The 144,179-nt window shown below is 38.1% G+C and overlaps 3 protein-coding genes and 1 pseudogene across 3 annotated transcripts; 2 read left to right on the top strand and 2 right to left on the bottom strand.

Moving 5' to 3' along the window:
- Nucleotides 1-73,681: 73,681 nt before the first annotated feature.
- Nucleotides 73,682-76,128, top strand: LOC145134784 (G-type lectin S-receptor-like serine/threonine-protein kinase LECRK1; annotated as a pseudogene).
- Nucleotides 76,129-93,514: 17,386 nt separating this feature from the next.
- Nucleotides 93,515-96,084, top strand: LOC145134766 (G-type lectin S-receptor-like serine/threonine-protein kinase LECRK1). The gene has a single exon (XM_079069598.1). The coding sequence runs from the start codon at nucleotides 93,515-93,517 to the stop codon at nucleotides 95,888-95,890; it is 2,376 nt and encodes a 791-aa protein (XP_078925724.1). The 3' UTR covers nucleotides 95,891-96,084.
- Nucleotides 96,085-123,501: 27,417 nt separating this feature from the next.
- Nucleotides 123,502-130,271, bottom strand: LOC145130358 (uncharacterized). The gene is made up of 2 exons (XM_079065172.1): nucleotides 129,653-130,271; nucleotides 123,502-123,586 (listed from the first exon to the last, which is right to left on the bottom strand). Exons 1-2 carry the CDS (start codon nucleotides 130,269-130,271, stop codon nucleotides 123,576-123,578), a joined length of 630 nt encoding a protein of 209 aa, XP_078921298.1. The 3' UTR covers nucleotides 123,502-123,575.
- A 1,560-nt stretch (nucleotides 130,272-131,831) lies between these two features.
- On the bottom strand, nucleotides 131,832-138,600 carry LOC145130357 (uncharacterized). The gene is made up of 2 exons (XM_079065171.1): nucleotides 137,982-138,600; nucleotides 131,832-131,916 (listed from the first exon to the last, which is right to left on the bottom strand). Exons 1-2 carry the CDS (start codon nucleotides 138,598-138,600, stop codon nucleotides 131,906-131,908), a joined length of 630 nt encoding a protein of 209 aa, XP_078921297.1. The 3' UTR covers nucleotides 131,832-131,905.
- Between the last annotated feature and the right edge of the window lie 5,579 nt (nucleotides 138,601-144,179).

Below are 144,179 nucleotides of genomic sequence, written 5' to 3'. Positions count from 1 at the left end.
TCCTAGGCTTTCCTAGGGCACCCTCCGACCTACTCTCTGCCATCAGCTTCACTTAGGGTTCCCTACCATCTTTCCCTAACTAGCTTGTGAATATTGTTACATATTCGCTTACTAGTTAGTTAAAGTTAGCCAGAACCCCTATAGCACAAAGCAAGCAGCATTCGTGCATTGAGTAACCGAATCAAGCATAACCTAATTAGGCTATCTCACTGCTAACTATAGCTTTAACATACAGATCGATGAGCTCCTATAACAGGCATACAAGGCATCCTTCCTAGATCCTTAGCCCTATTCTAGCATGCAGTTCTCATAAACACTTAACAGACATACAAGGCATCCTCCTAGATCCTTAGCCCTAATTTAGCATGCAGTTCTCATAATCATATCATATAACATAACAAGTATGGGTATCTTGGAGAAAACTTACTTGAGCTCGGCCGGTCGCACGCATCACACACCTCGTTCTTTCTCAGAACTCCTTAATTTAGATTTTAGAAAAACTATTTCATTGTAAAAAAAATCTTTCAAGCCCTCGGTTTGAGTTCAGACACCTCCGAGGGTGTGTCTAAATCCCTCAAACCAAGGCTCTGATACCAACTTGTAACATCCCAATTTTCGAGGCCAAAAATTTCATTTTTAAATAAATACTTCACAACATAGTTTACCAAAACATTACCAAGGTCATGTCATTTCATAAAACAACAACAGCGTGTTCGAAAACCATCTCAACATAAGTAATATAAATTAGAGTACAATCCCAGAAACTCAATGTAGAAACCATATGTGTGTGTGTGTGATCCGCTGCTACACCGCCGACTCCTACCCCTTAGACGAAGAGGTACCTGAAACCAAAACTGAAACTGTAAGCAAAAAGCTTAGTGAGTTCCCCCATCATACCACATACCAATCAACATACATATTGTCGGGTGATTCTGGGGTGCCCGACCTACCCATGTCAAGCCATTTTGGGGTGCTGACCTACCCATGTCAAGTCGTTCTGGGATGCTGACCTACCCATGTCAGGCTATTCTGGGGTGCCGACCTACCCTCCGGTCTATCTCAACCGAACACGGGGACTATTTCACCCCCTACCGCTAGCATATCATATCATATCATAATCATGCTGTCAGACATATTTGGGGTGTCCGACCTGCCCGTTGGTCCTAGCGACCGAATCGGGGACTACTCCCCTCCTACTGATACTATCTCACATAACATAGAATACAAGCATACACACGTATCAAGCAATAGTAAACCAGACAATTATCACAAAGAAACCATTTCCAGGTCCAAGGAAAACCCCTAGCAGGCTGAGCGTTCCTTCCACTCAACCAAAACCATTTCCAGAAGGCGTTTTTGGGGAAAAAGCGTCTCGACTCGCCGAGTCACCCAAGTGACTCGCCGAGTCCCTCCTTGTCTAAAACTATACAGTCGATTTCAGTGGGACTTAATGTATCCAAATCATAGATCTGACCTCCTAGGGTCCCTTTTACACGTAAAGTCACGAACTTGATGTCTATGCATGGGGTCTTTGGCTAAAAAAGCCATAACAGATGGTCTGCAAGATGCATGGGGTGTTTATGGCAACAAGGTGGGCACCTTTATGCCATAAAGACCCCTAATAACCCCAGATCTGAAGCACAAACTCACTTCCAATACTCAATCCCGCATACAACCTCTCCAGGGCTTAGAAAGATGTAGAAAAAGGCCCAAAACCAAGATCTAGACAATGAATAGACAAGGTTTCAGCTTTATACCTCTAATAAGCTGGTAATATGCTCAAAACTCTGGATCTTCTTGTTCCCCCTTGATCTCACAAGCCTCCTACTCTTCTTCAAGCTTCAATCACACAAAGTAACACCACAAGGCTCAAGAACACACTAAAAACGGCTAGGGTTTCGAGTTAGGGTTTGCTCTGGACGATGGGGGCTGATTTGAGGGGTTATAATGTGTTTAAATAGGGTGAAAACCCTCAATTTAGGGTTTCATTCGAACAGCGTCTACTCGCCGAGTCGGTCTCCCGACTCGGCGAGTAGACTACTTAAACTTCCCGCGGATCACGCCTCTACTCGACGAGTTGGTCCTCCACCTTGCCGAGTCCCAGAGAAAGACATAATAAATACTTGAATTAAAGACATACCAGGAATCAGGTGTTACATAAGGTGACGTGGACGGCTCCGGTCCAAGCTTCTAAGTACGTTGGACGTACTCCTCCGGTCCGGCCTCGTAAATTGTGCCACAAACTTCAAAAATTCGTATCTTTCACATACAAGCTCTATTTTTGATGTTCTTTATATCCACGCGTACATGAGATTATAGTCTACAACTTTCGTTTAGACTCCGTCGGTTAATTTTGAATTTATTTTTAAAGTTATATTTTTAACAGGCCGGGACAGGAAAATTCCGTTAAAAATTCATAACTTCTTCATCCGACATCCGTTTTCGTCTGTATTTTTATTGTTGAACTACTATTGATGAGATCTTCGATTCTCGTTTAGGTTGTGTCCCCTAAAAATCGCTCGATCTTTAATTCGATTTTTGGGCTGCACACTGCCGTGTCAAATCTTAGAAAATTATAACTTCCTCATACGAAGTCAGATTTGGACGTTCTTTTTATGTAAACTCTCGGTTTAACGTTTTCTACGAATTTCATTTAGATTGTTAATTCTAAAAATAGATTTATTGTAAACTCACTTTTTATGACACATTGTCGTGCCGGTTCTGTCGCGAAACTTCGATGGGTCAAAACTTCTTTGTTATAACTCGGATTTCCGTGTTCTTTATATTTCTGGAATCCTTGTCATGACCACTACTACTTTCTTCATACCGATCAAGATTATTGAACAATTTATTTTTAATGCTTAATTTGACTATTATTTGCTTGCTTTGACTTTTATAGACTTGAAATAACGGGTTGTTACATTATCCCCCCGTTAGAGAGAATTTTGTCCCGAAATTTGAACTTTTTGTGGAATTTCAAAGGTTGAGGAAAAGATGTGGGTACTTCTTGTTTCACTTGATCTTCTCGTTTAGTTACTCACTTGGCCTTCCAGTGGACATTCACTATTTCGTTTGTTGTTTTGATCGGTAGGAGTGTGTGAGTTTGGCTTACTTGTCTACGTTCACTTGATTCTCCCTATCTATGTTCTCTTGTTGGTTCTTTTATAAAGTGTAAATTCTTATTTACTTCGACATTATCGAGTGAAATTTCTAAAGTTTCGTTGGTTGCATATTATTTCAGATTGGGTGTGAAAGATGGGATGTATATTACCGAGTTCATGTGGTCGTTGGGGTTTATAGATCAACGGCCGATCCCGCCTTGTCCTTAGTTGCTCATGGATCCAAAAGGTCTTCAATATTTCTTCTTTTACGATCTTTGGGTTGGTGAGGGTGTTTTTGGTCACTTGACCCCTTTGCCTAATGGGAGTTCCTAGCTTTAATACAACCTAATTGTGATCTGCTCTTGTGTCTGTGTAATGCTCCATTCAGGATGCCATTGGTGTCGGGGGTAGGTACTATTTGTAAGAGGACTCAACTAGTGATATGTGAGCGTCCTATGCCTTGCCAAAGTCTATCAGAAGGACATGAAGCGTACCTTCTAATGTTTGAATGTTTCCCTTATTCCGACTGTTTGTTTAGGGATGGTAAGCTATATATGCTTCTCTCGCGCATATACTTGGTAATGATCGATCAACTGTATTTGTCTTAGTCTTTATATTCGAACTTGTATTTCCATATTAGTGGCATTCCCGAATAGTCTGCTAGGGATACTTCGAAAAGGTTATGGAAGGTATGACATACTTCACATAAGTACTTCTGAGTTTTGAAATGTGAAATGATTCAGAAGTTTGTGTCGGTTTTGTCGTGATAGCTTGAGAGGGTTTCGGTAGTTGTGAACGGTCTTTTTGTAACACATAATATTTGTATGGTGATGACCAAGTCAATCCATGTCGAATGACGACATCGGAATTTCTTAGTGAAACATGTGTTAAGTCGATTAGAGAGAAACATTTGTTATAGCGATAGTGCATTCTGTGTATACTCTCTAGTGCTTTCTGTGTGTACTTTCTAGTGTTTTCAGTTTTATCATTGATATTACTACTGCAAATGATTCGTACCGCATTATGCGAGTACTAGCAGTAAGAGTGTTCCGATAACTTGTGATGGTATTTCATGTATGATCCCTATCAGGTCCCTCTACAATCGCTCGGTGTATACAAGTCATGCATAATTAAGATTGATAAGATTGTCGACTGAGTGACTCTGCCCTAAATCCACAACCAGACAAGGAACAGGAAATGAGGCGGAATCACTCACTCATTGCCTATAAAATCTTATTTACAAATGAACCTGATGTACACATTAAATCATTATAGCTCACCTACAAGGATCCTTAGTTTTATTATGAATGTCATGATTTTGCTCGAATGAAAGAGTAACTTAAAATTAATTGGTAATACTTTATTGAAAATCAAATGCAAAGTTATTGTTATTTGGAACGTACCGAAAATCTTAGTAGGGTTCCTTGTTGCTTCTTCATCTCTTGTTGTTAAACTTTTCCTGCTCCTTCATCTTTCCTCTTTGTTGGACAATTTGTCTTGAATGTCCCGTTTCACCACATGCATAGCAATTTCGCCTTATTCCGGCATTAGTGGTTGAAGTGATGTATTGGGCCAGAGTCATATAATAACTGACGGTATGCCCTTTCTTGTTGCACCTATTGCACTACATCTCTCGGCTGACTCTAATATGATGGTAGTTGCACATGATACAGTTTGGGAGGTTCCCAACATATGGTGTTTTCAATGTTGAGGTAGTAGGGTCAGTGGGGGTATGGACTGTTATTGTCGATTGCTTTTTGGTGGTTCTTTGAGTCGAGCTGCCCCTTCTCTTGTTCCAGGGTTTTCGTTTCATGTTCTTAGGTTTGCGTTTTTGGTCGTTCTTGCAGATAGTCACTTGCGGGTGCCTTTGATTGTTACTACATTTAGGATTGGCGATACCATTTCCTTCTCTGTTTGTATCGTTAGTGTTGTTGTGTGCCATGACGGCTGCCACAACGGCTATGACCGTATCTTGAAAAGTGGCGGTGTCCATTCATAGGAATGGTATTGTGTTGGTAGGATGATTACTTCCATGTGAAGGCATGATTCTGTTACAAGGTGTGAAATAAGTTCGTAAGTAATGATGGTTGTTTCTAGTTGTATTCTATCTATTTATATACACCTATAAATTTGGTGTTCTTTTGTACGGTTCTTACTATTTTGGCCTACATCCCTATGATGTTTTTGTGGTATAAAGTAGAAATAGGTATGTAAAAGTGTTTAAGTTGTCAAAACAGAATATTGGTGTGAAAACCTTAAGTTGGCTCGGTTTCTATAAGTTTTGAAATGGCGTATCTCACTTGATTTACTATTACTAGTCGTGACGAAAGATATGATAAACCTAACACATAGTATGAGTAGTGTAATCACTAAATCACTAGGTTATATTAGTTTAATAGCTACTAGAGTGACGTATAAAGTGTTTTGTTATTCCGCATGACTTGCAGATGGTTTTCTTTTTCTAAAGGGTGTAGGTGATTGTTTTCTGATATACTGGTAGGTATGGTATCCATATGGTGTTCTTATTTTCCCATAGGTACGTTGAATCCTCGCTCCATCATGCTTCAGGTGTTGAAATTGATTTCCTTTACCTTGTGATGGAGGGTCTGAACTTGAATGTCTTTGCGAGACTCCCTTGTCTGTTCCTAATAGGGTAAGGTTCGGTAATGATCACTCCGGTTCCTTTCTCTTCAGCTGATCTTTTCTCGGAATCTTATTCATGAACCTCTCCTTGTTCCACCTTGGCTCCTTTGCTGTCTACCGTAGTGAAGTGGCTATATCTATCTATGTTGTTTATGCGAGAATGGGAGTGTCTAAAGAATTTATGAGGTTAAATAAAATAAATTTTTAATTTTTACATAAGTTATTTATTATGCCTAAAATACTCCTATAGTATTTTAACTTTATGTTTCGTTCTAGAGATCCTTTTTATATAGGGTTTGGTAAGTTTTAAGCCTGTTGCAACACCACCATCACTCCTAAACACATGTTGGTCGCATCTCAAATAAATATAGTTGATCAGGCTATATTTATCCCAGATACGATTACATAACTGTCCACGTTTGACCTCAGTGTCCAACATCTAAATACTTTTGTTCTATTCTTCTTGTGATACTTGTTATAGGATGTATATATGCATGTATGTATACTTTTATAAGAATATTATTATTATATTAAAAAGTATAACTCTTGACCAGAGTGTTTTAGCCCCATTGTATTTATAGTTGTATATCTTAAATGAGTTGATATACTTAGTTCACTATAAACAATGCCCTGATACCAATCTGTCACACCCCCAAACCTCAACGGCGGAAACATTCGAGGGCGGAGGACGTCATGTATAGTATCACAACAAATGTATAATAGTAAAACAAGCAACAAAATTCATTGCATTAATATTAAAGTGTTTACATTGTACTCAAATCACATATGATTGACTCCAAAAGTAAATAGCAAAAACAAAGACTTAAAGCTTATATGCTCCGTTTTCACAAAATCTATGTGTGTACCTGTCTACTGTTTTTCCTGAGAATACAAGCGATTTTGAAAGTGTATCAACATTTAAGTTGGTGAGTTCATAAGCATTTTTGTGTTCGAAAAGTACGTTCTTTGTTCTTTGAAAAGTTACGATGTTTCTCCAGAAAATCCTATTATTTCGTATTAGATGAATGGAATGTAGCCTTAGTATTTTAAGACAAGAATCATCTGAGTTTCTTTTACTAAAAGAATGACGCTTTCTAGTAAATAATCGTATTTGTTTTCAGAAAGTTAAATTGTAAATCGTTTACTTGTAAAATGATGATGTTTACCCCGGAAAACCCTATATTTTCCTTATAGCTGGAATGTAGTCCTAAAGTTCCAAGACCGTAACGTGTAAGTAAATATGCCATACTTAAGTTAATGATATGTAGTTTTATTCATTTAAAAAACTATTCAAAGAGATATGGTTTTATGTAAAAATCCACGTATAGTCGTTTATTCCCATGTGAGTTTTCATAACCTTGCTAACAAATGATTTCCCTGCCTCGACGTTCTTCAGGCGTCGCATGTTTGATATTTGTCACCACAGGGACTATAGCTAACTGTCAGGGCGCGGGGTCATCAATCCCATATAGATCTATACACAAATATTTAGCTCTCTGGAAGGAGATTCGGGTTATAATACATGACTTGCTTGTATACCTTGGTAGGTACGACGAAAACATTGACTCACAACCTTATCCAATGATGTTTACATGTTTTTGACTTGTAAGTGTTTGTGTGTGTAATTGTTACCCTTTTTGTTATCTTTATAAAATATAAAAATAATTGTATTTTTATATAAACGTTATTTTGTCCCGAAAGGGTAAGATAATATGAATGTTTCGCAAACTATACCTATTATAGTTTAAAATGTATATTACACTAAAATGATAATCATTTCTTTTTAACATGTTTTGTTTATAAATATTTGCACATTTGGTAATAACGTTCTTTCGCGTATTTGATATTTCGAAATGAATACACAAAGTATAGGAAAACATAATCAACAGTTTGTATTTTAACACAAGTTTTCTTGTGTTATACTTGTATTCTCCCCCTTCTAGCATAGAAAAAGACATGTAAAAGTAGGGGTATGAACTCACATGATAAAGTGGCGATTTGGATAGCACTTCGTTTCAAGGAATGATTTTCGTTCTTAAAACCGGGAGTTTTTGTAGGAAATCGGTCTTTGTGCGGGCAGAGTTTCAACTCGAAAAACTCTTTTCTTGGGAACTTTGGGATGCTCCGGGCTTTCTTCGGGTGTTAGATATGTTACCGGGACTTCGGGGGTTTTAGAGGGGTTTAAAAGAGGTTTAGAGAGTGAAAAAGTGTAGAAAATAGTAACCAAAGCCGGACATCCTCTCATCCCTTTTATACTTGGCCGAACCCTCACATTACGCGGGACGTAATTTTGGTACGCTGGGCGTACTCGGTACGCAAGGCGTACTCTCGTACGCTGCGCGTACAAGCTACGTGTCTTGAGTTCGTAATCCGAGCTTCATACCTGTCCAGTACATGTCAACATGCGAGGTAAGGTGACGTGGACGGCTCCGGTCCAAGCTTCTAAGTACGTTGGCCGTACCTATGAAGTACGTTGGGCGTACTCCTCCGGTCTAGTCTCGTAAATTGTGCCACAAACTTCAAAAAATTGTATCTTTCACATACGAGCTCCGTTTTTGTCATTCTTTATATCCACGCGTAGGTGAGATTATAGTCTACAACTTTCGTTTAGACTCCGTCGGCTAAATTTGACTTTATTTTTAAAGTTATATTTTTAACAGGCTGGGATAGAAAAAGTCCGTTAAAAATTCATAACTTTTTCATCCGACATTCGTTTTCGCCTGTCTTTTTACTGTTGAACTACTATTGGCGAGTTCTTCAATTCTTGTTTAGGTAGTGTCGCCTAAAAATCGCTCGATCTTTAATTCGATTTTTGGGTTGCACATTATTGTGTCGAATCTTAGAAAAATTATAACTTCCTCATACGAAGTCAGATTTGGACGTTCTTTTTATGTAAACTCTCGGTTTAACGTATTCTACGAATTTCATTTACATTATTAAGGCTAAAAAGCGTGTTCTTGTAAACTCACTTTTTATGACACATAGTGTCGTGCCGGTTCTATCGCAAAACTTCGATAGGTCAAAACTTCTTTGTTATAACTCGGATTTCAGTGTTCTTTATATTTCTGGAATCCTTGTTATGACCACTACTACTTTATTCATCCCGATCAAGATTATTGAACAATTTATTTTTAACGCTTAATTTGACTATTATTTTCTTGCTTTGACTTTTATAGACTTGAAATAACAGGTTGTTACACACTAGACTGATGACCTACCTAGATGACCATTTCTAAAACTATAGTAGATTTAATCTTTTAGTGAAAACATGTGCCCCGTTGGAAAAACGACAATTAACCACATTGCAAGAAACAAACTCTTTAACCATAATTTGAAGACTCCAAGGTCATGCCTAACAATCTGGAAAACAGTTCCATCCTATAATTAACCATGCTGACCAAAAATTCACAGCTAAAATAAAGGATCCACGACTGACCACCGTCTCCGATAACCTCGCATACAAACTTACTAGCGAAATCTTGAACGAAAACCAATCGAACATACACTAAACTAGACTATATACCCACTCGACTCTACATCCCTGATCTGCTAACCACTAATAACTCTCAGGCCTACCCCAGATTCGCCACCCACTAAAGACTCTCGGGCCTACCCTCGGTCAGCCACCACTAACGACTTTACAGATTATCCCTAACCCGCCAAATACTAACGACTCTCGGGCTTACCCCAATCCGCCAACCACAAACGACTCTCAGTCTTACCCCCAATCCGTTAACCATTAACGACACTCGGGCTTTCCCCCAATCTGCCAACCACTAACGAATCTCAAGCTTACCCTGATCTGCCAACCACTAATGACTCTCGGGTTTACCCCCGATCCATCAACCACTAACGAAGCTACTTAGCGTAACTTAGGCACACAACGAACCTATGAAACTTAACTATCCCAATCAGGCCATTGGGTCATGCTTCGGACCCCCAAATCCTAATAATACAAGAATGGATAAGGAGGTACTCATCGTAACCCTCAACCTGAGCTCCTAACACCCTGAGACCCTTAAGCACGATGAAGCCCTACCGAATACCAACACAAATTGCTTTCAAGAGGATTTGATAGGAATTTCGCCAACTGGAAACGAACCCCAATGCAGAACCCTGAATATTATGCAATTGCACAAAAGTCTTCACCTTGAGCAATCTGGATGAAGGCTGCACCCTGGTATGAAATTCTTACACTACTAAAACTCCACTCTCCTCCACTTGGATTATAAAAATTATTCGATCGTAAACAATACGAAACTAAATCTCCAAGTTGAAATAACTACCATACTACCCCTTCCCACCCTTAAGAAACAACTAGAAGTGGAGTGAGATAGTCCTTCGAACCATTCAACTCAACCCCAATACCTTCATTAAACAAGAAAAGGTAAAGAGGTCAATTTGAATGTTTTGAGCCTATGTCACCCTAGCACTGCAGCCTACCGAGAATCTCGTATTACTTCCAACATAAATGTATACACAAGTCAACATTCATCCCGAAGGAAATTTCTAAAAGCCTGAACTCGATACATAAATGAAAAATAAAATATTTTTATATAAATAATTTACCCCTAAATGTTGTTAACTGTATCTTTTATCGCAGGGGAAACTTTTTTCCAAGTCCATTTATCAAAAGGGACCGTTCGCCACATTATTTTCCTAAATTTGCATGAAAACATTGTTGGAATATCTTTCTAAGCCCATAACTATAATTGGTATGTACTTGACACGATAGTAGCATGGTCCATTTTGGGATGCATTCACCGGAGCAATTTGATAGGAATGATATTTGAGAAAGAGGTTATTTGTTATTTATTAACACTAGTACAAAAATGACCTACGGTCACACTTTCTAAAAAAAGGCATGTCACACTTGTTATTAAAAGTGTGGCCAACGGTCACTAAGAAAATTTAGAGACTGTTTTTGGATACATTTAAGTTAGTTTGTGTGGTCGTTGTATAGATAATCAAAACTTTAACCACACTTAATTCTACTAATTGTGACAAATATTAGTCACACTCGAACAGTGAGGCCATAGGTCACAATCAACCACATGTATTGATTAACATTGTCATACCTTTTTTATAAGAGACAATAGATAAACATATTGTGACATGAGGCAATTGTATGTGTGTCTATAGCCTGGTTCCTTTTTAGACACATAACAGACAAAGTAGCTAAAAGGTGATACATATGGTCATACTAAATATTTGTGTGTCTATAGGGCGGTCCTGTACTAGTAATACTTAGTAAACGCAGGAAAACAAGTTAGTATTGGTTTTTTATGGTCATGTACCTTTTATTATGTGTTTCAAAATATGATGAATTGGCTTTGAGAAGAAACAAATATTGTGAGCGTATGTAACATTTAGTTATGATTACAATTATCACGTGTCTATATGTAAATATAGTTATAAAAGAACATTAATGTCTTATCGGTATAATTATGGGTCGTTCATTGAATATGTTACTATAATTATGTAATTTTCATTCTGGTTGTACAATTGTATTCGTAAGTTTAAAGAATAGTCTTCATAAAATGAAAATTTGTTACTGTAAAACTGAAATTGTTTCCTGGTTAAGTTATTATATAAAAAATGACAATTTTAGTCGTTTTGGACAACTGGTAAATTTGACCATTTTTTTTTGTTTTTGATATCATTTGGCAGAATTAAAAATGAACAAAAAGGTCAATCATGCAATTTTACAAAAATACATTGCTTTATTTGCATTTTAAGGGATGTATAAATAAATGAAAGAAATTAATTGAATGGTAGTTTTGTAAAGTTACCTTAACATAAACAATTTCTGAAAAAACCAAAAAAAAACAAATAAAAAGAAAAACAAATAACAATATAGTTGTATTGAATAGTGGAGTTTCGGTAACAGCCATAAGAAAGGACCAAATTGCCCTTTTTGTCATGTATTCTTTTAATTGCACCAGATCATACACCATTAAAAAATAAAAAGAATACAACTTTCTTTAACAGAAAAGTATGATAAATAAATGAAAAGAATACAACTTTGTCTAACATTGCATAACGAAATTACATTGATGTAATATGCAGTTTATGTTATAACATGTCATCCACCATTATAGTAAAAAAATGAAAAAATTAACATTGTGTTATAATAGTATTACAACAGAAAAGTTTGATGGTATAATATGGTAAAAAGAGATTAAGGAAAGTACATTGTCATTTTTTTTCATTCTCCACGTAACTAAATATCCTTTTTTAACAATCGAGAGCCAGGATACTCCTTAAAATAAGATACTCCTTAGAATCCCTATACGACATAACGTCAGGATCAAGGTTTGGCATTTCCCTTCTACAAACAAAAAAAAAGATCATAATATCTTAAAAGAAGGAAAAATATTATCGCTACAAATGTAAATCATGACATTAAGAAACACATACCGTACGTATAAGAATACCATGACAATAGTACGGAAATAATCATTTTCCTTCTTCAAGTCAAGTGTGTCTACACGTGGCAATATATTACCATTATGAGGAACTATAATACTAAATTCTTCATCTACATCCTCATATGTATCTCTGTAATTTTTGGGAGGGGTGTGGAAGACAATAGACATTTTTTGATCTAGTGGGTCTGTCACGTAAAATACTTGTTGTGCTTGTAATGCCAATATGAAGGGATCACCTTTATGGCCTAACCTTTTTAGTTCAACTAGTGTGTACCCCAATCTATCCTTTTTTACCCCATTTCTATTGTCAACCCAGTCACACATGAAAATTGGAATTCATTTAAAATGATAATCTAGTACCCATATCTCTTGTAAAACACCATAATAAGTGTTATTGTCATATGTTACAACTTCTTTACTAATGTGTGTATCAGTTGCAACGACACTAACCCCACTGTTTTGGTAAACTTTACCTTCACGAGCTTTTGTAAGAAAAGTATATCTATTCATAGTGTTGGATAAGGTGTCTAAGTCCATAACTATTTCTGGTATGTACTTGAACCGGTTAAGCATGGTCCATTTGGGTTGCATGGCATCATGCATTTGTATACACTAAAATGAGAGAAATAACACTTATGGTTTATTAATATATTATAAGTTCTAATATATTAATAATATTATTTAATTAGTGTTGATCAAGAATTAATTTGGAATTAATGAAGTGATCGAAAGAAGACTAATTAAATATATGGGTTGATTGTGTAAATCACTCATACTTGTATAGTAGGCTAATGCTCCATGGATTATCAAGTTGGGCTAAAACCCATAGGATGCTCCATGGATGCTCCGTGGTGGTTATAGAACCCATGGGTCATGGAAATGAAAGGTCATGACAATTAGGTTTTACATGGTGTAACCCTAATTGTAACACACTATATAAGGATCAACATGTTCACCAAAATCGACCACTTAAGCAAGAGTGAGAGGGCATAGCCGATTCTAAGTGTGTGACATTTCTCTCAAGTCATTCCAAAAGCATTTGGTGTTGTGTGAGACATATGAGGCATCACACTTGGGGTGCTAGGCTCACAAGGTTTCAAGGAATCCAAACTACTACAAGGTATGTTTTTTCTAGCTAACTTTTATGTTCAAAAGTTCCCCATGTATGCTAGATAGGATTATGAACCTTGGAAAAATCATTTTGCATGTATCTTAGTCAAACATAGATCCAAGGTTTCTAGGGTTGCATGTACACCTTAGGAGTGTTAGAATGCTCAAAAACCTACAGATAGCATATACATCGTATTTAATAATGTTTTTGTTGGGTCCATGTGAAATCCATCTCATTGTCTCTGTTATACTTTCTTTACAAAACCCTAACTCTCTCTACCTGAATAGTAATTAGATCATGAATTTAAGATATAAAGCAATACATAACAAAGACCACAACATATATGAAAACAATATACCTCCTTTCGTAACCAATGACCAAATGTATTACTGTGCTCTTGCTCTAGTTATGCCTTTCGTTTAGTAGGGTGTTGATGTTGCAAAAATTCCTTGTGTCGTCTGTAAATACGTTAATGTTAATATTAGAACAAAAAAGAACATACATGTAAAAAAACTTACTTGATATACGGGAGTACTTCAGATGTATTTTGCAATACAAATAAATGTGCTTTGTTGAAGAGTTCTGCAGAAACTTCTACCGATTTAGAAGCTGATAGAGGAGTATCGTTCGTAATAGAACGACTATCTACACCTTTCTGAATTCCACATGTGTTATGATTGTCAGGTGGAATACCAACAATATCCATCTTTTTGAGGAATTCACTAAAAAACTCAATCGTCTCTTCTGCAACATTCTGTTCTGCAATGCATCCTTCTGGTCTACTGTTGTTTCGCACGAGCCCCTTAATAACCTTCATAAACCTTTCGAACGGGTACATCCATCTAAAGAATATCGGACCGCATAATTTTACTTCCCTAGTTAGATGAACGGTTAAATGAATCATCGCATCAAAAAATGATAGTGGAAAGTGTTTCTCAAGAAAGCATAAGGTTACACATAATTCCTCTTGCAACTTATCGAGCTCATCCACTTTGATTTCTTTGCTACATATTGTTTTGAAAAAGAAACAAAACCTTGTAATAGCAACTCTAGTGGGTGGATGCATAATAGATCGAATTGTTATGGGCAAAAATTGTTGCATGAGCATGTGATAGTCATGTGATTTGAGTCCGATCAAATTCCTATCCTTCAGACTCACCAAACTAGAAAAATTAGAACAATACACTTGAGGAACCCTTAAGCTGTATAAAGTCTCACAGAATTTGTCTTTTTCCTCTTTTGTCAATGTGTAATCTGCTGCGGGAAGTGTTGTATTGTTCCCGTTTATCTTAGTATGCAGCTCTGGTTTTAAACCATAATGAACCAAATCCAATCGAGCTTTATAACCATATTTCGTCTTCCCGGGAATGTTCAACATAGTTCCGGTTAAACTCTCGCCCACGTTCTTTTCGATATGCATAAAATCTATACAACGTGGAATCAAATTGTGGCGCCAATACCTTAGCTGTCTATACCATACATTAAATTTATTCCAGTATGTAGTATTTTGATGGTCCACATATGAAGTACCTAGTTGGTTTGATTTTCTCTTTTTTTTATTAATCTTCCCACCTCTTCCAGTTGAAGTTTGTTGGTTTTATGCCTCCTTGCCCTTAGACACCTTTCCCCATTTATTAATTATAAATTTGATCCTGTTATATATTTCCTCCCCATTCATAGGTTTTGGAGAAGGTGAGAACTCTTGTTGTCCATTGAATGCCTTCTTTTGTCTTCTGAACGGGTGATCATACGATAGAAATCGTCTATAACTAGCATAACTTTGCTTATTCGATTTAGGGATTCTAATGCAGTGTGCTTGTTCGCCACACACAACACAACCTTGAAATCCGCTATAAGGACAACCACTTAATGTACCTAGAGCAGGATAATCATTAATAGTCCATAACACAACTACACGTAGATTAAACTGCTCTTGTGCATATGCATCATATGTTTCAGCTCCAATATCAAATAATATTTATAGATCATCAACCAAAGGTGCTAGGAACACATCAATATCGTTTCCTGGTGTTCCCGATATCAATAACAAAAGCATGATGAACTTTCTTTTCATACATAACCATGGTGGAAGGTTATGTATTCATGTTCGTGGAATCAACAACGTATGACGTGTCCATGTCAAAATTCTCTTCATATATATAATTTCTGGGTGGTTCCTCTATTTCTCCATGCTTATTCCAATTCGTGTATGTTTGATCAGTTCCATTCCTGAATAGGTGAGCATCTACCACATCCATCGAATGAGATATGTGGTTTACACACTTGATACATGGACATGGCATTTTTATCTTTTTTTTAGTATCTAGAGGATCCATATTCTTACAAATCTTGTAATTGCATACTGCATATTTCAAAAATTCTACAACACCGTTTACATATGTTTCTGATGTTCTGTAGGCTCCCATCCAAGACTTATCCATCTTCAAGTTACAACAGCATCAACAAATAATATATGTTCCCTGTTCATTTTTTAACAAACAGTTGGTGTGCATAAACGAAAAGACCACATTACAAATAAATCCAATACATGGAAACCAAATACTTGTTAATTCTAGAATAAATAATGATTCACTCCATGACCAAACGAAATAGAAAATATTCATATTATGAGGATACTTGTTTTTAATGTCCCTGTAAAAATTAATGGTGTATGCGTACCTGTATGAATTTTTGGTTGAAGTATCAATTACTGGTTGAAGTATAAACGTATTTGCAATACATTTGTAGTAAGCAGAGAATGATTCGATGGAAATTCATATTGTCTCAAAATTCATATTTACGCAATGGGTGTGGATGATCAAGGAGATATCGAGAAAACAAAAAGAGATATTGCTTAATGATTTTTTTAACATTTGACAGATTTAAAAAGTTATGTACATTAAAAAAGATAAAAAAGTGTTATTAGTGGGGTTCGAACCCATGATCATTTGGAATATGCCTTATCTACATGTACACTGACCAACTACGCTGACTGCTACTTTATAACTTAATTTTGTTATGAAAAAAGAAAACATGATATAAAAACAAGTTACCAAAATACCCTTGGTTAATTATGTTATTGGATTTGAAAAGAGAAACATTTGAAGAAAATACCCCTGCTTCCTAATTTACTAATCTAACACAACCACAGTTAGATTCATTTTTACTTTCCTCCTTTGATAAAAAAATGTAATTGTGGGCGCACATTCTCTTTAATTAGTCTTTAGAATTGGAAATAAAAACAAATGAAAAAAGTACCCCTGATTCCTCTCACACTCATTTTTTCAAATTTAAGTTATGAACAACATATATGTTTCCAAGATTAACTTTTTTTTATCATTACTATGTGTTTGTTGATGCATACACTTAGGTGTTGTTTCCTTTTTCTTTTCCTTTTCTATACTGAATGACCCATTTACCCTTACATTAAAACATTTCCATTAACCTAAGTATAGATACTTCATTGACTTTTTGGGTATGAAGCATATTAATATGGTATGGAATACATCCATTCTCAGGAAAATCGATCAAAAGCCCAAAGAGTGAGATTATCTCTCAAAAGTTGCATGATCAAGGTGTTGTCTTTGTATGATTCCTCACTCAAAGTGTCCAACTCAGAAATCGCCAAATCAAAAGCTTTTCTACTCAAATGGCATGCCCTGTAATTTCATCATATAAAACACTTCAATTTCATACACCATATGAAAATTTTAAATAAAGAAAAGAAAATATATGATTCTACTTTACAGGAGAACACTGAGAAATTGAGAGTCAGGCCAAGACATATTAGGTGGGTTGAAGGGAGCTGTTTATTTGCACACTCAAAAGCAGCCTAAAATGGAAAATTATAACATTTTCTTTGTTTTCTGAGAATAATGAACAACTGACAGATATATCCCTGCTTTATCATAATCTCCATATGTTTAAAACATACATGGGAGAAACTTACCGATCTAACACAATCACAAACATAAATTAATCTGACCTGGAACTTAGCCTTAAAACCCAATTTATACATAATATTCAATATACATTGCTTTTTTATACCTTTAATCAAAAAAGAGTTTCAAAGTATCTACAATGAAAATGGCATGTATGATAATAATTTTCTGATAATTATGAAATACACTCAAGATTACAATGGAAAATTCAAAATTTTTCATTAATTCCTATTTTACCCCTTTGACAGTTCGAATCAACACAACCATTAACATAAAGCATATAAACACATCATATATAACATGAAACAAAATAAGAGCTTCAAAGTGCTTACAAAATAGGATGTTCTATTCCATCCAATATACACAGCATATATAATATGTCTTAACAATGAAATAGCTTACTTTATAAAAAAAAGAGATAACGGTTGCCTGCACTAACTTTTGCCATGCAATCACATTCTCCTTGGCCATGTCCATTGCATCTTCCATCTTTCCTCTAGGAATGGTCATGTTAAGCATATGCTTGATGTATGATATTCCATCATCATCTGTTGACATTGGGTGTTCTATTACAAACAGATGAATCAGCTTCTCAACTCTTTTGGATGGTGAGTTCATCAAGAAGTGGGGGAAATTGGTTGGAAAATATATTGGCTTGTGTTCTACATATAGATGTCCAATCTCACGAAATTGGTGTACCCTAACCATCATTTTGAAACTTTCCAAAGCATCATCGTCCAAAATTGGAGTGATGGACAAACCACAATGTTCTTCAGTAGGCATATGATACCAGTATCCCATAGTTGTATAACCCAAACTTTTAGAAAAACGACCAAGCAGTTCCATGTTAAGCAAATCGATGTTGACAAAAGTAATAAGTGAACTTTTGTTTTTTCATAAGATTTACCTGGATAATCGGTAAAATACCCTCCATGAACAACTCTAATAGTGAATCTCTTATCATTTACTTTCCCATACTCTACGATTGGTGGGTTTTTTGGTTGTTCACTGCTTATACTCTATAGCTGTAACCTCGGCTTTGCCCATGGATCGATATTCATGTTTGTTGCCATTTTCATTTTCACAGAGGAGGAGCAATTCGAACTTATCGTCGGTTGGTGATGAAAATGTGAGAATGACCATTTTCATATACGAGGAGGGTTTAAACAGATGATCAATCGACGATGAAGAGACATCGACGCAAGCCATAATCACATCAGTTTCAATTACCTACAAGCTACAGGGGACGTGCAACTTGAACGACGGCAGGTATAATGATTAATGATATTAGTGTTATACACTAATACAATATTTACATTAACATAATATAAATTAAATATAATATTCAACACTTGGTTTGTTTTTATTATTACCATATTAAATATAAATTAATATATAAATTAAATAGAAATATATAAAGTCATATTTTTAATTAATAATTTTTTTTATTAAAAAATTACATGGGTGTTGGTACAGGTGTAGGACCAAAATATAAATTAATATATAAATTAAATAGAAATATATAAATTCATATTTTTAATTAATAATTTTTTTATTAAAAAATTACAAGGGTGTTGGTACGAGTTTAGGTGAATGGGTTACAGGTGGTCGGTTGGTGGTATGGGTTGATCATCACTATGTCAGGTAGGGGTGTTCGTAGGGGTTTAGGACCAAAATGGGTGTATAATAGGTGAATGGGTTACAGGTGGTCGGTTGGTGGTATGAGTTGATCATTACTATGTCAGGTAGGGGTGTTGGTAGGGGTTTAGGACCAAACTGGGTGTATAAGAGGTGAATGGGTTACAGGTGGTCGGTTGGTGGTATCGGTTGATCATTACTACGTCAGGTAGGGGTGTTGGTAGGGGTTTAGGACCAAACTGGGTGTATAAGAGGTGAATGGGTTACAGGTGGTCGGTTGGTGGTATCGGTTGATCATTACTACGTCAGGTAGGGGTGTTGGTTGGGGTTTAGGACCAAAATGGGTGTATAATAGGTGAATGGGTTACAGGTGGTCGGTTGGTGGTACGGGTTGATCATTACTATGTCAGGTAGGGGTGTTGGTAGGGGTTTAGGACCAAAATGGGTGTATAATAGGTGAATGGGTTACAGGTGGTCGGTTGGTGGTACATGTTGATCATTACTATGTCATGTAGGGATTTAGGACCAAAATGGGTGTATAATAGGTGAATAGGTTACAGGTGGTCGGTTGGATGTACGGGTTGATCATTACTATGTTAGGTAGGGGTTTAGGACCAAAATGGGTTACAAGTGGTCGGTTGGTGGTACGGGTTGATCGTTACTATGTCAAGTAGGGGTGTTGGTACGGGTTTAGCACCAAAATGGGTGTATAATAGTTGAATGGGTTACAGGTGGTCGGTTGGTGGTACGGCTTGATCATTACTATGTGAGGTAGGGGTGTTGGTACGGGTTTAGGACCAAAATGGGTGGTGAATGGGTTACAGGTGGTTGGTTGGTGGTACGGGTTGATCATTACTATGTCAGGTAGGGGTGTTGGTAGGCGTTTAGGACAAAAATGGGTGTATAATAGGTGAATGGGTTATAGGTGGTCGATTGGTGGTACGGGTTGATCATTACTATGTCAGGTAAGGGTGTTGGTACGAGTTTAGGACCAAAATGGCTGTATTTGTTTTTTTTCTTACTTAATATAAAATTAAATAAAAATCTTTACAAAGTGTTTACACGGAAGAATAAATGTTAGTGAGGTACGTGTGTAATATAATTGGGTAAATCAATTGTTTATATATTTAGGGCATATAAATGATTATGAAAAATTAGTAAGCTAACTGGACCTTATTCTTATTTTCGTTTTATTATACTATTTTCCCATTGTATACATATATTTAAATGTTAAATATTTTTTATTTCCAATACTCATATAGTTTTATCCTAACGTAAAATTGTTAATTTACAAGGACCAAATATGTACTATTTCTACTAATATCAAATAACCCGTAATAACGTTTCAAAAGCCAGAACATGTTTCCAAACCACGATTTCTGCTTCTCGTCGTGTGGGATCACTATCAGATCAAATTTTGGAAAACATTTGAATTCGTCAAACCAAATTACGCAAATACAATGGGAGGCAAACATTTTTTCCATATTGTGTTTGGGCTCCAAATCAAGGCGGGAAATCGTCATCTTTCTCACCGCCAAAACTATGAAGATCAATCCATCAGATCAAGGAAATTACGGTAAATTTGGTAACAACCCTCAATTTAGGACGTACTAACAGTGTAATATTTAAAGGACCTTGATTTTTTCCACCATTGTATCGTTTTTCTCTAGGTTATATCCCAATTGGATTATAATTCAGTTCATCAATTGACAACATTCCTCACGCATTCTACTATAAGTATATTGTTTGTTTATAGTGTCAATGTTACTGATTGTATTGATTAGGGGATTATACATAAAACACAAAATTTTGATTCTTTATATTACTGTGCTTGTTGCACACCAAGTGTTCGACGAAATGCATTTGTGAAACTTTGTCTATAATATAAGTTACTCATACCTTTTCATTAAACATATAAATAATCAAACTTATTTCCAATGTTTCATGTCAATAGAAGACTCATGGAGGTGAACAACGAACAACATGAGGATATGCCTAACTATGATATGGAATATGAGCTAGATGATGGAAACTAAGTTTATGATTCGGACACAGAGAATTGTGAAAAAAAGGACATTGACTACAACAACCATTCAAATTCGGAAGAAGAATCCAAAGTTCCGACAAGGTTAAATAGGAAGAGGAGCATGACTCGATTGCCAAAGCTGAAGACTAAGTATGTCAATTCTGGTGGTAGAAAAAAACGTGTCAAGTTTGATGAGTTCGGTAAGTTTATAGGGAAGAATAATGCATCGTTTGTTAGTTTTTTGGGAGATCTTGTCCGCGAGAAGGTGGGATTAAGTGCTCTTTGTTGGAAGAAAGTAAAACCGGAAGTGAAGGAGAAACTCTGGGAAGAGATTACAGTAAATATTTTTTCACTTTTTCTTTAACTACATCTCATATTGTATTTACAAATCATATATTACATACTACCATATTCATTATTGTTTCATTTTAGCGCTTTTTTGAAGTTGATGAAACTGGAAAACAATTTGTGATGAATAGGCTTGGTATCCTTCTACGGAACATCAGAAGGAAATTGTATGCAGATTACATCAAGCCACGTCTAGGCAATCCCAAAAAGCTTGCAAAAATCCCCGTTCGTTATCGTGCATTAATTACTAAAAAAGATGATTGGAACACATTCGTGACATATATGCAATCTAAAGAGTTTAATGTTACAATTTTTTTTTCCAAAACTTCTTCATTTATTTATCATAAACTTACCAAAAAGTGATTAGCAAATCTTTTATTTTTTTTGACAGGTTGTGTCACAAAGGACTATCAAAGCGCGAAAGATGTCAAGGTATGCTCATCAGATGGGACGAAGGGGGTATGTACTTGATTTGATTATGATCATGTACCTTTTGGGTTTCCTTCAATCATGCAACTTGATAGGATGACAAGTGGAGAGAGAGTGTAGGATTTATTATATGAATAATAAATTGGTACTCAGAATGATTTTATTAATATATACTATGATTAATATATTATTTGGAATTCATATTATTAATTAGTAATTAATTAGAAATTAATTTAGTATTAATTTTGGGATTAAAGGAACTGATTAATAATGGAGGGTCTGATTATGTAAATCAGTAATAGTTGTAGTTTGGGCTAATAGATCTTATTGATAAGGGGTGGACGAAAATCTATGGGAAGCCCATAGATTTTCGTCCAATGGCCTGTCATATGGGGGTCCATGGATTGCTTAAGGCCTAAGCAAGGAAATTAGGGTTTCCACCTGAAAACCCTAATGACCTCAACTATATAAACCCCCATAGCATGAGATTTTCAGTGAATGCTTTAGTTTATGAAACCCTAGCCAAAAATCCTCACTCTCCATCTTCATCCTTTGCATTGGGTGTTTGTGACTCTATTAGAGGTGCAACAATTGGGGCACTAAGCTTTCAAAGGTCAAGGAGCTTTGTTATTGCTACATAACAAGTAAGGTAATATTTCTAACCCTTGTTTATGTCAATTTTCGAAATTATGTATGCTAGAATTAGGGTTTATGCTTTGGATATGAATTTGCATGTATAACTTGAGAAAAACCTAGATCCAAAGAATTAGGGTTGCATGTACACCATAGGAATGTTATACTGCTCAAAACCCATTAATGTTTTAGCTGCAGAGAAAACCAATACTTGAGTTCGAAGAAAATGCTTTATTTCGACCAGTTCAACTGATCATCTTGCCGCTTTGGCTCCCCACCTCCATGCTCAAGATGTTTACTCGGTTTACGAGTTAGTGGACGACCTAGTTGCTCTTGTATGTCATCATTACTAAAGTGTCTCAGAGCGGGTTTTGTCTCTTCTATCCCATTAAAGTACAACCTCTTTCTTAACGGATCATTATCATTTAGGAAACGATGATGACAAATATATATGACTTTATTTGTTGCATAGTATGAATGAGTGTCTTCATTGCAAGTAGCACATGTTATATACCCTTGCCCACTCCAACCTTATAGACTACTACGATCTAGCCAGTAGTTTACTATCCACAACAACATAACTCTTATTATGAAGAATGAGTTTGTCGCTGCATCTTTAATACATACGCCCAAGTTCCACAAACGTTTAAGCTCTTCCACCAACAGCCTAAGGAAAGCATCCATATCCTAACTAGGTGCTTTTGGGCCTGGAATCAACAAAGTCAACATGAATGATAACTCTTTCATACAAATCCAAGGTGGCAAATTGTATGTGGTGAGTATGACTGGTCATGTGCTATGTGGATTACACATGTTTCCAAATGGATTAAAACCGTCAGCTGAAGGACTTAGGCGTATGTTATAGGGTTCACTCGAGAAGTCGGGGTATTGTTTATCAAAATCTTGCCAATGTTCCCCATCAACAGGATGACGCATCACACCATCTTATGATCGTCCGGTACTATGCCAAAAAAAATTTTTGGCAGTGTGCCTCGAACATTATAAACGTCGTAGTCTAGGGGTCACATGAAAGTACCGTAACTCTCTTCGGAAACAGGAGAAACTTGCAATGACTTGTGTTCTTTCCAAAAGAGAAAACAATTGTTTTTGCACACATGTATTGACTCATACCCCAGACCAATAGACTTTAGTTTCTTTTTGGCTAGATAATGTGAAAGGGGAACCTTGTTTCCTTTGGGAAATGCTGATTGCAATAACTCAAGGAGTTGATCAAATGAACTATCAGTCCATTTGTTGTTCACCTTGATATTCATTAACTTTGCTAGAAACTCAATGGAAAAAAGTGCAACCAAGAAACAATTTAGTTTCCACTTCTTCTAACAATTGTGCAAAATCATCATCCACACCGCTACCCTTTGTATTTGAGGTTCCTTCATTGAGGTTGGTTTCATTTTCTCTTGACTCCCACATCACATTGTCGGTTAAATCAGCCATTTTGTTACTTGGCAAGACGACTGGAGGAGTTAAAGAATCACCATGATAGATCCAAGTGGTGTACGACATACTAAAACCATTTATAAATATATGACGTTCCACCGAGGTCGGGTACTTGAAGTAACAGTTATCATATTTTTGACATGCACATCTGATTTTACCATTACTATCAAGGTGTGACTTGGACTTCTCGATAAAAGCTTTGAATCCTACTTGGAACTCGGGATGGTTTCGATGTGGATTACCAGTCCAGCTTTTATCAAAAGACATGATGTTGCTGAAACATAAGTTCGGTTTTAGAGTTTACTCTACAGAAAGCAAAAATCAGATAGAGTATTCATAAACCAGATGATTGAAAAGTATTCCCTAAAACGGGGACAACAATTCGGAAACAAATAGAGTTTTGATACGGATAGGCTTCTAAACCCACTTTTTGAATAAGTTATCTCATATGTGAACATGCATTACATGATTGTATATTTAAGAAAATTTCGGTAGCATTTCCCTTTAGCTCCCAAGTATATATATATATATATATATATATATATATATATATATATATATATATATATATATATATATATACCCAAAGAGTAAAGAGAGAATGACAACCAAATCTGTCTTAAACAAACAATCATGTAAATCATGTTCACATCCTAGATGAGATAAAGTACTCAAAAAGCAGTCTCATAACGGGGACAACCTGAAATTATTTTTAAAATCAATTTTAGGCGGGTATTTCTAGGCTCAAGATGATTAGAAAGACGACACAAACGAATAAAATTTGGAAAATTTTTTTGATATTTATAGCATCTTACTTTTGTATATTTTTGTTATTTATGATATTTGGTTTTGTTTTAAGTTTTCTATTAACAAAAAAGCAGGATGCTATAATTCACAATGTCCATTAAAGTACAATGTTATAATTAAAAAAAACTAGGATGCTACATATAGCATCGTTTTTTTAATTAAAACATTGTATTTTAAATGACATTGTAAATTATATCATCCTACTTTTTTTCTTGTACTTTTTTATGTTATAACATTGATTATTAAATGACATTATAAATTATAATTCATAATGTTATGTAAAGTACAATGTTACAATTGAAAAAAAGTAGAATGCTATAATTAAAAATGTCATTTAAAGTACAATGTTATAATTAAAAAAAGTAGGAAGCTATATATAGCGTCCCCTTTTTTTTATTATAGCATTGTACTTTAAATAACATTGTGAATTATATAATCCTATTTTTTTTCTTTTTCAACTATAACATTATAATTTACATGGTATTATGAATTATAACATCCTACTTTTTTTAAATAAAATTATTAGTTATAGAATCCTACTTTTTTATTTTTAATTATAGCATTGTAATTTTGAGAGGCTTGCCCAATTAAATCATAACATTATATACACATACATTCTTGTTTGCATATAAACACACACACACATATACACACACACACACACACACATATATATATATATATATATATATATATATATATATATATATATATATATATATATATATATATATATATATATATATATCCATCATACATATACACTTGTACACAAATATACATATGCATACATTATAACACATGCGTTGTAGATTGTATACCAAAAACTAGACATACAATGAACACATAAACATATAAAATAAAGTCATAAACATTCAAAAACCCAATTAGACATATAAACATGCATATACAAATTAAATACAATCACTAACTTGAAATTAGAACACATATTTTTATGTGCATCATAGAGACATTTTTACTATAATCAAATACACATACTTTCACATACATATACCACATATACATAATTTCACATATATACATAATAACATTCTACTTAGAAAAAATACACATGCTTTCATATACATATTATACGCACATAGATACACCAAATACACATATTTTCACATACATACACCATATACACCAAAAGAACACTTGATGATGAAAAAAATACACTATTTATACACTCATATGACAAATCCCACATAATATATGTAACATCTCGAAAAGAAGGTATGCATCGATACCCTAACTTTTATTGCATTTGTCAAGACTAGTCCTCATTTGTGAAGTGGTGGCAGTAGAGTACGCGGGGCGTACGCATGTGTACGCTCAGCGTACTTATGAGTTTGCTTATACGTGGAGGCCACCTAGTACGCTAGGCGTACCAGAGGGTACACTGGGCGTACTAGGATTAGATTGAAAACCCTAATGTCTAATGTGACCCTATTTAAGGAACATGATGGCCTCATTTCCAGCCACCATTTCCATCTTCCAACCTCCCTCAAACCCTAAACCCCGTTTCCATAGCTTGTATGAGTGCTTGTGGCTTATAGAGTGTTCTTGTGGAGTTATTTTGGTGATGGAGGAGTCTTGAAGGAAGGATAGCTAGTGTTCAAGCTCTTGAATTTGAGTTCTTCTGTTGTTGGTGCATCATCCAGAGGTATCAAACTCTAAACTTGCTTATTCTTTTGAGTAGTTCATGTTTTGGGTCCATTTCTAGGGTTTTATGTCCCAAGTTTGAAGCTTTGTGAGTTTGATGAACTCCAGAGCATAAATCATGTCCTTTTAGGTGGATTTGGACGTTTAGGTTCATAAAAATGGGATCTTGGTCATCAAAAACCTCTCCATGCATGAGATATGTGGACCTTTATGTTTAGAAGGTTAGAGTTTGGGATTTTGAGACTTCCCCAGCCATGCTAAGGCCTAAGGCCATCAACTTTGTGAAGTAATTGACTCTAGTTAGCCCAGATCCGAGATTGTAGCAGTTGTCTTAACAAGTTAAGACCAAAATGGAACGAAAGAGGAAGTCTGGGACATACGTCGTGCGTACTCCCAGCAACACACAATGTAGCATCGTGTGTGGCAACCGACAAACTTCTGGTCAAGTCAAAGTCGAGTCAAGGTCGACAAGTCAACTTAGTCAACTCAATTAGTGATATGTGTTAGGGATTTCTTTATGTTTACTAATGTACAACTATAAATCTTAATGCAAAGTAACACTTAAAAGTCCCAAATGCTCAAGATTTAACACCCTAATTTGATTTGGGGAGGTAACAGTTCTAGAAAGTGCTATTAAGTACCCTTCAGGGGTGTAAAGCACTCAAAATGAGATATAAGTAAGTCTAAAGTACTTACTCTACGAAGAAAAACATTAATAAGGGCTCCCGGCAAAGTCTCTCAATCTCCCCCACCATATCTCTCTCTCTCCCAAATCTGTCCAAGTGTGTGAAATCTCTCCCAAATCTCTCCAAGTATGTGAAATCTCTCCTAAATCTCTCCAAGTATGTGAAATCTCTCCTAAATCTCTCCATGTATCTAAAATCTCTCTCAAATCTCTCTAAGTACCTTCCTCAGTCGAAATCAGCCCAAACCCGGAGTAGAAAACCCAAAATGACTCTCTTAGTCCGGAACCCTCTTGCTTTGGAACCCTTCTAAGGAGACAACAGGAATTGCTTCTCGGAGACACCCTTGCTTCGGACCTCCTTGCTTCACTCCGGAATAGAACCGCTTCAGAATCTTCAGTCCGGATCTTCTAGTCTCGCACCTCGGACCGGACCTCCGGACTTCGTACCTGACTCCGGATCAGAAAGAAATGCTTCGGATTTCGCCTAGTGACTCCAGACCTTAGCAAATGGCTCCGGAACTTCTCCTAAACCCTTCGGAACCTCGCAGGAACCAACCCTACTCCGGATTTTGGTTATCTTCGGACTTTTTCATCATTTTTGGACATTTTGACGTCGGGAATTTCTCCAAACTCGTATTTTTCATGTCCTAAACCCCTTAAACACACATTATCCTTAGAAAATAAGCTTTACCCACCAGTTTTCCATGCAAATGTCAAGTCACTCCTTATCCTTCCCCTTTAGAATACGTAAATCTCTTTTCCCCATATTTCACTTCTCACTTCCTCATCCAGTAAACTCCTAAGAATTCTCTCCAACTCCTTCAAGACTCAAGCGTCATTCCTTCAATGAAAATTTCCAGAATTTTTGTAAGTGTTCATCCTCTGTTACTAGTGATTCTTCATATTATTTCTATGATTTCATTATATTTACACACAAATAAAAAATTATTCTTAGAATACTCTAGAGATTTAAGAATCTCCAAAGTTTTGGAGTTGGAAACTTCCTCATCACTCTTCAAATCCACCCAGCAAACAAACCAAGGTGAGCTTCATACCCCACCTTTTTCTAAGTTTTTTTATTGTTTTTGGGGGAGAATACAAGTCAAATCTTGTATAAATCCTTGAATAATTGCATGTATTTGTATGATTAGTGTGTGTGTTAAAATGTTATATTTTTATAACATCTTGTCATGAACGTGACTTCACATATTATAGGAGAATCTTAAAAATGTTTACAAAACCACCACATAGAGAATACTTTATGTACAAGAAGAGCCTTCCAAGGTTTTGAATGTGTCCATTCATACCCCCTGACTTCATATCTCTATATCTAAAGATAAAAAGAAAGGAGTTGAAATAGACTTATAAGATGACACAACTGCTAGGATCTTCAAAGTTTGGACTTTATGCCCCATAAATGGTTGTTTTTGCAAACTATTACGGGGTATTTTATAAATATTTGATATTAATATTTGCGGCAAGAAAAATACACAAATAGAGTCCTTATGACAGAAAAATTTGTACGTCATGAACCTGCTGTCATAATTTCACACAAGTCATAGTTTTTACACAAGGCATAACTTGACACTTTCCGACAAATTGAGTCACACATAATGTTTTATAAAGGAAAGGGCTGTTTTGCTGGCTTTGATAATATTGTGTCATTTTGATAAATGTTTCAAAGCGGATTGATTCCAGCAAACAAATCGAACGAAACGAAATATCTAATTACGACTGCAACTATTATTAATTATTAGTAAATAATGGTTTTCACGATTTGCTCAAAGGTCGGTTAATATTCTAGTCAGACTAATCTTCATAGTACATTTATTTATATATAATAGTGTACGCCTAAAGTCCTGTAAGAGTTATAACCAGAGTCTCTTAGAGGGGGAACGAGAATTTGTGTATAGATCTATACGGGGTTGACACCCCGCACCTTCGTTGTTCTCTACAGCTAGACCGGCCAGTCTAGGGTGACAAATGTCTTGAACAAAACCGACGCCTGAAGAACGTCATAATAGGCACTCCGTCACATTAGTATGGTTATAACGACTCACTATAATACATCAGAAACATATTTATACAGATTTCACCTTCGTTTACAATCAATCATGTTTTGATTATCTCAAAGAGATCTTTTCCACACAAGTGTTATGTTTTACTAAAGCCACTATTTTTGTATATCGGAAAATATAAGATTTTCTGGAAGGAACAAATTTTATACGATTTCAAAAACGATGAATTAAGACACACATGCAACTATACACGATTTGAAACAAGAATTACAACTTTTGATAAGAAAATATTTAATTTTCTAGATTTCTAAACTATCGTCAAAGTTTTTATACGCAAATGCTTATGAACTCACCAACATATTTTATGTTGACACTTTTCAAATGACTTGTATTCTCAGGAAATCAATAAGCAGGTTATGGATCGCGGACTCAAGATTATTTTGCTGTATTTTGGAAATTTGCTTACTAATGTCTCTTTTGTGTAAAATTTGAGAACATAAACTTGATGTAAAACCATGTAAGCTTGTTATATTTATGTATGTTGTTTGGATTTACTATGTTTCATTTATATGCAATTGTTATGATACTACACAATGAAGTCACCCGCCTCCGGACGTTTCTGTCGTTCTGGTCTGGGGGTGTGACAGATTGGTATCAGAGCATTGTTTATAGTGAACTAGTATATCTAGCCATACAAGATATACAACTATAAATACAATGGGACTAAAACACTCTGATTAAAGGAACACATACTTGCTAGGACTGTATCATAACAAGAAATAAAACAAAATAACTCAGAGGTTGAACGCTACAGTCAAACTTGGGTAGTTATGTAATCATATATGGGATAAATATAGCCTGATCAAGTATATTTATTTGAGATATGACCAACATGTGTTCGGGAGTGGTAGTGGTGTTGCAACAAGCCTAAAGCCTCCCAACTCGTTATCCAAAAGTTTCAAGAACCAAACCTAAAATAATTAAAATAATATAGGAGTATTTTGGCATTCTATCTATTTTCTCGTACTCACTCATTCTTGCTCAGACGTCATGGCAGGCTTTCACCTCCCCGGAGACCCTTACTTTCCCAATCAGGGGAACGGGGGTTAGATTGAGGAAGACCCAGAAGAAGACCCCGAGGAACCCATGGAGGACCCCGAAGAACCAGTGGAGTTTGAAGAAGAAGACATCGATGAAGAAGTCGAGGAGGATGACGAGGAAGGGGTGGAAGAGGACGAAGAATCGGACGCAGAGTCCGAGGTTATCAACCCTCCCTACATGGCAAGAGTACCACCGCCTAGGATGGGCTACAATGCTCCTACACCTCCTTGGGCTGACGATATCGAGAGATAGGGTCGACGCCAGGGTCAACGGCCACCATTTGGGATGAACCGAGGTTACTACGACCTTCGGCATGGAGGACCAGCGGATCGCGCACTCCCCATTGTGGTCAGACGTATCAGGGACATCGGTGACCAGGCTCAAGTGACCACCGACTGAGTAATGCAAATGCTGGCAGCTATGCAGGTTACAGATGCTCGCACGCGATACCTAGAGCGAGACTTCTACCCAATGGAACGGCTCATAGAAGATATGGCCACTGCACGGGCGGAGGTCAGAGAGTACCAGGTGCGCCACACCGCTTTGGAAGAGCATGTACGGATCACCGAACGCAAGTTAGCGGAGCTTCAGGGTGCATCTACCTCATCTTCAGCACCACAGGGCCCTACTCGTTGCGACTAGTATCTGGATATTGCTACCGCATCGGTTTTCCTTTGTGCATTTCCCTATGTATTATCGATGACATGATTAAGTGATTACACTACTCATGGAGTCATTACTCTATTAGATTTTATTGCACTTCATGTATTTGTATGCCTTATAAAGGCAAAATTTTCATGTACTCAAGAAATTAACATCAATGAAAAACGGATATATATGTTTCTTACGATATGTTATCTGTGATTTGCTCGATTACTATTATTGCATGTTAATTCTATGTCCGCACTTGCTTATATGCAACCAAATCACTGATACTATTCTATAAGGTCGTGAAATAAAATATATTGGAAACTCACTGTCCTTCTGATCAATGACAGAAAGATGACGAGAAGACTGATCCGAAAGAACAACAACACAACACCACCACCGCCGCCCCTGCCGGAAATGAACTCTACGGCCTTCCAAGCGGCAGTTTCAGCCGCAGTGACAGCAGCTTTAGCCCACATCCAAGCCGGTAATAATGGTGGTGGACAAGGCCAAGGGATAGGAAGCTCCCACCACGGGATGAATCAAGGGCCCGTAAAGGCCTGTACCTACAAGGATTTTTCCAATGCGAGACCTCGCACTTTCAACCGAACTGGAGGATTCATAGCTTTAAAACGATGGATCAAGAAGGTAGAGTCGGTGTTCGAGATATGTGAATGCCCGGAAGGAAGTAAAGTCAAATTCGCGGCCTGAATTTTCATCGACCAGGCACTGTCATGGTGGAACGGTCATATCGAGGCCATGACACATCCCGTTGCAAACACTCTCTCCTGGGAAGAACTCAAAGAAATGTTAATCGCTGAATACTATCCCCGAGGGGAGGTGCAAAAACTCGAGCAAGAATTGTGGAACCTTACGGTGCAGAATTCGGACATTGACGCGTACATCTCAAGGTTTAATGAACTTTCCCTTCTGTGTCCTGGTATGATTACATCTGAAGGAAAGAAGGTCGAGAGATTCATCTGGGGGTTGATGCCTCCCATTCAAGGTAACGTGATTGCCTCAAAACCCGATACCTACGACAGTGCAAAGCGCCTGGCCAAAAAGCTCTATGATCACGGTGACAAGAAGGGTACCAAAACAACCAAGGGAGGGAGCAAACAAGAAGGAGAGAACAAGAAGAACCGAGACAACAAGCGTAAAGGACGAAAGAATTATGGGTCATCCAAGAAACCACAGACAGTAGCGGTCCATTCTTCTACCGCTCCAGCAACACCAGCCCCAAACGCCCCAGCCTCAACCACAACCGCGCCAACAAAGCCATACGCGGGATCCAATCCCAAGTGTGACAAGTGTAACTATCACCAATATGGGGCATGCAAAGACTTCCAATGCACCAACTGCAATCGAAAAGGACACACTGTCTGGTATTGCAAGATGCCCCTGCAACAAAACAAACAATCCAACGACAACAAGGCCGGAGCCAGCCGCGCATGTTATGGGTGCGGGGAAACTGGCCATTTTAAATGCAACTGCCCCAAGAACAACAATCAGAATGCAGGAAGGGTCTTAACCATGGGGCAAGGAGAAGAGGTCCAAGATCCAACAGTGGTGACTGGTACGTTTCCCCTCAACAACTCTTATGCGTGCGTTTTATTTGATAGTGGTGCCGAACAAAGCTTCGTAAGCCATAAATTCAAGCACTTATTAAATCAAAACCCTCACAAATTGAACGAAACTTATACGGTCGAGATGGCCAATGGTAAAACTGAATCAACCAACGACGTCTATGTAGGGTGCACATTAATGTTAAATAATCACTCCTTCCCAATCAGTTTGATTCCTGTCAATATTAGGAGCTTTGATGTGATTGTTGGCATGGATTGGTTAAGCCCCCACCATGCTGAAATTATGTGTCACGAGAAGGCCGTTCGTCTTCACCTATCCAACAATGAAACCTTAATAGTTTATGGCGATAAACCTGGCTCAAACCTCCGACTCATTTCTTGCATCCAAGCACAACAGTGCCTGCATAAAAAGAACCATGCCCTTCTTGCCCATGTCATTGATAAAACAAAAGAGGAGAAGAACCTTGACAATATTCCTGAAGTACGTGACTTTCCTTACGTATTTCCCGAGGATTTTCCAGGAATACCTCCCGAGCGCCAGGTCGAGTTCCGAATCGATCTTCTACCTGGAGCCACTCCAATCGCCAAATCACCCTACAGATTAGCTCATGCCGAAATGCAAGAGTTATCTAGTCAACTAAGCAAACTTCTTGATAAGGGATTCATCAGGCTGAGCTTCTCACCTTGGGGAGCTCCGGTTCTGTTTGTCAAGAAGAAAGATGGGTCTTTCAGAATGTGCATAGATTACCGAGAATTGAACAAACTCACCGTCAAGAATCGATACCCACTTCCCCGAATCGATGATCTATTCGATCAACTCCAAGGAGCCAGTTACTTTTCCAAGATAGATCTGAGATCCGGATACCACCAACTAAGAGTCCGAGAGGAGGATATCCCAAAGACTGCTTTCCGAACCCGTTATTGACACTTCGAGTTCGTAGTCATGCCTTTCGATCTCACCAATGCGCCAACAACCTTTATGGATTTGATGAATAGAGTCTGGAGATAACTTCGCGATTGTTTTCATCGATGATATACTCGTCTACTCAAAGAGCAGGGAAGAGCACAGTCAACATTTACGACAGATTTTGGGGACGTTGAGAACGGAAAAGCTTTACGCAAAATTCTCCAAATGCGAATTTTGGATTCGTAGAGTGGAATTCTTGGGTCACATAGTCAGCGAAGAGGGAATACATGTGGACCCTACCAAGATCAAATCAATTGAGGGCTGGACAGCCCCAAGAACCCCAACAGAAATCCGACAATTTTTGGGCCTTGCTGGTTATCACCGAAGGTTCATCCAGAATTTCTCCAAAATCGCCAAGCCTCTCACCGCGCTTGTCACACCCCAAAACCAGAACGGCGGAAACGTTCGGGGCTGGAGGATGTCATGTACAGTATCACAACAAAGCATAGTAGTAAACAAGCAACAACATCATCCATTGCATTAATAATATAATTTAATACAAGTGGGTTCTGTGAAGTTTATAAGACACCAAAAATGTAAATAAAAAATAAGAGATGAGTCTTGAACGAGCTCCATCTTCTCAAAACCTGGCATCGGTACCTGTCTACTGATGACCTGAGAATACAAGTTATTTTGAAAGAGTTTATCATCTTTAAAGCTGGTGAGTTCATAAGCATTTTAGTGTCATTGTTTGTATGAAAATGTTTGTAAGTACTTGATGTATAAGTTTGTAAATGTTTGAAAATGTTTGTAAATGTTCGTAAATGTTTGTAAATGTTTGTATATGTTTGTATCCCCTAGAAAATCCTATATTTTCTACTAAACGTAGCCTTCTACCAAGGCATCAAATGAAATGTATGTTTGTTTCTTGTAAGAGTGTATATTTTCCCAAGTGTGACTATCATTAACCAAAAATATAGTTTTACATTACCTTTTATGTGAAAAGATCACAATATGAATGCAATGGGAAAATAATAAAGTACTGTAGTGTTGTATTATAGTAACTACAGTTGTACTTTCTACCTTAATCCGACCGTTAATTAAGGTTAAATGTGAAATGGTTGCACCATACTATAGACTAATAACACGACGATGAAAGACGTCGGAAGAAATGACATTTGGCACCCGTAGACTTGCAAGTCCCACTGTAGCGAACAACAAGGTGTAGGATAGTCAATCCAGTATAGATCTATACACAAATTCACGCTCTCCCTCTAGGAGATTCTGGCTACAAATCGAGCCATGACAGGTGATGCCATGCCGCGAACGATGGTTCACATTTATGTTATTGTATACTTGTGTATGTAATGTATGTACTAGCTGTATTGTATGTTCTCTCTGTCTAGTATGTATGTATGTTGTCTTAGTTTCTCATAATAGTATGTTCTCTTGTATAATGTATAGTATGTACTAGTTGTATTGTATGTTCTCTCTGTCTAGTATGTATGTATGTTCTCTTTGTTTCTCCCCATAGTATGTATTGACTCATGTATGAACTGACTCTTTGTATGTTTAACTGTTCTAGTAATAGTATTAGTAACTTCCTAAACTATACCCATTATAGTTTACTAGTAATGTTGTTTGTATGAATGAACATGATTGAATACCCTTGCTACCCAAAGGTATTGAACTGAATGAAGGAACTTTTATATCTATATACATATACATAATATATAACTAAGATTCAAACGACCTTCGGACAAACAACCGATACCCTAAGTCCACAATCAAACAAGGAACATGAAGTAAGGTGAGCTATCCGTCCTAAGTCCTTTCAATCCTATTTATATAACTATATCTATATAGATACACTTTTGACCAAAATATAAGTTTAAAAGAGTTTAATCAAAGTATTTAACATGTAAAAGAGTTTGTAAAACGATTTGAAGTAGTTTGTTTGATAACACAGTTTGAAAAGTAAGAAATCCACTTGTTTTGTAGTTATTAATCACATGTGATTGATATAATAACTATAATAGTTCAACTTGTATCCCCCCCCCATAAAAGCATTTAAAATCATTTAAAAGGTTGATTAAAGGGTATGAACTCACCTGTAGTGAGTGGTTTGGATGACGGATGGTATAAGATGCTAAGTGTCAAGTGAGGACTTGAGCACACACACAGATCCTATTTATCATATAATGACACATATATGTTTAGAATTAGTGTTTAAACAACTAATTATGTAAGTAAAGACACCCTAGGAAATGGATAACACTTTGATTCAAGTGCTAGAAGTACCAAAGGGTTGCATCTAAGGGAAATATGGCCTCATTAGAGTTTATGGCCAACATGGAGGCATCACATGAGTTTACGGCCCAGGGGTAAACCCCCATGAGTTTACGGCCATAAACTCATGGCAATTTGTACCAAGTTGTGTTATAAGGTCTTACAAGTCATAATGAAGTGTTCTATGCTCAAGTCTAAGCCTTAGGAAGGAATAGTGGCACAAATGCACCACTTTTTACGGTTTACGGCCCAAGGTGATTGCCTTGGCCGTAAACACCATGTGTTCTTGATTCTTTTGTTGTTTAAGGTCCTATACTCTTCTTAGAAGTATTCTAGACTTGGTTCCAAGGCTTTGGAAGGGATTAGGGCTCATTTGCACCCTTAATTAGGGTTTACGGCCCAAGGAGATTGCCTTGGCGGTAAACACCTTTTGATCTTGTTTTCTTGATGTTTTCTAGGTGTAAACTAAGTGATTCAAGCATATAACAAGCTAAGGCAAGAGTACTTACAATATAGAAGCTTGTAAGGGTGTTTAAGGTCCAAGAACACTAGTGTGTGTTCTTGGTGTTCTTGGTGAAATGAAGAACACTTGAAGATCTATCAAAATGAAGGGATTTCATGGATGAAATCATGTACAATCACTAAATATTGAAGGATATCAACTAATCAAGGAAAGAATCACTTACAAGGTTGAAGATCTTAGTGAAAAATCGGATGATACTTGAGAGAGAATGACTTCTAGGCTTGAAAATGGTAAAAATGACTAAAAATGACTAAGTGTCATATTTATACCTTAGAGTTTACGGCCGTAAACTCCATTTTATGGCCGTAAACTCCAAACTCATGGAGTTTTGAGACTTAAATGTTGCACATTGACTCTAGAGTATACTTCCTATATTTACCTCTTGAAGGTACTAGGCTTTAGAACACTCAAACAGACTCTAAACAGTGCTAAAAGTTAGCAGAAACAAGTCTGACTTAGATTGAAGCGAATGGTTGTACAAGATAGAAATTTCGAGTTGTCACATCATCCCCCGTTAGAGGGAATTTCGTCCCGAAATTAGAGTTTAAGCAAATAAGTAGTTACAAATAACTAAGTAAAAAGATGAGGATATTTCAGTTTCATTTGATCCTCGCGCTCCCAAGTGAATTCAGGTACTCGCTTGGCGTTCCAGTGGACCTTCACTATCGGAATACGGCTTTGCTTCGTTTGCTTGACCTCTCGGTCCATGATCTCTACAGGTTCTTCCACGAAGTTGAGGCTCTCGTTGATCTCGATCTCGTCGAGTGGGATTACAAGAGTCTCGTCAGACAGACACTTTTTCAAGTTTGAGACGTGGAAAGTAGAATGTACGTTACTGAGTTCGCGAGGTAAGTTGAGTTTGTAAGCTACAGGGCAGATTCTAGCGAGAATCTCGAAAGGCCCTATGTATCTTGGATTTAGCTTTCCACGCTTTCCGAAGAGTATCAAGCCTTTCCAGGGTGAGACCTTCAATAGAACACGGTCGCCCACCTGGAATTCCAACGGTTTCCTTCGTTTATCTGCGTAGCTTTTCTAGTCGGTCTCTAGAGGCTTTCAATCGTTCACGAATCTGAATGATCTTCTCTGTCGTTTCCCGAATGATCTCCGGACCGGTGAGAATGCTGTCAGGAACTCGTCCTTTAGCTAACTGGGTGTCACCCACCTCAGCCCAGCACAGAGGGGATCTGCACTTTCAGCCATAGAGGTCTTCTAATGGAGCAGCCTTTATGCTCGTGTGATAACTATTGTTGTAGGAAAACTCGACAAGGGGTAAATGAGTATCCCATGCCTTCCCAAATTCGATCACACAGGCTCGCAACATATCTTCCAAGGTTTGGATAGTCCTCTCACTTTGTCCGTCGGTCTGTGGATGGTAGGCTGTACTCATGTCCAGCCTAGTTCCAATGGAACTTTGTAGCGACTGCCAGAACCTCAAAGTGAATCTACTATCTCTATCGTAGATAATAGATATAATAACACCATGCAGTTGTACAATCTCCCTAATATAGGTTCTTGTTAGCTTCTCCATTTTGTCCGTCTCTTTGATAGGCAGGAAGTGTGCGGACTTGGTCAACCTGTCTACGATCACCCAGATGGTATCGAGACCATCCGTTGTCTTGGGCAACTTGGTTATGAAGTCCATCGTGATTCGCTCCCACTTCCATTCCGGTATCTCCGGCTGTTGTAGCAAACCTGAGGGTTTCTGGTATTCGACCTTAACCTTGGTGCAAGTAAGGAATTTACTTACGAAGGTAGCAATCTCTGCTTTCATGTTAGGCCACCAGTATAACTTTTTAAGATCCAGATACATCTTATCTGAACCTGGGTGGACGAAATATCGAGTGTTGTGAGCTTCGTACATGATCAAGTCTCTGAAACCACCGTGTTTCGGTGTCCAGATCCGATCCATGAGATATAAGGCTCCGTCACCCTTGACTTCCAAATTCTTATTCATCCCTATTCAACCGCCACATTTTCAGGTTTCAAGGATTCGAGCTGAGCTTCCTTGATTTGTGTGGACAAGTGTGAATGGAAAGTCATAGTTAAAGATTTGACTCTATGACCAGAGTATTCTTTCCGACTTAGGGCGTCAGCTACTACATTGGCCTTGCCGGGATGATAGCGAATTTCACATTCGTAATCACTGAGTAGCTCGACCCACCGTCGTTGTCTCATGTTGAGCTCCTTCTGGTCGAATATATGATGTAGGATTTTGTGGTCTGTAAAGATAGTGCTTTTTGTACCATACAGGTAGTGTCTCCAGATCTTTAGAGCAAACACTACTGCTCCCAACTCAAGATCATGAGTGGTGTAGTTGATCTCGTGTGTCTTCAGCTGTCTCGAGGAATAGCCGATGACCTTACCTCGCTGCATCAAAACACAACCGAGTCTTTGATTTCACGCATCGCATTAGACCACGAAGTCTTCTATCCCTTCGGGGAGGGATAGTATCGGTGCAGTGCATAAGGCTCGCTTTCTCCTGCTTCTCTTCCCAGTCAAAGGCTACGCCCTTCTGGGTCAAAGTCGTAAGAGGTTTCACAATCCGTGAGAAGTTCTGAATGAACCTGCGATAGTAGCCAGCTAGGCCTAGAAATTGACGAATTTCAATAGGCGTCTTCGGTGCTGACCAGTTCTCAATGGCTTTGATTTTGGAAGGGTCCACGTGTATTCCTTCTTCGCTAACCACGTGTCCTAAGAATTCGACTCTTCGGATCCAAAATTCGCATTCCGAGAACTTTGCATAGAGCTTCTCTGATCGTAGTGTTTCCAAGACTTGTCGAAGATGTTTACTATACTCCTCCTTACTACGAGAGTAGATAAGTATGTCATCGATGAAGACGATGATGAACTGATACAAGTAGGGACGGCACACCCTATTCATTAAATCCATGAATACCGCGGGCGTATTGGTCAATCCGAATGGCATCACTACAAACTCGTAGTGTCCATAACGAGTTCGAAAGGTTGTCTTCGGAACATCCTTCCCTAACACCCGTAACTGGTGATACTCGGATCTTAGGTCGATTTTTGAAAAGAAGTTCGCCCCTTGAAGTTGGTCAAACAAATCATCTATACGAGGCAGAGGGTAACGATTCTTAACGGTAAGCTTGTTGAGCTCCCTGTAGTCGATGCACATACAAAACTATCCGTCTTTCTTCTTGACAAACAAGACTGGAGCTCCTCAGGGTGAGAAGCTTGGTCTTATAAAGCCCTTGCTGAGCAGTTCGTTAAGTTGACCGGACAGTTCTTGCATCTCCGCAGGTGCTAGACGATAGGGCGATTTGGCTACTGGGGTAGCCACTGGGACTAAGTCGATTCTGAACTCGACCTGACGTTGTGGAGGTAATCCTGGGAGTTCTTCTGGAAAGATGTCGGGAAAATCGCGTACTACTGGAATGTTCTTAATGTATTTCGTTTCTTGGCTCACATCGACAACATGAGAAAGGAATGCGCGACATTCCTTTCGCAAGAATTTCTAGGCTTGGATGCTCGAGATGAGGCGAAGGTTAGTGTCGGGTTTGTCGCCGTAGATTACTAGATTTTCACTAGACGGAAAATTTAAGCGAACAGCCTTTTCATAACACATGATGTCGGCACGATGAAGACTCAACCTATCCATGCCTATAATGACGTCGAAACTTTTAATTGAAACCGGCATGAGGTCGATTGAAAATGAATGGCTATCTAGAGTTAGAGTACAACCTATGTATATGCAGCTAGTACTCTCTGTCTTTCCATTAGCCATTTCTACTGTGAACGGTTCCTTAAGTGCTCGTGATTTTTGCTTAAGTAAGTGAGCAAATTTTTGGTTCACGAAACTCCTCTCCGCTCCACTATCAAACAGAATGCATGCATAAGAGTTATCGAGGAGAAACGTACCAGTGAGCACTGTGGGGTCGGAAACTGCTTTCTAGTGGCCTATAGCCAGAACTCTTCCCACTCCGCCGGCGTTCCCTGCCATTGGGCAGTTCCTTTTGTAGTGGCCCACTTCACCACAACCGTACCAAGCTTGGCCCACTCCAGCGTCGGGGACTTGGTTGATTGGCCTCGCGGAGCTTTGCAGAAACGGGCAGTGTGCCCCTTCCTGTTGTAGTTTGAACACTGCATTTCCCGGCAGGCTCCAGTGTGGTGGAAGTTGCATTTGTTGAACTTGGGCAAACTTCCAGCGTACTGCTTTACCGGAGCAGCAGCGGCAGTTGCTATCGCAACATGAACTGCCACGACCTGCTGCTTTTTGGCAGCCTTCTTCTTCTTCTTGTCCTCCTAGAATTTCCGCTTGTTGTCGGCGGCTTTGGAGGGTTCCGAGATGGCTAGGTTTGTTGTTGCTGATGGGGTACGGACCCCATGGTCAATGATCCGTTGTGCCAACCTCTTGGCACTATTGAATGTAGTGGGGTTTGAAGCTAAACCATTCCCCTGAAATGGAGGCACCAGCCCCCAGATGTACCTCTCTATTTTATTTCCCTCCGTGTGAACCATGTTGGGACACAGGACCACCAGCTCGCTGAACCTGGAGGTATAGGAAACTATATCGTAGCCCTTCATGGTTAGGCTCCATAGTTCATGTTCCAATTTTTGGATTTCACCCCACGGGCAGTATTCTTCAATCATCAGCTCTCTAAGAGCTTCCCAACCTATAGCATTTGCCACCACTAGAGATAGTGACTTGACATGGCTACTCCACCATGTCAGGGCTTTTTCCTCGAAGGTGCAAGCAGCGAACTTGAATTTTCTCCCTTCTGGACAGGAGCAGATTTCGAAGACCGATTCGGTCTTCTCGAACCATTGCGAGAGGGCAATAACTCCGCCAGTCCCTTTAAAGGACTTTGGCTTGCAATTGGTGAAGTCCTTGTAGGAGCACTCTCTCGAGCGCACGGGGATCTCACCGTGAGTAGAATGAACATGTGTTCCATCTCCGGTGGAACCGGAAGAATGATATTGAGCTATGGCTGTTGCCACAGCCGCAACTACTGCAGCATTTAGAGCTGTCGTATCGATTTGAGGAGTAGGTGGTGTTGAAGTTACCGGAGGATTGCGTCTCGTTGATCGGCATGGAGGCATCTTTTAACTAAAAGTTTACAAAGATGACGATACTGGTAAGAATAGAGAAATTGATGAGAGTGACTCATGGACTAACTCTCCATAGCCCAACAACACAATTGAATAGTATGATTGAATGTAGATCTAATACTAACAGATGATAGCATTTGGATATTAAATTCCATGAGATTAGATATCTGTCAATTATACTGGTATTACGGATGTAACAAGTTTGGGAAAAATGACCTAAAAGTAGGTCTTACATCAAACCAAGATGGGAAAATTTTGACAGAACTACGACCAAATTATGACCTAACAGATCTAAGGTCTTCACAAAGATAGGAAATTAAACTAGAGTTTTTACATAAACTAAGTTATATTCAAAAGGGAAAGTTGAGTAGGCTCTATCTACGTCGAGCGCTACTAGAGTGAGTCCTTGATTCTGACAGACGGCGCTCCATGTCTCTCATGCTCCTCTCTGTCATTGCCTGTCGAGCTCGAAGTTCCCTGACTTCAGCTTGGGTTTCAGTAAGTTCTCTCTGCAGGGCTGCATTCTGGTTCTGAGTTCTTTCATGATCAGAATCCAGCTGGCGAATGCGGACTGTGTTAACGCCAGAGTTGGCGTCAATTTCCACAACTCGGTCAATGGCTGCTCGACCTTGCTCAGTGTTTTGAGCAATCCTACGGACCATGATGGTCAAGACTCGGTCAGCTGAACCTCCCTCGCTTAGATTGTAAAAGCTTCGATCCCTATTGTAGGGCATGGGTTGACCCTGTTCCTGACTCCATCTGTTCAAGTTTGTTGCCCACAGAGGTGTGAGTCCTTGAAATGCTGGACGAGGGTTCGGGTTTGGAGCTACTGGGGGTAGGTTGTTAACTTCTGGTTCGGAGTCAGAACCATCAAAAAAGCCTCCAGCATGGTGATCATCCAAAGGGATTAGATGAACATCTTCCGGCTCTTCTCCAAGCCATCCAGCATTACCTTCGTTTGGGAAGTATGGATCTCCTGGGAGATGGAATCCAGCCATGATATCTACGCGAGAAAAGGGGTATAAGAAATAACTAAATAGACGTACTAATTAGATAATTATAAGATTATCTTTATCAGTTACTTCAATACTTGTTTAGTGCATACCAGTTATATGAAATCAAAACAGGATAGACCTTTGAATAAGTGACCCTAACTCGAAACCCACAACCAAACAAGGAACAAAGAGTAAAGCAAAGATTATAGATTCTAAGTCTATGACATCCTAGTTACATATAACCTTAGCGTATCCACTTAGCAACTACTGACCTACTAATAAAGACCTTTTTAGTTCGCACATAAGTAATTTATAGTAACACAAAATACTCCTATAGTATTTTAAGTTTATGTTCTGTTCTAATGTTTTCATTGTAGTAGTATTGGTAAGTTTTTAGACTTGTTGTCACATCACAACCATTCTCGGGCATATGCTAATCACTTCTCGGACCAACATAGTTGATCAGGCTATGTCACTCCCAGAACTAATCATACATCCCCGAGTCTACTTGTTATGTTCAACAATCGTAATACCTTTGTTTTGTCCTAGTGAAACTGATTTTAGTATGAATGCAGGTATGTATACTTAGTTAAATATTTTATTATTTAAAAGTATAAACTCTTGGTCAGAGTATTTTAATCCCGTTGTGTTTATAGTTGGTATATCTTTTATGGGTTGATATACTCGATTCACTATAAACGATGCTCTGATACCAATCTGTCACACCCCAAAACCGGAACGGCAGAAACATTCGGGGGTGGAGGACGTCATGTACAGTATCACAACAGAGCATAGTAGTAAACAAGCAACAACATCATCCATTGCATTAATAATATAATTTAATACAAGTGGGTTCTATGAAGTTTATAAGACACCAAAAAAGTAAATCAAAAATAAGAGATGAGTCTTGAACGAACTCCATCTTCTCAAAACCTGGCATCGGTACCTGTCTACTGATGACCTGAGAATACAAGTTATTTTGAAAGAGTTTATCAGCTTTAAAGCTGGTGAGTTCATAAGCATTTTAGTGTCATTGTTTGTATGAAAATGTTTGTAAGTACTTGACGTATAAGTTTGTAAATGTTTGTAAATGTTTGTAAATATTTGTAAATGATTGTAAATGTTTGTATATGTTTGAATCTCCTAGATAATCCTATATTTTCTACTAAACGTAGCCTTCTACCAAGGCATCAAATGAAATGTATGTTTGTTTCTTATAAGAGTGTATATTTTCCCAAGTGTGACTATCATTAACCAAAAATATAGTTTTACATTACCTTTTATGTGAAAAGATCACAATATGAATGCAATGGGGAAATAATAAAGTACTGTAGTGTTGTATTATAGTAACTACTGCTGTACTTTCTACCTTAATTCGGCCGTTAATTAAGGTTAAATGTGAAATGGTTGCACCATACTATCGACTAATAACACGACGATGAAAGACATCGGAAGAAATGACATTTGGCACCCGTAGACTTGAAAATCCCACTGTAGCGAACAACAAGGTGTAGGATAGTCAATCCAGTATAGATCTATACACAAATTCACGCTCTCCCTCTAGGAGATTCTGGCTACAAATCGAGCCATGACAGGTGATGCCATGCCCTGAACGATGGTTCACATTTATGTTATTGTATACTTGTGTATGTAATGTATGTACTAGCTGTGTTGTATGTTCTCTCTGTCTAGTATGTATGTATGTTCTCTTAGTTTCGCATAATAGTATGTTCTCTTGTATAATGTATAGTATTGACTAGCTGTATTGTATGTTCTCTCTGTCTAGTATGTATGTATGTTCTCTTTGTTTCTCATCATAGTATTTATTGACTCATGTATGAACTGACTCTTTGTATGTTTCATTGTCCTAGTAATAGTATTAGTAACTTTCTAAACTATACCTATTATAGTTTACTAGTAATGTTGTTTGTATGAATGAACATGATTGAATACCCTTGCTACCCAAAGGTATTGAACTGAATGAAGGAACTTTTATATCTATATACATATACATAATATATAACTAAGATTCAAATGACCTTCGGACAAAGAACCGATACCCTAAGTCCACAACCAAACAAGGAACATGAAGTAAGGTGAGCTATCCGTCCTAAGTCCTTTCAATCCTATTTATATAACTATATCTATATAGATACACTTTTGACCAAAATATAAGTTTAAAAGAGTTTAATCAAAGTATTTAACATGTAAAATAGTTTGTAAAACGATTTGAAGTAGTTTGTTTGATAACACAGTTTGAAAAGTAAGAAATCCACTTGTTTGGTAGTTATTAATCACATGTGATTGATATAATAACTATAATAGTTCAACTTGTATTCCCACCCCCCCCCCCCCAATAAAAGCATTTAAAATCATTTAAAAGGTTGATTAAGGGGTATGAACTCACCTGTAGTGAGTGGTTTGGATGACGGATGATATAGGATGCTAAGTGTCAAGTGAAGACTTGAGCAAACACACGGATCCTATTTATCATATAATGACACATATATGTTTACAATTAGTGTTTAAACAACTAATCATGTAAGTAAAGACTCCCTAGGACATGGATAACACTTTGATTCAAGTGCTAGAAGTACCAAAGGGTTGCATCTAAGGGAAATATGGCCTCTCATTAGAGTTTATGGCGAACATGGAGGCATCACATGAGTTTACGGCCCAGGGGTAAACCCCCATGAGTTTACGGCCGTAAACTCATGGTAATTTGTACCAAGTTATGTTATAAGGTCTTACTAGTCATAATGAAGTGTTCTATGCTCAAGTCTAAGCCTTAGGAAGGAATAGTGGCACAAATGCATCACTTTTTAGGGTTTACGGCCCAAGGTGATTGCCTTGGCCGTAAACACCATGTGTTCTTGATTCTTTTGTTGTTTATGGTCCTATACTCTTCTTGGAAGTATTCTAGACTTGGTTTCAAGGCTTTGGAAGGGATTAGGGCTCATTTGCTCCCTTAATTAGGGTTTACGGCCCAATGAGATTGCCTTGGCGGTAAACACCTTTTGATCTTGTTTTCTTGATGTTTTCTAGGTGTAAACTAAGTGATTCAAGCATATAAAACGCTAAGGCAAGAGTACTTACAATATAGAAGCTTGTAAGGGTGTTTAAGGTCCAAGAACACTAGTGTGTGTTCTTGGTGTTCTTGGTGAAATGAAGAACACTTGAAGATCTATCAAAATGAAGGGATTTAATGGATGAAATCATGTATAATCACTAGATATTGAAGGATATCAACTAATCAAGGAAAGAATCACTTACAAGGTTGAAGATCTTAGTGAAAAATCGGATGATACTTGAGAGAGAATGACTTCCAGGCTTGAAAATGGTAAAAATGACTAAAAATGACTAAGTGTCATATTTATACCTTAGAGTTTACGGCCGTAAACTCCATTTTATGGCCGTAAACTCCAAACTCTTGGAGTTTTGAGACTTAAATGTTGCACATTGACACTAGAGTATATTTCCTATATTTACCTCTTGAAGGTACTAGGCTTTAGAACACTCAAACAGACTCTAAACAGTGCTAAAAGTTAGCAGAAACAAGTCTGACTTAGATTGAAGCGAATGGTTGTACAAGATAGAAATTTCGATTTGTCACAACGCTCACCCAAAAGGGTGCACCTTTCCTTTGGAATGACAAACAAGAAGTTGCCTTCCAAACCCAGAAACAAGCCCTCTGCAGTGCTCCAGTACTGTCTTTGCCAGAAGGAACGGAGGACTTTGTAGTATACTGCGATGCTTCTAACCAAGGGTTAGGTTGTGTGCTTATGCAGCGAGGAAAGGTGATAGCATACGCATCAAGAGAACTAAAGATCCACGAAGTAAACTACACCACCCACGACCTCGAACTGGGAGCTGTGGTCTTCGCGTTAAAGATTTGGAGGCACTACCTATATGGTACAAAGTGCACCATTTTTATAGATCACAAGAGCCTCCAGCATATCCTGAATCAAAAGGAATTGAACATGAGGCAACGAAGATGGGTCGAACTGCTAAACGACTACGAGTGCGAAATCAAGTACCACCCAGGCAAAGCAAATGTAGTAGTCGATGCCTTAAGTCGAAAAGAGTACTCGGGTCGCCGAGTAAAGACATTGACAATGACCATCCATTCCCATATATCCTCGCAAATCAAGGAGGCCCAGCAGGAAGCCTTGAAGCTGGAAAACATCACCAATGAGGCATTACGCGGAATGGAAAAGAACCTGGCGGTCAAAGAAGACAGAGCCTATTTCCTTATGGACCGAATCTGGACACCGAAGTTCAATGGATTTCGGGACGAGATAATGATGAGGCTCACAAACCGAAGTACTCGATCCATCCGGGTTCCGAAAAGTTGTACTTGGATATCAAGCAACATTATTGGTGGCCGAATATTAAAGCAGAAATTGCTACTTACGTTGGCAAGTGTCTCACTTGTGCCAAGGTTAAAGTGGAGTATCAGAAGCCCTCGGGTCTACTTCAGCAACCCGAAATACCCGAGTGGAAAAGGGAGAGGATAACAATGGATTTTATAACCTAATTACCCAAGGCCGCAGACGGTCTGGATGCCATCTGGGTGATCGTTGACCGATTGACCAAATCCGCCCATTTCCTGCCAATAAAGGAGACATACAAGATGGAAAGACTAACGCGAATATACCTAAAGGAGGTGGTAAGACTTCACGGAGTCCCCATATCTATTATCTCGGATCGGGATAGTAGATTTACCTCTCGTTTTTTGCAGTCGCTCCAAAGAGCATTGGGAACCCGATTGGATATGAGCACTGCCTACCACCCCCAGACAGATGGCCAAAGCGAGCGAACAATTCAGACTCTAGAGGACATGCTCCGAGCATGTGTAATAGATTTTGGCAAAGCCTGGGATACCCACTTGCGCCTAGTCGAATTTTCATACAACAACAGCTACCACACAAGCATAGGAGTCGCCCCCTTCGAGGCTCTGTATGGCTGGAAGTGCAGATCTGTTGGGCCGAGGTGGGTGACACCCAGCTGGCAAGAGGGCAGCTACCGGATAGCACTCTCACCGGGCCTGAGATCATCCGGGAAACAACTGAGAAAATAGTCCAGATCAGGTCACGACTTCAAGCATCCCGGGATGGACAAAAAAGTTACGCAAATAAAAGGCAAAAGCCCCTGGAGTTTCAAGTAGGAGACCGTGTGTTACTAAAAGTCTCTCCCTGGAAAGGGACGGTCCGCTTCGGGAAGCGAGGAAATTTAAACCCGCGCTACATCGGACCATTCGAGATTCTTGCCCGAATTGGTCCAGTGGCCTATAAACTGTACCTACCCTCCGAGCTCAGCAAAGTGCATCCTTTGTTTCATATATCAAATTTGAAAAAGTGCTTATCGGATGAAACCATCGTAATCTCGCTAGAAGAGATCGAGGTAAACGAAAATCTCTTGTTCGTGGATGAACCAGTTGAAATCATGGACAGAGAAGTGAAGCGTACTAAGCAAAGTCGCATCCCAATTGTAAAAGTTCGTTGGAGTGCCAAACGCGGGCCTGAATTCACATGGGAACGTGAAGATCAAATGCTGCAGAAGTATCCCCACCTATTCGCTAAACCTTGAAGGCTACTTCAAAGCAAAAATTTCGGGACGAAATTCCCTCAAGCGGGGGATGATGTGGCAACCGACAAACTTCTGGTCAAGTCAAAGTCGAGTCAAGGTCGACAAGTCAACTTAGTCAACTCAATTAGTGATATGTGTTAGGGATTTCTTTATGTTTACTAATGTACTACTATAAATCTTAATGCAAAGTAACACTTAAAAGTCCCAAATGCTCAAGATTTAACACCCTAATTTGATTTGGGGAGGTAACAGCTCTAGAAAGTGCTATTAAGTACCCTTTGGGGGTGTAAAGCACTCAAAATGAGATATAACTAAGTCTAAAGTCCTTACTCTACGAAGAAAAACATTAATAAGGGCTCCCGGCAAAGTCTCTCTCAATCTCTCCCACTATATATATCTCTCTCTCCCAAATCTCTCCAAGTATGTGAAATCTCTCCCAAATCTCTCCAACTATGTGAAATCTCTCCCAAATCTCTCCAAGTATGTGAAATCTCTCCCAAATCTCTCCAAGTATGTGAAATCTCTCCCAAATCTCTCCAAGTATGTAAAATCTCTCCCAAATCTCTCCAAGTATGTGAAATCTCTCCCAAATCTCTCCAAGTATGTGAAATCTCTCCTAAATCTCTCCAAGTATGTGAAATCTCTCCCAAATCTCTCCACATATCTAAAATCTCTCTAAAATCTCTCTAAGTACCTTCCTCAGTCGAAATTAGCCCAAAACCGGAATAGAAAACCCAAAAGGACCCTCTTAGTCCGGAACCCTCTTGGTCCGAAACCCTTCTAAGGAGAGGAATTGCTTCTCGGAGACACCCTTGCTTCGGACCTCCTTGCTTCACTCCGGAATAGACCCGCTTCGGAATCTTCAGACCGGATCTTCTAGTCTCGCACCTCGGACCAGACTTCCAGACTTCGTACCTGACACCGGATCAGAAAGAAAAGCTTCGGATTTCGCCTGGTGACTCCGGACCTTAGCAAATGGCTCCGGAACTTCTCCAAAACTCTTCGGAACCTCGCAGGAACCAACCCCCACTCGGGATTTTGGTTATCTTCGGACTTTTTCATCATTTTAGGAAATTTTGACGTCGGGAATTCCTCCAAACTTGTATTTTTTATGTCCTAAACCCCTTAAACCCCAATTTTATGCCAAAATTAATTATTTTAAACATATGTATATAAAATAATACTCAAGATTTTAAAGAGATTTTAGAGGATAAAGGGGTTTGACTTTATGATATGATGCTAAATCCTCCATTTTCCCATGCAAATCCCAGTTAAACACACATTACCCTTAGAAAATAAGCTTTACCTACCAGTTTTCCATGCAAATGTCAAGTCACTCCTTATCCCTCCCCTTTAGAATACGTGAATCTCCTTTCCCCATATTTCACTTCTCACTTCCTCATCCAGTAAACTCCTAAGAATTCTCTCCAACTCCTTCAAGACTCAAGCGTCATTCCTTCAATGAAAATTTCCAGAATTTTTGTAAGTGTTCATCCTCTGTTACTAGTGATTCTTCATATTATTTCTATGATTTCATTATATTTACACACAAATAAAAAATTATTCTTAGAATACTCTAGAGATTTAAGAATCTCCAAAGTTTTGGAGTTGGAAACTTCCTCATCACTCTTCAAATCCACCCAGCAAACAAACCAAGGTGAGCTTCATACCCCACCTTTTTCTAAGTTTTTTTTATTGTTTTTGGGGGAGAATACAAGTCAAATCTTGTATAAATCCTTGAATAATTGCATGTATTTGTATGATTAGTGTGTGTGTTAAAATGTTATATTTTTATAACATCTTGTCATGAACGTGACTTCACAGATTATAGGAGAATCTTAAAAATGTTTACAAAACCACCACATAGAGAATACTTTATGTACAAGAAGAGCCTTCCAAGGTTTTGAATGTGTCCATTCATACCCCCTGACTTCATATCTCTATATCTAAAGATAAAAAGAAAGGAGTTGAAATAGACTTATAAGATGACACAACTGCTAGGATCTTCAAAGTTTGGACTTTATGCTCCATAAATGGTTGTTTTTGCAAACTATTAGGGGGTATTTCATAAATATTTGATATTAATATTTGCGGCAAGAAAAATACACAAATAGAGTCCTTATGACAGAAAAATTTGTACGTCATGAAGTTGTTGTCGTAATTTCACACAAGTCATAGTTTTTACACAAGGCATAACTTGACACTTTCCGACAAATTGAGTCACACATAGTGTTTTATAAAGGAAAGGGTTGTTTTGCCGGCTTTGATAATATTGTGTCATTTTGATAAATGTTTCAAACCGGATTGATTCCAACAAACAAATCGAACGAAACAAAATATCTAATTACGACTACAACTATTATTAATTATTAGTAAATAATGGTTTTCACGATTTGCTCAAAGGTCGGTTAATATTATAGTCAGACTAATCTTCATAGTACATTTATTTATATATAATAGTGTACGCCTAAAGTCCTGTAAGAGTTATAACCAAAGTTTCCTGGAGGGGGAACGGAAATTTGTGTATAGATCTATATGGGGTTGACACCCCGCACCTTCGCTGTTCGCTACAGCTAGACCGGCCAGTCTAGGGTGACAAATGTCTTGAACAAAACCGACGCCTGAAGAACGTCATAACAGGCACTCTGTCACATTAGTATGGTTATAACGACTCACTAGAATACATCAGAAACGTATTTATACAGATTTCACCTTCGTTTACAATCAATCATGTTTTGATTATCTCAAAGAGATATTTTCCACACAAGTGTTATGTTTTACTAAAGCCACTAATTTTGTATATCATAAAATATAGGATTTTCTGGAATGAACAAATTTTATACGTTTTCAAAAACGATGAATTAAGACACACATGCAACTATACACGATTTGAAACAAGAATTACAACTTTTGATAAGAAAATATTGGATTTTCTGGATTTCTAAACTATCGTCAAAGTTTTTATATGCAAATGCTTATGAACTCACCAACATATTTTATGTTGACGCTTTTCAAACGACTTGTATTCTCAGGAAATCAATAAGCAGGTTATGGATCGCGGACTCAATATTATTTTGTTGTATTTTGGAAATTTGCTTACTAATGTCTCTTTTATGTAAAATTTGAGAACATAAACTTGATGTAAAACCATGTAAGCTTGTTATATTTATGTATGTTTTTTGGATTTACTATGATTCATTTATATGCAATTGTTATGATACTACACAATGAAGTCACCCGCCTCCGGACGTTTCCGCCGTTCTGGTCCGGGGGTGTGACATCGTGTGTCCCCGATGCATGAATGTTTATCTGTACACCCAACGTAGAGGAATGTACGCCCATCGTACACGCTGGGTGTTGACTTTCTTTGACTTTTAGGGTTTTGGTCAAATTGTGGATCTTTTGCCAAGGTGGGGCAAAATGGTCTTTTTACCCTCCTGAGATTTAGTGGAGATACTTTGTCTAACATTTTGGGGGTTTCTAACATTAATTATTAATTAGAGATATATATGTGTCATATGTTAGGCGGAGTCTAGACCCACAGTTCGGGTGTGAGAATTACTTTCTTTGCTTTGAGAGGTGAGTCTTCTCACTATACTTACCTGTGTGGTAATTTATGTGTGACCGGAGGGTCGTATTCATATTATTGACCGGAGGGTCGTATTCATGTTATTGATCGGAGGGTCTTATTTGTAATATTGACCGGAGGGTCTTATTATGTTACTGACCCAAGGGTCTTATCTGCTTTATGTGTTATTATGCATTCGGTCTTTGTGACTCATGTTGTTATATTATTTTGTATATATTATGACCTATGACCGGAGGGTCCATACCGAGACGTGGGACCGGAGGGTCTTTACTGAGACACATGACTAGAGGGTCCTTATCAAGATTTCGCCACGAGAGGCTTATTATTTGTGTATGTGGTATTTTGGGGAACTCACTAAGCTTTGTGCTTACCGTGTTGAGTAAATGTGTTTCAGGTACATCTCAGGATCGTGGGAAGACGTCGGCATGATTGTACCAGCAGCTTGATGATTTGAGTTTATGTGGATTCTGGGAAATTTGACAAACTTTCATGATGTTTTGTGTTTGGAGAATTTCAAATTGGCATGAGTGATGTTAAAACTATGTTTTTCTGAACTTTATAAAATGAAAAATTTGTTTGAAAATTTGGTGTGTTACAAGTTGGTATCAGAGCCTCGGATTGAGGGATTCAGAACACCCTCGGGTATGCCTTGACTTAAACTGAGGAGTTGATGATTTTTAAAAAAATGATTTTTTTCATCACATGATTTTCCAAGGAAATTAAAGAGTTTTGAATGCAGGTCAGAAGCAGTGTGTACAATCAGCTAGAGTCCGAGCGGTGATTTCCCAAAATACCCTTACTTGATTATATTATGAGATGAGTTATTTTTTTTGAGCTGTTAGAACTGCATGCTAGATGGTAGGCTATGTATCTTCAGGAGTTTGAGCTAGAGTTTCCTGAATCATGATGCTTTAACCTAGGAGGTCGTTTCCTTGATTGATAACATTCTTGTTATTTTCTCTATGTGTGCTATTTATTTGTACATGGTTAAGGCTTTATTGCCTTAGAATGCATGATTTATCCATTCTTCCTATTCCTTGTTTGGTTGTGGACTTGAGGAAGAATCATTTATTCGACTGTCTATCGAGCCCTATATCATGTATGATTGGTGCATGTGGAATAGACGGCGAGAATGGTAGAGATCCTTGCGAGGCAGATCGGAGTAGAAGAGTAGTCTAGTATGAGTACCTAGATGTTCATTTTGAGAAGTTGTTGGGAATTAGTTATAGATTTGTGAGGGAAAGAGTACTTGTGAATTAGGGTCTTAAGAGGATGACTTGGGACGAATACAGGTTGGTGTGGAAGGTAGTATTAGGCCCGTACTACCGAAAGCACCGGATTCGTATGCGACTCAAGGGGGAATCTTAGGATACTAAGGAGCATACAGGGATGTGTACGTGGGTGTACGTTTTGGTCGGTCCCTGATTATTTCTGTGTTTATATTTCAGAGAGACTATGGTGGTTACCCGGGGTTCAGGCTCCAGCGACCCCGAGAGGGAAACTACCATTGACGATGAGATCCGCAGGACCATTGCTGATGAGGTGGCCACAGCTATCAGGGAGGCCATTCCAGAGATGTTCGGGTCTATTAAGACCATGTTAATCGAGACTTTTGACGAGCGTTATGCTACTGTCACTGAGGCTGCCACTGTCTCGGCCACCGCATCCCTTGCAGCTGCGAGACCACATGTGGGTGATTCGTTGATGTTCCAAGAGTTCAGCAACACGAAGCCACCAGAGTTTGACGGGACTCAGGACCCGATTGGTGCGATGATATGGATCTCTAAAATTGAGGGATGCTTCTATACTTGTTCATGCCCTAAGAACCTGAAGGCTCGATTTGTGCTGAACAAGCTTCGCTTGGGAGCGAATGACTGGTGGAAGTTTGTGACGATGGATTTTTCTCCTGCAAAGCATGCTGTAGTGACTTGGGAGAGGTTCACCCAGCTGTTTCGAGATGAGTACGTTCCTCAAGTGGAGAGGGAGTGGTTAGCCCAGGAGTTTCAGTCACTGAAACATAAGATATAGACGATGACGGAGATTACGAGGATGTTTCATGAGAGGACATTATTTTTCCTTGAGCACGTATCTACGGAGCAGACACATATGAGTCGGTACTTGAGCATTCTAAGGAGGGATATTCGGGAGTTCATGGCGAACTCATCGTATCGGACATTAGCTATGCTGCAGAGCAATGCCAGGAGGAGGGAAATAGATCTGGAGATCCAGACGAGAGAGGGGAGGGAGTCTCAGGGGAAAGACAGGAGACCAGTGTAGTCACAGCCTGTGGCTAATCGGCCTAAGTCTGTTGATTATAGGGTTGGAGGCCAGAAGGACCGCACTTGTGGAAAGTGCAGTAAGGAGGGGCATATGGCGAAGGATTGCCCCAAGGGATTTTTGGTTTGCTTTCATTTCAACCAGACTGGCCACTGGAAGGCTGAGTGTCCTCAACTCACTAAGGGTTCCGCCCATACCCCTGCTCCCGCTACCCTGCATATCACTGATGGTCGACAGGTGAAGGCCAAGGCTCCGAGAGCTCATGAGAGAGTTTTTCAGTTGACTGCGGAGGAGTTCCGCGCAACACCTGATGTTCTTGTTGGTATGTACCTCTTATCTAATCTTTAAATTGAATTATTTATGCTTATGTTTGTTTCATGCTAGGTACCTCCCTTGTGAATTATGTGCCTACTTTAGTGTTATTTGACTCGGGTGCGAGTCGATCCTTTGTGTCTTTACCCTTTAGTCGTTGTTTTAGCATCCAACGCGAGGCCTTGAGTCGACCATTGAGGGTTTCGATAGCCAACGAGCATGCGGTTTTTGCTACCGATGTATTCCAGGATTGTGTATTGGAGATTTTTGGTGCCGAGTTTCCGATCGATTTGGTGCCAATAACGATGGGGAATGTCTGCGTTATAGTGGGCATGTATTTGTTGAGCCAATTTGGGGCTTTAATTGATTGTGAGTGTCAGATGGTGACGATTCGAGACCCTAGTGGGGGAGTACTTACTATTTATGGTGAAGGTACTAGATCGGGATTAACTTTCTGCTCTGCCGCCAAGACAAGGCAGAGTCTGCAGCATGGATGTATGGGCTTCTTAGCTTATGTGGTGGATACTCAGGTTGTCAAAGAGGTGGTCAATTTAGTCTCCGATGTTCCCGTGGTATGTGTTTTTCCGGATGCTTTCCACGAGGAATTACCGGGCGTACCTCCTGAGAGGTAGGTGGAGTTCCGGATAAATCTGGTTCCAGGGGCGGCGCCTATTGCTAAGGCACCATATCGTCTTGCGCCGTCCGAGATGTAGGAGTTATCCCCGCAGCTTCAGGAGCTGTTGGGAAAAGGATTCATACGGTCTAGTATACTTATCATTATCATTATCATTATCTATCTATATCTATATATACTTACAAAAGAGGCATTTTTACTTGCACCACATGCATTTGAAACCTCCATGACTTTTCAATTTCTTATAGTTCAAACCACATTCATTTGAAACCCCCATCTTTTAACTAATACAACTCAAAAGTCTTCTTAATAATGATTTAACACTCAAAGGTTTATAACTTATATTATGTTTAATAAGCACTTAATGAAACGTTTACTATAAAAATATCAATCTTTTGGGTAGACATGCATACAAATCACATACAAACTTCACAAAGAAAATAAGCTTGAAGGTTTTTGTGTTGGTTTGAGGTCTTATGACCACTTTTCGAGATATGTTATTACATTATAGCTTTTAATTTGTAAGTTTGTTATATATTAATTATTTTTATATTTTTCTTGGTTTCGGATTATTTTAATACAATTGTTGCATGTTGTACTTTAATCGTTAATATATATTAGATCAGTTACATGTTATCGATCATATGTTATATACCGTGATGTGAATAATATTTAATTAGATATGTTAAATATGATTGTTTGTTTTGTTCTGCTTCAAAAAAGTAACTAATTAAAAGTCATGAATATTTTAAATTTTCCATGTAAATATGAAAGATATATTTTTCTTTTTTAGCACATGTATTTGAAACACTTATTACTTTTCAATTTCTTTTTAATAATGATTATAAATTTGTGACAACCCGAAATTTCCATTTGAACAAACTCTACCGTCTAGCACTTCAATTAAAAGTCAAATTCTTTTCTGCAAATTTTTAACTCGGTTTAAAGTCCGGTTGGGTATTTTTAATATTTATTTGTTTGAGAGAACAAATGAAGGGAAGTATTTTCTAGGATTATGGTGTAGCAAATAAAACCACTAACACATTAATGTGGTGCTCACGGCCAAACATGAGGAGTTTGGGCCGTGAACTTCCCTTTGGCCGCCAACTCATGCCTAAGGCATGAGTTTACTTCTTTCCTCCCTCATTTCTCACTTCCATGCTCAAGAACACCCACTTTCTCTCTCAAGTATCATAAAATCTTCTTCCAAATTTCTAAAAAATGTAAGTGTTTCTTCTCTTGATTTGTTGATACAACACTTCATCTAGTAGTTATACATGATTTCATCCGTGAAATCTTCTCTTTTTCATAGATCTTCAAGTGTTCTCCATTTCACCAAGAACACCAAGAACACACACTAGTGTTTTGGGCCGAAAACACCCTTCTTTGCTTCCATATTGTAAGTATCTATCTCCTATACTTGTTATCTAGTAAGGATACTTGATTTAGGGCCTTGAAAACATCCATTTATCCAAGAACAAAAGGTGTTTTCGGTCTAGTGCATCTCCTTAGACCGAAAACCCTTATGAATGGTGCAAAATGACTTTAAGCCTTTTCTAGTACTTAGTATTGAGTCTGGAACACTTCTTTGATTCTTGAAAGCCCTTGGAAATCACCTTATGCATCATAGACCATGGGTTTTCGGTCAAGACCATATGGACCGAAAACCATATGGACCGAAAACCACAAGAACCGAAAACCTCTTTGGACCGAAAACTCCAATGAGAGGCCATACTCCCCTTAGATGCAACCCTAATGTACTCCTAGCACTTGAATCAAAGTCTAATACATGTTTTAGGGTGTCTTTACTTAATTAATTAGTTGTTAAGTGACTAATTGGATACATATATGTGTCAATATATGTTAAATAGGATCTGTGTGTGTGCTCAAGTCTTCACTTGACACTTAGCATCCTATACCATCCATTCATCCAAACCACTCACTACAGGTGAGTTCATACCCCTTAATCAACCTTTTAAATGATTTTAAATGCTTTTATGGGGGGAATACAAGTTGGACTATTATAGTTATTATATCAATCACATGTGATTAATAACTACCAAACAAGTGGATTTCTTACCTTTCAAACTGTGTTATCAAACAAACTACTTCAAACTGTTTTACAAACTCTTTTACATGTTAATTACTTTTATTAAACTCTTTGAAACTTATACTTTGTCAAATGTATATCTATATAGATATAGTTATATAAGTGGGATTGAAAGGACTTAGGACTGATAGCTCACCTTACCTCCTGTTCCTTTTTTGGTTGTGGACTTAGGGTATAGGTTGTTTGTCCGAATGTCGTTTGAATCCTAATTATATATTATGTATATGTATATAGATATTAAAGTTCCTTCTTTCATTTCAATACCTTTGGGTAGCAAAGGTATACAAACATGTTCGTTCATACAAACAACATTACTAGTAAACTATAATAGGTATAGTTTAGGAAGTTACAATACTATTACTAGAACAATGAAACATACAATGAGTCAGTTCATACATGAGTCAATACATACTATGATGAGAAACAAACATAACATACAGATAGAGAATACTATCATGAGAAACAAACATAACATACAGATAGAGAACACTATGATGAGAAACAAACATAACATACATATAGAGAATACTATAACGAGAAACAAACAATAACATACAGAGAGAACATACATACATACTAGACAGAGAGAACATACAATACAACTAGTACATACAATACATATACAAGAACAATACAACAGTTATGTGAGCCACGTAACGGGGCATGGCATCACCTGTCATGGCTCGTTTTGTATCCAGAATCTCCTTAAATGGGGAGCGTTGAATTTGTGTATAGATCTATACTGGATTGACTATCCTACACCTTGTTGCTCGCTACAGTGGGACTTGCAAGTCTGCGGGTGCCAAATGTCATTTCTTCCGACGTCTTTCATCGTCGTGTTTATAGTCGGTAGTATGGTACAGGCATATCACATGTTACTTTAAATAACATATTGGTTTAAGGTAATTAGTACAACAGTAGTTACTTAATACAACACTACAATACTTTATTATTTCCCCATTGCATTCACTTTGTGATCTGCACACAATGAACGGTAATGTAAAACTATATTTTTGGTTAATGATAGTCATACTTGGGAAAATACACACTTTTACAAGAAACAGCCATACAACCATTTGATGCCTTGGTAGAAGGCTACTTTTAGTAGAAAACATAGGGTTTTCTAGGAGAGTTCAAACATTTACAAACAAATACAAACATTTACAAACTTATACATCACATACTTACAAACACTTTCATATAAGCAATGACACTAAAATACTTATGATCTCACCAGCTTTAAAGCTGATAAACTCTTTCAAAATAACTTATATTCTCAGGTCACCAGTAGACAGGTACCCGTGCCAGATTTTGAGAAGAAGGAGCTCGTTCAAGACTCTTCTTTTATTTTGATCCATATTTTTGGTGTCTATTAAACTTGACAGAACACACTTGTATTAAAATTATATTATTAATGCAATGGATGATGTTGTTGCTTGTTTACTACTATGCATTGTTGTGCTACTGTACATGACGTCCTCCACCCCTGAACGATTCCACCGTTCTGGTTTTGGGGTGTGACAGATTGGTATCAGAGCATTGTTTATAGTGAATCGAGTATATCAACCCATAAAAGATATACTAACTATAAACACAATGGGATTAAAATACTCTGGCCAAGAGTTTATACTTTTAAATAATAAAATATTTAACCAAGTATACATACCTGCATTCATACTAAAATCAGTTTCACTAGGACAGAACAAAAGTATTACGATTGTTGGACAGCACAATCAGACTTAGAGACATATAGTCAACCCTGGGAAGATATAACCTGATCAACTATATTATCCGAGGAGTGACTAGCATGTGCCTAAGGGTGGTGGTGAGGTTGCAACAAGTCTAAAAACTTACCAACAATACTACAATGAAAACATTAGAACAAAACATAAACTTAAAATACTATAGGAGTATTTTGTGTTACTATAATTACTTATCTGAGAATTAAAGATTTTTATTAGTAGGTCAATAAGTGCTAAGTGGATACGCTAAGGTTATATGTGACTAGGATGTCATAGACTTAGAATCTGTGATCTTTGCTTTTCTTCCTGTTCCTTGTTTGGTTGTGGATTTGGAGTTAGGATCACTTATTCGAAGGTCTATCCTGTTTTGCTTTCATATAACTGGTATGCATTAAGCAAGTATTGAAGTAACTAATAAAGATCATCTAATAATTATCTAGTTAGTTCGTCTATTAACTATTTCTTTACCCCTTTTCTCGCGTAGATATCATGGCTGGATTCCATCTTCCCGGAGACCCGTACTATCCCAACAACGGCAATGCAGGATGGCTAGGAGAAGAGCCAGAAGATGATCAACCAATCCCTTTGGATGATCACCAGGCTGAAGGCTTTTCTGATAGTTCTGACTCAGAGCCAGACGTCAACAACCTACCCCCAGTAGCTTAAAACCCAAACCCAAATCCTAACCCTCGTCCAGCATTTCAAGGCCCCACACCTCTGTAGGCAACAAACTTGAACATATGGAGTCACGAGCAAGGTCAGCCGTTACCTTACAACGGAGACCGAAGCTTCTATGACTTGATCGAGGGAGGCTCAGCGGACAGAATCTTGCCTATTCTAGTCCGCAGGGTTGCTCGTACTGATGAGTAGGGTAGAGCGGCTATCCATCAAATCCTGCAGGTTGATGCTGACACTGGAGTCAACACTGTCCGCATCCGCCAGCTGGAGTCTGCTCATGCTAGAACTCAGATTCAGAATGCAGCTCTGCAGTGAGAACTTGCTGAAACCCAAGCCGAAGTCAGGGAACTTCGAGCTCAGCAAGTAAGATCTGAAAGGCGCATGAGGGACATAGAACGCCTTCTGTCAGAGTCAAGGACTCACTCCAGTAGTTCTCGTCGCAGATAGAGTCTCCTCGACTTCTCTTTTGGATATAACTTAGTTTATGTAAAAACTCTAGTCTAATTTCCTATCTTTGTTAAAACTTAGACCTGTTAGGTCTTGATTAGGTCATAGTTCTGTCAAAATTTTCCCATCATGGTTGATGTAAGACCTACTTCTAGGTCATTTTTCCCGAACTTGTTACATCTATAATTCCAGTATTATTGATAGATATCTAATCTCATGGGAATTATTATCCAAGTGCTTTCATCTTTTAGTACTAGATCTACATTCAATCGTGCTATTCAATTGTGTTGTTGGGCTATGAAGAGTTAGTCTATGAGTCATTCTCATCAAATTCTCCCTATTAAATTCTTATCAATATCTTCATCTTTGTAAACTTATAGTTGAAAGATGTTGGGTTATGAGCATTCTAACACTCCTAAGTGTACATGCAACCCTAAATACCTTGGATCTATGTTTTCTCTATTATACATACAATTATGAACATCCAAGGTATTATCCTAATCTAGCATACAAAATAATAAATATAACAAGATAGAATACATACCTCTTTGATGTAGAATGTCTTCATGAAGCTTGAGTGCCTAGTGCCCCAAGTGTGACACCTCAAATGGTTCACACAACACCAAATACACTTGGAATAACTTGAGAGAAACTTGAACACTCCTTGAAATCGTCTAGCCCTCACACTCACACATTAGTGCACGATTTCTTGAGCCATGGGATTCTTTTATATGGTGGCTATTAGGGTTACACCATGTAACTCATAACTTTACCCATTCCTTATGCTCCATGGATTTTAACCTCCATGGAGTATCCATGGGTCACCCCATGGACTTAGTCCCACATAAGGAATCTTGGATCACAAGCCCACATATATAAGAATGAATGATTTACACAATCAACCCATATATTTAATTAGTCTCCTTTTGATCACTTAATTAATTCCAAATTAATTCTTTATCAATACTAATTAAATAACCTTATTAATATATTAGAACTTATAATATATTAACCAACCTTAAGTGTTATTTCTCTCATTATAGTCTATCCAAATGATGATGCCATGCAACCCAAATGGACCATGCCGGGTCGGGTCAAGTCTTACCAATTATAGTTATGGACTTAGACATTAATCCAACAGTATCCCACTTGGATAAGTCTAAAACTATTATTGCGTATGACTTCAGGAACCGATCAGCAATCGTAGCTCTCAAAAGCTTTTGTCGAACTCTGACCTTGTCGATGAACTCTGACCTTTATCAATGACTTGTCTATTAGATAAGGGATCATATATTCCTCCATTCTAGATATCATATGGACTGAGACATGGATTATCAATCATTCTCTCTGTCCATTTGTTGTTTCTCGATTTCCGATTCATGATGACTGACTGATTGAACAAATCAAATCAGTCCTGGCTTGCCCAAGCACTCACATGTATCATCTTTAAATCATCGAGGGGCCCACAGATATCGCTTTTATCCCGAAGGTAAAAGGAATGGATAAACTTCGACTCATATGGCTTGTTCTAGTACTTGTTGAATCATACACAAAGGCACGTTTTATAACATCGAGTTACCAATGCGTTTTCGTGCAATCAATGTATAACCAACTCATAGTAACAACTCATATCTCTAGGTTTGAAGAAGATAAGATATTATCGTCTCATGATCACTCGTGATAAAATCCATGAAGTGATTCAAATGAGCGCGGGTTGAATCCAATACTCAGAACTTATGAGCACTAATGAGTGTTGTAGCACCACTTTGTCCACCAACTTGGACCTCTACAAACCAACCAATGACAGTCTTGATTCATATCTACTTCCAACATATGACCGACTGTGGATGGTTTGAATAACTTAATCATTCAGGAAGAGCGACTTAGTTATTCTGGAGGTCAAAACATGCAAAGTGAAACACAAGAACAAATGAATCAAATATGGTATCAAACCCTATGAATATAAATAAACACTTTTATTTATCACCATACTGATTACTCATTATTCATTGTTTCGGTTTTATCAACTTTATACTTGAATTTAAAACAATAGTTGTCCCATGCTCCAAGCATGTACACTATGTTTTCTAAACACTAGTCATGTCATACACCAAGTATGCATACTATGTTTGTCTATGATCTTTACTTTGTAAAATAGATCAATTGAACATCACTCCAATGATCCTCTTTTCACAGTCCCAAATCCTTACTGCAAATGCAAGAATTCCAAATTCATGCCATTTACTGAAATCTGTTAGATTCTAAACTTATATGCATTGATCCTCTTAATGATTATGCACGAAGTCAGAAAGACTTGACAACAATCATTACAGAGCATTCCAAAGGAGATCAGCTCCTTGGAAACATCCTTCTTTCATTAAGTTTCCTAATCTTACACAGATTGAATAATTTCTAACTTTGAAACATTTCCATATTCCATTTTGACTATCACTTTTGAACAAGAGTTGCCTCCTTACAGATTATGTCAATATGGTCCTTCCAGAATTAACATTATACTTCCAACTGTCCTTGAGCAACCAATCTTTGGTAAACCTTAGATTGTCCTCGACAATTGCTTAATCATTTTAGTCATATCCAATTCTAGACCTTTTCCCTTCATAATGCCCCAGGCATTTGGAAAATTTTAGAAAGGATGAATATAGAACATGTAATCGATCCTATATCCGAAGCATATGGGACACGATTCATGATGTCTCACATAAAGACTAAACCAGTCTTTTGCTATAATATTTCCATTTCAATTTGCCAAGTTCTCAAAATTCAGATTATGAAAAGGGATGCCGTAATCATAATCGAATTTTAGAACGCAAATAATGGACCCATATATAGAATTTCCTTATGTTGAGCCATTCCAACATGAAATTCATATATATATCCTTAATTAAATACGATTAAAATCTCAATCTAAGCTTTTAGAATTGAAATGAAGTATAATTTCCTCTCCCTTAATTATAGCAAAACAACTTTTTCAACCACTGCAACCTCACGAATTGAAACTTTTGTTTTCTATAATTAACATTGCTAACTTGCAACCTTTGTCATAATTATCATGCTCCCACTAACATGATGATTATTAGCATAACACTTATGCTCCCACTAGCTTTGACATGTACTCAGAAATCAGCTGACTTTCTTACCAAAGTTCAGATTTCTGATACTAGATTGTTTTGATAAAACTTTATCAAAATCATACACCTCTCTTAGATAGCTCACATGTGTGTCTAAACAATTTTAGAACTATGAAAAGGGATGCCGTAATCATAGTCTCAATTGTTTAGACCTTTGCCACTTCTCACAAGTCCATGTTAGTGTGCCGGTAAACCACACACGCTCCACTAACGACTTTGAGAATGCAAATATCACAATTGCTATCTAGCTAAAATCTACTTAGTGAAAGTGTTTCCTCACCATCATTTTCATGAATCGGAGAGAAACCTTATGACACTTAGATTTAATAGTGTATGTGTTCTTATCCATGTGAATTTGTCAAAACCATAATCACAAGACAAGGTTAGTGACAAATCCAAACTCATATTGATTAAACTTGTGCAATCTTAAATTCTTGCCATTTGGCAGCTCAGGTGCCTGCCATTGCTTCCAAGTAGTTGTGCAACCAATTGAGAACTCTCAGAACTCCTATGCAAAGCCAACTTGAATAGGCACAAAAATTTCAACACGATAGGTTATAAACCTCAAGTCGTGTGCTAGTGAAGGACTTTAGGTTTTATTCTTGATTAAGTCTTGAAACTTTCAAGAGCTTTAAGACTCCCACTGTCCTCTTGACATATAAGACTCCCTTGTCAAATATTCAAGAGATAGTGTGGATTCTTTATCAAGACTAACACTTTACACAATTGGCCTAAGTTGGTCTCTGTTTTATCCAAAACATCACAACTTACCAATTTCAAATGTACAAGAGTAGATAACCTTTTACTCTTACATTTGACTAGTGTTAACAAACCCTCTTTAAGATATGTCACTCAAGTTACAATCTTGGAGTATGACTCTAAGAATTGTTTTGGAACGAAGTACGACTCATCTTTTTGATTTAACCATTTCAACAATTAATGACTCCTCTTCTTAGTCATAAGAATGCACTAAGATGACTTTAGAGGACCAATTGTGATATGATATCTTAATCATTAAGATGATCATAAACATGATACTAAAGTACTCTCCCATCTTTTCAGATTTGAGAAACTTTTATCTTTCTGCCATACTTTGATTCTTCTTATTCGTTCTGTCTCACATTGAAACTTCTCCAATGCTACAGACTTATACTTAAACTTATAAGTATAACCATATTTACTGAACTTAAGTAAATCATGACGAATAGTCTTCTTGATCTTTTGTGGTGGACTTGACGAGTGCACAAGAATGTGTACTCGATCCCTTAGTCCTTTCCTTATTCACATAAGGAATTAGTCTTAATTTTCCAAGCTGAAAGTTCTCATTCATCATACTATACAACTTGCATGATTCCAAGTTTCGGTCCAATTGAACCTTCGGTGATGAGAATCTTTCCTTATTTGGTAATATTAGACACTACCACAACCGAAAGAATCAAATCCATTTTTCCAATATTGCTATCAATGGAATCTTATAAGCAACAACTTTTCACAAATGCCATTGTAAGGATACTTAAAATAAATAAAATCAAAACCTTTTTCTTTTATTTTAAAACTTTGCGGAAAAACTTATCCTTACAATCCATATGAAAACCTTGTTGTTATCTATTCCTAAGCAATATAAATATCATAACTCTTAAGTAATAGCCCAAAATTCTGATCACCGAACCATGCGATTGAAATCCATCTTCGCGATCAGAATCAGCATGTACTTAATAGAGTTAGACAATGGACTTTACCTGAAGTAGAGCCAAACTTATTGACTTTAACATCCTTAGGTAAATTTGGCAGCTTCGTAACCAATGCCCCTTCCTTTGGCAATAGTTACCTATGGACCCTTGATAATGGGAGTATCTCAGACTTCGCCTCTCTCTTTACCATTGGGTCAACCGAGTTGACTATGGCCGATCCCTTTCCATTGGGAAGAGAGAGCTTTACTGGATATCCAATGTCATCATTGTCAATGTCCATAGCGTTTTAGGAAGTTGATCTTAGCAAATAGATAAGATCATTAAGGGTCTTGTCTTAGTCTGTTTCATAGGATTCCCAAAAGAACTCACTATGTGACTTAGAAAGTAGTTGAGCCACCAACTTTCTCAAGACTTTGACACCCAACTCTCCCGGCTTGTCAATATGTGACTACATCTCCAAGATGTGATCACACCTAGACCTTGCCTTGCCAATAGGGCTTGAGTGACCTTAAACTTTTTAGGAACTTGTGGGTTAGGGAGAATAATTGGAGGAGGTGAAAGAAGTATGATATCCATGGGACATCATCTTCATTTAGGAAAGCTTGTTTCAAGAGATTTGGGAAGATCATAAATGTCTAGATCAGACATCTTTTTGGGAGATATTCAAGATAGTTGATTTAAAGTCCTTAATATGACACCCAATATGAAATATTAAGGCTAGGACCCAACAAACTATTTTATAACTTAGAAGAGGGATGCCGTAATCCAAGCTATAAAATATTTGAAGGTAGGTGAATGACGATTCACCAATTTCCACCATGAAAAATGAAATAATTTATTAGGTTTTAATTGGATTTGAAAGTCCTAGATCTTTGAGATTCATTGAACTGTTCAAAGGCATGTTTCAATCTCGAGTGTGCCCTTCAGGTTTTGTGACTGGGATGCCGAGGATCACAAAACAAGGTGTGAATAACCATGCAAATATACTTGGTACCCTTAATATTTACCCCTTAATCAGTGTGCCGGTTAACCACACACGCTCCACCGATACTATGATAAATATTAAGTTACCCTTTGCCTACCTTGTTAAGTCCAGGTTAGTGTGTCGGTTAACCACACACGCTCCACTAACGACTTAAGCAAAGTGCAAAGTGTAATTTCATGGGTTAGCACCAAATTCACATTTTCCTAAGTAACTAAGATTGGGTATTAATAAGAGTTTAGTTACTTAGTATTTATCATTAATACTTTTAATGAAAGGAGAATTATAGTCCTTGTCCTACCCGTTCGGCTAACGACCCTCCACCAGTCAAGGAAGCGGCGGGTGAGAGTGGACACCCATTAAACTGCCATTTTATAGGCAGTAACCTTATACCCCCCTTATAGACCGGCTTCGTGAATGAGGCCTACTAACGGTAAGACTGACTTTACTCTTATACATATATATAAATATTATTAACTTATAATATTATAAAGTATAAGGGTTGAATTTTAACTTTTAAAATTCTAAGGGCTAACTTGGAATTAAAGTATTCATAAGTGAAAACTTTTCAAATTCCAAAACTTGAGGGCAAGTTTTGAAACTATTCAAAACTAATTAATTCTATAACTTATGGTGGAATAGCCATGTCAAGTCGCTATCTCTCATAGCGGCTAATGCTATGGGCTCGGAAGCTCTGAGGGAGCTGATGATCGAAGAATACTGCCCGAGGGGCGAAATCCAAAAGCTGGAGCAAGAACTTTGGAGCCTGACCATGAAGGGCTCCGACATTGTGACCTACACTGCCAGGTTCTGCGAGCTGGTGGCCCTCTGTCCCAACATGGTTCATACAGAGGGAAAGAAGATAGAGAGATACATATGGGGGCTGGTGCCTCTATTCCAGGGGAATGTTTTGGCTTCAAACCCCACTACATTCGATAGTGCCAAGCGATTGGCACAACGGCTTATTGACCATGGGGTCCGTACCCCGTCAACAACAACAACCCTAGCCATCTCAGAACCCTCCAAAACCGCTGATTCTAAGCGGAAGTTCTGGGATGACAAGAAAAAGAAGAAAGTTGCCAAACACCAGCAGGTCATGGCAGTTTATGCTGCGATAGCACCTGCCGCTGATGTTCCGGTCAAGCAGTATGCTGGAAGTTTGCCTCAGTGCAACAAGTGCAACTTCCACCACATCGGAACCTGTCGGGAAATACAGTGCTCAAACTGCAACAGGAAGGGGCACACTGCCCGTTTCTGCAAAGCTCCGGCGAGGCCAATTAACCAAGTCCCCGGCGCAGGAGTGGGCAAAGCTTGCTACGGTTGTGGCGAGGCGGGCCACTACAAAAGAAACTGCCCAAAAGCAAGGAATGCCGGTGGAGTAGGAAGGATTATGGCCATAGGGCACGAGGAAGCGGTTGTCGACCCCACAGTGGTCACTGGTACGTTTCTCCTCGATAACTCTTATGCATGCATACTATTTGATAGTGGAGCGGAGAGGAGTTTCATGAACCAAAAATTTGCTCATTTACTTAAGCAAAAATCACGAGCACTTAAAGAACCGTTAACTGTAGAAATGGCTAATGGAAAGACGGAGAGCACCAACAGTATATTCTTAGGGTGTACCCTAACTCTAGATAGTCATTCGTTTTCGATCGACCTCATGTCAGTCTCAATTAAAAGTTTCGACGTCATTATCGGCATGGATTGGTTGAGTCTACATCATGCCGAAATCATGTGTTATGAAAAGGTTGTTCGCCTTAATCTGCTGTCTGGCGAAACTCTGGTAGTCTATGGCGACAACCCCGGCACGAACCTTCGCCTCATATCGAGCATTCAAGCCCAGAAATTCTTGCGAAAGGAATGTCGCGCATTCCTTGCTCATGTTGTCGATGTGAGCCAAGAAACAAAATACATTAAGAAGATTCCAGTACTACGTGACTTTCCCGACATCTTTCCAGAAGAACTCCCAGGATTACCTCCGCAACGACAATTCGAATTCAGAATCGATTTAGTTCCAGGGGCTACCCCAGTAGCCAAGTCGCCCTATCGTTTAGCACCTGCAGAGATGCAAGAATTGTCTGGTCAACTTAACGAACTGCTCAGCAAGGGCTTTATAAGACCAAGCTTCTCACTATGGGGAGCTCCGGTCTTGGTCGTCAAGAAGAAAGACGGATCGTTTCGCATATGCATCGACTACAGGGAGCTCAACAAGCTAACCATCAAAATTCATTACCCTCTGCCTCGCATAGACGATTTATTTGATCAACTGCAAGGGGCGAACTTCTTTTCGAAAATCGATCTAAGATCCGGATATCACAAACTACGAGTGCTAGGGGAGGATGTTCCGAAGACAGCCTTCCGAACTCGTTATGGGCACTACGAATTCGTAGTGATGCCGTTCGGATTAACAAACGCGCCCGCAGTATTCATGGATTTAATGAATAGGGTGTGTCGTCCTTACTTGGATCAGTTCGTCATCGTCTTCATCGATGACATACTTATCTACTCTCGTAGTAAGGAGGAGCATAGTCAACATCTGCGACTAGTCTTAGAAAGGCTGCGTTCGGAAAAGCTTTATGCGAAGTTCTCGAAATGCGAATTTTGGATCCGAAGAGTCGAATTCTTAGGGCACGTGGTTAGCGAAGAGGGAATACACGTGGACCCTTCCAAAATCAAGGCCATTGAGAGCTGGTCAGCACCGAAGACGCCTACCGAAATTCGTCAATTTCTAGGCCTCGTTGGCTACTATCGCAGGTTCATTCAAAACTTCTCACAAATTCCGAAACCTCTTACAACACTGACCCAGAAGGGTGTGGCCTTTGACTGGGAAGAGAAACAGGAGAGAGCATTCCAAACGCTCAAGTGAGCCTTGTGCACCGCACCAATACTATCCCTCCCCGAAGGGATAGAAGACTTCGTTGTCTATTGTGATGCGTCAAATCAGGGGCTCGGCTGTGTTCTGATGCAGCAAGGTAAGGTCATCGCCTACGCCTCGAGACAACTGAAGACACACGAGGTCAACTACACTACACACGATCTTGAGCTAGGAGCAGTTGTGTTTTCTCTGAAGATCTGGAGACACTACCTATAATGTACGAAGAGCACGATCTTTACAGACCACAAAAGCCTACAACATATATTCGACCAGAAGGAGCTCAACATGAGACAACGACGGTGGGTCGAGCTACTCAGTGACTACGAATGTGAAATTCGTTATCATCCGGGTAAAGCCAATGTAGTAGCTGACGCCCTAAGTCGGAAAGAATACTCTGGTCGTAGATTTAAATCATTGACGATGACTATCCATTCACACCTGTCCACGCAAATTAAGGAGGCTCAGCTCGATGCTTTGAAACCTGAAAATGTGGCGGGTGAATCCCTGAGAGGGATGGATAAGAACTTGGAAGTCAAGGGTGGCGGAGCCTTATATCTCATGGATCAGATCTGGACACCGAAACACGGTGGTTTCAGAGACTTGGTCATGACCGAGGCGCACAACACTCGTTATTCCATCCACCCAGGTTCAGATAAGATGTATCTGGATCTGAAAAAGCCATACTGGTGGCCTAACATGAAAGCAGAGAATACTATGATGAGAAACAAACATAACATACAGATAGAGAACACTATGATGAGAAACAAACATAACAAACAGATAGAGAACACTATGATGAGAAACAAACATAACATACAGATAGAGAATACTACAACGAGAAACAAACAATAACATACAGAGAGAACATACATCACATACTTACAAACACTTTCATACAAGCAATGACGCTAAAATACTTATGATCTCACCAGCTTTAAAGCTGATAAACTCTTTCAAAATAACTTGTATTCTCAGGTCACCAGTAGACAGGTACCGGTGCCAGATTTTGAGAAGAAGGAGCTCGTTCAAGACTCTTCTTTTATTTTGATTCATATTTTTGGTGTCTATTAAACTTGACAGAACACACTTGTATTAAAATTATATTATTAGTACAATGGATGATGTTGTTGCTTGTTTACTACTATGCATTGTTGTGATATTGTACATGACGTCCTCCACCCCTGAACGATTTCGTCGTTGCGGTTTTGGGGTGTGACGAAATTGGTTAATAATGTTAAATAGATGCAAAACCTAAATTGTAATCCTAAAATTAAATAAACTTGAATATTAAATTAACTTATTTTACTTCTACTTAGTTTTGATATGTTATTTCTTAAATTTGTCAGTTAAAAGCCACAACTTTGGAATAATTTATATAAAATACTTAAATTATTAATTGAAATATACTTTTAAAGTAACTAAAATGGAAATTTCAATTAAACTTAAAGAAAATCCAGCGACTATTTTATAAATAGTTACAAGATATAAATTATAGTGTTAAACATGAAACCTAAGTTGTAATCCCAGTTCAATTAAAATATTTCCTAGAACTATTATTTTAAACATTAATAATTTATAAAGAAGTGTTTTACAAATAACTTACAACGATAATTGTTAAAAGTAATATTGTTACCTTTAAAAACAAAAACAATGTTTGATGTTTTAAGTAACTACAGTAATAAAAATAAAAAAGTTAATCAAATAAAGTTTTTAAAATTTACTTTTTGAACTAATTAATCATAACAACAACTATAAATAATATTAATTCATATACTCTATTTAATTTTATTTATGAATAAAATGCTGGTAGAGGCCATTGAGACGACAAACTATATAGTTTTAATAGATTTATATATGATCATATAATTCAAAATAATCAATATTGAATACCAAATTAGTATAAGAGTTATTATATCAAAGTTGACTACGACATTTTTATATTTAAACAACATATATTTTAAATTTATAATTGTATTTCACGCAACGCGCGGATATTCGCCTAGTATACTTATAAATGAAACATTTTTCCTTTCACCACATTCATTTGAAACTCCCATGAATTTTTTCTTTCACCACATTCATTTGAAATTTCCATGACTTTTCAATTTCTTTCTAATAATGATTATAAGTTGATTAATAAGGTTAAATAAATATCAAACCTAAAGTGTAATCATATATAAACTAAATTCCAATATTAAAAGAATAGATTTTTGTTCAACTTATAAAGTTATGTTTTTAACTTTTAACATATTATACTTAATTTATTAGGTCTAATATGTTGTTGTATGTAAACTATTATCATTTTAAAGTTAAAACTTTTGAACAATTTGTATAAAATACATAAATTATTAATTTAAATATAACATTATAGAGTCAACTTAAATATAAATTTTAGTTGAACTTAAACAACCCAAAGAATATTTTGTAAATAGTTAAAAGTGATAAAATGTAGTGTCTTTCTAATAATGATTATAAGTTGGTTAATAAGGTTAAATAAATATCAAACCTAAAGTGTAACCATAAATAAACTAAATTTCAATATTAAAATAATTTATTTACTTCTACTTATAAAGTATGACTTTAACTTTTAACATATTATACTTAATTTATTAGATTTAATATGTTGTTTTATGTAAACCATTATCAGTTTAAAGGTACAACTTTTGAACAGTTTGGACAAAATACTTAAATTGTTAATTTAAATATAACATTACAGTGTCAACTTAAATATAAATTTCAGTTCCACTTAAAAACCCAATGAATATTTTGTGAATAGTTAAAAGTGATAAATTGTAGTGCTAGATGCAAAAACTAAATTGTAATCTCAATTTAACTAAAATATTTCCTAAATATATTTTTATAATCGTCAAAAGTTTTCAAATAAGTAGTTTAAAATAACTTACAATAACAATAGTTAAAAATAACTCTATATAAATGATTATATTGTTACTTTTAAAATAAAAAAACAATGTTTGATATTTTAAATAATTATAACATTAAACCATATATTATACTTAATTTTATTCATTAGTAACTCGCGGGTAAAAATTATTCAAACGATTGAGATTATGCAGTTATAATAGATGTATATATTATCATATAATTCAAAATAATCAACATATTATATCAATTTAGTAAACGAATTATTATATCAAATTTAACAACAACGTTATTGTTATATTTTAAAACAGACATATATTTGTAAAGATTTCAACTATATAGATATTTCTGCGCAACGCGCGAGAATTCGCCTAGTAATACTTATAAAAGAAGCATTTTTCCTTTCACCACATTCTTTTGAAATGCTCATGATGCGTTTTACTCAAACCATATTCATTTTAAACCTCTTATTTGAATGAATACCACTCAAAAGTCTCTTAATAATGATTTACCATTCAAAGGTTTTATAACTTATATAATATGTTTAATAAGCTGGTTAATGGATAGTATACTATAAAAGGACAATCTCTTTGAGTAGACACACAAATATCAATCACATACAAAATTCACAAAGAAAACAAGTCTAAAGGTTTTTGTGTTGATTTGAAGGCTTTGGACTATTTTTCAAATCATGTTACTATGTTAAAGTTTTTAATTTGTAAGTTTCTTATATACTAATTTTTTTTCTTGGTTTAAGTATTCTTTTAACACAATCATTGTATGTTGTGGTTGAAATTTTAATGTAAATTAGATTAGATTCGTGTTATCGATCATATGTTATGGAATGTTATATAGATAATATTTAATTAAATATTGTATATATGTTTGTTTGTTTGTGTTACTTCAAAGCAACAATTAATTAAAAATCATCAATATGTCATATTATTCATATTATCCATGTAAGTCTCTTTTAAAATGCAAATTGTATATCTTATCACTTTATATTTTAGTATAGGTTTAACATTTTAAGTATAATAATAAGTGATTTTTAAAATCTTTCTTTCACTTATTAATAATAATAAGTGATTTTAAAATTAACAAACAATAGTTGTAAATAATAAAATCAAACTACAAAAATCATAGATATGTCATATTATCCATGCAAATCTCTTTTGAAATGCAAATTGTCAATCTTATCACTTTATTATTTAGTATATGTTTCATATTTGAATAAGAATATTAAGTGTTTTTTAAAAGTTTTCTTTAACTTATTAATAATAAGTGGTTTAAAAATAATGAACAATAATTTTAAATGAAAATACCATCAATTATAAATTACATAACATTAGAATTGTGTGGTACGGTTTGCGGTACATCATTTTATCAAACCGCACTATGCGGTGTGGTTTGCGGTTTGTATTTATAAAACAGCGGTTCAAACCGCACCGCACCGCATGGTATATATATATATATATATATATATATATATATATATATATATATATATATATATATATATCTTTACTTTGTTATAACTTCAAATCACGATTTAGAAACGATATATTTAAATATATTTCTTACAATAACCAAATATCTATAACGTAACATTAAATCATTATTAGATCAAGATCCCACGGTTTACAAGATATAGTAACTATAATGGCAATATAAAATAATAACAATGTTACTTAAGAACTATAGTAGCATGAATCAAAATTTATTAAAAAGGATTTAACTTGAACATTGTATTTGTTTTTATAAAATGAAAGCAATCAATTTTTTTAACCGGGCCAGTTTTTTGGTCTTTTGATAGATTTAATGTTAAGCAACTCATCAAACCGCATAAACAGCTCGCACCAAACCGCACTGCATAACGCGGTTTTGAACATCTGTGGTACGGTTTGCGGTTTATAAAATATTCAAACCGCATATGCGGTGCGGTTTGCGGTTTTGACTCTAAACAGCATCTCGCACACCCTAATTACGAAGTATTATCAAATTTAACAATAACGTTATTTATATGCAAAGATTTTAACTATATAGATGTTTGTACGCAACACACGCACATTCACACATTACATTATTATAATATCAACACATTCACGCATTACATTATTATAATATCAACCCTTTATTAAAAGAAAAAATTATTAGTTATAGAATCTAAAACTAATTATACATGTAATTTAATGATTTATATATTTATCTAAACCAAATTAAAACCAATCCTTTTAATTGACGACCCTAACCAATAATATTAAATCAAAATAAAACACTACAAAACTAGATCAAATCAAAAAAATGAAATCAATATGTAAATTATAGCAAGGATACTACGTCTAATATTGTGCATTAAATATTGATAAAATAATGATATGTAATAATAATAAAAAATTTAATTAACATCTCAAAGTTTTTTGTTTTTTATTACGCTTATAGCTTAAAAAAAATTAAAAAAAAAAAAAAAAAAAAAACTGTCTGCACCATAGGAAGAATATTGTCCTTAGAACTGTTACAAGTCCTTCATTTTGAAACAGTTATTTTGATTTATAAACTACCTAATTATATTATATTTTACTAATAGATAATTTTAAATGCTAGATATCTGCTTAAAAAATGTTCCCACTTCCTTTTTCCTATAAAACCGGGCGATTTATACCTTTATTATCATAAATGGCGACTTCTCGTTCTGATCATCTAGCCAGCTAAATTTCCTTTGTCTTCACCATTTTCCTTACCTTCAATATAGCAAAAGCCCAATCCAATGTAACAAGAGGTTCCTCTTTAAGGCCTACAGGTGCGACCACCTCATGGTTGTCGCCATCGCGACTATACGCCTTTGGTTTCTTCCCACAGACAGGTGGCTACGCGGTCGGTATTTTTATCGCCGGAATTGCGGAAAGAACTGTGGTATGGACGGCCAGACGCGACACCCTTCCACTCTCCAGTAATGCTACTTTGACTTTCACAACCGATGGAAGGCTCGTGATCGTGGACCAAACACAAGGCCAACAGATCAGTATCTATAGTACCGGCGGTGCTTCTATTGCTTCCATGCAAGATTCCGGCAACTTTGTGCTCTATGATTCCGAACGGAGGACGATATTATGGCAAAGCTTTGACCACCCTACTGATACCCTTTTGGTTGGACAGCGTCTTGTACCCGATCAAAATTTACTTTCTTGTGTCTCGGAGACTGACCACTCCATTGGGATTTTCCAGCTCAGTATGCAATCCAATGGGAACCTTGTCGAATACCTGAATTTTGGGTTTCCAAATGGACCTATCACTCCATACTGGGCGACTGGCACCTTCGACAAGGGACCTAACGTGACACTGAATCTTGATTCCGGTGGCTTTCTGTACTTGTTGCAAAATTCAACTTTTTATATCAGGAATCTAACGAATCTAACGAAAGAAGGCTATTCTAGAGAAGATGCAATCTATCGCATGAAATTTGACGTCGACGACATCTTTCGACTTTATTTTCATAATTTAAGTAACACGAGCCAGAATGAATCAGTCATATATGAATCTTCTACAGACAAGTGTGTTGCGATAGGACTTTGTGGCGTAAACGGGTATTGTTATGTCAGGAACGATGCTGCGACATGCAGATGTTTACCAGGGTTTGATTTTGTGAAACCTGGGTCTTGGTCTTCAGGTTGCAAAAGATATTACACAGCAGAAACCTGCAAAATTCCTGATGGAGATAAAGGTAATTTTTCCCAGATGATAAGGTTGCCTAATAATACTTATTGGGAAGATGCGGCATATGCTCTCCCAAAAGCATCAAACCAAGAAGAGTGTTCACTTGCTTGTATGAATGACTGCAAATGCGAGGCGGCACTGTTCACACCACCTGAGAATTGCAGGGTGCAGAGGCTCCCTATAAGATACATTCGAGTAAGAGATAGTGAGTTAAATGTCGGATTGATTAAAGTATATGTGGCTTTTGTAAATAACGGATTGAATCCCACTAATTACCCATCAGACCAGGTCAGGAAAGTGCGACAAGTGAAATTCTTGGTTATAGGGGTTTCACTTGTCTCAATTGCAGTACTCATTTTGCTACTTTCTGGAGTGATCATGTGGAGATCTCATGTTTGGGCATACAAAAAGATTTCTGAGCATGTAAATGTTCAATTGTTCGAGGATGTTGGGCTCCGGGCATTTTCATATGCTGAGCTAGAGAGAATGACAAATGGTTTTAAAGAAGAATTGGGTAGAGGATCATTTGGAATAGTGTACAAAGGAATAATAGAGAGCCACATGAAGATGGTGGCCGTGAAGAAATTAAAGAAAGAGTTGGCACAAGAAGGGGAAAAGGAGTTTCAAACTGAAATGAAAGTGATTGGGAGAACTTATCATCGTAATCTAACAAGGCTGCTAGGTTATTGCTGTGATGGTCCCGAAAGGCTCCTCGTTTTGGAGTACATGACCAGAGGATCACTTGCGGATGTATTATTTCGTTACAAAGAAAGCAAGCCGTGTTGGACAGAGAGAATTAGGATCGCACTCGACATTGCCCATGGAATCTTCTACTTAAATGAAGAATGTGAAACACCCATAATTGACTGTGATATCAAGCCTCAAAATATCCTCATGGACGAGTATGGATGTGCCAAGATTTCCGACTTTGGATTGGCAAAACTACTCGAACATGACCAAACTAGAACATCCACCTTGATAAGAGGAACAAGGGGTTATGTTGCGCCTGAATGGCACAAAAAGCTCCCCATAACAGTTAAAGTCGATGTGTATAGTTTTGGAATTGTTCTTTTCGAGATTTTATGTTGTCGAAGGAAGTTTGACAACGACTTTCCTTATGAGGAAGCTATTCTCGAAGAATGGGTCTACGAATGTTATAAAGCAAATGAATTAGGAAAGCTAGTGAATGATGAGGATGTAGATAGAAGCTCACTAGACCGGATGATCAAGATAGGCCTTTGGTGCATTCAAGAGGATCCATCCCTCCGCCCCTCAATGAAGAAAGTAGTGTTGATGCTTGAAGGGACTATCAAAATCCCAATACTTCCCAAACCTACTTCATTCTTGAGTGTCATTTAGTTTGCAGGTATTGGTTCTAGAATAGCCCTCTTCATGTTGCATAAAAGTCATTTGTAGCACACAGAGATGCAATTTTCACACAAACAGATACTCATGCTATTCTTGTTAAAGTCACAACGGTTATGTCTTAATCATTTCATTATGGTATGTATAAATAAGTGTCCATGTGTATGAAGCTTCAATCAACGATTATTTAGTAAAAGTTTGCATTTCCCGTATTTAGAGTTGAAATAAGTTTCTTGCAATTCACTAATCCTGTTCTAAACAACAAAGTGGTATGAGGGCCTTAAGGTTATAAGATCATCAATTATGTTTCACACGTTTTTGTCTTCTTACCACGATATAGACAAACTATATATGGCTTCACCAAGTAAGTTAAATGGAAGAAATTATAACCATTGGAGCATCCAAATGAGGGTCCAGAGTCATAAGACCTATAGAGTTTTGTTGAAAATGGATTGAACAAACCAGCAAATCAAAAGGACCTAACTTCACCACAAACCTCTGAAATCCTTGAAAACAAAAGGATGCGTGGGATACATTGCATAAGAGTTACAAACGCGAAGAAAAGGTGATAGCTAGCCTATTAAGATTGCAAACACTAAGATGCTAGTTTGATAACTTCAGAATGAGAGATTATGAATCATTAGAATAATTCTATAACCAAATAATCCTTATCACAAACCAAATGATAGTAAATGGTTAAGAAATTGAAGATAAAAGAATTTTTGAAAAACAACTCAAAAACGTCACTATAAGATTTGAGCAAGGTTAATTTTAAACACTGCAAGAAACATGATCATTAGCGACGACAGGCGCCTCCTCAAAAGAGTGTGCATGTCGCCTAAAGCTATTAGCGGCGACCTGTCACCGCAAAAAGATCGCCGCTATTGTCTCGTTGCAAATGCTCAACTTGTCGCCGCTAATGTTATCGGTTGCCGCTAATGATTTGTCGCCACTAATACTTATGTGTCACCACTAAAGGCGCGCCGCTAAAATATATTTATTTATTTAACATTAAAATTATAAGAAACAATATAACATGCATAAAAACTACTACAAAACTTAATTTTGCAAAAATATTAATCCATACACAACCTGTCCAAAATATTCATTCAAACAAAACATTTCATAAAATCTTAAAAAAGTTGCTACTCGTCCTCATCACTCCCATCGTTTCCTTCATTATCATTTCGTGGCGGCAATAAGTGAAATCAGTCTTCCAGTGCCGCAGAACAGGCAAGTCATTTAGTATTGTTTGCAGCATTTCCAACTACAAAGAAAACAAAATATATTACCAACATATCATATAAGCATCGTCCTTTCCAAAAATTACAAAATAAGAAATACCAACATATCAAACTATAACCAACATATCATTATAGCATTCTACTTTCCAAATACACTTAAACATACATCATACACAATATTGCATATATATTATAGCATTGTACTTTTTTTCCATTTTACCATTATAGCATTGTACTTTCCAAAAAATTACCAAACTACAAAATACCAACATATCAAACTATAACCAAACTACATGATACACAATATTGCATATACATTATAACATTGTACTTTTTTTTCATTTTTTCATTATAACATTGTACTTTCCAAAATTACAAAAATACAAAATACCAACATATCATTATAGCATTCTAGTTTCCCTTATAGCATTGTACTATATACTAAACAAAAAATTACCAACATATCATTATAGCATCCTATTTTTTTCGTTTTTCCATTATAGCATTTTACTTTTCAACTTAAACTCACAAATACCTGTGATTGTGGTGGTTGTTGTGTCATTGTTTGTTCCTGGTCGTACATAGACACAACCATAGGAGGTTTATGCCCAATGCCTCTTATATGCCCACGTGGAACACCTGATATTCTTTCAAACATTTTTTTATATCACTTGGTGTTAGACCGCTTGCTTCAGAAGAAGCTTGGGTTTGCTGATTGATCTCTTGGAATAAAGCCAACTATATTTTTCTAAAATGATAAACATCATAAAAATTAGATTACTAAATACCCCTTGACGATATAAACACTTATATGAAAATACAAATTAACCACTTACGTATTGTTGCTCGACTGCAGGACTACTAAATAACCCTTAGCGATTAATATTAGCTTTACGAAATGCTTCGATTCGAGTGATGTCCTATTTAACAATAAAAATTAGATTAATTATACTTTAAATAAACAGTTAAATATATCATAACTTACTTCTTTAAAACAGGCATTGCTATACGAGTTTGACCCCCCTCTGTTTACAACTTGTTGTATTGCACAGACTTCTTTTTTTGGCGTCGAACGCTTTAAAACTCCGGGCGTTTGAAAATGTTCGACAACATGTGCCTACTTTTCATGTGACATACCCATGGGGGAGGGGGTTGTCTAATGCCCTTGGGATATCTGCAGTCCCCCCGATATCCTTAAAATAAGTCTGGGCTTTACTTTTCCGGCCTCTATAAGCTTTTGCAAGACTCGCATCAATGCTCCGCAACAACTGAGCACGTTCGGGATCCAAGTTAACCTTATCCAAATCAAACTCATTTTACAAATACAGAAAAGTTAGTTAATTAATACCAATCACAACTAAACTTAAAATATTATCCAAGTTACATTTGGATGCACGACTGTTGCATTCCTTATAGTGGGGGAAACATTGTTCCAACCAGATATGTTGAAAGCGATGTTCATCCACATATACCTCCCACTCTCATGTGAAAAACAATTAGCACGCTTCCCGACACGGGAATATGTGATCTCCCTATTGAAAACCAAATCCACGGGCTTTCCCTTGTGTACTCGTATCAACTTCCCTAGCTTGATGTTTTTGATAAACCCATTCTTTTTTTGGAAGCTCAGCTGAAAAAATACAATTAAAAATATTAGTCACGATAACTTATAATAAATTAATAAAAAAAGCTAATAATAATCACAATAACTTCTAATACAAACAATGCCTTGTAAATACATAGAGAGTCGAAATCATTTGGATTTCAACTCCTTACAGACTCTGTCACAACTGGCATTTTAGCTAGGAAATTTTATTCCTGTATAACCATTCAACTATTGTAAAACTTATATTATAAGTGAATCTCACTCAATGCACATTTAGATTCACCATTCATGTTCATCAAAGAGTCTGAAGCCCTAAGATCCATGGTTTAAGTCCATATTGGACTAGGAGTTCCTTATTGGTCCTAATGGACCAATAAGCACCCAATTCAAACTCACTGGACTTAGAAGCCCTAATTTGATCCTAATTGAACCCAATTCATAAATCTAAAACATTTTGGACCATTTGGGTCTAGAATGATCCACTCTAACCCTAATGGGCCTTATTGGGCCATAACTAATCCAACTAACCTTAGTGAGCCATAAGCCCATTCTTTTACTCTAATTGGGTCGTGAATGCTTCCAAGAGCCCAATGGGCCGAAAAACCTAATGTTTAGCGTCCAAGTATCCTAGATATAGTTAATGGACCAAATCTACTCTTTCCTCCTAGCCCAAAATCTCGGCCCATGTATAAAAAAAGAAGAATTAGGGGGGGGGGTTGACTTTGGAGTGCCACCTCCATAATATCCAACATATATCAAGGTGAAGATCCCATGCATCCATGCTTGTCACCTCACTTCTCTCTCTCTCTCTCTCCCCTCTCTTCTTCTCTCGGCCGAAGACAATAAACACACACACACACATTACACAAATTCTCTCCATTACTCTCAAGGATAATCCATATTTTTCCTCCAAAATTCTCAAGATCTAGCTTAGGTTTCAAGAGGATTTTCACAAGATAATCATCATTCTTGGTAAGCCTTTACACACTCAAGTTTTATAACTTCATCTTCTTGATAGATCACTCTTTTAAACAAAGTTTTTGGTGATCATACTCCTAGAAATCTTCTTAAGTTCGAGATCTACTCAAGGGAGTTGCTAGGGCCGAAAAATCACTTCATCTTTCCACTTCTTCTTCCAAAAACAGAAACATCAAGCAAAGGTGAGTTCATACCCCCCTTTATTTTCGGTTTTCATATGATTTTGGGGGGAGAATGCATGTAAAATGTGTAGATCTATGTGTTATATGCATGTTTTGTGTGAATTCTTAGTTTATTTGGTAAAAATGTGTTAGATCTTAGTGAATCTTGAAATTTTAAGTATGGTGTAGCAAAGATCTAAAAACTACAACACTATATACATCATATTATCAAGCCAAAAGTGAACACACGTTTAAGATGCAAAAGAATTCAACAAAACCTTGTTAAAGGTCAAAATTGTCAAGAAAACAAAAGATAAGGGTAAAAAGTGAAAATTCTGTTTTAAAAGGGCCAAATAGGTCCTACATGTAATAAAAGGTATTTTTATGCTAAACATGCTTTTAAAAGGGTCAAAAATGAAACTTTAAGCTCATTGGGCCAAACTTTTGGGCCTAACGGCCTTTGGGCCCAATTTACGAAAAAATGAAGATTTAAGGTTTAAAAATGTTATTTTGCCAAAGTTTGAGTCCTAAATGTAAATAAACCAAATTTAGAGGTGAAAATATCAATTATTTTCAAATTGGACCAAAAATGTAAAGTTTTCCAAAATCAGGCCGAAAGTGTCAGTTTTTACCAATAAGGGGCTGAAAATGTATTTTTCTGCGAAACAGCGTTTTAAATGTGAAAATATAACATTTTGGGTTAAAACCATAAATTTATAGACATTTGGGACAAAACTGCAAACTTTTATAAATTATGGACTAAAGTGTCATTTTTACAAACTTTGGGCCTAATTTAATAATTTGAGAATTGTTGGCCAAAACGTTGTTTTTACAAAAAGAGGATTTTTATCAACAGTCTATTGAACTTCCAGTCAAAACAAACAACGGAATAAAACAAAACGAACGAAATACAGCAATAACTATTTATTGGGCCTAATATACACGGTACTTGGCCATTGGACCCTAAGGGCCCAATTAAGTGTATATTGAGCCTAATGCTTTCCATGATGTGTTTATTGGGTCTTACGACCCATTTACATGTTAATTTGGGCCTAAGTATTGGATTACATGTTATTGGGCTTTTGTGGCCCATTTACATGCCTATTGGGCCTAAATTACCCTTTTACATGTTGTTGGGCCTTTGTGGTCCAACTACATGCTAATAGGGCTTGGAATGGAAATTTCACATGTTAATATGACCGTAACTGTACCTTTGCGTAATCATTAAATGTCGAATACTTTTATATGTACCTTTCGAATACAAAAACATACTGCATATTCGTAAACGTTAAACATAGAACAAAAAGGGGTTAAGAATCTGGTGAGACATGTCGGTTGGAACCTCTGAGTGTACAATCGTAGCCTGTAGTTATAATCAGAGTTTCCTGATAGGAAAGCGGGAGTTTGTGTATAGATCTATACGGGGTGACCCCCCACGCCTTCGTTGTTCGCTACAGCTAGACTAGGCCAGTCTAGGGCGACAACATCCTTAGTCAAGACCGGCATTTCGAAAAATACCAAGACGGGCGACCTAGTCATTATCATGTATGGTTATAACGGCTCATAAAGGGTTTCAATACCAAAAGATAACCTTTTGAAGATAAATTCTTTAATTGTGTCAATACAAAATGACTTATCTAACGATACAAAAATCTAAACGATGTTATAAAAAACAGAAAATATCAAATTTTCTGGGGAGATTATTCATATACATTTATCATTTATTCAAAATACAACGAACCTAAACTACACTCATACAAGAATTTAACTATTAAATTCACACATGCATTTATACTCGATTTTCACATCATTTTCAAAACATTTTTCAGAAGATATCGGATTTTCTAGGTTTTAGGAAAGAAACAAAGACTTTTACTCAAATATACTTATGAACTCACCAACATTACATATGTTGACCGTTTTCAAAATAACTTGTATTCTCATGTAATCGTTAAGCTGGAAGATATGCAAGTGTGTATGGTTTTGTTTATGTAATATCACTTATCGTACTTTGAACAATTAGAACTTATGTATTTTAACAATGTACTTGATGTGAATAATGTTGGTTGTATTATGTAATGTTGGTGATGAATGTGTTATGTTTCATGTATATTCATTGTGATGATTATTCAATTGTAAGTCACACGAGCCCCCGGACGTTTCTGCCGTCTGGTTCGGGGGTTTGACAGGTTGGTATCAGAGCAATGTTTATAGTGAACTAGCATATCTAACCATACATGATATGCAACTATAAACACAATGGGACTAAATAACTCTGAACAAAACAAAAATCTCACACTTATGTGCGCATACTACGATAATAATCTAACAACATCTAATAAAAGCTTCTAGTGGAAATTGAACACTATGATTAAACCTGGGCAGTTATGTAGTCATATTAGGGATAAATATAGCCTAATCAACTATATTTATTCAGAATATGACCAACATGTGCTCGGGGGTAATCATAGCAGGAAATGATTCCAAAAAGCCTACCTTACTCTCCAAAACTCTAGGGAACCCAAAACATAAATAACTAAAAAAATATATACTATAGGAATAATCAAAACATGACTTGTTCCCGCGCCCCCGTGCAATCATCATGGATGATGATCAGCAAGGAGTACATTTCTACCAATCACTAGTGGATCAAGGGATGCTTGAGGAGGAGCCCATGACATCGGGCCCGACGAGTACACTGATACCGACTATGAGTTCGAGGGGACTGACGAGGACATGGAGGGAGATAGGGACACGAATGAGGCCCCTGTCGAACCACCTACCGATGAGACACACCAGGACCGCCCTACTCCACCAGCGGACCCCGTTGGTGAGGATCGTTCTCCGGAAGCAGAGATCGCCACTCTTCGGCAACATCTGTTTGCTATGGAGGCGCGAGTCGTGCAAGCTGAGCAAGAGAGGGATGAGGTCATCAGAGAAATGACTGAGATGGCCCAGTTGTTGGCACAACATTTTTGGATATGACTTCACTATTACCCTTAGACACTTCTTAATATGATCAGGATCGGTGGTGTACCTCAGTAGTATTAGGTCTCTCTTAGGCGTACTATGCCATGTACTACTGACTCTATGTTTAAGTGATTACACTACTTATAGAGTCGTTATGATGCCAGATTTTATAGTTCTATGTACTGTATGCCTTCTGGCAAATCTTCATGTATCAAAACTATTAGTATTAATGAAAATGCTTTATGTTTTATCATGACATTGTTATTTGCTATGTGTTTTACTTTCTTGTTTTATGTTAATGCATGAAATTACCCGAATACACACAATATGCCCCTAGCCTATAGGATCACAAAATCACAAAACAATAGGCACTCAACATCCTTCCATTCCATGACAGAAAGATGCCTCAAAGACCCAACCGTGGAAACAACGCAACACCGACCCCACCTGAAATAAACTCAGTTGCATTCCAGGCAGCAATGTTTGTTGCGGTCACTGCGGCACTTGCACAGATTCGCAATGGAAACAACGGAGAAGGCAACAGGTAGGGAGTCAGGAGCACCAATTAAGGGACAAACCACTGAGCCGAACGAGCATGCACCTACAAAGACTTTGCCAACGCCAAACCTCGGACCTTTAATGGGACAGGAGGTGTGATAGCCCTTAAGCGATGGATCGAGAAAGTAGAGTCTGTCTTCAAAATCTATGGATGTCCGGATGAGTGTAAGGTCAAGTTCGTAGCCTGCACACTAATTGACCAAGCCCTTTTTCCTGGTGGAATGGCCACGTAGAGGCCATGACACTCCCTGTGGCAAACGTGATGCCCTGGGAAGAGCTAAAGGAGATGCTGTTAGAAGAATATTGTCCTAGAGGTGAGATTCAGAAGATGGAACAAGAGTTATGGAACCTCACGGTTCAAAACTCCAACATTGACGCATACATATCCCGGTTTAGTGAGATATCTCTTTTGTGTCCCGGGATGATCACCTCGGAAGGGAAAAAGATTGAGAGGTTTATCTGGGGATTGACTGCACCTATCCAAGGGAATGTCATTGCAGCAAACCCTGAGACGTTTGATAGCGCCAATAGACTGGCCAAGAAACTGTATGATCATGGCAATAAGAAGGGTGCCAAAACAGTGGAAGCGGAGGTTAAGAAGGAAGAAGATAACAAGAAGGGGAGAAACAACAAGAGAAGGGGGAAGCAAAACTCGGAATCATCTAAGAAGCAACAAACGGTGTCTGTCCATGCTGCAACACAAGCTACCACCACACCACATGCTCCAGCCTCAACCACGCCAAATGCTTCCAAGCAGTACTCGGGAAATCTTCCCAAGTGTGGCATATGCAACTTCCACCATCATGGAGAATGCAGGGAGATGAGTTGCACAAGATGAAACCGGAAGGGCCACACAGCAAAGTATTGTAGGACTCAGCTCCCACAGAACCAGATGACAAACAACAACAACAACAATAACAACAACACCAATGCTGGAGCTAGCTATACCTGTTACGAATGTGGAAAAACTGGGCATTTCAGGCGAAACTGCCCCAACGCGAACAATCAAGGGGTAGGAGCAGCAGGGAGAGTGCTGACAATGGGTCAGGGTGAAGCAGTACAGGACCCAGCCGTTGTCACCGGTACGTTCCTACTTAACAACTCGTATGCATGCATCCTATTTGATAGTGGGGCAGAACGAAGTTTTGTTAGTAATAAGTTCAAAAACTTACTAAAACAACAACCCCAAAAGCTTAATGAAGCCTTCATGGTGGAAATGGCTAATGGGAAGACTGAATCAACTAAGGATATCTATGTAGGGTGTACGCTAACTCTAAACAATCACACCTTCCAAATAGACTTAATGCCTGTAAATATTAGGAGTTTCGATGTGATCATCGGCATGGATTGGTTAAGCCCCCATCATGTCGATATTATGTGTCACGAGAAGGCCATTCGCCTTCATCTTCCTAACCGCGAAACCCTAATAATCTACGGAGATAAATCTGACACAAATCTTCATCTCATCTCGAGTATCAAGGCGCAAAATTGTCTACAAAAGAAGAACTACGCCTTCCTTGCTCATGTGGTGGATAAAACCAAAGAGGAAGCGAGCATTCGCAACATCCCAGTGGCGTGTGACTTCCCGGACCTGTTTCCAGAAGATCTTCCAGAAATACCCCTAGAACGACAAATCGAATTCCGAATCGACCTAGTGCCTGGAGCCACTCCAATCGCAAAATCACCCTATAGGTTGGCTCCTGTAGAAATGCAAGAATTATCAAGCCAACTAAGCGAACTCCGGAGTAAAGGATTTATCAGACCTAGCTTCTCGCTGTGGGGGGCTCCAGTTCTTTTCGTTAAAAAGAAAGACGGATCCTTCAGGATGTGCATCGACTATAGGGAATTAAACAAACTCACAATCAAAAACCGGTATTCACTTCCACGAATCGATGATCTATTTGACCAACTTCAAGGAGTTAGTTACTTTTCATAAATAGATCTGAGATCCGGTTATCATCAACTCAAAGTCCGAGATGAGGACATTCCTAAAACTGCTTTCCGAACTCGATACGGTCATTACGAATTCGCCGTAATGCCCTTCGGTCTAACAAATGCCCCCGCTACATTTATGGACCTCATCAACTGAGTATGTCGCCCATTCCTTGACCAATTCATCATCGTCTTCATTGATGATATTCTCATATACTCTCGAAGTGAAGAATATCATAGCCAACACCTCCGACAGATCTTAGAAACCCTGCGAGCCGAAAATTTGTATGCAAAACTCTCCAAGTGCGAGTTTCTGGCTCCGCAGTGTGAACTTCCTGGGCCATGTGGTCAGTCAGGAAGGAATACGTGTGGACCCCTCCAAGATCAAAGCAATCGAAAGTTGGGCAACTCCGGCAACGCCAACGGAAATTCATCAATTCTTAGGTCTCACAGGTTACTACCGAAGATTCATTCAGGACTTTTCCAAGATAGTCAAACCCCTCACCACGTTAACCCAAAAAGGCGTACCCTTCAAATGGACCGAAAAGCAAGCGTTTGCCTTCCAAACCTTGAAGCAAGCCCTCTGTAGTGCTCCAGTGCTATCCTAACCGGAGGGAACCGAGCACTTCATAGTTTACTGTGATGCTTCGAATCAGGGTTTAGGTTGTGTCCTCATGCAATGAGAGAAAGTAATGGCTTATGCGTCCAGACAACTGAAAACGCATGAAGTAAATTATACTACGCATGATCTAGAACTAGGAGCGGTGGTCTTCGCCTTGAAAATTTGGAGGCACTACCTGTATGGTACCAAGTGCACCATCTTTACAGACCACAAGAGCCTCCAGCACATTCTAAATTAAAAGGAACTAAACATGAGGCAGCGAAGAGGGGTTGAGCTATTAAACGATTATGAGTGCGAGATCAAATATCATCACGGCAAGGCTAACGTGGTAGCCGATGCCCTCAGTAGAAAGGAGTATTCAAATCGTCGTGTGAAGACTCTGTCAATCACCATCCAATCGCATCTAGCTTCACAGATCAAGGAAGCTCAATTGGACGCATTGAAGCCAGAGAATGTTGCTAGTGAATCGCTACGAGGAATGGAGAAGGAGCTCGAAGTTAAAGACGACGAAACCCACTACTTCATGAATAGAATCTGGGTTCCCAAAATTGGGGGATTCAGAGAGAAAGTCATGCATGAAGCCCACAAGACGTGATATTTTATTCATCCGGGGTCAGATAAAATGTATTTGGATATCAAGCAGAAATATTGGTGGCCTAATATCAAGGCAGAGATAGCCACTTTCGTGGGCAAGTGCCTTACATGCGCCAAGGTGAAAGTAGAATATCAAAAGCCCTCGGGACTATTGCAACAACCAGTGATACCCGAGTGGAAATGGGAAAGGATTACTATGGACTCGTGACTAAATTGCCAAAGACAGCAGTCGGATTGGATGCTATCTGGGAAATTGTCGATAGATTAACAAAATCCGCTCATTTCCTGCCAATAAAAGAATCCTACAAGATGGAAAAGCTTACCCGAAACTATCTCAAGGAGGTTGTAAGACTTCATGGAGTGCCAGTATCTATTATCTCGGATCGAGATAGCAGGTTTACCTCAAGGTTCTGACAATCTCTTCAGAAGGCAATGGGAACACAGTTAGATATGAGCACTGCCTACCACCCTCAGACGAATGATCAGAGTGAGCGTACCATTCAGAAACTCGAGGATATGCTCCGAGCTTGTGTGATTGACTTCGGCAAATCATGGGATGCCCACTTGCCACTGATCAAATTCTCTTATAACAACAGTTACCATACGAGCATCAAGGTTGCTCCCTTCGAGACTCTCTATGGTTGTAAATGTAGATCACCCCTATGCTGGGCCGAGGTGGGTGACACGCAACTAGAAAAAGGGCAATCGCCAGCCAATGCTCTTACAGGACCCGAAATCATTCATGAGACAACCAAGAAGATAGTCCAGATCAAAGCTCGACTTCAGGCATCGCGAGACCGATAGAAGAGCTATGCTGACAAGCGGCGAAAGCCACTAGAATTTCAAGTCGGTGATCGCGTGCTATTAAAGGTCTCTCCATGGAAGGGGATGATTCGATTTGGGAAAAGAGGAAAACTGAACCTGCGGTACATTGGACCGTTCGAGATTCTTGCCCGGATTGGTCCAGTGGCTTACAAGCTGCAGCTACCCGTCGCCCTCAGCAACGTGCACCCAGTGTTCCACATTTCAAATTTGAAAAAGTGTCTATCAGATGAAACCCTTGTCGTTCCTTTAGAAGAGATTGAGTTAAACGAGAACCTCCTGTTCGTCGAAGAACCAGTCGAGATTATGGATAGGGAGGTGAAGCATACAAAGCAAAGTCACATCCCGATCGTGAAGGTTCGATGGAGTGCAAAACGCGGACCAGAATTCACGTGGGAGCGTGAAGATCAGATGAACCTTAGTACTTTGTTTTTTACTTCGTCCATTCTTTTGCATGGAGTCATTACAAGGTCTTCGTAGAAAGTATAGTCCTTCTTTAAGCCTATTTTGAAGGATTCTATGGCAGTTGTCATATCGATGGTGGTGATACTCAGAGCCTCCCTACCAAACCTATTCACAAAATATGTAAAGGATTCCTTCGAATCCCGCATTACCCGGTAAAGATAACTAGTGTTTTTTTCGAATGTTTTGCTATAAGAAAATTGATTGCTAAAAATATTAACTAAGTGAGGAAATGAAGTAATGGAGTAAGGAGGAACGTTAAGAAGCCATTTTAAGGTTGATCCTATGAGGGTCGAACCGAAACCCTTGCATAGGCAAACTTCCTTCAAATGTGTTGGAATGGGGATGATCTCCATTCTTTCCTTGTATTGTGTCACATGTTTTTCAGGATCTATAGTTCCATCATAAGGCTCCATGTTGTGAATTTGGAAGCGCTTTGGGACTTCATTATCAGCTATCGCAAGAGCAAATCTTCAGATCCTGTGGCTCGTGGGGATACCTCTGGTATAGGTTGGGCCACTCTGGCCATGATCAGACTCATTTTTGCATCAAGGTCCATAGAGTTAGTATTAAAAGTATTTTTATTCACAAAGTTACCAGGATCCTTGTTATTAGGAGTGATGAAGGTTTCTTCGGGATCTTGGATCATATTAGCTCGCTCATTCGGGGTTACACCACAAGTGGGAGCAGGTGTCGGTGTTGAGGATCCTATCTCCTGGCGGTTTCCTAAGGATCCTATATTGTCAAAGTTCAGGATCTTGGGCTACAAGATCGAGGGTGTTGCTTCTTGTGGTTTATGGATCTACGCCTCAATCTCTCCATTTCCTTAAGCACCGTCATGTTGTCCTCTTGTTGCTGAGTAACTTGTCGTTCCAGTCTATTCATTATATCAAAGAGATCGTTATTGGAAATCATTACAGGAGGATCCTAAAATCGTTGGGTAGTGACTGGAGATGTGTATTTCTTCGGCGGCTCAGAAGTCTTCTTAGGTGCTCTACTTGGAGGTGGTGGAAGGTTTTTAGAGGAAATTGGAGGAATAGAGGAAGAGGATAAGGTTGGTTAGGTAGACATTATTCTTGAATGATTGTGAACACCACTACCACACGGTGGGCGCCAAATTGTTTTGGTCAAAAAATGAGTAAGTATTATTCAACCAAATTGTATAAAAGGCTTTGGTGTTTAAGGTAATGCAAGCATCAAATAATGATTAAAGTGAGACAAGTGAGTTACAAGGAAATCCATTGACCTTTATAGGATCTCCGACATAAAACCTTGGGAGGTGAATGATCACATGCCTTGTTGTTTTTATTGATTTGAATGTGAGATTATAGAAATGGTGATGATAATACGAATACAAATGTAGTAGTAAGCTAATCGTGTCCATAGTGTGTGAATTATAAGTGTATTTATAGTCTAGACTAAACAACAATAAGTCCAATATTTTCGGGATCCTCTTAAATGAGTATATGCACGTTGTTTGATTGGTATTCCCGGGTCTTAAGTCTGGTTGAAGCGATTCTTCATTGAGAATGAGTCTTATATTGACCATTTCTACACATATGAGAAAAAGAAATAGAAATATATATGTTAAAAGTGTTAGGAAATTATAATGATAATGATCAGGATCCTAAGGAAAGAAAATTTCAATTAGGGCTCTAAACGGTGAATTTCTCATTCAATTGGAGCTTTCAATTTAGTAATCATTAAGAATCATATCTTTTTTCTTTGTGATTTGAATTAAGGTTTATTTGATTTCCATGAACTTGGAAAACCAGATTATGTAAGAGATGCTTATGTGATGATTCTCACTATGTAGTGATTTGTTATCCACTGATTCTCACATTTGCAGTTTATATGAATGGTTTTTCTGGATACTATTGTGACACGTGTAATCTTCCTCGATTTATTCATATTTGTCACTCTATCGTAAGACATGGTCTTCCCCTATTTCAATTCTCAGGTAACTCGTTTACATTTGACTGGTTAAAAACGTTAATAAGCTCAATTGGATCATATAATTGCATCTTATATGGTTTTATGTGTTTCACTGGATTATATAATTACCTTTTATACGCTTGCACAATCTATTCAATCGATTTTGTTTTGTCGCCATCATGGAGTGATATTCTTTACATCAATTTTGAAACAATCTTTTATCAGAGGAATCGAAGACTGTGATTAAAGGCAAGCCTAATCTTGTAATGTGAATGCTTGGTTCTATTGTTTTGAAGTCAGTCTAATTTAATGTATTTGCTAGGTTTTGATTCATATACATTTTGGATTGATAAAATTTGATTTTATAGAGGCTATATCGAAGAAAAAAACATTGTTCATTAGCGCTAAGAAACATGATGTATTGTGGTGCATTTGTGTGCTCTCACTTTTAATGTCATTTTATATATTGATTGATTCGATTTATAGTTACTTCGAGAAAGCAATGCATGAGGAAAGTTTCACTTGTAAAATTGATTTTCACTTTATGTATGCTTTTTTATTTGGTGTCATTACCATTGTTTGCCTCCCGATACTGAAGTTTATCATAAATCATTTGAAGAGGCTGCAAAGGTACATTGTTGTTCTTATCAGCCAAATGATATATTATTTGTTTTTTTATTAGAATTCTAATTAAATTGCAATATTTCATTTTGTTTTCAAGTTGTAACTTACAAAACTCTCTTCAATCACTAATACATATTTTATATTAAGGTTGTAATGTTAGGCCTGCCAATCAAATGGGTTAAATGATATATTATTTGTTTTTTCAAAATTCTAATGAAAATTGTAATGTTTCAATTTGTTTTTCAAGTTGTAACTTACAAAACTATCTTCATATGTTATATTAAGGTTGTAATATTAGGCCTCACAATCAAATGGGTTAAAAATCTACAAATAAAAATGTATTTATTTGCTCATTTTTAAAGATAAAGTCGTCAACTTGTAGCCTAAAAACTTGGGGGAAACTCACATTCTAAATACCATTATGTTTTTCTCGATAAATTATGATTTAAATAACATTATTTAATTTTCATTACAATTTCTCATATTATTTATAATAACGATGATAAACTTATTAATATACATCAATCATTATATACAAATTTTTTGAGCACTTGTATTATTAAATAATTATTTTTTATTATATAAATTCTTTTTTATGGTTAACCTAATAGATCACTAGAAACAACATAGTGTTTTTATGACGGGTAGGAACCGAACATTCACCGTAATCTCCACTCTTCTAGTCTTAGATACATGGACTTAGGCTCCGTTTGATACGTATCTTTCCAGATCCAAACAGATCTTTCTGGCCGAATGGACCGGAAAGACTGTTTGATTTGCACAAAAATATGGGTCTTTCCCGGTAAGATATGTCTTTCCCAGAAAGCCCCAAAATCATATATTTTTGGTTGAATGGACTAGAAAGACAATTATACACCAAACCCCGTCTCTTTCTTTCTTTATTGGATTATTAATTTTTTTAATTAATTTTTTTTAAATTTATTTTTTATTGAATTATTACTTTTTTTCATCATTCTGCACAGTCAATCAGATGTACAATCAAACAGCATGATTTCTTTCCCAATCAGAAAACTTTCCCAGACAGCACTTTACCGGACAGCACTTTCCCAGACAGAAACTATCAAACGGGACCTTAGTCAGATACGTATCATGCCGTTAAAAATATAAAATGAAATAAAATATAGGTCATGATAACGACTACACTACTTTTCATGAATTTTATTTATATACCATTCAATTTCTTTAATTTTCAAGAACAAAGTATGAAAAGCCAAGTCCGAGTCTCCTATCCGATCAAACAAGTTTGATTGGCTTATAAAATACGGCAAGTTGACTCCATAAATTTCTCGTATAAAACGCGCAATAAAATTTTCTTTATTTTATATACCATATTTAATAAAAGCTAGTTGTATTTTTTAAGTAAACTTGTAGGATTACAATTTGTGTTACATGCTCACAACTGTAATATATTTTAATTCAATACACCTAGTTAACATCTCAAAGCTTTTTGGTTTTCATTAAGCCTATAAATAAATCAACAAAACCTTAAAAAAATGTCTACATACTATAGGAAACAATACTGACCTTAGACTCCAATGTATGGGACCGTTTTTAGGTGTTATGGCTAGCGTGGAAGTGTTTTAATAGCGTTATAGCATGGGGAACACCGTCCCCTCTCATGTTAAAGGATATTATGGTAAGAAATGTTATAACAACCGCAAAGAGCAAAGAGCAAAGAGCAACGTAGGAATGTTGATGTGGATTAGTTTGCCACCTCTCGACTATTTTTTTTTTTTTCTTTTTTGCATTGACAAATTTCAATGGTGAACTTTCACTAATGTCAAATGGATATTGTTTGGAGGTTTGGTTTTCATTCTAAATATTGAATGGTCATTGCAAATTTAGTTTTATTATTATTATTGTTGTTGTTATTATTATTGTTGTTTCAAATGTAAAAATATCATCACATCCACTCATAGATAAATTGTGGCAAAAATGATAAAATCTTAGGTGGCGCATATATGTCACACTTTTATCATTGACAAAACAACCATCACACCATTTAGCCTGAACACCATTTCCTACATAAATGACATGTTGTTAAGGATGACATGGCATGTAAGATTGCATTTTTTAGTATTATAAGTTATAACCAATGTTTTAAAAACTGGTTTGAACCGGCCGGTTGAATCAGTTGGACCGGAAACCGGGGGAGAAAGCGATTCAGTTATCACCGTTTTATGTCGATTTCTGAACCGGATTGAACCGGTCGGTATTTAGGAAAACCTGGTTGAACTGGTCAAAATAAACCGGTTAAACTGAATAAAAACACATGGAAAATAATTATTTGCATAATAAACTTGGGTGATTTTTTTCAAATCTATTTAGTTTTTCTCTAAATAAAAACATATGGTAAATGTTATAATGTTTTTTGATGTGTTTGTATTCATCTAAAACTATATTTTATTTCGGTATTATATTTTATTTTCTTTTTTACGTATATAGATTGATGTAAAACACTAAAACTTATGATTATGTGTTATTTTAATGTATTTAGATTGATCTATAACTTATTTATATATATTTTTTTAATATTTAAACTAGTAAACGTCAAATTCATGTTTTTATTATATGTATGTATGTGTAAAAAAAATAGGGAAAAAGATGAAAATTATAGAAACCGGTTGACCCGGTTGTCGAACCAGTTAAACCGATTGAACCAGGAATCGGTCATCATACCCATTCAACTAAAAAATCGGTTTTTAAAACATTGATAACAACATACCAAACATGTATACACATATAAGTCCTTCATTTTGAAACATTTATTTTGATTTATAAACTCTTTAATTATAATTTAGTAATACATATTTTAATTAAATACAGTACTAAAAATCTGCTTACCCAGTACCCTGTGCTTTTTCCTATAAAAGCGGGCGAAATATAATGTTACTTCAATAAATGGCGAGTTCTAGTGCACATGTAGCCAGCTTAATTCCCTTTGTCTTCACCGTTTTCCTTATCTTCAATATAGCAAAAGCCCAATCCAATGTAACACGAGGTTCTTCTTTAAAGCCTACAGGTGCCACCACCTCATGGTTATCGCCGTCGGGACTATACGCCTTCGGTTTCTACCCACAGACAGGTGGCTACGCCGTCGGTATTTATATTGCCGGAATTGCAGAAAGAACTGTGGTATGGACGGCCAGCCGCGACACCCTTCCACTCTCCAGTAATGCTACTTTGACTTTCACAACCGATGGAAGGCTCGTCCTGTACCAAACAGAAAGCCAACAGATCAGTATCTATGGTACCGGCGGTGCGTCGGTCGCTTCCATGCAAGACTCCGGCAACTTTGTGCTCTATGATTCCGACCGAAGGACAACGATACTGTGGCAAAGCTTTGACCACCCTACTGATACCCTTTTGGTTGGACAGCGTCTTGTAGCCGGTCAAGATTTACTTTCCTGTGTCTCGGAGACTGACCACTCCATTGGGATTTTCAAGCTCAGTATGCAATCCGATGGGCACCTTGTCCAATACCCAAATTTAGGGTTTCCAAATTTACCTAGCACTGCCTACTGGGCGTCCGGCACCGACGGCACCGGACCTAACGTGACACTGAATCTTGATTCCGATGGCTTTCTGTACTTGTTGAAAAACTCAACTTTTTATATCAGGAATCTAACACAAGGAGGCTATCCTAGAGAAGATGCAATTTATCGCATGAAGATCGACGTGGACGGAATCTTTCGACTTTATTTTCATGATTTAAGTAACACGAGCCAGAATGAATTAGTCATATGGGCATCTTCTACTGACAAGTGTACAGGGCGGGGTCTCTGTGGTGTAAACGGGTATTGTGAAGTCATTAACGACGCTGCGAGATGCAGATGTTTACCTGGGTTTGATTTTGTCAATCCGAATTCATGGTCTTCAGGTTGCAAAAGAAATTACACAGCAGAAACTTGCAAAATTCAGGAAGGAGATGAAGGTACCTCATCCCAGATGACAAGGTTGCTTAATACTTTTTGGGAAGATGATGCATATGCTCTCTCAGAAGCGTCAAACCAAGTAGAGTGTTCAATTGCTTGCAAGAATGACTGCAACTGCGAGGCGGTATTGTTCACAGAAGGGAGTTGCAGGTTGCAGAAGCTCCCTTTAAGATACATGCAAGTAAGAGACAGTGATTCAAATGTCGGATTCATTAAAGTCTATGTATCTTCTGTAAATAATGGATCAGATCCAACTAATTCATCGGTTCTGGTCAAGAGAGTGCGACAAGTGAAGTTCTTAGTTATGGTAGTTTCACTTTTCTCATTTTCAGTACTCATTTTGCTACTTTCTGGAGTAATCATGTGGAGATCTCATGTTTGCGCATACAAAAAGATTTCTGAGCATGTAAATGTTCAATTGTTCGAGGATGTTGGGCTCCGGGCATTTTCATATGCTGAGCTAGAGAAAATCACAGATGGTTTTAAAGAAGAACTGGGTAGAGGATCGTTTGGGATAGTTTATAAAGGAATTATAGAGAGCTCGATGAAGATTGTGGCAGTGAAGAAATTAAAACAAGAGTTGGCACAAGAAGGGGAAAGAGAGTTTCAAACTGAAATGAAAGTGATTGGGAGAACTCATCATCGTAACCTAACAAGGCTACTTGGTTATTGTTGTGATCATGGTCTGGAAAGGCTCCTGGTTTTTGAGTACATGACCAAAGGATCAATTGCAGATATATTATTCGACCCCAAAAGCAAGCCATCTTGGTCAGAGAGAATAAGAATTGCGCTTGACATTGCCCATGGGATCTTCTACCTACATGAAGAATGTGAAACACCCATAATTCATTGTGACATCAAGCCTCAAAATATCCTCATGGACGAGTATGGATGTGCCAAGATTTCAGACTTTGGATTGGCAAAACTACTCGAACATGACCAAACTAGAACGTCCACTTTGATAAGAGGAACAAGGGGTTATGTTGCTCCTGAATGGCACAAGAAGCTGCCTATAACAGTTAAAGTGGATGTGTATAGTTTTGGGATCGTTCTATTTGAGATTTTATGTTGCCGAAGGAAGCTTGACAACAACCTTCCATCTGATGAAGCTATTCTCGAAGAATGGGTCTATGGATGTTATGAAACAGATGAATTATTCAAACTAGTGAATGATGCAGATGTAGATAGAAGAACACTAGAACGGATGATCAAGATAGGCCTTTGGTGCACTCAAGAGGACCCGTCCCTCCGCCCCTCGATGAAAAAAGTAGTGTTGATGCTTGAAGGGACGGTCAAAATCCCAGTACCTCCAAATCCTACTTCATTCTTGAGTGCCGTTTAGTTTTGCAAGTATCAGTTCAAGAATAACTCTCTTATATTTAACTAGGCGAATGCCCGCGCGTTGCGCAAAAGCACCTATATAGTTGAAGTCTTTACAAATATATGTTTTTTTAAATATAACAATAACGTTGTTGTTAAATTTGATATAATAATTTGTACACTTAATTGATATAATATATTGATTATTTTAAATTATATGATAATATATCATCTATTATAACTTCATAATCTCAATCGTTTGAATGAATTCTACATGCGAGTTACAAATGAATAAAATTAAATATAATATATGGTTTAATGTTATTTATAATTGTTGTTATTGTTAATTAATTATGTAAAATTTATTTGCTTAATGTTTTAATTTCTATCACTATAATTATTTAAAACATCAAACATTATTTTTTTTATTTTAAATATAACAATATAATCATTTATATAGAGTTATTTTTAACTATTGTTATTGTAAGTTATTTTAAGCTACTTATTTGAAAACGTTTAACGATTATAAAAATATCTTTAGGAAATATTTTAGTTAAATTGAGATTACAATTTAGTTTTTACATTTATCACTTTTAACTATTTACAAAATATTCTTTGGTTTTTTAAGTGGAACTGAAATTTATATTTAAGTTGACATTGTAATGTTATATTTAAGTTAACAATTTAAGTATTTTGTCCAAACTGTTCAAAAGTTGTAGTTTTAAATTGATAATGATTTACATACAACAACAAAGTAAATATAATAAATTAAGTATAATATGTGAAAAAGTTAAAGACATAACTTTATAAGTAGAATTAAAGATATTAATTTAAAACCGAAACTTAGTTTATTTATGATTACACATTATGTTTGATATTTATTTAACCTTATTAACAAACTTATAGTCATTATTAGAAAGACACTACAACTTATCACTTTTAACTATTTACAAAATATTCTTTGGGTTGTTTAAGTTAAACTAAAATTTATATTTAAGTTGACCCTGTAATGTTATATTTAAATTAATAATCTAAGTAGTTTATACAAATTGTACCAAAATTATATCTTTAAAATGATAATGGTTTACAAAACCAACAATATATTAAAACTAATAAATTAATTATAATATGTTAAAAGTTAAAAAACATAACTTTATAAGTAGAAGTAAAGATATTATTTTAATATTCAAATTTAGTTTATATATGATTACACTTTAGGTTTGATATTTATTTAACCTAATTAACCAAATTATAATTATTATTAGAAAGAAATTGAAAAGCCATGAGAGTTTCAAATGAATATGGTGAAAGGAAAAATGCATGAGAGTTTCAAATGAATGTGGTGAAAGGAAAAAAAATGTTTCCTTTATAAGTATATTAGACGAATGTCTGCGCATTGCGCAGAAACACCTATATAGTTGAAATTTTTACAAATATATGTTTTTTTGTATATAACAATAACGTTGTTGTTAAATTTGATATAATAATTCGTATACTAAATTGATATAATATATTGATTATTTTGAATTATATGATAATATATACATACATCTATGATAATTGTATAATCTCAACCGTTTGAATGACTTCTACCAGCGAGTTACTCATGAATAAAATTAAATATAATATATGGCTTAATGTTATTTATAGTTTTTGTTATTGTTAATTAATTTTTTAAAGTTTATTTTCTTAACGTTTTAATTTCTATCATTATAATTATTTAAAACATCAGCCATTGTTTTTTGATTTTAAAGGTAACAATATAATCATTTATATAGAGTTGTTTTTAACGATTGTTATTGTAGTTATTTTAAGCTATTGATTTGAAAACTTTTAACGATTATACAAATATCTTTAGGAAATATTTTAGTTAAATTGATATTATAATTTAGTTTTTGCATTTAGCATTACAATTTATCACTTTTAACTATTCACAAAATATTCATTGGGTTTTTTTAAGTGGAACTGAAATTTATATTTAAGTTGACACAATAATGTTATATTTAAATTAACAGTTTAAGTATTTTGTCCAAACTGTTCTAAAGTTGTAGTTTTAAATTGATAATGGTTTACATACAACAACATATTAAATCTAATAAATTAAGTATAATATGTTAAAAGTTAAAGACATAATTTATAAGTAGAAGTAAATATATTATTTTAATATTGAGATTTAGTTTATTTATGATTACACTTTAGGTTTGATATTTATTTAACCGTATTAACCGAATTATAATCATTATTAGAAAGACACTACAATTTATCACTTTTAACTATTTACAAAATATTATTTGGGTTGTTTAAGTTAAACTAAAATTTATATTTAACTTTGTCCTTTAATGTTATATTTAAGTTTATAATTTAAATATTTATATAAATTGTTCAAAAGTTGTAGCTTTAAAATGATAATGGTTTACATCCAACAATATATTAAAACTAATAAATTAAGTATAATATGTAAAAAGTTAAAAAAACGTAACTTTATAAGTAGAAGTAAAGATATTCTTTTAATATTGAAATTTAGTTTATATATGATTACACTTTAGGTTTGATATTTATTTAATCTTATTAACCAACTTATAATCATTATTAGAAAGAAATTGAAAAGTCATGAGAGTTTCAAATGAATGTGGTGAAAGGAAAAATACATGGGAGTTTCAAATGAATGTGGTGAAAGAAAAAATGTTTCCTATATAATATAGTATGATTAGTTATTTGTAACACACATGCAATTTTTTCACAAACACATGCCCCATTCGTGAGACTAGTTGTAAGATAAATGGAAGTAAAAGTAGTTACGTTTTATTAATGAGCATTCATGGTTCAAGTAAGTAATTCAAAGGAGTCAAGACCTCGCCGACGTCTATTGTTGATATAGTAAAATCTATTGTTTTCTTTTGGTTGTAATATATATCATCAAAGGGGAGTTTAGATTGGAAGTCTTGGTTTTCTTCTCCCCTTGAGTGTTTGTTATTTTCTGTCCTTGTACTCTTTGTTACCTCTAGTTACTTGCTGGTGGTAACTTTTTAATATATTTGTCGGTTCAAAAAAAAAAGTAAGTAATCTACGTAGTAAAAAAGATTTTTTTTAATTCAACACTGATAAGATTTCACACGGGTCGTGTCAATTTATTCATGGAGCTTCACACGGGTCATGTACATCCTAACACGGGTCGTGTCCTTCTAGTACATGACAACACAAGGTTGTGTCCAGGGCCGGTCCATTGGTTTTCCATGCCCCGTGCGAAAAGACTAAAAAATGTCTTTGTTTGTATACATTACACATATTATCTATATACAACATCATTTCTGCTATAATACTAAAATATAATACATTTTTGTAAACCTTCTTACACATATATCCATATAAAACTAAAGCTTGCAAATAACACGGAAAATTTAACACTCTCATTAAACTATAATCAAATGTAACAATCTAGTAAATCTTTAATTTGGAAAATAGTTGCATTCTTTCTTTTTCCTGAACGGTAACTTTAATAAACAATAAAAAATTATCAGTTGAAAAATAGTTAATACAAAGGTTTTGAATATATTACAATATAATATATACAGCAAAAACCTAGAACATAAGCTAAAGTAGCAATTACATTATATGAAAATAAATAAAAAATAATAATAAAAACTAAAAAAAAAAACCAACAAACTAAGCTAGGATGTAGAGAATAACAAAATACAGCTGATCCCAAGTAACCCCAAACATAACAATAATTAGTAACCAACTTCAACAACTTCAAAAATGGAGTGAACAAAAAATAGTATATACAAACAAACTAACAATCACCAGAATTTGAGGAATATGAAAGAATAACCTATAAACTTTATAAACACTAAGAAAGAGAAAAGTTTCTTTGTATTTTACATCTCATCAACACTCTGATGCTTATTCTCCATTGATGACTTAATGAAAGCAAACATCTAAAGCCATCTTGTTGAATACAAAGATTCAAATCAAGAAAACACAATAAATATTTCAAAACAAACAAGTTTAATTTATCAATAATTTTAGATTCTGGTTTTAAAATTAAAGAAAGAAATATTTAGCAACTACTAAAATTATGAAATTAATTAAACTGAGAATCAAATTAGCAATTTAGTGATTTAGACTTTAGTAATCACCAAAACTTGCACACATTTAGATATTAACAGAAATTAATTCTAATTTACCAATTAATATGGTGAAAATCAATATAGATATTGAGAATTCGAATTGAAAAAAAAACAATTACTGGTTCATTATTCTATATTTCGTAATAGCGAATGAGAATTAAGAAACTTACAAATAGAATCATGCAGGCGCGAATTTATACACTTCCATGTAACAAATCAAGAAGTTACCATGGTAATTTGGTTGTTATCTGATTGATTGGATTCACCGATATAGGTAGGGATTTTATGTGCATCCATCTTCTACGAGTCATTATCTCATCGTGTAAGGTCGTTGCTATCCTCTTAACTCTCAAGTCATGGCTATCAATTAGATGCTCGTCTTCGAAGCTACCCATCTGTCCTTTTCATTGTTATTTAATATTGCTCCCAGTCTCCTCGTCTTCTTCGGTTCTCACCGACTCTTCGAATTAGACGTGTGAGGTACATTAACCAAAAATATTAATGTGTGCTTTTTTTCCCGCTCCGTTCTCAAAACCTTAAAATCGTGCCCTAGTTAACTCATCATATTTATTGAGCCCAAATAAGATGTCTACCCATAAGACTAAAACAAAATCCGATGCCCTCATGTCCATTGTTGCCCTTGGCCTCGACCCTGCTCGCCCAACCCTAGGGTCGGGCTTGGTTGTGTCAATCGAGAAAAAGGCTAATTTCAGCATTGTACTTTGGGAACGGGTCAAAAGAAGACAACATACTTTGAAATCACACGAGGTTGTGTCATTTTATCTATATTGACAATGGGTCGTGTCAAACGTGTAACTGCCTTTTGATAGTTTTTCTTATGACCTATTTCGGGACTTTTAGCCATTATAGACATTCTCTCTCATTTCGGGTGACCAAGATGCGATTTCTACATAAGGTTTTAGCAATTAACTTTCGATAGATCATTTGGAAACAATTAATTTTGTCTTTGTAAACAACTTTAGTACTTAAATTCCATCTTTAGACTTGTTGATTGTGTTCTAGTCATGTGTGGCTAGAACCCTAGTTCTTCCAACTTTATGTTTTGACTTCTTGGTTGTGATTTCAATCATGTGACTTGATGTGCTTTCAATTTCTATCTAGTGAATTTGATTTTGTTTTAATCGAATGTTTGATTCTAATTTTAGTTCATATTGGCCATTTGAATTACAATTAGGTCATACAAGTTATCTAATTGCAAAATCTATAATTGTTTTATGAATTAGACTAGGTAACAAGCACTAAAATGAGTTCCAATGAAAGAATTAAGTGTAAATATTATTCACACATTCTTATGCTCCCGAGCTTGTGAGGAGTATTAGGTGTTTTTGGGAACATTCACATCAAACTTAATGCCAACTTTTGATTTCTGTCTAAGAGCTTGTTTAGACTTAAATTAAAAGGTTAGGTTATTTTAAAAGAGCTTTTTTTGAATTTAACAATTTGGTGAATGTGAAGTGTTAGAGCTTGTTAACACTTTCAAGTACGAACTTAGGTAGAATTAAGTGAATATCATGTCATCTTTGAATCAAATTTCCAAGTTGTCATACATAGAGTTGGAGTCCTTAAAAATTTTGAATCTATTTTAATTAGTTAGTCACTTACTCATTCCTTTAAACATTTTGTTAATTCATTGCATATAAACCCCCTTTTTGTGACTACTTGTACCTTGTGCAAAAAGGTATAAGTAATTGTCTTGTGTCTTTGAGGATTGACCATGCTTCCTTATATTACTCTTTAGTGCAATTTAGTAGTGTATATGTAGTCGTTTTGTATCCTTATTATTTGTTGGGTTTGACAACCTAACAAATTGGTGTCGTTTTCAGGGAAATGATGTTACTAATTGTTTATGCCTAGATCTTTTCGTACAGGTACATCATTGCCGATTGATATTGAGATAGATAAGAGTGCAAAGTGGTTATGGAAGCAAGCAAAGCTTCGTATGAAGCATCCAGGTTTTGGGACTTATTCGTCATTTACCCCTCCTTTGATTAACATTTGGGAGAACGTACCTCTCTTAAGTCCATCAGAAACTGGAAAAAAAATCCCTCTCACTCTCACATCAACCACCCTCATCCAGAAACACCACTCCACCTTCCTCACCCACTCATAACATACTAGTATTTACACTTATAGAATTTGGTGATAATAACAACAATTTTCCTCCACCAAATCCACCACTCGAAAGAACCCTTTGCCAATGGGCTTAACAAGAAGTTACCCAACAACCCTTATGCATCACTTATCCCGATATGACCAACTTTGAGCTCAAATATGGTCTTATATGTGACAACCGTCAAATTTCGGTCAAGTCAAAGTCAAACAAAGTCAACAAGTCAAACCGGTCAACTCCAATAACCCTTGTATGTTAGGGTTTACGTTATGTAATCACTATACAATTTGCTATTTTAATGAGAAATCATCATTTGGAAAGTTCATGTGTTTGATTTTCCTTAGCCTTAACAGTGCTAAACAACGAACCAAAGCGATAAAACACTATTGCACAATCATCGGGATTGTGTACGACACTAAAACACGGTTTAACGGGGTTTACGAACCTTGCATTGTGAAGCCGGACACTCAAATTAATCACAAACGAAACCTCTCTAAATCGTTTTCATTCTATCTCTTTCTATTTTGAAATCTCTCCCAAATCTCTCTCAAAAGTTACTTTAACTTTTTGTAATCATTTGGGTCATATCGACCCTTAACCGGGTCAAAAATCGCTTGAAACGGGGTAAAAACGGGTAAAATAGCCTTAAGGACCTGGAACTGAAGCTTCAGGACCGAAGCCTCTCATCCGAGGCCTCGGATCCGAAGCCTCTCATCAGGACCGAAGCTGAAGCCTCTCAGGAGACCGAATCCGAAGCCATCAGACAGCAGCCTCGCATGCGAGGGTCCGAATCCGGCCTCCATGCGAGAGGTCTCGCGGACGGCCCCTTTTTACCGGTTTTTCGACTACGACTTCGTTTTAACTCCGTTTTTCATTATTTTAACGTGAGATTTTCACCCAAAACTTTATTTTATAAACTAAGGCCCCAAAATATATAAATCTCCAGGGTTTTTATAAAAATATATTAAAAGAATTAGTGGTTGAACTAATTATTGAGGGAATATTTGCTTTTCCTTAATTTATGGCAAAAGCAAACCACCACCACCTCACTCTATGATCAGCCACTCTTTCTACTACTCCTTGTCACCTTAGTGGACCTTTACACCCAATCTCCAGCTCTTCCCACGTTCTAAGAGCTGGAGGATTGATCCTCTCTCCTCATTCTCCATAAAGTTCTTTCATTCTACACTTAGCAACCAAAGGACACTCTCCAAAATTCTCTCATCTTTTCTCTCAACTTCAAGAACTTCAAGGCTTTCTTCAGGGATTTCTTTCTTCAATTAGTAAGTATCTTCATCATTCATATAATTATTACACTCCATTCTACTCAAATCATTGATATCTTACACAAATTCCATCTTATTCGATGTTAGATTCTCGAATCATCAAGACATCTTCTTAGTGTTCTTGGGTTGAACACTTCCTCTCTCTCACTTTCATCTACTGAAACCACATAGGGTGAGTTCATACCCCTACATTTACATGTTTTTCTCAAGTTTTAAGGAGGGAATACAAGTAAAATCATCAAGAACACAATTAAACTTTTTCTATCAGATTACATCAGAAAAGATGAACTTCGATCACAGACTGTTTTGGTCAACTTAAATATTTTAGTTTTCAAAACTGTTCCAGGTGCAAGTAGTTCAAACTCTTAGCTTTAAAATGGCTACTTGCACATCTCCATATGATGTTTCTACGATTTATGGTGATTTTTACAAAACCGCCTATCATTTCAGAGGCAAACCCGGACCAGTCTGTGATTATGAACATTTTCACCTCTGTTAGAGATCACTAAAAATCATGATAAAATTTACGAACAAACTAGACTCATATTCCAAACTCTCAAAATTTGCGGATTTGGATTTGGAGCTTTGATGATTTTTCTATAAATTTTCTAAGAACAGTAACAGAAACTGTATTCAACGAAAAGTTGCTGTCAATTTCATTTCACCTTGTAACATGTTGAGCAAGGTGTATATCTTTATGTGATTATATGTTATTGCAATATATGACATTTTATCTTAATATTTAGACACACATCAGTTTACAAATGGATTTGGACATATAAAATATAAAGAATAACAAGTGATTATAATCAATGTACAACCGATACATTCAAACATTTAATAAACTATTTTGAATATAGTTTGCATACATTACTACGTACTACCCTTGGTTGATAAACTATAATAGGTATAGTTTATGATACATTACATAACACATACATTTAAAAAGGGTACATTTATACAAAGGATATTTTCATTAAGCAAGGTACGGCCATACGGTACCAAGTTTTCATAACACGTAATTCCGTTAATGACTTTGTGAGACATTTACGTCAAATTACCATTAAGTCATGTATTGTAACCAGAGTCTCCTTGAGGGAGAGCGTGATAGTTGTGTATAGATCTATATTGGGTTTGACAAACCCACACCTAAACTGCATGCAACAGTTAGACCGATAGGTCTGGGGTGACAAATGTCATAACATTTCCGACGCCCGAAGAACGTCGTTTTAGGCAACCTTGGTCATAGCATGGTTATAATAAACTCACACAAAGTATTAATAAATATTGGAATTTACGGGAACTTCATTAAAATTAAACGAGTTTATGTCGATTTAAACTTACATTATTTATTATAAGTAAGAAAAGTTACTTATACATTTCGGTCTTTGAATTTAAGACTACATATACATTTTAAGGAAAATATTGGATTTTCTAAAACAAATACTACTTTTACAAACGAAAGGCTTTTAATAATATCAAACAAAAGCTTATGAACTCACCAACCTTTGTGTTGACACTTTTCCAAACAACTTGTATTCTCAGGAAATCATTAAACAGGTAACCAAGTGCTTTTGAGGATGGGACGCTAAGGCGTCTACTATTTCATATTTTGTCAACATATTGTAATTGATTCGTAAACATGTAATTCATACAATGATGTAACTTTTTCAATTATATATATGTTGGTTGTGTTTGCTTGAATTACTATTACAATTGTTGTTATGATACTATACATGAAGTCCTCCACCCCCGGACGTTTCCGCCATCCTTGGTTTGGGGGTGTGACAGATTGGTATCAGAGCACAGTTTATAGTGAATTATGTATATCAAACCACATAAGATATACAAACTATAAACACAATTGGGACTAATAGTCTCTGAATTGTGCATTTTTCAAATAAATATGCTTTTAGAAAATAAATGATTTTCTTGATTAAAGTATACATACATACATTACATGCTCGCATGATATCATGACTAGAGAAAACATAAAGCAAAAGAAGAAGAGTTGAACATTTTGAGTATGCCTTAGTATATGTGGATTAATTCTGGGAAGGATATAGCCTGATCAACTATATCAGTCCGAGAATTGACTTGCATATACCGGGGGATGGTCATGATGGGCAACAAATCTAACAACCTAATATCACACTACAAAGGATACTTTAAGAACTCAAAACTAAATATTTACAAATACTATAGGAGTATTTTGTGTTACCATAATAAATATATTAATTATGTCCCGACTAAATTAGCATATGAGAAACTCTTACAAATGGTCATATACTTGGAAACAAGGAAACTTAAATAAAATATTTTAGACTTTCATTTTACCTCATAGCCCAATGTATTGGGTCAATTAAAAGTATAAAATCGTATGTATCGTAAACATATCGGAAAACAACGTAATAATATACTTTATGTATAAAAGATTTCTCTTCCTATAAATATACTTGTACTAAAAGTACATTGGTTTACAACTTATGACAGAACCATGCCGCCAAGGAAGGAGACTAGACCATCTAGCAGTGCAGCACCACCTCCACCACCACTACTAACACCTCCACCACCATCACCGACACTTCCACCACCACTACCAACACCTCCACCACCATCACCGACACTTCCACCACCACTACCAACACCTCCACCACCATCACCATCACCGACACCTCCACTACCATCACCATCGCCGACACCTCCACCACCATCACCAACACCTCTGCCGCCACTTCCACAATTCGATCCAGCAATACTCCAAGCTGCAATAGCAGCAGCAGTAGCGGCAGCTGTGTCCCAAATTGTCTCTAATGGAAATGGTGGATCTGGACCAGGTGTTACACCCTCTAACCAGGGTGACAGATGGGTGCGCACAAGAGAGTGTACCTACAAAGACTTCACCAATGGCAAACCCGACAACTTCAATGGGAGCGGGGGGGGGGGGGGGTCATCACTTTAATGCAATGGTTTGAAAAGACCGAAGTAGTCTTTCAGGTGTGCTCTTGCCCCGAAGCGAGCAAAGTTAAGTTCGCAGCCTTCACTTTCACCGGCCGGGCCCTTACTTGGTGGAACTGCCGGATTAATTCACTTACTCTCGAAGTGGCTAGCTCCATAACCTGGGCAGAACTAAAAACGTTGATGATGAAGGAGTACTGCCGGAGAGGTGAGATTTAAAAGCTGGAACAAGAACTTTGGAACCTCAGGATGACGGGCTCCGACCTTGAAACCTACACCACCCGATTCAATGAATTGGCTCTCCTCTGCCCAACAATGGTTACTCCAGAGGAGAAAAAGGTGGAGCGATACCTTTGGGGACTGTCTCCCCAAGTGCAAAGTAGTGTCCTGGCTTCAAGGCCAACTACTTTTGACAGTGCCAGAGAGCTGGCACAACAACTTGTTGACCACCGAGTCGGTCATAATACTACAACCACCACCACTGATCAATCAAAAGGGGGAAACAACAAAAGGAAGTTCTGGAACCAAAAGAAGAGCCAACCAGCACAGGACCCCGCTAAGAAGCAACAAACTGTTGCTGTCCATGCTGCCACTACTGCACCACCGAAGCCATATGCTGGAACCCTACCCAAGTGCAACAAGTGCAACTTTCACCACAATGGTGCTTGTAGGGAGATGCATTGTATCAACTGCGACAGGAAGGGGCACACTGCTCGTTTCTGTAAAGCGCCGGCTCGACCAATCAACCAAGTCGCCAGTACGGGGGCAACCCGAACCTGCTACAAGTGTGGAGACGCAGGTCACTTCAAAAGAAACTGCCCCAAAGCACAAGCCCCTAATGCTGGTGGAGTAGGAAGAATCCTGGCAATAGGACATGGGGAAGCAGTTGAGGATCCCGCGGTGGTTACCAGTACGTTTCTCCTCAATAACTCTTATGCATGCGTACTATTCGATAGTGGAGCGGAGAGGAGTTTCGTGAGCCACCAATATAAACAATTACTTGAACAAAATCCCCAATCACTAAAGGATACTTATGTAGTAGAAATGGCAAATGGGAAAGTAGAACGCACTAGCGATATATACTCAGAGTGTACTCTCACTCTAGACAACCATACATTTAAAATTGACCTGATGCCGGTCACCATAAAAAGCTTCGACGTAATCATCGGGATGGATTGGTTAGTTCCTCACCATGCCGACATTCTATGTTACGAAAGGGCCGTTCGCCTCAATCTACCAAATGACGAAACCCTTCTCATCTATGGTGACAAACCTAGTGCGAATTTACAAATCATCTCATGCATCAAAGCCCAAAAGTATCTCCGGAAGGAGTACCACGCCTTCTTGGCCCATGTAGTAGACAAGAAACAAGACGTGAAAGACATCAAAGACATCCCCGAAGTGTGTAACTTCCCGGATGTGTTCCCAGAAGATCTTCCTGGTGTACCACTCGCACGACAAGTCGATTTCAGAATTGACTTAATACCCGGAGCTTCCCCCGTAGCCAGAGCTCCATACCGCCTCGCATCAACAGAAATGCAAGAGTTGTCCAGTCAGTTGAACGAGCTTTTGAGCAAAGGGTTCATCAGACCAAGCTTCTCACCTTGGGGAGCACCAGTCCTTTTTGTAAAGAAGAAGGACAGATCCTTTCGCATGTGCATCGACTATCGGGAACTAAACAAACTCACCATCAAGAACCGATATCCTCTACCCCGAATCGACGACCTTTTCGACCAACTCCAAGGAGCAAATTTCTTCTCAAAGATCGACCTAAGGTCAGGTTACCATCAGCTACGAGTTCAAGAAGAAGATATTCCCAAAACTGCATTCAGAACTCGCTATGGGCACTACGAGTTTGTGGTGATGTCCTTCGGTTTAACAAACGCACCTGCGGTATTCATGGACCTAATGAATAGAGTATGTCGACCCTACCTAGACAAGTTTGTAATCGTATTCATCGACGATATCTTGATCTACTCGCGAAGCGAAGAAGAGCATCGCCTACATCTACGCCAAGTGCTAGAGACACTAAGAGCAGAGAAGCTTTATGCTAAGTTCTCTAAGTGTGAATTCTGGATTAGAGAAGTGGATTTCCTTGGCCATGTGGTAAGTGAGAAAGGCATACATGTGGATCCCTCCAAGATCAAGGCAATCGAGAATTGGTCAGCACCCAAGACGCCAACCGAAATTCGACAATTCCTTGGGCTTGCTGGCTACTACCGAAGATTTATACAAAACTTCTCCAAGATTGTGAAACCACTCACCACCTTGACGCAGAAAGGTGTGATATTCAAGTGGGAAAATAAACAAGAAACTGCTTTCCAAACGTTAAAACAAGCCCTATGCAGCGCACCGATCTTGTCTCTCCCAGAGGGAACCGAGGACTTCGTAGTGTACTGTGATGCTTCGAATCAAGGCCTCGGATGTGTGCTCATGCAGAGAGGGAAGGTTATCGCGTATGCATCAGACAGCTTAAGACGCACGAGGTTAATTATACTACGCACGACCTGGAATTAGGAGCAGTGGTATTCGCTTTGAAGATCTGGAGACACTACCTCTACGGCACAAAATGCACTATCTTCACTGATCACAAAAGTCTTCAGCATATCCTCAATCAGAAAGAGCTCAACATGCGACAGAGGAGATGGGTAGAGTTGCTGAATGACTACGAGTGCGAAATTCGTTATCATCCGGGCAAGGCCAATGTAGTGGCTGATGCTCTAAGCAGGAAGGAGTACTCGGGCCGCCGAGTAAAATCCTTAACAATGACGATCCATTCCCATACGACCATACAAATCAAGGAAGCTCAACTAGAAGCTTTGAAACCAGAAAAGGTGACAGGAGAGACATTAAGGGGAATGGATAAAAACTTAGAAGTCAAGGATGATGGAGTACGTTATCTCATGAATCGAATCTGGACACCGAAGTTCGGTGGACTCCGAGACGTCATCATGAATGAAGCACACAAGACTCGATATTCCATCCATCCCGGGTCAGATAAGATGTATCTGGACCTCAAGAAATTATACTGGTGGCCGAACCTGAAAGCTGAGATTGCTACCTATGTGAGCAAGTGTCTGACTTGCGCCAAGGTCAAAATCGAATACCAGAAACCATCCGGGCTATTGCAACAGCCGGATATACCTGAGTGGAAGTGGGAACGAATAACCATGGACTTCATAACCAAGCTGCCTAAGACATCGGGCGGGCTTGACACCATATGGGTAATCGTAGACAGATTGACCAAATCAGCACACTTCCTACCGATAAAAGAAACCGACAAGATGGAGAAGCTGACTAGAACGTACATCAGAGAGATTATACGACTCCATGGTGTGCCGATATCCATTATCTCCGATAGAGATAGTAGATTTACCTCACGGTTTTGGCAGTCTCTACAAAAATCATTGGGAACTAGGCTTGACATGAGTACGGCCTACCACCCACAAACCGACGGACAGAGCGAACGAACCATTCAAACGTTGGAAGACATGTTAAGAGCTTGTGTGATAGACTTCGGTAAAGCATGAGATACCCATCTACCGCTTATCGAATTCTCCTACAATAACAGCTATCATACTAGCATCAAAGTCGCTCCATTCGAAGCTCTTTACGGTCGCAAATGCAGATCACCCCTGTGTTGGGCTGAGGTGGGGGATACACAGCTAGCTAGAGGGCAAGTCTCTAATAGCACCCTCACTGGCCCTGAAATCATAAGGGAAACCACAGAAAAGATCGTTCAAATTCGAGAAAGACTGAAAGCGTCTCGCGATCGGCAAAAGAGTTACGCAGACAAACGACGCAAACCCTTGGAATTCCAGGTGGGTGATCGTGTACTACTAAAAGTTTCCCCTTGGAAAGGAATGATACGATTTGGAAAACGCGGGAAACTAAATCCAAGGTACATCGGGCCATTCGAAATCCTTGCTAGGATTGGGCCAGTAGCATACAAACTTCGATTACCTCAGGAACTCGACAAAGTACATCCCACATTTCACGTGTCGAACCTAAAGAAGTGTTTGTCTGATGAGACACTCGTAATACCACTCGACGAAATCGAAGTTAACAAAAATCTCCACTTCGTGGAGGAACCAGTCGAAATCATGGATCGGGAAATCAAACGAACGAAACAAAGTCGTATTCCCATCGTGAAGGTCCGTTGGAACGCTAAACGAGGACCCGAATTCACCTGGGAACGCGAGGATCAAATGAAACAAAAGTATCCACATCTCTTCCCAAACTCTTGAAATCCCAGTCAAAATGAAAATTTCGGGACGAAATTCCTTCTAACGGGGGGATGATGTGACAACCGTCAAATTTCGGTCAAGTCAAAGTCAAACAAAGTCAACAAGTCAAACCGGTCAACTCCAATAACCCTTGTATGTTAGGGTTTACGTTATGTAATCACTATACAATTCGCTATTTTAATGAGAAATCATCATTTGGAAAGTTCATGTGTTTGATTTTCCTTAGCCTTAACAGTGCTAAACAACGAACCAAAGCGATAAAACACTATTGTACAATCATCGGGATTGTGTACGACACTAAAACACGGTTTAACGGGGTTTACGAACCTTGCGTTGTGAAGCCGGACACTCAAATTAATCACAAACGAAACCTCTCTAAATCGTTTTCATTCTATCTCTTTCTATTTTGAAATCTCTCCCAAATCTCTCTCAAAAGTTACTTTAACTTTTTGTAATCATTTGGGTCATATCGACCCTTAACCGGGTCAAAAATCGCTTGAAACGGGGTAAAAACGGGTAAAATAGCCTTAAGGACCTGGAACTGAAGCTTCAGGACCGAAGCCTCTCATCCGAGGCCTCGGATCCGAAGCCTCTAATCAGGACCGAAGTTGAAGCCTCTCAGGAGACCGAATCCGAAGCCATCAGACAGCAGCCTCGCATGCGAGGGTCCGAATCCGGCCTCCATGCGAGAGGTCTCGCGGACGGCCCCTTTTTACCGGTTTTTCGACTACGACTTCGTTTTAACTCCGTTTTTCATTATTTTAACGTGGGATTTTCACCCAAAACTTTATTTTATAAACTAAGGCCCCAAAATATATAAATCTCCAGGGTTTTTATAAAAATATATTAAAAGAATTAGTGGTTGAACTAATTATTGAGGGAATATTTGCTTTTCCTTAATTTATGGCAAAAGCAAACCACCACCACCTCACTCTATGATCAGCCACTCTTTCCACTACTCCTTGTCACCTTAGTGGACCTTTACACCCAATCTCCAGCTCTTCCCACATTCTAAGAGCTGGAGGATTGATCCTCTCTCCTCATTCTCCATAAAGTTCTTTCATTCTACACTTAGCAACCAAAGGACACTCTCCAAAATTCTCTCATCTTTTCTCTCAACTTCAAGAACTTCAAGGCTTTCTTCAGGGATTTCTTTCTTCAATTAGTAAGTATCTTCATCATTCATATAATTATTACACTCCATTCTACTCAAATCATTGATATCTTACACAAATTCCATCTTATTCGATGTTAGATTCTCGAATCATCAAGACATCTTCTTAGTGTTCTTGGGTTGAACACTTCCTCTCTCTCACTTTCATCTACTGAAACCACATAGGGTGAGTTCATACCCCTACATTTACATGTTTTTCTTAAGTTTTAAGGAGGGAATACAAGTAAAATCATCAAGAACACAATTAAACTTTTTCTATCAGATTACATCAGAAAAGATGAACTTCGATCACGGACTGTTTTGGTCAACTTAAATATTTTAGTTTTCAAAACTGTTCCAGGTGCAAGTAGTTCAAACTCTTAGCTTTAAAATGGCTACTTGCACATCTCCATATGATGTTTCTACGATTTATGGTGATTTTTACAAAACTGCCTATCATTTCAGAGGCAAACCCGGACCAGTCTGTGATGATGAACATTTTCACCTCTGTTAGAGATCACTAAAAATCATGATAAAATTTACGAACAAACTAGACTCATATTCCAAACTCTCAAAATTTGCGGATTTGGATTTGGAGCTTTGATGATTTTTCTATAAATTTTCTAAGAACAGTAACAGAAACTGTATTCAACGAAAAGTTGCTGTCAATTTCATTTCACCTTGTAACATGTTGAGCAAGGTGTATATCTTTATGTGATTGTATGTTATTGCAATATATGACATTTTATCTTAATATTTAGACACACATCAGTTTACAAATGGATTTGGACATATAAAATATAAAGAATAACAAGTGATTATAATCAAAGTACAACCGATACATTCAAACATTTAATAAACTATTTTGAATATAGTTTGCATACATTACTACGTACTACCCTTGGTTGATAAACTATAATAGGTATAGTTTATGATACATTACATAACACATACATTTAAAAAGGGTACATTTATACAAAGGATATTTTCATTAAGCAAGGTACGGTCATACGGTACCAAGTTTTCATAACACGTAATTCCGTTAATGACTTTGTGAGACATTTACTTCAAATTACCATTAAGTCCTGTATTGTAACCAGAGTCTCCTTGAGGGAGAGCGTGATAGTTGTGTATAGATCTATATTGGGTATGACAACCCCACACCTAAACTGCATGCAACAGTTAGACCGATAGGTCTGGGGTGACAAATGTCATAACATTTCCGACGCCCGAAGAACGTCGTTTTAGGCAACCTTGGTCATAGCATGGTTATAATAAACTCACACAAAGTATTAATAAATATTGGAATTTACGAGAACTTCATTAAAATTAAACGAGTTTATGTCAATTTAAACTTACATTATTTATTATAAGTAAGAAAAGTTACTTATACATTTCGGTCTTTGAATTTAAGACTACATATACATTTTAAGGAAAATATTGGATTTTCTAAAACAAATACTACTTTTACAAACGAAAGGCTTTTAATAATATCAAACAAAAGCTTATGAACTCACCAACCTTTGTGTTGACACTTTTCCAAACAACTTGTATTCTCAGGAAATCATTAAACAGGTAACCAAGTGCTTTTGAGGATGGGACGCTAAGGCGTCTACTATTTCATATTTTGTCAACGTATTGTAATTGATTCGTAAACATGTAATTCATACAATGATGTAACTTTTTCAATTATATATATGTTGGTTGTGTTTGCTTGAATTACTATTACAATTGTTGTTATGATACTATACATGAAGTCCTCCACCCCCGGACGTTTCCGCCATCCTTGGTTTGGGGGTGTGACATTATACATCTACTCCCAACATTTTGAGGGGTAGAAAATGAGGAGCCTCACAATTTTCTCAAAGAATTCGATGTTGTTTTCTCGAGTATGAATCCACACAATTTAACCATTGATCAAATCAAGCTTAGGGCATTCCCTTTTGCAGTTTAAGATGGAGCCAAAGATTAGTTATATGACCTCCCACCGGGGACGGTCACCACATGGGCCTAGCTAGCAAGGATGTTTTTAGACAAATACTTCTCGGAGATGAATTCAACCATACAGAGGGAAATCATTGGTATCAAACAGCTTAAAATGAAGCCTTTCATGCATATTAGGAAAGGTTCAAGAAGCTATGCTCCACGGAATAACCGAATACTAACTTCTTTAATATTGTATTAAAGAAGTGACCCCATGGGAACTAAGGCTGCTAAATGCTTCAAGCGAAAGCTCCTTATCCGATAAAACCCCAACCGAAATCTGCAATCTCATCAAAAACATGGTTGAAGATTTCAAGCATGCTAATCAAGATGAGTATTTGTATGAGGATGCACCTAGGGGTTTCAAAGAGTTTAATACTCCTCATATTGAAGCCCAAATTTCTAAACTGACAAGCATGGTCATGGTGCTCGCCAAAGATAAAGGTGTGCAACCTGCATCTTACCCTTGTGGAATATGTACTCAAACTAGGCATCCAACTTACATTGTAACACCCATAAAAATCACAAGAAATTTAAACTTTTAAACTCAACCCAAATTCATAACCTTTTTACAAATCATAGTTTTCAAAACATTTCCAAATATCAGAGTTTCCCAAAAATCATAAGTTATAAAAAAGAGGATGTATACGGTCACGCCTTCGCCTTCCCGCAATTATCCGAAGTACCCGAAACATAACTCAAAACTGTAAGCCAATGCTTAGTGAGTTCCCACAAATTACCAACACATAAACAAATAACATATACAATAACAACTTGTACTGGGTCCACAGCTAAAAGACTGGATTACCCCTGAGCCCACAGCATAAGTCTGGCTTGCCCTCGGGGCCTACAGCTTATGTATGGCTTGCTCCCTAACCAAATCCCTCATCGGACTGAAATACCCTCAAGCCCTTAGTACGAGTTTGGCATACCACTTGGTCCTCAGCTCGTATCTAGAATGCTCTTGAGCCCTAAGTATGAGTCTAGCATGCCCTACCTGGCCCTCAACTCATATCTAGAATGCTCCGGGGTTTGTTGGCTACCGCATGAAGCAGTACAACCTCAACCCACTACAATATGTCAACATATAACATATAACAAGCACATAAAGATAATCATGCAGACAGAATCACAGGTAGTCCAACAGATCTACCAGACTAGCATATCGGCAACTAGCATAATCATGCATATCTATTCCATACTCAGCATATCAGTGAATAGCAGGATATCAAACCAATGGGCCGGCCTTGGCGCCTTCGACCCGTAATGTCACACCCCCAAACCAAGGATGGCGGAAACGTCCGGGGGTGGAGGACTTCATGTATAGTATCATAACAGCAATTGTAATAGTAATTCAAGCAAACACAACCAACATATATATAATTGAAAAAAAATTACATCATTGTATGAATTACATGTTTACGAATCAATTACAATATGTTGATAAAATATGAAATAGTAGACGCCTTAGCGTCCCATCCTCAAAAGCACTTGATTACCTGTTTAATGATTTCCTGAGAATACAAGTTGTTTGAAAAAGTGTCAACACAAAGGTTGGTGAGTTCATAAGCTTTTGTTTGGTATTATTAAAAGCCTTTCGTTTGTAAAAGTAGTATTTGTGTTAGAAAAACCCAATATTTTCCTTAATGTGTAAATGTAGTCTAAAAACCCAAAGACCGAAATGTACAAGTAATTTATCATATTTATAGTAAAACAATGCAAGTTTAAATCGACATAACTCGTTAAATTTTAATGAAGTTCCCGTAAATTCCAATGTTTGTTAATACTTTATGTGAGTTTATTATAACCATACTATGACCAAGGTGGCCTAAAACGACGTTCTTCAGGCGTCGGAAATGTTATGACATTTGTCACCCCAGACCTATCGGTCTAACTGTTGCATGCAGTTTAGGTGTGGGTTTGTCAAACCCAATATAGATCTATACACAAGTATCACGCTCTCCCTCAAGGAGACTCTGGTTACAATACAGGACTTAATGGTAATTTGAAGTAAATGTCTCACAAAGTCATTAACGGAATTTCGTGTTATGAAAACTTGGTACCGTATGGCCGTACCTTGCTTAATGAAAATATCTTTTGTATAAATGTACCCTTTTTAAATGTATGTGTCATGTAATGTATCATAAACTATACCTATTATAGTTTATCAACCAAGGGTAGTACGTGGTAATGTATGCAAACTATATTAAAAATAGTTTATTTAATGTTTGAATGTATCGATTGTACTTTGATTATAATCACTTGTTATTCTTTATATTTTATATGACCAAATCCATTTGTAAACTGATGTGTGTCTAAATATTAAGATAAAATGTCATATATTGCAGTAACATATAGTCACATAAAGATATACACCTTGCTCAACATGTTACAAGGTGAAATGAAATTAACAGCAACTTTTCGTTAAAAACAGTTTCTGTTACCGTTCTTAGAAAATTTATAGAAAAATCATCACAGCTCTAAATCCAAATCCGCAAAATTTGAGAGTTTTGAATATGAGTCTAGTTTGTTCGTGAATTTTATCATGATTTTTAGTGATCTCTAACAGAGGTGAAAATGTTCATAATCACAGACTGGTCGGGGTTTGCCTCTGAAATGACAGGCAGTTTTGTAAAAATCACCATTAATTGTAGAAAAATCATTTGGAGATGTGCAAGTAGTCATTTTAAAGCTAAGAGTTTGAACTACTTGCACCTGAAACAGTTTTGAAAACTAAAATTTTTAAGTTGACCAAAACAGTCCGTGATTAACGTCCATCTTTTCTGATGCAATCTGTTAGAAAAAGTTTAATTGTGTTCTTGATGATTTTACTTGTATTACCTCTTTAAAACTTAAGAAAAACATGTAAATGTATGGGTATGAACTCACCTTATGTGGTTTCAGTAGATGAAAGTGAGAGAGAGGAAGTGTTCAACTCAAGAACACCAAGAAGATGTCTTGATGATTTGAGAATCTAACACCGAATAAGATGGAACTTGTGTAAGATATCAATGATTTGAGTAGAATGGAGTTTAATAATTATGTGAATGATGAATATACTTACTAATTGAAGCAAGAAATCCCTGGAGAAATCCTTGAAGTTCTTGAAGTTGAGAGAAAAGATGAGAGAATTTTGGAGAGTGTTCTTGGTTGCTAAGTGTAGAATGAAAGAGTTTTATGGAGAATGAGGAGAGAGGATCAATCCTCCAGCTCTTAGAACGTGGGAAGAGCTGGAGATTGGCTGTAAAGGTCCACTAAGGAGACAAGGGGTAGTGGGAAAGAGTGGCTGATCATAGAGTGAGGTGGTAGTGAGTTGCTTTTGCCATAAATTAAGGAAAAGCAAATATTCCCTCAATAATTAGTTCAATCACCAATTCTTTTAATATATTTTATAAAAACCCTGGAGATTTATATATTTTGGGGCCTTAGTTTATAAAATAAAGTTTTGGGTGAAAATCCCACGTTAAAATAATGAAAAACGGAGTTAAAACGAAGTCGTAGTCAAAAAACCGGTAAAAAGGGCCTGTCTGCGAGGCTTCGCTTCGGACCTTCGGACTTCGGACGGACCTCGCTTCGGACGGACCTCGCTTCGGACACGGACCTCGTTCCGGACGGACCTCGCTTCGGACACGGTTTCGGACGGACGGACTTCGCTTCAGACCAGAGGCCTCGGATGCGAGGCTTCGGTCCAAAAGCTTTGGTTTCGGATCCTTAAAGTTATTTTACTCGTTTTTATCCCGTTTCAAGCGATTTTTGACCCGGTTAAGGGTCAAGATGACCCAAATGATTAAAAAAAGTTAAAGTAAGTTTTGAGAGAGATTTGGGAGAGATTTCAAATAGAAAGAGATAGAGTGAAAACGATTTAGAGAGGTTTCGTTTGTGATTAATTTGAGTGTCCGGCTTCACAACACAAGGTTCGTAAACCCCATTAAACCGTGTTTTAGTGTCGTACACAACCCCGATGATTGTGAAATAGTGTTTTATCGCTTTGGTTCGTTGTTTAACACTTGTTAAGGCTAAGGAAAATCAAACACATGAACTTTCCAAATGATGATTTCTCATTAAAATAGCGAATTGTATAGTGATTACATAACGTAAACCCTAGCATATAAGGGTTATTGGAGTTGACCGGTTTGACTTGTTGACTTTGAATTGACCGAAATTTGACGGTTGTCACATCATCCCCCCGTTAGAAGGAATTCCGTCCCGAAATTTTCATTTTGACTGGGATTTCAAGAGTTTGGGAAGAGATGTGGATACTTTTGTTTCATCTGATCCTCGCGTTCCCAGGTGAATTCGGGTCCTCGTTTAGCGTTCCAATGTACCTTCACGATGGGAATACGACTTTGTTTCGTTCGTTTGATTTCCCTGTTCATGATCTCCACAGGTTCTTCTACGAAGTTGAGGCTCTCATTGATCTCGATTTCCTCGAGTGGAATAATGAGAGTCTCATCGGATAGGCACTTTTTCAAGTTCGAGACGTGGAAGGTAGGATGCACATTACTAAGTTCGCGGGGTAGATTGAGTTTGTAAGCTACGGGGCCGATTCTAGCGAGAATCTCAAAAGGCCCTATGTATCTTGGATTCAGCTTCCCACGCTTTCCGAAGCGTATCAAGCCTTTCCAAGGTGAGACTTTCAAAAGGACTCGGTCTCCCACCTGGAATTCCAAGGGTTTCCTCCGCTTGTCTGCGTAGCTTTTCTGTCGGTCTCTTGAGGCTTTAAGTCGTGCTCGGATTTGTACGATCTTTTCGGTGGTTTCGCGGATGATTTCTGGACCGGTGAGACTGCTATTAGAGACTTGCCCTCTAGCTAGCTGTGCATCCCCCACCTCAGCCCAACACAGGGGTGATCTGCATTTGCGACCGTAAAGAGCTTCGAATGGAGCGACTTTGATGCTAGTATGATAGCTGTTATTGTAGGAGAATTCGATAAGCGGTAGATGGGTATCCCATGCTTTACCGAAGTCTATCACACAAGCTCTTAACATGTCTTCCAACGTTTGAATGGTTCGCTCGCTCTGTCCGTCGGTTTGTGGGTGGTAGGCCGTACTCATGTCAAGCCTAGTTCCCAATGATTTTTGTAGAGACTGCCAAAACCGTGAGGTAAATCTACTATCTCTATCGGAGATAATAGATATCGGCACACCATGGAGTCGTACAATCTCTCTGATGTACGTTCTAGTCAGCTTCTCCATCTTGTCGGTTTCTTTTATTGGTAGAAAGTGTGCTGATTTGGTCAATCTGTCTACAATTACCCATATTGTGTCAGGACCGCCCGATGTCTTAGGCAGCTTGGTTATGAAGTCCATTGTTATTCGTTCCCACTTCCACTCAGGTATATCCGGCTGTTGTAATAGCCCGGATGGTTTCTGGTATTCGGTTTTGACCTTAGCGCAAGTCAGGCACTTGCTCACATAGGTAGCAATCTCAGCTTTCATGTTCGGCCACCAGTATAATTTCTTGAGGTCCAGATACATCTTATCCGACCCGGGATGGATGGAGTATCGAGTCTTGTGTGCTTCATTCATGACGACATCTCGGAGTCCACCGAACTTCGGTGTCCAAATCCGGTTCATGATATAACGTGCTCCATCATCCTTGACTTCTAAGTTTTTATCCATTCCCCTTAATGTCTCTCCTGCCACCTTTTCTGGTTTCAAAGCTTCCAGTTGAGCTTCCTTGATTTGTATGGTCAAGTGGGAATGGATTGTCATTGTTAAGGATTTTACTCGGCGGCCCGAGTACTCCTTCCTGCTTAGAGCATCGGCCACTACATTGGCCTTGCCCGGATGATAACGAATTTCGCACTCGTAGTCATTCAGCAACTCCACCCATCTCCTCTGTCGCATGTTGAGCTCTTTCTGATTGAGGATATGCTGAAGACTTTTGTGATCAGTGAAGATAGTGCATTTCGTGCCGTAGAGGTAGTGTCTCCAGATCTTCAAAGCGAATACCACTACTCCTAATTCCAGGTCGTGCGTAGTATAATTAACCTCGTGCGTCTTAAGCTGTCTTGATGCATACGCGATAACCTTCCCTCTCTGCATGAGCACACATCCGAGGCCTTGATTCGAAGCATCACAGTACACTACGAAGTCCTCGGTTCCCTCTGGGAGAGACAAGATCGGTGCGCTGCATAGGGCTTGTTTTAACGTTTGGAAAGCAGCTTCTTGTTTATTTTCCCACTTGAATATCACACCTTTCTGCGTCAAGGTGGTGAGTGGTTTCGCAATCTTGGAGAAGTTTTGTATAAATCTTCGGTAGTAGCCCGCAAGCCCAAGGAATTGTCGAATTTCGGTTGGCGTCTTGGGTGCTGACCAATTCTCGATTGCCTTGATCTTGGAGGGATCCACATGTATGCCTTTCTCACTTACCACATGTCCAAGGAAATCCACTTCTCTAATCCAAAATTCACACTTAGAGAACTTAGCATAAAGCTTCTCCGCTCTTAGCGTCTCTAGCACTTGGCGTAGATGTAGGCGATGCTCCTCCTCGCTTCCCGAGTAGATCAAGATATCGTCGATGAATACGATTACAAACTTGTCTAGGTAGGGTCGACACACTCTATTCATTAGGTCCATGAATACCGCAGGTGCGTTTGTTAAACCGAAGGACATCACCACAAACTCGTAGTGCCCATAGCGAGTTCTGAATGCAGTTTTGGGAATATCTTCTTCTTGAACTCGTAGCTGATGGTAGCCTGACCTTAGGTCGATCTTTGAGAAGAAATTTGCTCCTTGGAGTTGGTCGAAAAGGTCGTCGATTCGGGGCAGAGGATATCGGTTTTTGATGGTGAGCTTGTTTAGTTCCCGATAGTCGATGCACATGCGAAAGGATCCGTCCTTCTTCTTTACAAAAAGGACTGGTGCTCCCCAAGTAAGAAGCTTGGTCTGATGAACCCTTTGTTCAAAAGCTCGGTCAACTGACTGGACAACTCCTGCATTTCTGATGGTGCGAGGCGGTATGGAGCTCTGGCTACGGGGGTAGCTCCGGGTATTAAGTCAATTCTGAAATCGACTTGTCGTGCGAGTGGTACACCAGGAAGATCTTCTGGGAACACATCCGGGAAGTTACACACTTCGGGGATGTCTTTGATGTCTTTCACGTCTTGTTTCTTGTCCACTACATGGGCTAAGAAGGCGTGGTACTCCTTCCGGAGATACTTTTGGGCTTTGATGCATGAGATGATTTGTAAATTCGCACTAGGTTTGTCACCATAGATGAGAAGGGTTTCGTCATTTGGTAGATTGAGGTGAACGGCCCTTTCGTAACATAGAATGTCGGCACGGTGAGGAACTAACCAATCCATCCCGATGATTACGTCGAAGCTTTTTATGGTGACTGGCATCAGGTCAATTTTAAATGTATGGTTGTCTAGAGTGAGAGTACATTCTGAGTATATATCGCTAGTGCTTTCTACTTTCCCATTTGCCATTTCTACTACATAAGTATCCTTTAGTGATTGGGGATTTTGTTCAAGTAAATGTTTATATTGGTGGCTCACGAAACTCCTCTCCGCTCCACTATCGAATAGTACGCATGCATAAGAGTTATTGAGGAGAAACGTACCGGTAACCACCGTGGGATCCTCGACTGCTTCCCCGTGTCCTATTGCCAGGACTCTTCCTACTCCACCAGCATTAGGGGCTTGTGCTTTGGGGCAGTCTCTTTTGAAGTGACCTGCGTCTCCACAGTTGTAGCAGGTCCGGGTTGCCCCCGTACTGGCGACTTGGTTGATTGGTTGAGCCGGCGCTTTACAGAAACGAGCAGTGTGCCCCTTCCTGTCGCAGTTGTTACAGTGCATCTCCCTACAAGCACCATTGTGGTGAAAGTTGCACTTGTTGCACTTAGGTAGTTTTCCCGCATATGGCTTCGGTGGTGCTGGAGTGGTAGCAGTAGTGGCAGCATTAGTGGCAGCATGGACAGCAACAATTTGTTGCTTCTTAGCGGGGTCCTGTGCTGGTTGGCTCTTCTTTTCGTTCCAGAACTTCCTTTTGTTGTTTCCCCCTTTTGATTTATCAGTGGTGGTGGTTGTAGTATTATGACCGGCTCGGTGGTCAACAAGTTGTTGTGCCAGCTCCCTGGCACTATCAAAAGTAGTTGGCCTTGAAGCTAGGACACTACTTTGCACGTGGAGAGACAGTCCCCAAAGTTATCGCTCCACCTTTTTCTCCTCCGGAGTAACCATTGTTGGGCAGAGGAGAGCCAATTCATTGAATCGGGTGGTGTAGGTTTCAAGGTCAGAGCCCGTCATCCTGAGGTTCCAGAGTTCTTGTTCCAGCTTTTGAATTTCACCTCTCGGGCAGTACTCCTTCATCATCAACGTTTTTAGTTCTGCCCAGGTTATGGAGCTAGCCACTTCGAGAGTAAGTGACTTAACCCGGCAGTTCCACCAAGTAAGGGCCCGGCCGGTGAAGGTTAAGGTTGCGAACTTAACTTTGCTCGCTTCGGGGCAGGAGCACACCTGAAAGACTACTTCGGTCTTTTCAAACCATTGCATCAACGTGATGACTCCCCCGCTTCCATTGAAGTTGTCGGGTTTGCCATTTGTGAAGTCCTTGTATGAACACTCTTTTGCACGCCACGTACTGTCTCCGTGGTTAGAGTGTGTAGCTCCCGATCCCGAACCACCAGCTCCGTTGGTCCCTATCTGCGACATTGCGGCCGCTACGGCTGCTGTTACTGCAGCCTGGAACATCGCGGGATCAAACTGTAGAGGCGGCGGCGGAGGAGGTGTTGCTGTGTTGCTGGAAGGTCTGGGTCTTCTTCTTGGCGGCATGGTTCTGTCATAAGTCGTAAACCAATGTACTTTTAGTAAAAGTGTATTTATAGGGAGAGAAATCTTTTATACATAAAGTATATTATTACGTTGTTTTCCGGTATGTTTACGGTACATACGATTTTATACTTTTTTTTATTGACCCAATACATTGGGTTATGAGGTAAAATGAAAGTATAAAATATTTTTATTATAGTAACACAAAATACTCCTATAGTATTTGTAAATGTTTAGTTTTGAATTCTTAAAGCATTTAGTTACTTTATAATATTCATCATACTTTTAATGAGAATTTATAAGTCCTTGTCTTACCCGTTCGGCTAACGACCCTCCACCGATCAAGGAAGCGGTGGGTGAGAGTGGACACCCATTAAGTTGCCATTTTATAGGCAACAACCTTATACCCCCCTTATAGACCGGCTTCGTGAATGAGGCGTACTAGCGGTAAGACGAGTTTGTTAGATTTGTTGTCCATCATGACCATCCCCCGGTATATGCAAGTCAATTCCTGGACAGATATAGTTGATCAGGCTATATCCTTCCCAGACTTGACTTACATATACCAAGGCATACCCATAATGTACAACTCCTCTTCTTTTATTTTATGTTCTTCTAGTTATGACACTATGTGAGCATGTATGCATGTATTTATACTTTTTAATAAAAAGAATCATTTATTTTCTAAAAGTATATTTATTTGAAAAATGCACAAATCAGAGACTATTAGTCCCAATTGTGTTTATAGTTTGTATATCTTATGTGGTTTGATATACTTAATTCACTATAAACTGCGCTCTGATACCAATCTGTCACACCCCCAAACCAAGGATGGCGGAAACGTCCGGGGGTGGAGGACTTCATGTATAGTATCATAACAGCAATTGTAATAGTAATTCAAGCAAACACAACCAACATATATATAATTGAAAAAAAATTACATCATTGTATGAATTACATGTTTACGAATCAATTACAATATGTTGATAAAATATGAAATAGTAGACGCCTTAGCGTCCCATCCTCAAAAGCACTTGATTACCTGTTTAATGATTTCCTGAGAATACAAGTTGTTTGAAAAAGTGTCAACACAAAGGTTGGTGAGTTCATAAGCTTTTGTTTGGTATTATTAAAAGCCTTTCGTTTGTAAAAGTAGTATTTGTGTTAGAAAAACCCAATATTTTCCTTAATGTGTAAATGTAGTCTAAAAACCCAAAGACCGAAATGTACAAGTAATTTATCATATTTATAGTAAAACAATGCAAGTTTAAATCGACATAACTCGTTAAATTTTAATGAAGTTCCCGTAAATTCCAATGTTTGTTAATACTTTATGTGAGTTTATTATAACCATACTATGACCAAGGTGGCCTAAAACGACGTTCTTCAGGCGTCGGAAATGTTATGACATTTGTCACCCCAGACCTATCGGTCTAACTGTTGCATGCAGTTTAGGTGTGGGTTTGTCAAACCCAATATAGATCTATACACAAGTATCACGCTCTCCCTCAAGCAGACTCTGGTTACAATACAGGACTTAATGGTAATTTGAAGTAAATGTCTCACAAAGTCATTAACGGAATTTCGTGTTATGAAAACTTGGTACCGTATGGCCGTACCTTGCTTAATGAAAATATCTTTTGTATAAATGTACCATTTTTAAATGTATGTGTCATGTAATGTATCATAAACTATACCTATTATAGTTTATCAACCAAGGGTAGTACGTGGTAATGTATGCAAACTATATTAAAAATAGTTTATTTAATGTTTGAATGTATCGATTGTACTTTGATTATAATCACTTGTTATTCTTTATATTTTATATGACCAAATCCATTTGTAAACTGATGTGTGTCTAAATATTAAGATAAAATGTCATATATTGCAGTAACATATAGTCACATAAAGATATACACCTTGCTCAACATGTTACAAGGTGAAATGAAATTAACAGCAACTTTTCGTTAAAAACAGTTTCTGTTACCGTTCTTAGAAAATTTATAGAAAAATCATCACAGCTCTAAATCCAAATCCGCAAAATTTGAGAGTTTGGAATATGAGTCTAGTTTGTTCGTGAATTTTATCATGATTTTTAGTGATCTCTAACAGAGGTGAAAATGTTCATAATCACAGACTGGTCGGGGTTTGCCTCTGAAATGACAGGCAGTTTTGTAAAAATCACCATTAATTGTAGAAAAATCATTTGGAGATGTGCAAGTAGTCATTTTAAAGCTAAGAGTTTGAACTACTTGCACCTGAAACGGTTTTGAAAACTAAAATTTTTAAGTTGACCAAAACAGTCCGTGATTAACGTCCATCTTTTCTGATGCAATCTATTAGAAAAAGTTTAATTGTGTTCTTGATGATTTTACTTGTATTACCTCTTTAAAACTTAAGAAAAACATGTAAATGTATGGGTATGAACTCACCTTATGTGGTTTCAGTAGATGAAAGTGAGAGAGAGGAAGTGTTCAACTCAAGAACACCAAGAAGATGTCTTGATGATTTGAGAATCTAACACCGAATAAGATGGAACTTGTGTAAGATATCAATGATTTGAGTAGAATGGAGTTTAATAATTATGTGAATGATGAATATACTTACTAATTGAAGCAAGAAATCCCTGGAGAAAGCCTTGAAGTTCTTGAAGTTGAGAGAAAAGATGAGAGAATTTTGGAGAGTGTTCTTGGTTGCTAAGTGTAGAATGAAAGAGTTTTATGGAGAATGAGGACAGAGGATCAATCCTCCAGCTCTTAGAACGTGGGAAGAGCTGGAGATTGGCTGTAAAGGTCCACTAAGGAGACAAGGGGTAGTGGGAAAGAGTGGCTGATCATAGAGTGAGGTGGTAGTGGGTTGCTTTTGCCATAAATTAAGGAAAAGCAAATATTCCCTCAATAATTAGTTCAATCACCAATTCTTTTAATATATTTTATAAAAACCCTGGAGATTTATATATTTTGGGGCCTTAGTTTATAAAATAAAGTTTTGGGTAAAAATCCCACGTTAAAATAATGAAAAACGGAGTTAAAACGAAGTCGTAGTCGAAAAACCGGTAAAAAGGGCCTGTCTGCGAGGCTTCGCTTCGGACCTTCGGACTTCGGACGGACCTCGCTTCGGACGGACCTCGCTTCGGACACGGACCTCGTTCCGGGCGGACCTCGCTTCGGACATGGCTTCGGACGGACGGACTTCGCTTCGGACCAGAGGCCTCGGATGCGAGGCTTCGGTCCAAAAGCTTTGGTTTCGGATCCTTAAAGTTATTTTACTCGTTTTTATCCCGTTTCAAGCGATTTTTGACCCGGTTAAGGGTCGAGATGACCCAAATGATTACAAAAAGTTAAAGTAACTTTTGAGAGAGATTTGGGAGAGATTTTGGAGAGATTTCAAATAGAAAGAGATAGAGTGAAAACGATTTAGAGAGGTTTCGTTTGTGATTAATTTGAGTGTCCGGCTTCACAACACAAGGTTTGTAAACCCCATTAAACCGTGTTTTAGTGTCGTACACAACCCCGATGATTGTGAAATAGTGTTTTATCGCTTTGGTTCGTTGTTTAACACTTGTTAAGGCTAAGGAAAATCAAACACATGAACTTTCCAAATGATGATTTCTCATTAAAATAGCGAATTGTATAGTGATTACATAACGTAAACCCTAGCATATAAGGGTTATTGGAGTTGACCGGTTTGACTTGTTGACTTTGAATTGACCGAAATTTGACGGTTGTCACATCATCCCCCCGTTAGAAGGAATTCCGTCCCGAAATTTTCATTTTGACTGGGATTTCAAGAGTTTGGGAAGAGATGTGGATACTTTTGTTTCATCTGATCCTCGCGTTCCCAGGTGAATTCGGGTCCTCGTTTAGCGTTCCAACGTACCTTCACGATGGGAATACGACTTTGTTTCGTTCGTTTGATTTCCCTGTTCATGATCTCCACAGGTTCTTCTACGAAGTTGAGGCTCTCATTGATCTCGATTTCCTCGAGTGGAATAATGAGAGTCTCATCGGATAGGCACTTTTTCAAGTTCGAGACGTGGAAGGTAGGATGCACATTACTAAGTTCGCGGGGTAGATTGAGTTTGTAAGCTACGGGGCCGATTCTAGCGAGAATCTCAAAAGGCCCTATGTATCTTGGATTCAGCTTCCCACGCTTTCCGAAGCGTATCAAGCCTTTCCAGGGTGAGACTTTCAAAAGGACTCGGTCTCCCACCTGGAATTCCAAGGGTTTCCTCCGCTTGTCTGCGTAGCTTTTCTGTCGGTCTCTTGAGGCTTTAAGTCGTGCTCGGATTTGTACGATCTTTTCGGTGGTTTCGCGGATGATTTCTGGACCGGTGAGAGTGCTATTAGAGACTTGCCCTCTAGCTAGCTGTGCATCCCCCACCTCAGCCCAACACAGGGGTGATCTGCATTTGCGACCGTAAAGGGCTTCGAATGGAGCGACTTTGATGCTAGTATGATAGCTGTTATTGTAGGAGAATTCGATAAGCGGTAGATGGGTATCCCATGCTTTACCGAAGTCTATCACACAAGCTCTTAACATGTCTTCCAACGTTTGAATGGTTCGCTCGCTCTGTCCGTCGGTTTGTGGGTGGTAGGCCGTACTCATGTCAAGCCTAGTTCCCAATGATTTTTGTAGAGACTGCCAAAACCGTGAGGTAAATCTACTATCTCTATCGGAGATAATGGATATCGGCACACCATGGAGTCGTACAATCTCTCTGATGTACGTTCTAGTCAGCTTCTCCATCTTGTCGGTTTCTTTTATTGGTAGAAAGTGTGCTGATTTGGTCAATCTGTCTACAATTACCCATATTGTGTCAGGACCGCCCGATGTCTTAGGCAGCTTGGTTATGAAGTCCATGGTTATTCGTTCCCACTTCCACTCAGGTATATCCGGCTGTTGTAATAGCCCAGATGGTTTCTGGTATTCGGTTTTGACCTTAGCGCAAGTCAGGCACTTGCTCACATAGGTAGCAATCTCAGCTTTCATGTTCGGCCACCAGTATAATTTCTTGAGGTCCAGATACATCTTATCCGACCCGGGATGGATGGAGTATCGAGTCTTGTGTGCTTCATTCATGACGACATCTCGGAGTCCACCGAACTTCGGTGTCCAAATCCGGTTCATGATATAACGTGCTCCATCATCCTTGACTTCTAAGTTTTTATCCATTCCCCTTAATGTCTCTCCTGCCACCTTTTCTGGTTTCAAAGCTTCCAGTTGAGCTTCCTTGATTTGTATGGTCAAGTGGGAATGGATTGTCATTGTTAAGGATTTTACTCGGCGGCCCGAGTACTCCTTCCTGCTTAGAGCATCGGCCACTACATTGGCCTTGCCCGGATGATAACGAATTTCGCACTCGTAGTCATTCAGCAACTCCACCCATCTCCTCTGTCGCATGTTGAGCTCTTTCTGATTGAGGATATGCTGAAGACTTTTGTGATCAGTGAAGATAGTGCATTTCGTGCCGTAGAGGTAGTGTCTCCAGATCTTCAAAGCGAATACCACTGCTCCTAATTCCAGGTCGTGCGTAGTATAATTAACCTCGTGCGTCTTAAGCTGTCTCGATGCATACGCGATAACCTTCCCTCTCTGCATGAGCACACATCCGAGGCCTTGATTCGAAGCATCACAGTACACTACGAAGTCCTCGGTTCCCTCTGGGAGAGACAAGATCGGTGCGCTGCATAGGGCTTGTTTTAACGTTTGGAAAGCAGCTTCTTGTTTATTTTCCCACTTGAATATCACACCTTTCTGCGTCAAGGTGGTGAGTGGTTTCGCAATCTTGGAGAAGTTTTGTATAAATCTTCGGTAGTAGCCCGCAAGCCCAAGGAATTGTCGAATTTCGGTTGGCGTCTTGGGTGCTGACCAATTCTCGATTGCCTTGATCTTGGAGGGATCCACATGTATGCCTTTCTCACTTACCACATGTCCAAGGAAATCCACTTCTCTAATCCAGAATTCACACTTAGAGAACTTAGCATAAAGCTTCTCCGCTCTTAGCGTCTCTAGCACTTGGCGTAGATGTAGGCGATGCTCCTCCTCGCTTCCCGAGTAGATCAAGATATCGTCGATGAATACGATTACAAACTTGTCTAGGTAGGGTCGACACACTCTATTCATTAGGTCCATGAATACCGCAGGTGCGTTTGTTAAACCGAAGGACATCACCACAAACTCGTAGTGCCCATAGCGAGTTCTGAATGCAGTTTTGGGAATATCTTCTTCTTGAACTCGTAGCTGATGGTAGCCTGACCTTAGGTCGATCTTTGAGAAGAAATTTGCTCCTTGGAGTTGGTCGAAAAGGTCGTCGATTCGGGGCAGAGGATATCGGTTTTTGATGGTGAGCTTGTTTAGTTCCCGATAGTCGATGCACATGCGAAAGGATCCGTCCTTCTTCTTTACAAAAAGGACTGGTGCTCCCCAAGTAAGAAGCTTGGTCTGATGAACCCTTTGTTCAAAAGCTCGGTCAACTGACTGGACAACTCCTGCATTTCTGATGGTGCGAGGCGGTATGGAGCTCTGGCTACGGGGGTAGCTCCGGGTATTAAGTCAATTCTGAAATCGACTTGTCGTGCGAGTGGTACACCAGGAAGATCTTCTGGGAACACATCCGGGAAGTTACACACTTTGGGGATGTCTTTGATGTCTTTCACGTCTTGTTTCTTGTCCACTACATGGGCTAAGAAGGCGTGGTACTCCTTCCGGAGATACTTTTGGGCTTTGATGCATGAGATGATTTGTAAATTCGCACTAGGTTTGTCACCATAGATGAGAAGGGTTTCGTCATTTGGTAGATTGAGGCGAACGGCCCTTTCGTAACATAGAATGTCGGCACGGTGAGGAACTAACCAATCCATCCCGATGATTACGTCGAAGCTTTTTATGGTGACTGGCATCAGGTCAATTTTAAATGTATGGTTGTCTAGAGTGAGAGTACATTCTGAGTATATATCGCTAGTGCTTTCTACTTTCCCATTTGCCATTTCTACTACATAAGTATCCTTTAGTGATTGGGGATTTTGTTCAAGTAAATGTTTATATTGGTGGCTCACGAAACTCCTCTCCGCTCCACTATCGAATAGTACGCATGCATAAGAGTTATTGAGGAGAAACGTACCGGTAACCACCGTGGGATCCTCGACTGCTTCCCCGTGTCCTATTGCCAGGACTCTTCCTACTCCACCAGCATTAGGGGCTTGTGCTTTGGGGCAGTCTCTTTTGAAGTGACCTGCGTCTCCACAGTTGTAGCAGGTCCGGGTTGCCCCCGTACTGGCGACTTGGTTGATTGGTTGAGCCGGCGCTTTACAGAAACGAGCAGTGTGCCCCTTCCTGTCGCAGTTGTTACAGTGCATCTCCCTACAAGCACCATTGTGGTGAAAGTTGCACTTGTTGCACTTAGGTAGTTTTCCCGCATATGGCTTCGGTGGTGCTGGAGTGGTAGCAGTAGTGGCAGCATTAGTGGCAGCATGGACAGCAACAATTTGTTGCTTCTTAGCGGGGTCCTGTGCTGGTTGGCTCTTCTTTTCGTTCCAGAACTTCCTTTTGTTGTTTCCCCCTTTTGATTTATCAGTGGTGGTGGTTGTAGTATTATGACCGGCTCGGTGGTCAACAAGTTGTTGTGCCAGCTCCCTGGCACTGTCAAAAGTAGTTGGCCTTGAAGCTAGGACACTACTTTGCACGTGGAGAGACAGTCCCCAAAGGTATCGCTCCACCTTTTTCTCCTCCGGAGTAACCATTGTTGGGCAGAGGAGAGCCAATTCATTGAATCGGGTGGTGTAGGTTTCAAGGTCAGAGCCCGTCATCCTGAGGTTCCAGAGTTCTTGTTCCAGCTTTTGAATTTCACCTCTCGGGCAGTACTCCTTCATCATCAACGTTTTTAGTTCTGCCCAGGTTATGGAGCTAGCCACTTCGAGAGTAAGTGACTTAACCCGGCAGTTCCACCAAGTAAGGGCCCGGCCGGTGAAGGTTAAGGTTGCGAACTTAACTTTGCTCGCTTCGGGGCAGGAGCACACCTGAAAGACTACTTCGGTCTTTTCAAACCATTGCATCAACGTGATGACTCCCCCGCTTCCATTGAAGTTGTCGGGTTTGCCATTTGTGAAGTCCTTGTATGAACACTCTTTTGCACGCCACGTACTGTCTCCGTGGTTAGAGTGTGTAGCTCCCGATCCCGAACCACCAGCTCCGTTGGTCCCTATCTGCGACATTGCGGCCGCTACGGCTGCTGTTACTGCAGCCTGGAACATCGCGGGATCAAACTGTGGAGGCGGCGGCGGAGGAGGTGTTGCTGTGTTGCTGGAAGGTCTGGGTCTTCTTCTTGGCGGCATGGTTCTGTCATAAGTCGTAAACCAATGTACTTTTAGTAAAAGTGTATTTATAGGGAGAGAAATCTTTTATACATAAAGTATATTATTACGTTGTTTTCCGGTATGTTTACGGTACATACGATTTTATACTTTTTTTTATTGACCCAATACATTGGGTTATGAGGTAAAATGAAAGTATAAAATATTTTTATTATAGTAACACAAAATACTCCTATAGTATTTGTAAATGTTTAGTTTTGAATTCTTAAAGCATTTAGTTACTTTATAATATTCATCATACTTTTAATGAGAATTTATAAGTCCTTGTCTTACCCGTTCGGCTAACGACCCTCCACCGATCAAGGAAGCGGTGGGTGAGAGTGGACACCCATTAAGTTGCCATTTTATAGGCAACAACCTTATACCCCCCTTATAGACCGGCTTCGTGAATGAGGCGTACTAGCGGTAAGACGAGTTTGTTAGATTTGTTGTCCATCATGACCATCCCCCGGTATATGCAAGTCAATTCCTGGACAGATATAGTTGATCAGGCTATATCCTTCCCAGACTTGACTTACATATACCAAGGCATACCCATAATGTACAACTCCTCTTCTTTTATTTTATGTTCTTCTAGTTATGACACTATGTGAGCATGTATGCATGTATTTATACTTTTTAATAAAAAGAATCATTTATTTTCTAAAAGTATATTTATTTGAAAAATGCACAAATCAGAGACTATTAGTCCCAATTGTGTTTATAGTTTGTATATCTTATGTGGTTTGATATACTTAATTCACTATAAACTGCGCTCTGATACCAATCTGTCACACCCCCAAACCAAGGATGGCGGAAACGTCCGGGGGTGGAGGACTTCATGTATAGTATCATAACAGCAATTGTAATAGTAATTCAAGCAAACACAACCAACATATATATAATTGAAAAAAAATTACATCATTGTATGAATTACATGTTTACGAATCAATTACAATATGTTGATAAAATATGAAATAGTAGACGCCTTAGCGTCCCATCCTCAAAAGCACTTGATTACCTGTTTAATGATTTCCTGAGAATACAAGTTGTTTGAAAAAGTGTCAACACAAAGGTTGGTGAGTTCATAAGCTTTTGTTTGGTATTATTAAAAGCCTTTCGTTTGTAAAAGTAGTATTTGTGTTAGAAAAACCCAATATTTTCCTTAATGTGTAAATGTAGTCTAAAAACCCAAAGACCGAAATGTACAAGTAATTTATCATATTTATAGTAAAACAATGCAAGTTTAAATCGACATAACTCGTTAAATTTTAATGAAGTTCCCGTAAATTCCAATGTTTGTTAATACTTTATGTGAGTTTATTATAACCATACTATGACCAAGGTGGCCTAAAACGACGTTCTTCAGGCGTCGGAAATGTTATGACATTTGTCACCCCAGACCTATCGGTCTAACTGTTGCATGCAGTTTAGGTGTGGGTTTGTCAAACCCAATATAGATCTATACACAAGTATCACGCTCTCCCTCAAGGAGACTCTGGTTACAATACAGGACTTAATGGTAATTTGAAGTAAATGTCTCACAAAGTCATTAACGGAATTTCGTGTTATGAAAACTTGGTACCGTATGGCCGTACCTTGCTTAATGAAAATATCTTTTGTATAAATGTACCCTTTTTAAATGTATGTGTCATGTAATGTATCATAAACTATACCTATTATAGTTTATCAACCAAGGGTAGTACGTGGTAATGTATGCAAACTATATTAAAAATAGTTTATTTAATGTTTGAATGTATCGATTGTACTTTGATTATAATCACTTGTTATTCTTTATATTTTATATGACCAAATCCATTTGTAAACTGATGTGTGTCTAAATATTAAGATAAAATGTCATATATTGCAGTAACATATAGTCACATAAAGATATACACCTTGCTCAACATGTTACAAGGTGAAATGAAATTAACAGCAACTTTTCGTTAAAAACAGTTTCTGTTACCGTTCTTAGAAAATTTATAGAAAAATCATCACAGCTCTAAATCCAAATCCGCAAAATTTGAGAGTTTGGAATATGAGTCTAGTTTGTTCGTGAATTTTATCATGATTTTTAGTGATCTCTAACAGAGGTGAAAATGTTCATAATCACAGACTGGTCGGGGTTTGCCTCTGAAATGACAGGCAGTTTTGTAAAAATCACCATTAATTGTAGAAAAATCATTTGGAGATGTGCAAGTAGTCATTTTAAAGCTAAGAGTTTGAACTACTTGCACCTGAAACAGTTTTGAAAACTAAAATTTTTAAGTTGACCAAAACAGTCCGTGATTAACGTCCATCTTTTCTGATGCAATCTATTAGAAAAAGTTTAATTGTGTTCTTGATGATTTTACTTGTATTACCTCTTTAAAACTTAAGAAAAACATGTAAACGTATGGGTATGAACTCACCTTATGTGGTTTTAGTAGATGAAAGTGAGAGAGAGGAAGTGTTCAACTCAAGAACACCAAGAAGATGTCTTGATGATTTGAGAATCTAACACCAAATAAGATGGAACTTGTGTAAGATATCAATGATTTGAGTAGAATGGAGTTTAATAATTATGTGAATGATGAATATACTTACTAATTGAAGCAAGAAATCCCTGGAGAAAGCCTTGAAGTTCTTGAAGTTGAGAGAAAAGATGAGAGAATTTTGGAGAGTGTTCTTGGTTGCTAAGTGTAGAATGAAAGAGTTTTATGGAGAATGAGGAGAGATGATCAATCCTCCAGCTCTTAGAACGTGGGAAGAGCTGGAGATTGGCTGTAAAGGTCCACTAAGGAGACAAGGGGTAGTGGGAAAGAGTGGCTGATCATAGAGTGAGGTGGTAGTGGGTTGCTTTTGCCATAAATTAAGGAAAAGCAAATATTCCCTCAATAATTAGTTCAATCACCAATTCTTTTAATATATTTTATAAAAACCCTGGAGATTTATATATTTTGGGGCCTTAGTTTATAAAATAAAGTTTTGGGTGAAAATCCCACGTTAAAATAATGAAAAACGGAGTTAAAACGAAGTCGTAGTCGAAAAACCGGTAAAAAGGGCCTGTCTGCGAGGCTTCGCTTCGGACCTTCGGACTTCGGACGGACCTCGCTTCGGACGGACCTCGCTTCGGACACGGACCTCGTTCCGGGCGGACCTCGCTTCGGACATGGCTTCGGACGGACGGACTTCGCTTCGGACCAGAGGCCTCGGATGCGAGGCTTCGGTCCAAAAGCTTTGGTTTCGGATCCTTAAAGTTATTTTACTCGTTTTTATCCCGTTTCAAGCGATTTTTGACCCGGTTAAGGGTCGAGATGACCCAAATGATTACAAAAAGTTAAAGTAACTTTTGAGAGAGATTTGGGAGAGATTTTGGAGAGATTTCAAATAGAAAGAGATAGAGTGAAAACGATTTAGAGAGGTTTCGTTTGTGATTAATTTGAGTGTCCGGCTTCACAACACAAGGTTTGTAAACCCCATTAAACCGTGTTTTAGTGTCGTACACAACCCCGATGATTGTGAAATAGTGTTTTATCGCTTTGGTTCGTTGTTTAACACTTGTTAAGGCTAAGGAAAATCAAACACATGAACTTTCCAAATGATGATTTCTCATTAAAATAGCGAATTGTATAGTGATTACATAACGTAAACCCTAGCATATAAGGGTTATTGGAGTTGACCGGTTTGACTTGTTGACTTTGAATTGACCGAAATTTGACGGTTGTCACATCATCCCCCCGTTAGAAGGAATTCCGTCCCGAAATTTTCATTTTGACTGGGATTTCAAGAGTTTGGGAAGAGATGTGGATACTTTTGTTTCATCTGATCCTCGCGTTCCCAGGTGAATTCGGGTCCTCGTTTAGCGTTCCAACGTACCTTCACGATGGGAATACGACTTTGTTTCGTTCGTTTGATTTCCTTGTTCATGATCTCCACAGGTTCTTCTACGAAGTTGAGGCTCTCATTGATCTCGATTTCCTCGAGTGGAATAATGAGAGTCTCATCGGATAGGCACTTTTTCAAGTTCGAGACGTGGAAGGTAGGATGCACATTACTAAGTTCGCGGGGTAGATTGAGTTTGTAAGCTACGGGGCCGATTCTAGCGAGAATCTCAAAAGGCCCTATGTATCTTGGATTCAGCTTCCCACGCTTTCCGAAGCGTATCAAGCCTTTCCAGGGTGAGACTTTCAAAAGGACTCGGTCTCCCACCTGGAATTCCAAGGGTTTCCTCCGCTTGTCTGCGTAGCTTTTCTGTCGGTCTCTTGAGGCTTTAAGTCGTGCTCGGATTTGTACGATCTTTTCGGTGGTTTCGCGGATGATTTCTGGACCGGTGAGAGTGCTATTAGAGACTTGCCCTCTAGCTAGCTGTGCATCCCCCACCTCAGCCCAACACAGGGGTGATCTGCATTTGCGACCGTAAAGGGCTTCGAATGGAGCGACTTTGATGCTAGTATGATAGCTGTTATTGTAGGAGAATTCGATAAGCGGTAGATGGGTATCCCATGCTTTACCGAAGTCTATCACACAAGCTCTTAACATGTCTTCCAACGTTTGAATGGTTCGCTCGCTCTGTCCGTCGGTTTGTGGGTGGTAGGCCGTACTCATGTCAAGCCTAGTTCCCAATGATTTTTGTAGAGACTGCCAAAACCGTGAGGTAAATCTACTATCTCTATCGGAGATAATGGATATCGGCACACCATGGAGTCGTACAATCTCTCTGATGTACGTTCTAGTCAGCTTCTCCATCTTGTCGGTTTCTTTTATTGGTAGAAAGTGTGCTGATTTGGTCAATCTGTCTACAATTACCCATATTGTGTCAGGACCGCCCGATGTCTTAGGCAGCTTGGTTATGAAGTCCATGGTTATTCGTTCCCACTTCCACTCAGGTATATCCGGCTGTTGTAATAGCCCAGATGGTTTCTGGTATTCGGTTTTGACCTTAGCGCAAGTCAGGCACTTGCTCACATAGGTAGCAATCTCAGCTTTCATGTTCGGCCACCAGTATAATTTCTTGAGGTCCAGATACATCTTATCCGACCCGGGATGGATGGAGTATCGAGTCTTGTGTGCTTCATTCATGACGACATCTCGGAGTCCACCGAACTTCGGTGTCCAAATCCGGTTCATGATATAACGTGCTCCATCATCCTTGACTTCTAAGTTTTTATCCATTCCCCTTAATGTCTCTCCTGCCACCTTTTCTGGTTTCAAAGCTTCCAGTTGAGCTTCCTTGATTTGTATGGTCAAGTGGGAATGGATTGTCATTGTTAAGGATTTTACTCGGCGGCCCGAGTACTCCTTCCTGCTTAGAGCATCGGCCACTACATTGGCCTTGCCCGGATGATAACGAATTTCGCACTCGTAGTCATTCAGCAACTCCACCCATCTCCTCTGTCGCATGTTGAGCTCTTTCTGATTGAGGATATGCTGAAGACTTTTGTGATCAGTGAAGATAGTGCATTTCGTGCCGTAGAGGTAGTGTCTCCAGATCTTCAAAGCGAATACCACTGCTCCTAATTCCAGGTCGTGCGTAGTATAATTAACCTCGTGCGTCTTAAGCTGTCTCGATGCATACGCGATAACCTTCCCTCTCTGCATGAGCACACATCCGAGGCCTTGATTCGAAGCATCACAGTACACTACGAAGTCCTCGGTTCCCTCTGGGAGAGACAAGATCGGTGCGCTGCATAGGGCTTGTTTTAACGTTTGGAAAGCAGCTTCTTGTTTATTTTCCCACTTGAATATCACACCTTTCTGCGTCAAGGTGGTGAGTGGTTTCGCAATCTTGGAGAAGTTTTGTATAAATCTTCGGTAGTAGCCCGCAAGCCCAAGGAATTGTCGAATTTCGGTTGGCGTCTTGGGTGCTGACCAATTCTCGATTGCCTTGATCTTGGAGGGATCCACATGTATGCCTTTCTCACTTACCACATGTCCAAGGAAATCCACTTCTCTAATCCAGAATTCACACTTAGAGAACTTAGCATAAAGCTTCTCCGCTCTTAGCGTCTCTAGCACTTGGCGTAGATGTAGGCGATGCTCCTCCTCGCTTCCCGAGTAGATCAAGATATCGTCGATGAATACGATTACAAACTTGTCTAGGTAGGGTCGACACACTCTATTCATTAGGTCCATGAATACCGCAGGTGCGTTTGTTAAACCGAAGGACATCACCACAAACTCGTAGTGCCCATAGCGAGTTCTGAATGCAGTTTTGGGAATATCTCTTCTTGAACTCGTAGCTGATGGTAGCCTGACCTTAGGTCGATCTTTGAGAAGAAATTTGCTCCTTGGAGTTGGTCGAAAAGGTCGTCGATTCGGGGCAGAGGATATCGGTTTTTGATGGTGAGCTTGTTTAGTTCCCGATAGTCGATGCACATGCGAAAGGATCCGTCCTTCTTCTTTACAAAAAGGACTGGTGCTCCCCAAGTAAGAAGCTTGGTCTGATGAACCCTTTGTTCAAAAGCTCGGTCAACTGACTGGACAACTCCTGCATTTCTGATGGTGCGAGGCGGTATGGAGCTCTGGCTACGGGGGTAGCTCCGGGTATTAAGTCAATTCTGAAATCGACTTGTCGTGCGAGTGGTACACCAGGAAGATCTTCTGGGAACACATCCGGGAAGTTACACACTTTGGGGATGTCTTTGATGTCTTTCACGTCTTGTTTCTTGTCCACTACATGGGCTAAGAAGGCGTGGTACTCCTTCCGGAGATACTTTTGGGCTTTGATGCATGAGATGATTTGTAAATTCGCACTAGGTTTGTCACCATAGATGAGAAGGGTTTCGTCATTTGGTAGATTGAGGCGAACGGCCCTTTCGTAACATAGAATGTCGGCACGGTGAGGAACTAACCAATCCATCCCGATGATTACGTCGAAGCTTTTTATGGTGACTGGCATCAGGTCAATTTTAAATGTATGGTTGTCTAGAGTGAGAGTACATTCTGAGTATATATCGCTAGTGCTTTCTACTTTCCCATTTGCCATTTCTACTACATAAGTATCCTTTAGTGATTGGGGATTTTGTTCAAGTAAATGTTTATATTGGTGGCTCACGAAACTCCTCTCCGCTCCACTATCGAATAGTACGCATGCATAAGAGTTATTGAGGAGAAACGTACCGGTAACCACCGTGGGATCCTCGACTGCTTCCCCGTGTCCTATTGCCAGGACTCTTCCTACTCCACCAGCATTAGGGGCTTGTGCTTTGGGGCAGTCTCTTTTGAAGTGACCTGCGTCTCCACAGTTGTAGCAGGTCCGGGTTGCCCCCGTACTGGCGACTTGGTTGATTGGTTGAGCCGGCGCTTTACAGAAACGAGCAGTGTGCCCCTTCCTGTCGCAGTTGTTACAGTGCATCTCCCTACAAGCACCATTGTGGTGAAAGTTGCACTTGTTGCACTTAGGTAGTTTTCCCGCATATGGCTTCGGTGGTGCTGGAGTGGTAGCAGTAGTGGCAGCATTAGTGGCAGCATGGACAGCAACAATTTGTTGCTTCTTAGCGGGGTCCTGTGCTGGTTGGCTCTTCTTTTCGTTCCAGAACTTCCTTTTGTTGTTTCCCCCTTTTGATTTATCAGTGGTGGTGGTTGTAGTATTATGACCGGCTCGGTGGTCAACAAGTTGTTGTGCCAGCTCCCTGGCACTGTCAAAAGTAGTTGGCCTTGAAGCTAGGACACTACTTTGCACGTGGAGAGACAGTCCCCAAAGGTATCGCTCCACCTTTTTCTCCTCCGGAGTAACCATTGTTGGGCAGAGGAGAGCCAATTCATTGAATCGGGTGGTGTAGGTTTCAAGGTCAGAGCCCGTCATCCTGAGGTTCCAGAGTTCTTGTTCCAGCTTTTGAATTTCACCTCTCGGGCAGTACTCCTTCATCATCAACGTTTTTAGTTCTGCCCAGGTTATGGAGCTAGCCACTTCGAGAGTAAGTGACTTAACCCGGCAGTTCCACCAAGTAAGGGCCCGGCCGGTGAAGGTTAAGGTTGCGAACTTAACTTTGCTCGCTTCGGGGCAGGAGCACACCTGAAAGACTACTTCGGTCTTTTCAAACCATTGCATCAACGTGATGACTCCCCCGCTTCCATTGAAGTTGTCGGGTTTGCCATTTGTGAAGTCCTTGTATGAACACTCTTTTGCACGCCACGTACTGTCTCCGTGGTTAGAGTGTGTAGCTCCCGATCCCGAACCACCAGCTCCGTTGGTCCCTATCTGCGACATTGCGGCCGCTACGGCTGCTGTTACTGCAGCCTGGAACATCGCGGGATCAAACTGTGGAGGCGGCGGCGGAGGAGGTGTTGCTGTGTTGCTGGAAGGTCTGGGTCTTCTTCTTGGCGGCATGGTTCTGTCATAAGTCGTAAACCAATGTACTTTTAGTAAAAGTGTATTTATAGGGAGAGAAATCTTTTATACATAAAGTATATTATTACGTTGTTTTCCGGTATGTTTACGGTACATACGATTTTATACTTTTTTTTATTGACCCAATACATTGGGTTATGAGGTAAAATGAAAGTATAAAATATTTTTATTATAGTAACACAAAATACTCCTATAGTATTTGTAAATGTTTAGTTTTGAATTCTTAAAGCATTTAGTTACTTTATAATATTCATCATACTTTTAATGAGAATTTATAAGTCCTTGTCTTACCCGTTCGGCTAACGACCCTCCACCGATCAAGGAAGCGGTGGGTGAGAGTGGACACCCATTAAGTTGCCATTTTATAGGCAACAACCTTATACCCCCCTTATAGACCGGCTTCGTGAATGAGGCGTACTAGCGGTAAGACGAGTTTGTTAGATTTGTTGTCCATCATGACCATCCCCCGGTATATGCAAGTCAATTCCTGGACAGATATAGTTGATCAGGCTATATCCTTCCCAGACTTGACTTACATATACCAAGGCATACCCATAATGTACAACTCCTCTTCTTTTATTTTATGTTCTTCTAGTTATGACACTATGTGAGCATGTATGCATGTATTTATACTTTTTAATAAAAAGAATCATTTATTTTCTAAAAGTATATTTATTTGAAAAATGCACAAATCAGAGACTATTAGTCCCAATTGTGTTTATAGTTTGTATATCTTATGTGGTTTGATATACTTAATTCACTATAAACTGCGCTCTGATACCAATCTGTCACACCCCCAAACCAAGGATGGCGGAAACGTCCGGGGGTGGAGGACTTCATGTATAGTATCATAACAGCAATTGTAATAGTAATTCAAGCAAACACAACCAACATATATATAATTGAAAAAAAATTACATCATTGTATGAATTACATGTTTACGAATCAATTACAATATGTTGATAAAATATGAAATAGTAGACGCCTTAGCGTCCCATCCTCAAAAGCACTTGATTACCTGTTTAATGATTTCCTGAGAATACAAGTTGTTTGAAAAAGTGTCAACACAAAGGTTGGTGAGTTCATAAGCTTTTGTTTGGTATTATTAAAAGCCTTTCGTTTGTAAAAGTAGTATTTGTGTTAGAAAAACCCAATATTTTCCTTAATGTGTAAATGTAGTCTAAAAACCCAAAGACCGAAATGTACAAGTAATTTATCATATTTATAGTAAAACAATGCAAGTTTAAATCGACATAACTCGTTAAATTTTAATGAAGTTCCCGTAAATTCCAATGTTTGTTAATACTTTATGTGAGTTTATTATAACCATACTATGACCAAGGTGGCCTAAAACGACGTTCTTCAGGCGTCGGAAATGTTATGACATTTGTCACCCCAGACCTATCGGTCTAACTGTTGCATGCAGTTTAGGTGTGGGTTTGTCAAACCCAATATAGATCTATACACAAGTATCACGCTCTCCCTCAAGGAGACTCTGGTTACAATACAGGACTTAATGGTAATTTGAAGTAAATGTCTCACAAAGTCATTAACGGAATTTCGTGTTATGAAAACTTGGTACCGTATGGCCGTACCTTGCTTAATGAAAATATCTTTTGTATAAATGTACCCTTTTTAAATGTATGTGTCATGTAATGTATCATAAACTATACCTATTATAGTTTATCAACCAAGGGTAGTACGTGGTAATGTATGCAAACTATATTAAAAATAGTTTATTTAATGTTTGAATGTATCGATTGTACTTTGATTATAATCACTTGTTATTCTTTATATTTTATATGACCAAATCCATTTGTAAACTGATGTGTGTCTAAATATTAAGATAAAATGTCATATATTGCAGTAACATATAGTCACATAAAGATATACACCTTGCTCAACATGTTACAAGGTGAAATGAAATTAACAGCAACTTTTCGTTAAAAACAGTTTCTGTTACCGTTCTTAGAAAATTTATAGAAAAATCATCACAGCTCTAAATCCAAATCCGCAAAATTTGAGAGTTTGGAATATGAGTCTAGTTTGTTCGTGAATTTTATCATGATTTTTAGTGATCTCTAACAGATGTGAAAATGTTCATAATCACAGACTGGTCGGGGTTTGCCTCTGAAATGACAGGCAGTTTTGTAAAAATCACCATTAATTGTAGAAAAATCATTTGGAGATGTGCAAGTAGTCATTTTAAAGCTAAGAGTTTGAACTACTTGCACCTGAAACAGTTTTGAAAACTAAAATTTTTAAGTTGACCAAAACAGTCCGTGATTAACGTCCATCTTTTCTGATGCAATCTATTAGAAAAAGTTTAATTGTGTTCTTGATGATTTTACTTGTATTACCTCTTTAAAACTTAAGAAAAACATGTAAATGTATGGGTATGAACTCACCTTATGTGGTTTCAGTAGATGAAAGTGAGAGAGAGGAAGTGTTCAACTCAAGAACACCAAGAAGATGTCTTGATGATTTGAGAATCTAACACCGAATAAGATGGAACTTGTGTAAGATATCAATGATTTGAGTAGAATGGAGTTTAATAATTATGTGAATGATGAATATACTTACTAATTGAAGCAAGAAATCCCTGGAGAAAGCCTTGAAGTTCTTGAAGTTGAGAGAAAAGATGAGAGAATTTTGGAGAGTGTTCTTGGTTGCTAAGTGTAGAATGAAAGAGTTTTATGGAGAATGAGGAGAGAGGATCAATCCTCCAGCTCTTAGAACGTGGGAAGAGCTGGAGATTGGCTGTAAAGGTCCACTAAGGAGACAAGGGGTAGTGGGAAAGAGTGGCTGATCATAGAGTGAGGTGGTAGTGGGTTGCTTTTGCCATAAATTAAGGAAAAACAAATATTCCCTCAATAATTAGTTCAATCACCAATTCTTTTAATATATTTTATAAAAACCCTGGAGATTTATATATTTTGGGGCCTTAGTTTATAAAATAAAGTTTTGGGTGAAAATCCCACGTTAAAATAATGAAAAACGGAGTTAAAACGAAGTCGTAGTCGAAAAACCGGTAAAAAGGGCCTGTCTGCGAGGCTTCGCTTCGGACCTTCGGACTTCGGACGGACCTCGCTTCGGACGGACCTCGCTTCGGACACGGACCTCGCTTCGGACACGGCTTCGGACGGACGGACTTCGCTTCGGACCAGAGGCCTCGGATGCGAGGCTTCGGTCCAAAAGCTTTGGTTTCGGATCCTTAAAGTTATTTTACTCGTTTTTATCCCGTTTCAAGCGATTTTTGACCCGGTTAAGGGTCGAGATGACCCAAATGATTACAAAAAGTTAAAGTAACTTTTGAGAGAGATTTGGGAGAGATTTGGGAGAGATTTCAAATAGAAAGAGATAGAGTGAAAACGATTTAGAGAGGTTTCGTTTGTGATTAATTTGAGTGTCCGGCTTCACAACACAAGGTTCGTAAACCCCATTAAACCGTGTTTTAGTGTCGTACACAACCCCGATGATTGTGAAATAGTGTTTTATCGCTTTGGTTCGTTGTTTAACACTTGTTAAGGCTAAGGAAAATCAAACACATGAACTTTCCAAATGATGATTTCTCATTAAAATAGCGAATTGTATAGTGATTACATAACGTAAACCCTAGCATATAAGGGTTATTGGAGTTGACCGGTTTGACTTGTTGACTTTGAATTGACCGAAATTTGACGGTTGTCACACGTAAGTACAGTGAGGAAAACTCACCTCATAAACTGGACAAAAGTTGATGAGGTCTCGACTCTGAATCTCGGCTCAAACTGTCACCAATCCAACCAAATGACCAATCTCAATCAAAATCCCAAAAATATCCAAAATACCCTTGAGTAAAACTTGGTCAAACTCGGTCAAAGTCAAACTCGTCAAAATTCATAAGTCACCTGAATCAACCGAGTCGAGTCAACCCAGCCGAGTCAACTCAACCGAGTCAACCCATAGTGAGCACGTGGGGCGTACTCCAAACGTCTGATGGCCATACTCGCATGTTGACCACAATCAGGGGTGGTTGACCTCGTACGCAGGGCGTACTCCAGGTACGCGGGGCGTACTCTCAGAAAACCCAAAAACTCAATAAGTGCTTAATGTCTTAAGCACTCACGTCCATTTTTCAAATCCATGGCTAAAATCCCCTCAAGAGTCATAAAGTTTCCAACTTTATGACTTTGCATGTCCATTAAGTGCTTAAGTCAACTTGTTAATCTATTTAGACCTTCTAAATGATGCATGGAGCAAACCCAACCACCCGGAATCTATTTTTATGACTCAAGACCCTTCCAAGGGTCTGTAAGGACAACTTCAAGGGTCAAGAACATGCTATTTTCATGAATCATCATTTTGGGACCAAAAAGTGACTTAAAAGAGCAAAAGTCTAGATCTACAAGATGGGGTGGTAAAGATGCAAGATTTATACCTTCAAGATGTTGCAAACCAAGAAGAAATACCAGATCCAAAGTGCTCTCAACTCCAAGATCTTCTCACCACCTTCTTCTCTCTTCAAAACCACTCCAAAACTCTCTTAAAGGCTCAAAATTTGTTCTATCTTTCTTTAGGGTTTCTTGAGGGTCTATATTACAAAAGGAGGCTGGGTAAGAAGAGGATATGAGTCCATAAGGTTGCTTAAATATGAGCCAAAGCCCTAAAATTAGGGTTTGCATGCATTCCACGTATGCCCTGCGTACGAAGTGTACGCCCAGTATACTAATTAAGGCACGCCTTAGTACGCTTAGCGTACACACAACGTACTCATCCAAACCAAATTTTTACCAAAATGCCACTATGGGCTCTTTTTCACACTTTCTTACACTTAGGTACAAAAATGCAACATAAATCATTTATATGGACAAATTAAGAGGTACCTCATCATCGGGATGTTACATACATGTTCTCTCAACTTCAAGAGGACGATTATGAAGAAGCAAGAGCTTTGGGAGGTTATTCCGGGAATAACCAAAGGAGTT

Source organism: Lactuca virosa, chromosome 8 (genome assembly GCF_052849685.1).
Source record: "Lactuca virosa cultivar CGN04683 chromosome 8, Lactuca_virosa_CGN04683_v6, whole genome shotgun sequence".
NCBI classification, from domain to species: Eukaryota; Viridiplantae; Streptophyta; class Magnoliopsida; order Asterales; family Asteraceae; genus Lactuca; species Lactuca virosa.
Note: the sequence above shows the minus strand (reverse complement) of the source record. Positions and strands in the feature narration are given on the sequence as shown.

What these genes read in the sequence shown, in the direction of transcription:
- LOC145134766 (XM_079069598.1), top strand. Translation starts at nt 93,515, where the DNA reads ATGGCGAGTTCTAGTGCACATGTAGCCAGCTTAATTCCCTTTGTCTTC.
- LOC145130357 (XM_079065171.1), bottom strand. Translation starts at nt 138,600, where the DNA reads ATGGTTACTCCGGAGGAGAAAAAGGTGGAGCGATACCTTTGGGGACTG.
- LOC145130358 (XM_079065172.1), bottom strand. Translation starts at nt 130,271, where the DNA reads ATGGTTACTCCGGAGGAGAAAAAGGTGGAGCGATACCTTTGGGGACTG.